Here is a 144,179-nt window from a genome sequence, read left to right as displayed (position 1 = left end):
CCACCAACGGAGACACACATAACAAGGATACCTCCCCAGCCAATAGCAGGTTTGTCTGAAATTTGCTGGGGGGGTGGACACAGGTGGCCAAATCTTTTTTCCTTCCTTCACACCTTCGAGCCAGCAAAGCAAAGAGGCTAAATAGAGGGCTTAATGAGGTGCTGGTTGTCCGTGGCTGCCACTGGACTTGTGGTGATCCCATGTACAACAGAACAAAATGCTGCCCAGTCCTGTGCCAACTGCATGATTGGTTGCAAATCAGAGCATTGTGATCCATAGTTTTCATTAGCTGATTTTCAGATGTAGGTCACCAGGTCTTTCTTCCTAGTCTGTATCTGTCTGAAAGCTCTGCTGAAACCTGTTCACGAGCCTCCAGACGGGTGGTAGATGTGTGTTAAGTGCATGGGCCAGGAATCTAACCCAGGTCTCTCCTGCGTGGAAGGTGAGAGAATTCTTCCAAAGAACCGCCAGTGCCTCACTGATGAGGTGGAAGGGTGCTGTTTATTACTACTCTTGCCAATCACTTCCGGGGGTTAGGAACTGACAGAGAGTTCTTGTCTTTCTACTGTCCAGTGCTTGAGTCTTGGTCTTAGCAGAGGCAAGGGGGCATTAATGCTGGTTGTCCAGGTCCTAGCCAGGGGAGCATAATCAGGCCATGTTGCATTCCTACTTACAAAAGACCTCCCCATTGTGGCTAAGACTTATGCCTCACATAGCCCTCATTGGCCTGAGGAAACCCAGGAGAACAAAAGCAGGTGGAGAATGTAAAAATCCAGAATGGCCAACTTCTCAGCAACTCCCTGGGGTGTTTTCTGCCTGAAATGGATCCCGTCAGCATAAAACTCTTCTTAAGAAGCCGGGTTGCTGTGGAATGGATTGAGCCCTGACCCCTTACACTCCATCTGATCACAGCTTGCTTCCACTTGGAAGGTTCCTCGCTGCAGGCTACTGCTGCCACCAGCAGGGTATTGACAAATGAAACCAGGCCCAAGGCCATTTGTTACAAATGTGAGGCTTGTGGTATTTGAAGCAGCACAATCATTTGGGACACTGAGTGTGCCACAGGGGAAAAAGTTGATAAGGGAAGACCAATCATCCCTCAGCTCTTAACCTGGACAAGGTTTGTAATTCCACCAGTGGGGATTGCAGAGATTCCTTAATTGGGCTGCCAGGTATGGCAAATAAAATTTCAGAATTCCCAGTTAAATTTGAATCTCAGATAAACAAGGAGTGCTTTTTAGTATAAGTAAGTCCCAAATATTGCATGGGACACACTTCACTAATAAATTATTTGTTCTTCATCTGAAAATCAAATTTAATGGGAAACCTGTATTTTACCTGGAAATTCTAAGGTGCAGAATGCCTCCAGCAGCTTCTACTGAAGGCAGACGTGAAAGCAAACCCTCGTGAACGCTGCCTTCTTTATTTGGTGATTAGTCTTTGAACCATTCTAGGGTTCCATTACTTGGCAGCAGTGTTTGCTTACGGAATGAACAACTAAATGCAGGAAAACTGAAGGCCAGTTGTCACCAACCCTGGCCAAAGAGACTATTCACCAAAAGGAAATGTTGTTGTCATTCTATAATAATTAAACCTTTCAGGTAGCTTTATCGCAGTGCCTGACGGATGAAGTGCCCACCCCAGCCCACGCACTTCCCACAGTGTTCACGGTTTGGAATATGTATGCCTAGTAGGCAGCACGGCTTGTTTTCTTTCTTTCGTTGCCCTCTTAGCCTCTCTATTGGAGCTGCGAGGAGGGCAGACCCCACTAGCTCCCCCACTCCTCGGATATTTCTCCATTTACAGTATTTCCCTGAACCTGTTTACTCAAGAATCCAGGCCAATATTTGGTGGGGAAAGCAACTTTCTTTCTTTTTTCCTTCCTTCCTTCCTTTCTATGAAGGTGAAATTCACACAACCTAAAATTAACAATTTTGAAGTATACAACTCAGTGACATTTGGTACATTCACAATGTCGGGCAACCATCACCTCTATCCAGTTCCAAGAACTGTTTTCATCACCCCCAAAGAAAATCCCATACCCACTAAGCAGTCAGTCCCCAGCAATTTACTTGTGGTCTCTTAAAAAATGGAGCGTTTCCCTCCTCCGAGGCCCCGTACCCGTCAAGTTGATTTCAACTCATTGTGACCCTATAGGACAGAGTACAGCTGCCCCACAGAGTTTCCAAGGGGCATGGGGTAGATTCAAACTGCTAACCTTTTGGTTAGCAGCCATATCACTTAACCACTGTACCACCAGGGCTACCCCTCTGAGGCCAGAGCAAGGGAAATGTGAGAAATGGAAGAGTAACTGTTAGGTTACACCAATGATAGGGCAGGTTTACAAGCCTAAATCCCATGCCTGTAATTGATTTGCAAAATTGAAGGTTTCACAATAAAACGGCTCCAGAAAGACAGGTGTGCAAATGAAATGAGTCCCTGGTGCACAGAAGAGGGTGTGCTCTGGGGCGGGGCTTACCAGGGAGAGTGGCAGAAGCTGTCAGGCTATGAAAATAGAGGGAAAGAGGGTCACTGGGCCATGAAAGGGTGTCTTGTGAGAGGTATAAACCTGCTCACAGATCACATTCTTGGGGAATAGCGTAAGGAAAAAGGACAGCAAAAAGGTGCACAATTGGGCTTGAGCTTCCTGGTTCAAAGGCAACAAATGAATCACATTGGGGAGTTGCTGGCTTTCTTTAAAGCTTCCTTGGGCTGAGTGCCCTGAGGTTTCCTGGTTTACACAGACCCAAGGGATCAGAAGGAGCTCCTTCTCAAAGGAGCTCTTGACTCTCTTCTCTCTTAAGGACCAGCCCTCTGTATTGTATATAAAATCTGGTACAACTGCATTTTTGGAAACAACTGCTACTTCCTGCAGTGACTTGCTTGCAGTTTTTTCTTTTTAATCCAGCTGGTTCCAGCTTTCTTTATTTTTTTTGCTGCCGACAGGGGTCCCCAGTTCACTACAAAGCCAGCAGCTGTCTAACTAAGCAGATTTGCAGTGGTTGTTTTCTTTGTTCAAGACTCAGGTTGAGCATTGAGCTAATGCCCCCTTTTGGCAAAAGATGCAAGAAAAAGAATAAATCAAAATGAAGGGTTTGGCTAAAGGTCTTCTCAAGACAGTTGAATCTGTCAGGATGGCTCAGAGTCTAACAGTGATTCATTTAACAAACATTTATGGAGACCGTGCTTGTACAAGGCACTGGGCTAGAAGGCGGCAAGTGATAAGAGCTAACCCTTACGTATTGCATTTTATGTCCCAGACACAATAGCCCTGTGAGTATGTGTGAATGTAAGACTCCATCCTATAGTCTGTATCATTTCCTATTGCTGCTATAAAAAATTACTACAAATTGAGTAGCTTAAAATAACAATATTTATTGTCTTACAGTTCTGGAGGTCAGAAGTCTTAAAATGAAGGTGTCAGAGGGCTGCATATGTTCCTTCTGGAGGCTCTTGGGGCTAATCTGTTTCCTTGTCTTTTCCAGCTTCTGTAAGCCACCTACGTTCCTTGGCCCCTTCTCTATCTCCAAAGCACATCACTCCAACTTCTGCTTCTGTCCTCACATCTCTCTCATTCTAACCCTCCTGCCTTCCTTTTATAAGGACTCTGGTGATTACCTTGAGTCTACTTGAGTAATCCAGGGTAAATTCTCCATCTCAAAAACCTTAACTTAATCTCATCTACAAAGTCTCTTTTACCCTATCAGGTAATATACTCACAGGCTCCTGGGATTAGGGTGCGGATTTATCTTTGGGCAGGGGACATTATTCTGCCTGCCATACCCTCAAAGAGCTCAATTTAAACGTCTTGATTCTTCCACCCACGACTAACATTTTTCAAACTCTTTCATACATAAAAAGTACAAGAGTGCATGATGAATACAGAATCCTGAACCCCGGATATTCAGATTCAGTAGGTCTAGGGTGAAGGCAAGGAGCCCTGGGGGCAAAGTGGTTAAGCCTTTGGCTGCGAACCAAAAGGTCTGTGATTCAAACCCACCAGCCACTCCATGGCAGAAAGATGTGGCAGTCTGCTTCCATAAGATTTACAGCCTGGGAAACCTTATGGGGCAGTTCTACTATATCCTAGCAGGTCACTATGAGTTGGAACCGACTTTATGGCAACCGGGTTAACAATAGGAGGGGGGGAGGCCAGGAACTCTGCAATTTAGACAAGCACTTCAAATAGCCAGGTGATAATATTCTGAAAATAGCTTGAGATCCCCTCAAAAGAAGGGTTATGCCAGCTGGGCCATCAGTGACCCAGTGTCCTTCAAATATTGAAGGTTCAGTGAACAGAGCTTCTGAAAACCCTAAGTACAGTTATCTTTTGAAAAAGAAAGGTGAGAAAATCGATTTGGGATAGCCAGAAGTTTGTACTTTGTGAAACTGCCAACAGTGATGAGAAACTACAAAATTCTCAAGGCAATTAAAATCTGGTCTGGGACATTTGGTTGTTAAAAAAAAAAAAAAAATCCAGAAATATTGTTGCCTTCCTGTATAGAGGTAGGTGAGGAAGTTCTTGGGATGAGCATAGACTAGGGGCAGAGTCAGGAACAGTAGGGTCTGGGGAGGTCCCTGTGCCCATGCGATCTTTAGGAACTCCAGCTGCTTGTTGATCTTGTTGAAGGTTGTTGGTTGGATTGCGTCCCCCAAAAGGACATGTTCAAGTCTTAACCCCCGGTGCCTATGAATGTGACCTTATTTCGAAATTGGGTTTTTGCAGATGTAATCAAGTTAAGAGGAGGTCATACTAGATTAAGGCGAGCCTTAACCCTATGATTAGTGTCTTTATAAGAAGAGGAGAAGAAGCAAGGGAAAGAGCCATGTGAAGATTAGAGCGATGCAGCTCCAAGCCAAGGAATCCTAAGGATTTCTGGCAATGACTAGAAGAAAAGAGAGGCAAGGAGGGATTCTTTCCTAGAGCCTTCAGAAAGAGAGCATGGTCCTGCCAACACCTTGATTTTAGGCTTCTAGCCTGCAGAACTGTGAGGGAGTAAATTTCTGTTGTTTTAAGCCACCCAACTTGGGGTCATTTATTATGCTAGCCCTAGGAAACTAAGACCCCCCTTCTTTGTTAATCACCTTTAAAATTCTCTACCACCTGCCTCAAGGTGGAGGTTGTCCAAAATGTGTTGTTTTCCCTGTGCCTAGGCCTTATCCACTACCCCATCTATCAGGAGTGACTCAAACTCTACCATTCCCCATATACAATGTAAACCAAATAACCAAACCTACTGCCATCAAGTCAGTTATGACTTATGCTGACCATAAGTGTTAGAGTAGAACTTCTCCATAGGATTTTCTTGACTGTAATCTTTATGGAAGCAGGCAGCCAGGTCTTTCTTCTGTGGCATTGCTTGGTGGGTTTGGACCTCCAACCTTTAGGTTAGTAAAACCAAAACAAATCAAACCTATTACCATTGAGTTGATTCAGACTCACAGCAACCCTATAAGACAGAGTAGAACTGCCTGTAGGGTTTCCAAGGAGCAGCTGGTGGCTTTGAACTGCCAATCTTTTGGTTAGCAGTTAAGCTCTTAACCACTGTGCCACCAGTGCTCCTTTGGTTCAGCATAAACTGTTTGTGTCACCCAGGAATTCCATATACAGTGTACAGCTCTCCTATACACAGTAATTACAGGACACAGAGAAGGGACAAAAAATACCTCTACCCTCCGTACATCTTCTCTTCATTACTCGCATGCTCTATGGAGTTGAAGCAGCTGCCCACCCTACTCAGCCTCATGGAAACTTTGCCCAGATATCAGAGAAGTACAGTATACAAGTGAATTTCCAAATATGTCTACTTTGTGCATCAAGCAGGCATATTTGAAGGTGAAAACCCCTATTACAAGTGCACAAGGCCCCCAGTTGATGTTTACATGAACCAACCTGGGAGAACCTCTTTGGCTTAGCCTGAAAGGTAACCATTCACCCTGAGTTTGAAGGATTATGGTCCTGCCAAAGCACTTATACTCTTTTCTAACAAGGATAATTTGTTAAGTGTGTAAGTTAATGCAATTTGATTTTATACTCTTGTACATCTTCTTTCGTATCAAAAAATAGATAAATTAAGAATACGTCTTTTTTGTGTCCTGCAGCAAGGATCAGAAAATACAGTTCCTGTGTTTTCCTTCCAGGCTGTGCTTAAATACAAGTGTTATATCTTTAAACAATGTTACATCTTTAAACAATGTTACATTCCATCTGAAATCATGTCTCATTTTAAAATCTGTTTTAGAATTCCACATATTCTCACACTGTATCCTTTCCTGGATCATTTTGTAGGTACCGTGTGTGTGCGTGCGTGTGTGTGTGTGTGTGTGTGTGTGTGCTCTGAACTGCCATCTTCCAAGAAAAGGTTAAAGAGTCATGTGCAAATTAGCTTCTCTCCCAGGGTGGGCACTTGGAATCATAGTTCTTAGAAGAAGTGGGATAATGAGAAGGTTGCTGGTTATGATATCGCTTCCCTGGGACGTTTCAGGAAGGGCGAGGAGACTAATTGGCTGGTCTGGCAAACAATTCTAGATGAGTCCAAAAGGAGGAGACAGCTGTTGGCAGGAAGTAAATGGAAATTACCTTAGCCCTGTCTCTTCAAGGGTGGGTACACAGATGGCGAAAAGCAGAACCCTTAGGGAGTGAGCAAAGGCCCTTCTCTAAATTTTCTGCCAACAGGGGAACAAAGCAGATTTGCTATTGCCTCTGGGGAATGTTGTTTGCTTTCATTTCAAGATCTCCTAAGGAGTTTGCCCACATCACAAACCTGTTAGTATGAGCTTATATGGCCTCGAGAAATGTCCGGGGAGTGAAAGTAGAGTGGGGCTAAGAGTAAAGTGAGGCTTTAGCATGGAAGCCATGTTGTTGTTGTTGCTAGTGGCCATCCACCCATGCACAGTGGAAAGAAACACTGCCTGGTTCTGCACCATCCCCGTGGTCAGTTCTGTATCTTAACATTGTGATCTATAGCATTTTCACTGGCTGAGTCTTGAAAGTAGATCGCCAGGCCTTTCTTCCTAGTCCATCTTAGTCCGGAAGCTCCACTGAAACCTGTTCAACATCATAGCAACATGCACACCTCCATTAACAGACAGGTAATTTCTTTGCATGAGGTGCATTGGTCTGGAACCTAACCCAGGTCTCCTGCATGGAAGTTTAGAATTCTACCACTGAACTACCACTGCCCCTATGGACGCAACATGTTGTTGTTAGGTGCCATCGAGTCGGTTCCGACTCATAGCGACCCTATGCACAACAGAATGAAACACTGCCCGGTCCTGAGCCGTGCTTACAATCATTGTTATGCTTGAGCTCATTGTTGCAGCCACTGTGTCACTCCAACTCATTGAGGGTCTTCCTCTTTTCTGCTGACCCTGTACTCTGCCAAGCATGATGTCCTTCTCTAGGGACTGATCCCTCCTGACAGCATGTCCAAAGTATGTAAGACACAGTCTCGCCATCCTTGCCTTTAAGGAGCATTCTGGCTGTACTTCTTCCAAGACAGTTCTGTTTGTCCTTTTGGCAGTCCATGGTATATTCAATATTCTTCACCAACACCACAATTCAAAGGCGTCAACTCTTCTTTGGTCTTCCTTATTCATTGTCCAGCTTTCATATGCGTATGATGTGATTGAAAATACCATGGCTTGTGTCAGGCGCACCTTAGTCTTCAAGGTGACATCTTTGCTTTTAACACTTTGAAGAGGTCCTTTGCAGCAGATCTACCCAATGCAACGTGTCTTTTGATTTCTTGACTGCTGCTTCCATGGCTGTTGATTGTGGATCCAAGTAAAATGAAATCCTTGACAACTTCAATCTTTTCTCCATTTATCATGATGTTGCTTATTGGTCCAGTTGTGAGGATTTTTGTTTTCTTTATGCTGAGGCATAATCTGTACTGAAGGTTGTGGTTTTTGATCTTCTTCAGTAAGTGCTTCAAGTCCTCTTCACTTTCAGCAAGCAAGGTTGTGTCATCTGCATAACGTAGGTTGTTAATGAGTCTTCCTCCAATCCTGAGGCCCTGTTCTTCTTCATGTAGTCCAGCTTCTCGGAGTATTCGCTCAGCATGCAGATCGAGTACGTACGGTGAAAGATACCGGAAGTGGAGGCCCTCTAATCTGGAATTATGCAGATTATGCATCACAGACTCTAGAGGGCACTATTGACATGCAAATAGAATTCCCAAGATCTCAGCTCACACAACTGTACCTGGCAGTCCTACTCTTGGCTTCTTCGAATATGAGACTCCCATTCACTTCATTCCAGCGGCTCAAGGCAGCCATTCGAGTCTCCAAGCAGGAAGCATTACAGAGGCCAGTAGTTGCTGGGTGCACCCTCATTTCCACAAAGGGTTGGTAGTGTATGTTTTCCCAAAATAGTCACCTCTGGTTCAGAAATTCCTAAACATGTCAGCAGAAATAGAGTAAAACCTCACAGATTCAGATTAATTTAGTGGGGAATAGGAAAGAGAGAGGAAAGTAATATGAATTAGTAAACCTGAGTATACATGTAAAGACATAATTTCTTTATGCTTGAGTACAAACAGTCAGTCAGGATATGACTATAAGTGGGAAAAAGCTAAATAGCTTAAATGATACAAAACATTTATCACCTTGTTTAAGAGGAAGTCCTGACTTAAGGCAGTTATAATGTTGTTTAATTTAACAGCTCAGCAATGTCAAGCAAGATTTTAGTTCTTCACAATTTATCCATGCTATTCTTACTTAGCAGATCAGCTTTGACTCTCTGCCTGGGCCCCTCATGGTCACAAGATGGGAGCTATGGTTCCAAAAACCCCACACAAACACCACAACATCTTCTGAATAAACAGTTCTTTTCTATGTATGTGTGTATAACGTGTGTTTTATTGAAGAGGAAAGCCTTTCCCATAAACACCATGTTACTCAGAGTACAAGTTAAGCTGCTATAACGAAGGTACTCAGAACTATGATAGTTCAGACAAAATAGTTTATTTTCTTCTCATACATCCGTCCCAATGTAAAAAGGTTCTTCTCTCCTGTAGCTGTGCCATTCACTAGAGTCACCTGCGTGTTTGAACCTGATTCACCTGGATCTAGTCCACAGAAAGGGGGAATGAGAGAAAGTAGAGAACGAATACTTCCTCATTAAAAAGTGATCTGGAAATAAGACGCATCACTTTCTCTCACATCTTATTGGCCTAAACTTAGTCACATGGCCACATCTAGCAGCAAGGGAAGCTGGGAAGTATAGTCCATAGTTGGGTAGTCAGGTGCCTAGCCAACACCGAAGAAGTTCTATTACTAAAAAGAAAGAAAAACAGTGTGGTGTTTCCTCAAAAGCTTAAACATACAACTACCTTATGATCCAGCAATCCACTCCTAGTTATATACTCCAAAGAAGGGACTGAAACAGATACTTGCATGCCAACACACATTACAGCGTTATTCACAAGAGCCAAAAGGTAAAAACAACACAAGTGTCCATTAACAGATGAATAGATAAACAAAATCTGGTACACGCATGCAAAGGAATATTATTCAACCATAAAGAAAAATGAAATTCTGATACATGCTACCTAGAAAACATTATGGTGAATGGATAAACCAGACACAAAAGGACATATATTGCATGATCCAATTTATATGAAATATCTAGCTTGGCAATTGCATAGAGACCAAAGTTCATTAGTGGTTACTAGGAATGAATGAGGCAGGGAAATGGGAGAAAAGGCTATTGCTCAAGGGGTACACAGTTTTTGTTAATGGCAATAAAAAAAATTGGAAACAGTGGTTATTGTTGCACAACTTGGTGAATGTAATTAATGTCACTGAATTGCACATGTACAAATGAAGAAATGTTTTATTAGATATATTTCACCACAACAAAATCTTTTTTTTTAAAAAATAGAAAGGGAAAATTATGTAGGGAGGTGATTAACATTCTTTGCTAAGCTCCCACTCGTGTCTCATTGCCAGAATAGCTTCACATGAGCAGACCTAAGCCATTCATTGCATGGGGCATGGGACCACCATGATTGCTTCAGACTGGGGTTTCTCAACCTCAGCACCACTGAAATTTTGGACAGGATAACTCTTCATTGTATGAGAGGTTGTCCCATACATTGCAGGATGTTTAGCAGCATCTCTGGCCTCTACTCACTAGATGCCAATGACACAACACTCCCCTCCAGTTCTGACAACCAAAAATGTCTTCAGACTACCAAATCTCCCTCCGTTGAGAATCACTGGCTTACATCAATCAAGATTTTTCCCTGGAACAGGGATAGGAGACCTTTCTTGAATCATATTTGGAAGAGACAGACACAAAATCAGGGCTATTCTAACAAAGGGGCAGTAGCTACTGGGCAGGCAGCCAACAGTGTCTTCTGCATACGATAATAGAGCAAATGTCAAGTAATGTATTAAATGGAGGTCCTGTGAGGTCATCGTCAATTAAATAATTTGTTTATGTATTCAGTATATTTGTTTTAAGAGCATACCAGGTATTCTAAGTTCTAGAAATATAGTACACTCTGTCCTCCCTTATAGACATGGTTAGGTTCCAAAGACCAGCTTGTTATGTGAAATCAGTGTTAGGCGAAAATGGAGGACGACTACATCATTACATAACTGCCAAATTATATCATCACATAACTGCCAAATTACATCATTACATAACTGGCAAACCACTGAGAATCATGGCCCAGCCAAGCTGACACATCACTTTAGCCATCAAAGCCAGCATTACTCTCACCTTGTACCTTGGCATTCGTTACTGCCATATGTACATCATTATATGCAAAACAGTCAGGTAGTAGGTTTTCTATGAAGGTCATAAAAGTGATAATAAGATAGTTGATAAGTGAAGAGAAGGTGTAGTAATAAAGCAAAGTAAAAAATCCCTGCCTTCATGGACCTTGCATTTTAGCACATGGCTAACTAACAGATGGAAGCCCTGGTGATGTAGTGGTTAGGAGCTATGGCTGCTAACCAAAAGGTTGGCAGTTCAAATCCACCAGGTGCTCCTTGGAAACACTATGGGACAGGTCTATTCTGTCCTATAGAGCAGCTATGAGTTAAAATCAAGTAGATGGGAATGGGTTTTTTTTTTTTTTTAACTAAGAGATGAGAGTCAGCTGTGGAGGTAGTGCAGGGTAGTGATGAAGCACAGGCATTGGAGTTAAACACTCCTGAACCCTAGTTCTCGTTCTACCACTTATTAAGTACACGACCCTGGGCGAGTTATCTTTCACTCTCTGAGTTTCATTTTATCTGTTAAGTGAAAAAAATACTACCCACCTCTTAAGAGTTATTATGAGAATTAAATGAGATAGGTTCCTTAGCCCAGTGCCTAATTCATAATTGTCTCCAAGTAAGTATTAGCTTTGTTAGAGCAGGGAAGCTTTGGTGGCACAGTGGTTAAGTGCTCAGTTGCCAACCAAAAGATAAGCAGTTCAAACCCACCAGCCACTCTGCAGGAGAAAGATATAGCAGTCTGCTTCTGTAAAGATTTACAGCCTTGGGCTCCCTGAGGGACCCTACTACTGGGCTGAGTGCTGGGGACCATGGTCTCTGGGGACATCTAGCTCAATTGCCATAACATAATCTCTAAAGAAAATGTTCTACATCTTACTTTGGTGAGTAGCATCTAGGGTCTTAAAGGCTTATGAGTGGCCACCTAGATACTCCACTGGTCCCTCCATCTACAATAAGAGAGAATGAAGAAAACCAAAGACACAAAGGAGAGATTAGTCCAAAGGACTAATGGACCACAATGACCAAAGCATCCACCATACTGCACCCAGCACAACTAGATGGTGCCCAGCTACTACCACCAACTGCTCTGACAAGGATCATAATAGAGAGTCCTGGACAGATTAAGAGAAAAATGTAGAATAAAATTCTAACTCACAAAAAAAGATCAGACTTACTAGTCTGACAGAGACTGGAGAAGCCCCAAGTGTATGGTCTCTGGACACCCTTTTAACTAAGTACTGAAGTCACTCCTGAGGTTCACCCTTCGGCCAAAGATTAGACAGCCCCATAACAAAACAACACTAAATGGGCACACCAGCCCAGAGGCAAAGATGAAAAGGCAGGAGGGGACAGGAAAGCTGATAATGAGGAACCCAAGGTCGAGAAGGGGAGAGTGTCGACACATCATGGGGTTGGCAACCAATGTCACAAAACAATATATGTATTAATTGTTTACTGAGAAACTAATTTGCTCTGTAAACCTTCATCTAAAACACATGCACATACAAACACACACACAGATTTACAGCCTTGGAAAGCCTATGGGGCAGTTCTAATCTGTCCTATAGGGTCACTATGAGTCAGAATCCATTGGATGGCAATGGGTTATGTTATAGCAAACACTACACCCATCTGTCAGTTTGTCATACTATGATGGCTTGCCTGTTGCTGTGATGTTGGAAGCTTTTCTACCAGTATTGCAAATACCAACAGTGTCACCCATAGTGGACAGGTTTCAGTGGAGCTTCAGGACTAAGACAGACTGGGACGAAAGGCCTAACGATCTACTTCTACCTACAAGCCAATGAAAACCCTATGGATCACAACAGAATATTGTCCGATATGATGGCTCAGGTCAGAACAATATTTCATTCTGTCGTACATGGATTCACCATGAATTGAAGCCAACTTGACAGCAATTAACAGCAACAACAACATATTATAGCAAAAAAGCACTAGACCTCGAGTCAGAAGTTATTTGCTCAATAAACATTTGTTGAGCATATATTATGTGCCAAGCTTGGTTCTAGATACTAGATATTTTGACAATTCAGATAACTAAGGCATATACTCTGACCTTTAGGAGCCCTCCAAGTTCACTCTCTGGTGGTATGGCACTGGGCTGGAGGTGGGAAGAGGAATACAACCTGTGTATAGATTCTGGCCTAAGTATATAGATTTGTTTTCAGCACTTGGAGCAATGTTTGGTACAAAGTAAGTGCTCAATAAAATATTTGTTGAATGAATGTGTCTATATAATGAAACACTGGTGGTGTAGTGGTTAAGTGCTACTGCTGCTAATCAAAAGGTCTGCAGTTCGAATCCACCAGGCACTCCCCGGAAACTCTATGGGGCAGTTCTACTCTGTCCTATAGGGTTGCTATGAGTCGGGATCTACTCGACGGCAACCGTTTTGTGTGTGTGTGTGTTTTAATATGGCGAGAAAAAAAATTCTGACTAGTGAAAATACCTTGTAAAGTACAAAATTCTACGTAAATATCATCAAAGTCAGGAACACTGAGAATCATCTGAGATTACCAAAATAATTGACTTACATCCAAACTGATAATATCAAAGCTGTTTAAAGTGCTTGAAAGCCATTGACTTGTTAACTAGATTAAAACCTTGTTTACGTTATTTTCCTAGTAAACTCTTTTCTTCATTGACCGTAAAAGTAAACTTTCACCAACTGATACCCAAATCATGACAAATACATGTGAGATCCAAATGAATGGGATTTGACTATATAGTTCACATTTTTTAAGTTACGTTAATTCATTTACTTTATCTATAAAAATAGATTTGAATTTTCTTAGAAACAGAGGGTAATAACAAATAACCATCTAATAAATTATAGAAACTATTAGTGGCAAAATTGACCCTATTCTTCCAGTTTGCTTTTAATTATTATAGTCTGACTTTTTCTTTTTTAAAAGAATCAAGCTATCTACATTCAAATAACCTCTAAATCTTCAAATGCAGATATATTTAATATAAATCTGGGGGCAATTGAAACGTTTGAGAGAAAACAGATTCAAATGAATGTCATGCTGAAGGAAAGGACTGCAGGGACTGTTATCACATGCTTCATTTCTCTAAAATATTTAACATAAATCTGAAAGAATAAAAGATGAAGTGTTTGTCAAATGCCCGAGGGGGAGGTGGAGAAAGCAAAGGTAAGCTTTACAGAGAACTAAAATTGACAGGAAATTACAAGATGAGATTTGGCATGACAATATACATTTATTTACCAGAAGGAAACTATGAAAAGATCCATGTACACCCATCCTCCAAACACATTCTCCCAACTGATTCTAGATATGGCTTGCAAGATTAGCGTAACCACTACTACATTAAAACTAGAGGAAGTATTTCCCCCCGCCCCTTGCTTCTTTGTATGAAATATGGGTCACTGCCCCATGGTGGGAAACCCTGGTGGTGTAGTGGTTAAATGCTACAGCTGCTAACCTAGAGGTTGGCAGTTCGAATCCGCCAGGCGCTCCTTGGAAACTCTATGGGGCAGTTCTATCCTGTCCTATAGGGTCGCTATGAGTCTGAATCAACTCGATGGCAGTGGGTGGACCCCATGGTGAACAGTGAACAGTGAAGCCTAGCTAATAGTTTTTGCCAGATAGCTAAGCTTTCAAAAGCATTGTTGTAGTTAGGTGCCATCGAGTTTATTTAAGCCAGCTTGAGTAATATGGCAGGCTGCTCTTTGTCCTCTAAATCTCCATTCTCCTCATCTTCCTGAGCACGTGGATGCCCAGCTAAAGACATTTGCCAGCCTCTCTGTGTCCTTCTGGTCTTTTCTGGCATTTCCCTCATCACTCGTGTTCTGGTCATTTTCCATCCTACCCTTCTTTCGTGCTCTACCTTCTCTGCCCTGTCTGTGCTCTAGGAGGCTGTTCTTTATGGATGACGTCACCCAGGCTTTCTCTCCTTCTGCCTTCCAGTTGGCTTCGGCCAATGTGAGTTACCAGAAGGAGACTGGAAAATTGGAAGAGAGAAAGGTCAGGGTATTTATTCTCCCTGGTCCTTCCTTGCCACTGCGGTTCTGGTGGCTGCATTCCTCTGTGGCCACAGCTTCTGTCAGGTGGCCCTCTTCCATGACTCCAACTCCCACTGGTTTCCAGTAACACCATGGCTTTCTCCTTGCCCCTTTCAGGTCTAAGGGTAGTACTAGTTTCCTGCTGTTGTTAATCCTTTGGTGCTTTCTCTTCCCTTTTTTGCTCACTTAACCCTGCCCATGTCCCTATAAAACACAGCCTTTGTATTAGCCTTTTATCAGATAAACTCTCTGTGTGTGCCGCCTGTTTTCTGCTGGGATTCTGACTACACCCTATATTAGATTCCCACTGTTGCTGTAGCAAATTACTGCAAACTTGGTGGCTGAAAACAACACAAATTTATTATCTAACAGTTATGGAGGGCAGAAGTCCAAAATGGGTCTCCCTGCGCTAACATCAAGGTGCTGGTGGGGCTGTCTCTTCTAGAGGCTCAAGTGGAGAATCTGCTTCTTCGCCTTTTTCAGCTTCTAGAGGCTGACTGCACCCCTTGGCTCATAGCCACTTCCTCTACAAATCCAATAGTGTAGGATCTTCAAATCTCTCTCTCTCACACACACACACACCCCTCTGCTTCTGTCATCACTTCCTCTCCGACTCTCATTCTCCTATCTCCCTCTTGATTACGAAATGATTATGTTGGGGCCACCTGGATAATTCCAGGTAATCTCCCTATCTCAAGATCCTAAACTTAAGCACATCTCCAAAGTCTCTTTTGCCTTGTAAGGTAAGAGATTTACAGGTTCTGGGGATTAGGATTAGACATCTTTGTGGTGTCATTATTCTACCTACCATGCCTCCCCTCAAGGCAAGGCATACTTCTGTTTTATTTCTCAATTGTCTGTTTCCGTCTACTTTATATTTTACCCATCTTCACAGCATTCCATCAAATTATATCATCTCACTCTCTCTCAACTCTAATGAGTCAGATATTCTGAGAAATAAACTACCATCAAGAGGTCCAAGGGCAATAATGACCTTTTGTTCTGTCCTCACATATTTTAACTGGATGCCTAATGTTTCGAAGAAGAAAATGATGAGACTTTCATTTATATCTTTTTTTTTTTTGTATTGCACTTTAGATGAAGGTTTACAGAGCAAATTAGTTTCTCATTAAATACTTAATATACATATTGTTTTGTGACACTGGTTGGTCAACCCCACTACATGTCAACACTCTCCCCTTCTTGACCTTGGGTTCCCCATTACCAAGTTTCCAGTCCCTTCCTGCCTTCTCGTCCTTGCCCCTGGGCTGGTGTGCCCATTTAGTCTCTCTTTTTTTTTTTTTTTTTTATGGGGCTGTCTAATTTTTGGCTGAAGGGTCAACCTCAGGAATGACTTCAGTACTGAGTTAAAAGGGAGTCTAAGGGCATACACTCAGGGTTTCTCCAGTCTCTGTCAGACTAGTAAGTCTGATCTTTTTTTGTGTGTTTGAATTTTGTTTTACATTTTTCTCCTGCTCTGTCGAGGACCCACTATTGTGAACCCTGTCAGAGCAGTTGGTGGTGGTAGCCGGGCACCATCTAGTTGTGCTGGACTCAGTCTGGTGGAGGCTGTGGTAGCTGAGGTCTGTTAGTCCAAAGGAGACTTGTATCTTTGGTTTTCTTCATTCTCCCTTGCTCAAGATAGAGAGACCAGTGGAGTATCTTAGATGGCCACTCACAAGCTTTTCAGATCCCAGATGCTACTCAACAAAGTACGATGTAGAACATTTTCTTTATAAATTGTGTTATGCCAGTTGAGCTAGATGTTGCCCAAGACCATGATCCCTAGCCCTCAGCCCAGTAATTCAGCCTCTCAGGGAGTTTGGGTGTGTATATGGAGCTTCCATGACCTTGCCTTGTACAAGTTGTGCTGACTTCCCCAGTATCGTGTACTGTCTTACCCTTCACCAAAGTTACCACTTATCTATACCCTCCCCTCCCTCATAACCATCAAAGATTGTTTTTTTCTGTGTGTAAACCTTTTCATTAGTTTTTACGATAAAAAAAAAAAAAGCCAAATCTGTTGCCATTGAGTTGATTCCAACTCATAGCGACTCCATGGTGGTCTCATAAAGTATTTGTCCTTTTGTTATTGACTTATTTCACTCAGCATAATGCCCTCCAGATTCATGTTGTGAGATGTTTTGCTAATTCATCATTGTCCTTCATAGTTGTGTAGTATTTCATTGTGTGTATGTACCAGTTTGTTTATCCATTCATCTGTTGTACTTAGGTTGTTTCCATCTGTTTGTTATCGTGAATAAAGGTGTAATGAGTATGGGTGTGCATATGTCTATTCATGTGATGGCTCTTACTTCTCTAGGATATATTCCTGAGAGTAGGATTGCTGCATCTTATGGTATTTCTATTTCTAGCTTTTTAAGGAAGTATAATATCATTTTCCAAAATGGTTATACTATTTTATATGGCCACCAGCAGTGCACAAACCCAAAAACCAAACCCACTGCTGTCAAGTTGATTCCAAGTCATAGCGAGACAGAGTAGAACTACCCCATACAGTTTCCAGGGAGCGCCTGGTGGATTCTAAGTGCTAACCTTTTGGTTAGCAGCCATAGTGCTTAACCATGACACCACTAGGGTTTCCAAGAGTGCATGCGCATAAGAGTTCCAATTTTCCTGCAGCCTTTCCAACATTTGTTATTTTCTGTTTTTTTGGGTTTTTTTTTTTTTTTGATTAGTGCCAGTAATGTCGGGGTGAGATGGTTTCTCACCGTAGTTTTGATTTGCATTTCTCTAACGGCTAGTGATCATGAGCATTTCCTCATGTGTCTGTTAGCCATCTGAATGTCTTCTTTGGTGAAATATCTGGTCATGTCCTCTGCACATTTCTTTAATTGCATTATTTGTCTGTCTGTTGTAGATGTGTTGAATTTTCCTACAGATTTTTGCCCATTTTTTAAATTGGATTATTTATCTTTTTGTTGCAAGTGGTGTTGAATTTTCCTTTAGATTTTAGAGATTAGAACTTTGTGGGATTTGTCATAGCCAATTTTTTTTTTTTTTTTTCCAGTCTGTAGGTTCTCTTTTTACTCTTTTGGTACATCTTTTGATGAGCCTAAGTGTTTTATTTTTAGAAGACCCCAGTTATCTAGTTTATCTCCTGATGTTTGTGTATTGTTAGTTATGGTTTGTATCCTATTTATGCCATGTATTAGGGCCTCTAGCATTAACCCTATTTTTCCTTCTATGATCTTCATAGTTTTTTGTTTTATATTTAGGCCTTTGGTCCATTTTGAATTAGTTCTTGTGCATGGCGTGAGGTATGGGTACTGTTTCATTTTCTTACAGATGGACATCCAGTTTTGCCAGCACCATTTGTCAAAAAGACTGTCTTTTCCCTCATTTAATGGACTTGGGCCTTTGTAGAAGATCAGGTGACTGTAGGTGGATGGACTTACATCTGCGTTCTCAATTCTGTTCTTTTGGTCAATGTGTCTGTTGTACCAGTACCAGGCTGTTTTGACTACCATAGCTGTACAGTAGGTTCTGAGATCAGGTAGTGGGAGGCCTCCTACTTTCTTCTTCTTCTTCAGTAGTGCTTTACTTATCCGGGACCTCTTTCCTTTCCGTATAAAGTTAATGATTAGTTTTTCCATCTCGTTGAAGAATGCCGTTGCTGTTTGGATTGGAATTAATGATGGGGCTTCCATCTACTCAGTGAGGAGTTTGTGAAATAGGTGTTTCAGGGCTCACTTTACTGTTCCTCAAAGCCCAGCATGCCGTGTTGTCTTGCCTGGAGATTATAAACTTATTGAGAAACAAGATAGTGTCATTGTACAGTTAGTGTTTAGGAGCTTGGGCTCTGGATTTGAATCCTGCCTGGGTTTAAATCCTTTTGCTGCCATTTATAGGCTGCATGATCTTGGGCATGTAACTTAACCTCTCCATAACAGTTAGAATACAGGCTAAGATGCTGTAACAAAGACACACCAAAACACAGTGGTTGAAGAAAGTTAGAAGTTTATTTATCTGTCACATAATAATCTAGAGACCAAATCAGAGCAGACAGGTAGTTTTGCCCAAGAAGGTCATCAGGGACCAGATTCCTCTACATTCCTGTTCTGCTCTTTCCCAGATTGTTGTCCTCATCTTCATGTCAAAGTTGACTCACTATGGCTCCATTCCCATCCCAGCCTGGGGACAAAAAACATAGAACATGGAGGGCAAGCAGCTTCCTTTTAAGGATGGAACCATTTCTACTCACATCCCATTGGCTGGAATAATTTAGTCACACAGCTACATCGAACAGCAAGGGAGCCTGGGAAATGTAGACTGCTCTTGGGCATGTGCCACTCTACAATTAATGAGCTTCTATGACTTAAAGAAGGGAGGAGAACATGGAAATTAGGGAACAGGAGTTTCTGACACATTCTCTGCTATTTGATTTTCTCACCTACAAAATGAGAAGGCAGTGTTGATGATTAAATGTAATACACGGAGAGGAATTAGAACTGTGTGCAGCACATAGTAAGTGTTCAAGAAATGTTAGGTGTATCAGGAATAAGAAAGGGCACCCTGGTAGCAAGTGTGAGAATTAAGGATGAGAAAAAGAGAAAAGGTCCATCACAATGGAGAGAGGGCAGAGACTGGAGAGAAAAGAGGGGCAGAAGAGAGAAGAGCATCTTCTCCTCTTCAGGGCTTAAATGAGCTTCAGTTCTTTTCTTCACACTTCATCCTCCTGGACTTCAAGTGGGAGTTTCTATCGAATATCTGGTAAGTACACCCTGGTGAGGTTTGGTTCAGTCCTTGTGAATGAGGCACTACTGCCACCTGGTGGCAGCACATAATCCATTCAAGTCCCTGGATGGTGCAAAGAGTTCAAGTGCTGGGATGCTGACCAAAAGGATGGAGGTTGGAGTTCACTCAGAGGCACCTTGGAAGAAAGACCTGGTGACCTACTTCTGAAAAGTCAGCCACTGAAAACCCTATGGAGCACAGTTCTACTCTAACACACACGAGGTGGCCATGAGTTGGAATTGACAGCAACTGGTTTTTCTGTGCAGGGCATTGTGATAAGCAATGGAAATAACAATAGAAAACATTGATGGAACACTTACTATGTAACAAGCTCTGCTTTAAATGTAGAAATTATTTAAGCTCACCATAACCCTATGGAGTATTATAATATCTGTTTTACAGAGGAGGAAACTGAGGTACTGATGAGACTAGTGAATCAGAATTTGAACCAAGGAGTCTGGCTCCAGACCTGCTTTTCAGACATATTATCTATCCTTGTGGATTTTATTGTCTCTTTTTAATGACAGGTAGTCAGTTTATTACCTGGAATTTGCAAAAATTGCATAATATGAAATGGCAGCATACTGTTTTATTCCCTATGTAGAAAATCTACATTCCACAAAAAAGAACAAATTAAACCCAAAATAAGCAGAAGAAAAGAAATGATAAAAATCAAAACAGAAATTAACAAAATTTTGGTTCACCATCAGGAATCTCACCTTTGAGCTAAAAGAGGCCAGAGTCGACTGACTCAGTGTGTGCCCACTAGCTTAAAGCACTGGCCTAGCCTGGGAGAGGGTTTGGGGACCATGGTTTCAGGGGACATCTAAGTCAATTGGCATAATAAAATCTATTAAGATAATATTCTGCATCCCACTTTGGAGAGTGGCATCCGGGGTCTTAAACTCTAGCAAGCGGCCATCTAAGATGCATCAATTGGTCTCAACCCACCTGGAGCAAAGCAGAATGAAGAACACCAAAGACACAAGGTAATTATAAGCCCAAGAGACAGAAAGGGCCACATAAACCAGAGATAACCGATGACTGCCCTAACAGGGAACACAACAGAGAAGCCCTGAGGGAGCAGGAGAGCAGTGGGATGCAGACCTCAGATTCTCTTAAAAAGACCAGACTTAATGGTCTGACTGAGACTATGAGGAGGACCTCGCAGGTCATGGTCCCCAGACCTTCTCTTAGCTCAAGACAAGAACCATTCCCAAAGCCAACTCTTCAGGCAGCTATTAGACCAGACTATGGGATAGAAAATGATACTAGTGAAGAGTGAGCTTCTTGGATCAAGTAGATACACGAGACTATGTTGGCATCTCCTGTCTGGAGGGAGATGAGAGGGCAGAGTGGGGCAGAAGCTGGCCGAAGGGACAAGAAAATAGAGAGCGGAGGGAAGGAGTGTGCTGTCTCATTAAGGGGAGAGCAACTAGGAGTATATAAAAACCTAACCCAGTGCCATAGCAAGGTGTATATACATTTTTGTATGATAGACTGACTTGATTTGTAAACTTTCACTTAAACACAATACAAATTAAAAAAAGAAAATCTACATTCCACAGGCACTGTTTCAGCAAGAAAGAGGGGGATAGGAGGGGGAATAAGTAGAAGGTAGTTCTGAAAGGGAAGAAAGAAAAAAGGAAGCTACAGATCTGTGCTGCTCAATATGATAGTCACTAGTCATATGTGGTTTTTTACATTTTAATGTTAACTAGTTAAAATGAAATAAAATTAAAAAGTCAGTTCTTCGATTGCACTGGCTGTGTCTCAAGTGCTCAGTAGCCATACGTGGCTACTGTTACTGCACTGGGCAGCAAAAATATAGAACATTTTCATCACCACAGAAAGTTCTATTGGACCGCACTGCTGTAGACCCCTTATCTTGGAGACTGGGGTCTTCCCCATGAGTGACTGGTCAGGCACAGGGTGCCCAGAGGCTGCCTTGTAGCTGGGTGTCTACAAGTCAGTGACAAAGTCAGAGAACAAAAGTGCAGTAACCCCAGAGCAAAACAGAGAGTGCCTCTCCTCCTTCCTTACCTGTCCCAGGGACTGGTTGAAATTGGAGGTATTCATCCTAAATAGGGCTTGGTTCCTTTGCTGTGTGAGGTGATAGGAAGCTAAGAGGGACCTTGTTCAGTCCAGCATGTTTTGGAAGAAATGATCAACTTCACTTTCCAAATTCCACCTCTCTCAGGGCCTTTGCCCAGGAATTGTCCGTCACCAAAAACTGAGTTATGTGAGCCTCTGAGCACTCAGTCCTCTCTCTCTGTAGACCTGAATGTGTTGTTTAATAAATGTTCCTTATTGTGACAATCATGCTTATTTTCTCACACAGGAGCCTCTGTTCTCCAACATTCATTTTTCCCCTTCTGATAATTTGGCAGAACTGGGTGATTTGGATAGGCAATAACCAACAAGTAAAACAAATTATAACTTAGGTTGCGTTCTAATGAGAAGCTTATTAAACGTATACAGACACAGAATGTGGTAGTACTCAAGTTTTAATCTAACCATTGGCCCACTCCATTCTGTATGATTGTCTTGTTAATTGAAATGGTAAAACAGAAGAGAAAATAGAATCATACAAAATTCCCAATTAAAACCAGAAAAGGAAAAAAAAAAAAAGAAGAAGAAGCAAAGAACAAGGGCAATTATTAGGAAACACAAATATGGTGGATATTAATTCAACTATATCCATAAAAAAACTCCATAATTCCTTTAAATGTGAATGGTCTAAATGTAGCAATTAAAAGACAAAGACTATTACAGTGGATGAAGAAAACAAGACTCAACTATATGTTGCCTAAGAGAAATCTACTTTAAATATAAAAACAAAGATTAAAAGGTAAGGGCTGGAGAAAGATATATCATGCTAACACTAATCAAAAGAAAGATGGAGTGGTTATATTAATTACAGACAAAGCAGACTTTAGAGCAAGGAAAGTTATGAGAGACTAAGAGGAGCATTACATAATTGATAAAGGGATCAATTCTCCAAGAAGATATAATCTTGAATGTGTATGCACTTAATAACAGAGCATCAAAACATTTGAGGTAAAAATTGATAGAACAGCAAGGAGAAAAAGACAAACCCACTATTACAGTTGGAGACTTCAAGATCCCACCAACAGTAACTGACAGATCCAAAAGACAAAAAATCAGTAAGGATATAGCTGAACTGAACAGCATCATCAATCAACTGGGCCTAATTGACAATTATAGAATATTTACAATCAACAACAGCAGAATAACACATTCTTCTCAAACCCACATGGAATATTTATACCCTGGGCCATAAAACACACCTTAACAAATTTAAAGGAATGGAATCATGCGAAGTATGTTCTCATACAACATGGAATTAACCTAGAAGTCAGAAATAGAAAGATGGCTAGAAAATCTGAAAATATCTGCAGATTAAGTAACACATTTCCAGATAATGTGTGGGTCAAACAAAAAGCCTCAACAGAAATTTGTAAATATGTTGAACCAAATAAAAAGGAAAATAAAACTTATCAAAAATTTTGGGATGAAGCAAACGCAATGCTTAGAAGGAAATGTGTAGCATTGAATGCATATAAAAAAGAAGAAAGATCTAAAATCAATAATTTAAGCTTCCACCTTAAGAAATTCTAAAAAAAAAAAAAAAAAAGGAACAGATTAAACCTAAAGTAAGCAGAAGAAAAGAAATAATAAAAACCAAAACAGAAATCAACAAAATTGAAAACAAGAAACTAATAAAGAAAATCAATGAACCCAAAAGCTGGTGGTGCAGTGGTTAAGCATTTGGCTACTAACCAAAAATTCAGCTGTTTGAATCTACTAGCCACTCCTTGGAAACCCTATGGGGCACTTCTACTCTATTCTACAGTGTCACTATGAGTCGGAATTGACTTAGTGGCAATGAGTTTAGTTTGAAGTCCTGGTGGCCCAGTGGTTAAGAATTACAGCTGCTAACCAAAAGGTTGGCAGTTCCAAACCACCAGCTGCTCCTTGGAAACCCTATGGGGCAGTTCTACTGTGTCCTATAGGGTCACTATGAGTCAGAATAGACTCAACAGCAAGAGGTTTAGCCAGGCTAATCAAAAAAAAAAGGGAGAAGACATAAATTACTAATATCAGAAATGAAAGCAAGGATATCACTACAGATCCCATGGACATTAAAAGGATAATAAAAGGATATTATGAACAATTTTATGGCCACAAATTTGATAACTTAGATGGAATAGACCAATTTCTTGAAAGGAAAAAATCTACCAAAACTCACATAAGTAGAAATAGATCATCTGAATAGACCTGTATCTATTAAAGAAATTGAACGAACAATTAACCTTCCAAAACAGTAAGTTTCACTACTGAATTCTACTAAACATTTAATGATGAAATGATACTAATTTTCTACAATCTCTTCTAGAAAATAGCAGAGGAAACACTTCCTACCTCATTCTATGAGGCCAGCATTACCCTAATACCAAAAGCAGACAATGATATTACTAGGAAGGAAAATTGTGGATCAACATCTCTCGTGAACATTTGTTATGGATTGAATGTCTCTCTCCAAATATATGTTGAAGTTCTAACCCCGTACCTATAAATATGACCCGATTTAGAAATAGGGGTTTTCTTTCATTATGTTAATAAGGTCATATTAGAGTGGCCCCTAAACCTCATCACTTCTGAGTGATATGAAAAGAGCAGACACATGTACACAGGGGGGAGACAGATACCATATCACAATGAAGACGTGCATCTATGAACTCAGGAATGCCAAGAGTTGCCAGCAGTTACTAGAGGTTGAAACAGACAAAGAAGGATTTTTCCCTATAGCCAACACCCTAATTTGGGCTTTTAGCCTTCTGAACTGTGAAACAATACATTTTTGTTCTGTGAAGCCACCCATTTGTGGTATTTTTGTTATGGCAATACTAGATAACTCAGAATTGACGCAAAAATCTTCAATAAAAAATTAACAAATCAAACCCAAAAATGGATAAAAAGAATTATACACCACAATCACATGGGATTTATTCCAGTTATGCAAGGCTGGTTCAACACTTAAAAATCGGTTAATGTAATTCATCACATCAACAGGCTAAAGAAGAAAAATCACATGGCCATATCAATAGATACAGAAAAAGCATTTGACAAAACCCAGCACTTGTTCATGATAAAAACTCTCACCAAACTAGGAATAGAGGGGAACTTCCTCAATTTGACAAAGAACGTTTACAAAACACCCTCTACTAACATCTGACTTAATGGTGAAGAACTAGATGCTTTCCCCTTAAGATCAGGAACATGATAAGATCATCCTCGCTCACCTTCCTGTTCAACTTTGTACTGGAAGTCCCAGGTAATGCAATAAGAAAAGAAAAGGAAATGGTTTACAGACTGGGAAGGGAAGAAAAAAAACTGTCTTTGTTCACAGATGGTAAGGTCGTCTACGTAGAAAATCCCAGATAATCAACAACAACAACAAAAAATTCCTGGAACTAATAACTGATTATAGCAAAGTTGTGGAATGCAAGGTTAACACACAAAAGTCAATTGTTTTCCATATACCAGCAATGAACAACTGGAATTTGAAATTATGAGCACAACATCATTTATATTAGCCCCCAGATTTTTGGAATGTGTAGGTATAAATCTAACAAAAATGTATAAGATCTGGATTAAGGAAACTATATGAAAGAAATCAAAGAAGATCTAAATAAATGGTGAGACATTCCATGTTCATGCATATGAAGACTTAATATTGTTAAGATGTCAACTCTTTCCAACCTGACCTATAGATTCACTGCAATATCAATAAAAATTTCAGCAAAGCATTTTGTGGATATTGACAAACTGATTCTAAAGCTTATATGGAAAAGCAAAAGACCCAGAATAGTCAACACAATACTGGAGAAGAACAAAGTTGGAACACTGATATTACTTGACTTCAAAATATAAAGTTACAGAGATCTAGACAGTGTTGTATTGGATAAAGAATACACTAATAGGTCAATGGAAAATAATACACAACCCAGAAAACAGACCCACACAAATATAATCAACAGATCTTTGACAAAGGAGCAATGGAGAAAGGATAGTCTTTTCCACAAATGGTACTGGAAAAACTGGACATTCACATGCCCCCCCTCCAAAAAAAATCTAGACAAAGAACTTATATCTTTCACAAAAAATAATGCAAAACGGATCATAAGACTAAATGTAAAATGAAAATCTATAATAATTTGGATCCACATTCAACACCCATGGAAGCAGCAGTCAAGAAATCAAAAGACGTATTACACTGGGCAAATCTGCTGCAAAATACCTCTTTAAAGTGTTGAAAAGCAAAGATGTCACCTTGAAGACTAAGGTGCACCTGACCCAAACCATGGTGTTTTCAATTGCCTCATATGCATGCAAAAGCTGGACGATAAATAAGGAAGACCAAAGAAAAATTGATGCCTTTGAATTGTGGTGTTGGCGACTAATATTGAATATACCATGGACTGCCAAAAGAACGAACAAACCTCTCTTGGAAAGAGTACAACCAGAATGCTCCTTAGAAACAAGGATGGCAAGACTATGTCTCACATACTTCGGACGTGTTATCAGGAGGGATAGTCCCTGGACGTGTTATCAGGAGGGATAGTCCCATGCTTGGTAAAGTAGAGAGTCAGCAAAAAAGAGAAAGTCCCTCAATGAGACGGATTGACACATTGGCGGCAACAATGGGTTCAAGCGTAGCAACAATTGTAAGGATGGCACAGGACCAGGCAGTGTTTCATTCTGTTGTACTTAGGGTTGCTATCAGTCAAAACTAAACTGACGGCACGTAAGAACAATGAGAACATAAAACTCCTAGAAGATAACAGGATAAAACGTAGGTGGCCTTGGGTTTGGCAATGAGTTTTTAGATGCAACACCAAAAGCATGATTAATGAAAGAAAAAATTGATGTTGGACTTTATTAAAATTTAAAACTTCTGCTCTGAGAAATATTCTTTTTTTATGTAATGACTTTTTTTTTTATTGTGCTTTAAGTAAAAGTTTACAATTCAAGACAGTCTCTGATAAAAAAATTTATACATACATTGTTATGTGACTGTAGTTGCTTTCTCTACATTGTGACAGCACACTCCTCCTCTCCACCCTGTATTTTCTGTGTCCATTCAACCAGTTCCTGTCCCCCTCTGCCTTGTCATCTCACCTCCAGACAGGAGCTGCCTGTCTCCTGTGTCTACTTGAGCTAAGAAGCACACTCCTCACCAGTATCATTTTATGTCTCAGTCCAGTTCAATCTTTATCTGAACAGTTGGTTTCAGGAATGGTTTTAGTTCTGGACTAACGGAGAGTCCAGGGGCCATGTCCTCTGGGGTCCCTCCAGTCTCAGTCAGACCATTAAGTCTGATCTTTTTACTAGAATTTGAGGTCTGCATCCCACTTTTCTCCTGCTCCATCAGGGATTCTCTGATGGAGAATGTTCCCTGTCAGGGCAGTCATTGGTGGTAGCTGGGCACCATCTAGTTCTTCCGGTCTCAGGCTGATGGAGTCTCTGGTTTATGGGGCCCTTTCTGTCTCTTGGGCTCATATTTTCCTTATGTCTTTGGTGCTCTTCATTCTCCTTTGCTCCAGGTGGGTTGAGACCAATTAATGTATCTTAGATGGCTGCTTGATAGCTTTAAGACCCCAGAGGCCACTCACCAAAGTGGTATGCAGAACTTTGAGAAAGACGTTCTTAAGAGAACGAACGAACAAGGCACGGTCTAGGAAAAACACTTGCAAACACATATCTGATAAAGAACTTGTACCTAAAATGAAGAACTCTTAAAACTCAGTAATAAAAAAGCAAACAACCTAACTACAAAATGAGCAAAAGAGCTGGACACATCCCTAAAGAAGAAATACAGATGAAAAATAAGCTTATTAAAAGATGCTTAACATCATATGTTGTTAAGAAATTGCAAATTAAAACAAGATACCACTACACAACCATTAAAAACACAACCATTAGAATGGCTAAAATCCAAAACACTGACAACACCGAACGCTAGCAAGGATGTAGAGCAACAGGAACTCTTGTTCATTGCCACATGATTCAGCAATCACGCTTCTAGGTATTTACCCAAATGAGTTGAAAACTTACGTCCATACGAAAACCTACACATGAATATTATGGCAGCCTTTTCATAATTGCCAAAACTTGGCAGCAAGCAAGATGTCCTTCGATAGGTGAATGGTAAACAAACTGTGGTACATCCATACAATGGAAAACTACTCAGGAATGAAAGGAAACGAGCTATCAAGCTATGAAAAGACATGAAGGAGCCTTAAATCCATATTGCTAAGTGAAAGGCTGGTGCCCATTGCTGTGCAGTCAATTCAGACTCATAGCGACCCTATAGGAAAGGGGAGAACCGCCCCAAGGCCATAGTCTTTAGGGAAGCAGACTGCCAAATCTTTCTCCCGCTGAGTGGCTGGTGGGTTCGAACCACCAACTTTTCGGTTAACAGCCAAGTGCTTAACTGCTGTGCCACCAGGGCTACTTAAGCGAAAGAAGCCAATTTTTAAAATTTACATATTGTATGATTCCAACTATATGACATTGTGTAAAAGGCAGAACCGTGGAGTCAGCAAGAAGATCAGCGATCACCAGGAGTTCAGGGGTATGGGGAGAGGGATGAATAGGTAAAGCACAGGGTATTTTGAGGGCAGTGAAACTATTCCAAATGACACTATAATGACGGATACACGTTAAGGACATTATACATTTGTCAAAATCCGTAGAACTATACAACACAAAGAGTGAACGCTAACATAAACCATAAAACAACAAAAAACCAAACCCATTGCCGTCAATTTGATTCCGACTCATAGATGCAAACTATGGACTTTAGTTATTAACGATGTATCAATATTTGTTCAATTGTAAAAAATATATTACACCAACGCAAGATGTTAATCATAGGAGAAACTGCATGTGCAAGGGGTGGAGGAGGTATATAAAACTCTGTATACTTTCTGTGCCATTTCTGTAAATCTAAAAATGCTCTAAAAAAATAGACTCTTTTCCAGAAATGGCCTATACTTGTTTGGTGCAATGCAGTACAAATTTGGTTTAAAAAATCAAAAGAACAACAAAACTTTACCTTTCTCCACATGGTAATTTACATAAGTTACATTATATATTATATATAACTCATTTCTTTCTCATATATAAACCACCACGCTTGGTAAAGAAGAGTGTCAGCAAAAAGAGGAAGACTCTCAAGCTGATGGATTGACACAGTGGCTGCAACAATGAGCTCAAGCAAAACAACAATCATGAGGATGGCACAGGACTGGGCAGTGTTTTGTTCTGTTGTTCATAGGGTCACTATGAGTCAGAACCGATTCGACAGCACCTAACACCACCACCCAGTCACGAGGAGCCTTGGTGGGGCAGTGGTTAAAGCACTCAGCTGCTAATTGAACAGTCAGTGGTTTGAACCCAGCAGCTGGTCCTGGGCAGAAAGATGTAGCAGTCTGCTTCCATAAAGACTTACAACCTTGAAAACCCTGTGGGGCAGTCCTATCGGGTCTCTGTGAGTCGAGATCGACTTGACTGGCCATGGGTTTTGATCCAGTAATACTGTTGTCAAACTGTTGTCCTGTGGTTCCACATTTTGTAGAAATGTAGTTTCTTTTGCTGGCTTTTGTTTCCTAAAGTCTAATCTCCTAGGCTTTCAATTTTACCAAAATGTTGTTCAATTTAATCACATAGCCCCATGAGACAACCACCTGACCATGCAGCACAAAGGAGAGGAATTTAACAGAAGGAGCACAGAGCCCACTCTGCCTTTTGTTCATTTTGTAAATGTCAGTCTCCAGAACTGAGTCAATGATCTTGTTCCTCCTAGTCAGCATGTTACATTCCTTAAATGTGTACATGTTAGGGATTGGGCCGGACGTTCTCATTATATTTCATTCTTTGGAAACCCTCCCACTTCCACTATTTAGTAGCAATGACTTTTGAAACAGTCTGAGCAAAGGAAGTATATATCATTCGCAGTGTTTCAAGTGGGGGGAAGGGGGAGAGTGGGGAAGAAAAGAAGCCAGAAAAAGCCTGCCTTGAGGGCAGGGTACAGGGAAGTGCTTGAAAAGGGTGAGTTCTGGGGTCACACTGCCTGGGTTTGTACCCCAGTTCTGCTGGTTTCTAGCTGTGTGACTCGAGCAAATTACTTATTTAGCTGAGCCTCAGTTTCCTCCTCTGTAAAATAGGAATAATAACACCTACCTTATGGTAGGATCTACCTTATGGTAGTAGCCAGCCCCTAAGAAGTCCCCCAATGGTTCCTGCCTCCTAGTATTCATGGCTTTGCGTAGTCCTCTCCCATTGACTCAGAGTTAGTCCACATGACCAACAGAACATAGCAAAAGTGATGGTGTGTAGCTTCCAAAGCTCAGTAATGTTCGCTTAATGCTGGTGGCCATTTCCTCTACTTCTAGAAAATACCCGTTGCCATTGAGCTGATTCTGACTCATGACAACCTCATGTGTGTCAGAGTAGAACTGCGCTCCACAGGGTTTTCAATGACTGATCTTTTGGAAGAAGATCACCAGGCCTTTCTTCCTAGGTACCTCTGGGTATACTCAAACCTCCAACCACTCAGTTAGCAGCTGAGCACATTAACCATTTGCAGCACCCAGGAATTCCTCTAAATCAAGAAAAAATGAACCCATTGCCCTCAAGTAGATTCCGACTCATAGCAACCCTGTAGGACAGAGTACAAATGCCCCATAGGGCATCCAAGGAGTGGCTGGTGGATTAGAATTGCCAACCTCTTGGTTAGCAGCCACAACTCTTAAGCACTGCACCACCAGGGTCATCTAAAAACCAAAAACCCTTTGCTATCGAGTCGATTCCGACCCTAAGGGAATAGGAAACCTCAATGCATCCCTGTCCTGATTACCAGGCCAGGGTGCAGTGGACAGCCTCCCGCACAAAAGGAGTGTGAAATAGGATAGAGTCATTCTTCTTTGGAAGCACGTTCAGTGATTTAAGACGTATCAGTTTTTTTTCTGAATTTGCTTTTAGTTTCTGACTTTGGTCTTAACTGTCAGCCTCACTGGAAGAACGTCCCCTTCCCATTGCCCATCCAAATTTTACACACTTTTAGGAGGGGTTTCCAAAGTGTCATGGACAAACGCACGCACCAATCATTTAGGTACAGGCAGACAATGTTCAGTGTGTAATTTTAGTTACGTAACTGGTCTGTTTCATAAGCATGACCTGTGAGATGTAATCACCACCATAGTTTGTTCTCTTACTGCCCCTTTAAGGAGGCCTGGTGGTGCCGTGGTTAAAGCACTTGGCTGCTAACCAAAACGTCAGCAGTTTGAAGCCACCAGCTGCTCTGCCAGAGAAAGATGGGGCAGTCTGCTTAGCAACCTGCTTCTATAAAGATTTACAGCCTTGGAAACCTTATGAAGCAGTTCTACTGTATCCTATAGGGTTGCTATGAGTCAGACAGAATCAGCTAGACGGCAGTGGGTTTCAAGAGTTTTATTTTGTTTGTTTACTGCCCTTTTAAATTTTCTGAGCGAGCTAGATTTTCCTCTAACCCCAAAGAAATCTTTATGCAGGCTCATGACTTTTCTGAACACTTAAGTAATTCGAAGTTCTCTGGCCACTTCCCTTTCAATCGTGGTCTAAAGCCAGGAGTTGGAATGTCCAATTTCTTAAGGTAATCAACATGTCAATCTCCCCTCAAAGGTAGGAATTCTAACTTCCTGGTAAGGAAATCTCTCCTGAAGTTTCCTTAATGTGGGTGGACAGTTCTCAATCCTTCCACAATCCCGAGGAATCGAGCAATATTCTTAGCTTCTTTCCACTGAAGGAGATCACTCCATTGAAGTGGCCCTACTGCACAGGACCGCAAATAACCCCACTCTGCCTCTCTATCATTCATGATCCACTTCTGGGCTATGGGAGACTCCCACACATCCACTTCCTGAGCAAATTCTGGAAATGCAAGTCACCCAACAAAACCAACACTCCTTTGACTCATTTACCGTCAGCCAGCTCATATTGTACCCTCAGTTCCACCATACCCTTCCCCCATCAGAGATTCATTTCAATTGTCCAAACTGACCCCTCGAAAACCAAAAGCAAACCAGTTGGCATGGAGTCGATTTCAACTCATGGCGACTCCATGTGTTTCAGATAGAACTGACCTCTGTAGGATTTTCATGGCTGTGACCTTCAGGAAGCAGATAGCCAGGCTTTTCTTCAGAGGCACCACCATGTTTTCAGTTAGCAGCCCAGCACTTAACCATTTGCACTACCCAGGGACCCCTGGTTTAACCCAATAGATATTGATTTATAGATTTTTATTTCTTACTCACATATAATCCATTTACAGATGTTTGGTAGGTGACATACATTCCAACTAATAACAACACTATAGGACAGAATAGAATTGTCTCATAGGGTTTCTTAGGCTGAAATCTTTGTGTGTGTGTGTGTGCTTTAAGTTTACAGTTCAAGTTAGTTTCTCATACAAAAATTTATACACACATTGTTATGTGACCCTAGTTGCTCTCCGTATAATGTGACAGCACACTCCTCCTTTCCACCCCAGATTTCCCGTGTCCTTTCAACCAGCTCTTGTCCTTTTTTGCCTTCTCATCTTGCCCCTGGACAGGAGTTGCCCATTTAGTCTCATGTATCTACTTGAGCTAAGAAGCACTCTCTTCACAAGTATTATTTTATGTCTTATAGTCCAGTCTAATCTTTGTCTGAAGAGTTGGCATTGGGATTGGTTTTAGTTTTGGACTAACAGAGAGTCCAGGGGCCATGATCTCTGGGGTCCCTCCAGTCTCAATCAGACTACTAAGTCTGGTCTTTTTACTAGAATTTGAGTTCTAAACCCCACTTTTCTCGTGCTCCATGAGTGACTCTCTCTCTTGTGTTCTCTGTCAGGGAAGTCGTTAGTGGTACCTGGGCACCATCTAGTTCTTCCAGTCTCAAGCCGATGGAGTCTCTGGTTTATGTGACCCTTTCTGCCTCTTGGGTTAATATTTTCCTTATGTCTTTGGTGTTCTTCACTCTCCTTTGCTCCAGGTGGGTTGGGACCAATTGACGTATCTTAGATGGCTGCTCCCTAGCTTTTAAGACCGCAGACACCACTCACCAAAATGGGATGAAGAATATTTTCTTAATACACTTTGTTATGCCAATTGACCTAGATGTCCCCTGAAATCATGGTCCCCAGACCCCTGCCCCTGATACTCTGTCCATTGAAATGTTTGGTTGTTTTTAGGAAACTTCTTAGCTTTTGGTTTAGTCCAGTTGTCCTGGCTTCCCCTGTACTGTGTGTTGTCCTTCCCTTCACCTAAAATAATCCTTATCCTCTATCTAGTTAGTGAATACTCCTCTCCCTCCCTCATAACCATCAAAGAATGTTTTCTACTGTGTTTAAACCTTTTCTTGAGTTCTTATACTAGTGGTTTCATACAATATTTGTCTTATTGCAACTGACTAATTTCATTCAATATAAAGCCTTCCAGATTCATCCATGTTATGGGATGTTTCGAAGATTCGTTGTTCTTTATTGTTGCATAGTATTCCATTTTGTGAATATGCCCTAATTTGTTTACCCATTCATCCGCTGATGGGCACCCAGGTTGCTTCCATCTTTTTGCTATTGTGAGCAGTGCTGCAAAGAATGTGGGTGTGCATATATCTATCCATGTGACAGCTCTTATTTCTCTAGGATATATTTCAAGGAGAGGGATTGCTGGATCGTATGGTACTTCTATTTCTAGCTTTTTAAGGAAACTCCAAATCAATTTCCAAAGTGGTTGAATAAGAGTGGTGATAAAGGGCATCCCTGTCTGGTTCCTGATCTCAAGGGGAATGATTTCAGACTCTCTCCATTTAGGATGATGTTGGCCGTTGGCTTTGTATAAATGCCCTTTATTATGCTGAGAAATTTCCCTTCCATTCATATTTTGCTGAGAGTTTTTATCATGAATAGGTGTTGTACTGTGTCAAATGCCTTTTCTGCAACAATCGATAAGATCATGTAGTTCTTGTCATTTGTTTTACTTATGTGATAGACTACACTGATTGTTTTTCTAACGTTGAACCATCCCTGCATACCTGGTATGAGTCTCATTTGGTCATGGTGAGTTATTTTTTTGATATGTTGCTGAATTCTATTGGCTAGAATTTTGTTGAGGATTTTTGTGTCTTTGCTCATGAAGGATCCCAAAAGAAGCCAAACCCATTGCCATTGACTCGATTCTGACTCATAGCGAACCTACTGGACAGAGAAGAGCTGCCCCATATGGTTTCCATGAAATGCCTGGTGGATTCGAACTGCCGGCCTTTTGGTTAACAGTCATAGCTCTTAACTGCTACGCCACCAGGGTTTCCTCAGGAGGGATATTGGTCTGTAATTTTCTTTCTTTTTTTTTTTTTTTTTGTGGTGTCTTTACTTGGTTTGGTATCAGGGTTATGCTGGCTTCATAAAATGAGTTTGGGAACATTCCATCTTTTTCTATGCTCTGAAATACCTTTAGTAGTAGTAGTGTTAACTCTTCTTTGAAGGTTTGGTAGAATGCTCCAGTGAAACCATTAGAGCCTGGGCTTTTCTTTGTTGGGAGTTTTTTAATTACCTTTTCAATCTCTTCTTTTGTTATAGGTATTGTTCTACCTCTGTTTGTGTTAGTTTAGGTAGGTAGTGTGTTCCTAGAAATTTGTCCATTTCCTCTAGGTTTCAAATTTGTTAGAGTACAATTTTTCATAGTATTCTCTTGTGATTCTTTTAATTTCAGTTGGGTCTGTTGCAATATCGCCCATCTCATTTCTTATTTGGGTTATTTGCTTCCTTTTCCTGTTTTTCTTTTGTCAGTTTGGCCAATGGTTTATCGATTTTGTCGATCTTTTCAAAGAACCAGCTTTTGGTCTTGTAACTCTTTTAGCTGTTTTCCTATTTTGTATTTCACTTAATTCTGCTCTAATTTTTATTATTTGCTTTCTTCTGGTGCTTGAGGGATTCTTTTGCTATTCTCTTTCTATTTATTCAAGTTGTAGGGTTAATGTTTTGATTTGGGCCCTTTCTTCTTTTTGGATGTGTGCATTTATTGGTATAAATTGACCTCTGAGCACTGCTTTTGCATGTCCCAAAGGTTCTGGTAGGATGTGTTTTCACTCTCATTTGATTCTGTGAATTTCTTTTTTCTGTCTTTAATTTCTTCTATAACCCAATAGTTCTTGAGCAAGGTGTTATTCAGTTTCCATATGTTTGTTTTGTTTTTTTTTTTTCCTTGCTTTTTCTGTTATTGATTTCTACTTTTATGGCTTTAAGGTCAGGAAAGTTGCTTTGTAATATTTGATGTTTTTCATTCTGTTAATGCTTGCTTTGTGGCCTAATATGTGGTCTATCCTGGAGAATGTTCCATGTGCATTAGAAAAGAAAGTATACTTGGCTGCTGTTGGGTGGAGTGTTCTGTATATCTCTATAATATCAAGTTGTTTGATTGCAGCATTTAGATCTTCCTTGTCTTTATTGAGCTTCTTTCTGGATGTTCTGTCCTTCACTAAAAGTGGTGTGTTGAAGCCTCTTATTATGGTGGAGCTATCTCTCTTTTCAATGCTGTTAGAGTTTGTTTTATGTATTTCGGAGTCCTGTCATTGGGTGCATAAATATTTATCACGGTTATGTCCTCCTGGTGTAAAAAAAAAAAAAAGTAGTGACCCTTTAATCATTACATAGTGTCCTTCATTATCCTTTGTGGTGGATTTTACTTTAAAGTCTATTTTGTCAGAGATTAATATTGCTGCTCCTGTTTTTTGATTGTTGTTTACTTGATTTTTTTTCCCCATCCTTTGAGTTTTTGTTTGTCCGTGTCTTTAAACCTCAGGTGTGGCTCTCGTAGGCAACATACAGAAAGATCGTGTTTTTATAATCCATTCTGCCACTCTCTATGTCTTTATTGGCACGTTTAGTCCATTTATGTTCAGCCTAGTTATGGATAGGTATGAGTTTAGTGCTGTCATTTTGAAGTCTTTTTATGTTGTTGACAGTTTTTTTGTTCCACTTCATTTTCTGTGCAGAGTTGTTTTTCTTTAGGTATTTTCTTTTCATCTTTTTCATTGTTGTTGATTTTGTATTTTCTGAATCTTTATGTTTTTCTTGTTTTTTATTTTGATGTATAGGATTGTTAGTTTTCTTTTTGGTTTCCTTAATATCTATCCCTATTTTTCTAAGTTTAAACCTTATATTTTATTTGTTTATATCGCCTTGACTTCCTCTTCATATGAAAGATCTACACTTTTTAGTCCCTTTTTTTTGTTTCAAATGTTGTCATCTTTTACATATTGACATCTTTGTTTCCTTATTTTCAGTGTTTTTTTTTTTTTTTTTGGTGATTTTCCTACCTGGGTTTATATTTGGTTACTCTGTCCTGTGTTCTAGTCTTGGGTTGTTATCTGATGTTACTGACTTTTTAACTGGAGGACTCCCTTTAGTATTTCTTGTAATTTTGGTTTGGTTTTTGCAAATTCCCTAAATTCTGTTTATCTGGAAATTCACTAATTTTGCCATCATATTTGAGAGAGAGTTTTGCTGGATACATAATTCTTGGCTGGCAATTTTTTTCCTTCAAGACTTTATATACGTCATCCCATTACCTTTTTGCCTGCATGGCTTCTGCTGAGTAGTCCAAGCTTAATCTTAGTGACTCTCCTTTGTAGAAGACTTTTCATTTATCCCTAGGTGCTCTTAAAATTCTCTCTTTATCTTTGGTTTTGGCAAGTTTAATTATAATATGTCTTGGTGACTTTCTTTTGGGATCTACCTTGTGTGGGGTTTGATGAGCATCTTGGATAGATATCTTCTCATCTTTCAGGATATCAGGGAAGTTTTCTGCCAACCAATCTTCAAAAAATCTCTCTGTATTTTCTGTATCTCCCCCCCCCCCCCATTCTGGTACTCCAATCACTCATAGGTTATTCCTCCTGATAGAAAAAAAAAAAATTTTTTTCCTATCAGGAGGAATAACCTATCCACATAATTCTTAGGGTTTCTTCATTTTTTTTAATTCTTGTATATGATTTTTCCTCAAATAAGTTTGTGTCAAGTGCTTTATGTTCAGTCTCACTAATTCTGACTTCCATTGCCTTGATTCTGTTCCTATGACTTTCTATTGAGTTATCTAATTCTGAAATTTTATTGTTAATCCTCTGGATTTCTGTTTGCTGTCTCTCTATGGATTATTGCAACCTGTTAAATTTGTCATTGTGCTCTTCTATGATCTTCTTAAGTTCCTCTGTTGCTTTGTCTGTGTGTTCCTTGGCTTGTTGTTTTGCCTGATCTCCTTCCTGATCTCTTGAAGAGTTCTGTATATTAATCTTTTGTATTCTACCTCTGGTAATTCGAAGAAGTTATCTTCCTCCAGAAGATTTCTTGATTCTTTGTTTTGGGAGCTTGCTGAAGCCATCATGCTCTGCGTCTCTATGTGAGTCGATATTGATTCTTGTCTCCGAGCCATCAATAAGTTATTATGTTTATTTATTTTATGTTTGCTAACTGTGTCTTAGCTTCTTGTTTTGTTTTGGTATGCTCAAATAGGCTGCTTGTGTGAGCTAACTTGATTATTGGCACCTTTGAAGCTCTAATGTCCTATCACCAGTGGTTAGATCTGTTACTAGGTCTGTGAGCACAGGAGTCCATTTACTTTGCTTGTGTGGATTCAGCTAAGGTGTCCAGATAGTTGGTCACCAAGTGTGTTGTACAGGCTTTTACCTTCAGCCCTAGATGGGCAGGGGTGACTGATGTAGGCACAGGTATCTGGCTGCAGTAGGGGGGAATGTGCTGAGCAAGACAGGGAGGTGATGTCTGCACCTGAGTGTCTGGGAGGAAAATGTTACCCTGTTCCCTAGAGAGCATAAATGGGTGGGATTTACAGCCAGACTAAGGACACCAAATGCTGTTGGCTGTAAAGACTGGGAGGCACCACTTATTCTTGGACCTGTGTTGCAGGTGGCTAGGTGGCATGGGTGGAGCCACCAGTGCTCAGGCCCCTGATGTGGGTACGTGCGGACCCTGCTTAATGGGCAGAGCAGTGTGAAGTGTCACAAAGCTGGCAATCCACCACAAAGCTGATACAATGAAATTAGGCTTCAGATATATACCCTGTTGTACTGTGCTAATGATGCTCTACACTGTTGAAATGGGCCCACACAGATCTACGCAGGGGTGAAAGTCATTCAAAATCTGTGGACCCCTTATGCCTGTGCCTAGGCAAAGGAGCTGTGCCTAGGCTGAAATCCTTATGGAAGCAGGTTGTCAGGTCTTTTGTCCCACGGAACAAAACAAAACGAGAAGCTATGACACAGTAAGCAAACATAAAATAAACTAAAACAATAACTTATAGATGACTTAGAGACAACAGTCAATATCAAGTCACATAAAGACACAGACCATAATCACATCAACAAGCTTTCAACACAAAGAATCAAGGGATCTTCTAGATGAAAGTACCTTCCTGGAATTACCAGAGGAAGAATACAAAAGATTAATATACAGAACCCTTCACGACATCAGGAAGGAAATCAGGCAATACACGGAAAAAGCCAAGGAGCACACAGATAAAGCAGTTGAAGAAATTGAAAAGGTTATTTAGGAGCATAATGAAAAATTTAATAAGCTGAAAAAATCCATAGAAAGACAGCAATCAGAAATTCAGAAGATTAACAATAAAATTACAAAATTAGACACCTCAATAGAAAGTCAGAGGAGCAGGTAGAAGTCAGAATTTGTGAACTTGAAGATAAAGCATTTGGCACCAATATATTCAAAGAAAAACCAGATAAAAGAATTTTAAAAAATGAAGAAACCTTAAGAATCATGTGGGACTCCATCAAGAGAAATAAACTACAAGTGATTGGAATACTAGAACAGGGAGGGATAACAGAAAATACAGAGAGAATTGTTGAAGATTTGTTGGCAGAAAACTTCCCTGATATTCTGGTAGATGAGAAGATACCTATCCAAGATGCTCATCAAACTCCACATAAGGTAGATGTTAAAAGAAAGTCACCAAGACATATTATAATCAAACTTGCCAAAATTAAAGATAAAGAGAGAATTTTAACAGCAAGGGATAAACAAAAAGTCACCTACAAAAGGGGAGGCAATAAGAATAAGCTCAGACTACTCGGCAGAAATCACACAGGCAAGGAGGCAATGGGATGACTTATGTAAAGCAATGAAGGAAAAAAGTTTCCAGCCAAGAATCATATATCCAGCAAAGCTGTCTCTCAAATATGAAGCTGGAATTAGAACATTTCCAGAAAAACACAACTATAGAGAATTCATAAAAACCAAGCCAAAACTACAAGAAATACTAAAGGGAGTTACTTGGTTAGAAAATCAATACCAGGTATCAACCCAAGACTAGAACACTGGGCAGAGCAATTAGATGTCAACCCAGACAGAGAAAATCACAAAAATAAATTAAGATTTTTTTTAAAAATGCTCAAAACGGGGAAACAGCAATGTTATTGTGTAAAAGAAGACAGCATAAAAACAATAAAGAGGGACTAAGAAATGTAGTCATAGATCTTTCAGATGGAGAGGAAGATAAGGTGATACAAAGACATAAAAGTTAGGTTTAAATTTAGAAAAATAGGGTTAAATAATGAGGTAACCACAAAGGAGACAATCTGTCCTACCCCTCGAAATAAAATACAAACAAAAAATAGAGACTCAGCAGAAACAAAATCAACAACAACAAATGTGAGGAAAAGACAATACATAAAGATAAACTACTCAGCACAAAAAGTTAAGGGGAACAAAGAAACTGTCAACAACACACACAAAAAAAGACATCAAAATGATAGCACTAAATCATACCTATCCAAAAATACACTTAATGTAAATGGACTAAATGCACCAATAAAGAGACAGAGGGGGCAGGATGGATTAGAAAACACGATCTGTTTACATGCTGCCTACAAGAGGCACACCTTAGACTTAGAGACATAAACTAAAACTCAAAGGGTGGAAAAAATATATCAAGCAAACAACAATCAAAAAAGAGCAGGAGTGGAAATATTAATTTCTTACAAAATAGACTTTAAAGTTAAATCCATCAGAAAGGATAAGGAAGGACACTATATAATGATTAAAAAGACAACATACCAGGAGGATATAACCATATTAAAGATTTATGCACCCAATGACAAGGCTGCAAGATACATAAAACAAACTCTATCAGCATTGAAAAGTGAGATAGCTCCACAGTAATAGTAGGAGACTTCAACACACCACTTTCGGTGAAGGACAGGACATCCAGAAAGAAGCTCAATAAAGACATGGAAGATCTAAGTGCCACAATCAACCAACCTGACCTCATATACATATATAGAACACTCCACCCAACAGCAGCCAAGTATACTTCCTTTTCTAGTGCACATGGAACAGTCTCTAGAATAGACCACGTATTAGGTCATAAAGCAAGGCTTAGCAGAATCGAAAACACTGAAATATTACATAGCATCTTCTTTGACCATAAAGCCATAAAAGTAGAAATCAATAGCAGAAAAAGCAGGGAAAAGAAATCAAACAAATGGAAACTGAACAATACCCTGCTCAGAAAAGACTGGACTATAGAAGACATTAAGGATGGAATAAAGAAATTCAGAGAATCCAATGAGAATGAAAACACTTCCTATCAGAACCTTTGGGACTCAGTGAAAGCAATGCTCAGAGGTCAATTTATACCAATAAATGCACGCATACAAAAAGAAGAAAGGGCCAAAATCAAAGAATTATTGCTACAACGTGAACAAATAGAGAGCAACAAAAAAACTCTCAGGCACCAGAAGAAAGCAAATAGTAAAAATAAGAGCAGAACTAAATGAAATAGAAAACAAAAACAATTGAAAGAATTAACAAGACCAAAAGCTGGTTCTTTGAAAAATTAACAAAATTGATAAACTATTGGCCAAACTGACAAATGAAAAACAGAAGAGGAAGCAAATAACCTGAATAAGAAATGAGATAGGCGATATTACAAGAGACCCAACTGAAATTAAAAGAATCATATCGGATTACTACAAAAAATTGTACTCTAATAAATGTGAAAACCTAGAAGAAATGGATGAATTCCTAGAAACACACTACCTACCTAAACTAACACAAACAGAGGTAGACCAACTAAATAGACACATAACAAAAGAAGAGATTGAAAAGATAATAAAAAAAAAAACTCCCAATAAAAAAAAGCCCTGTCCCAGATGGCTTCACTGCAGAATTCTACCAAACATTCAGAGAAGAGTTAACACCCCTACTGCTAAAGGTATTTCCGAGCATAGAAAAGGATGGAATACTCCCAAATTCATTCTATGAAGCCAGCGTATCCCTGATACCAAAAACAAGACACCACAAAAAAAGATTACAGACCTATATCCCTCATGAACACAGATGCAAAAATCCTAAACAAAATTCTAGCCAATAGAATTCAACAACATATCAAAAAAATAATTCATCATGACCAAGTGGGATTTCTACCAGGTATGCAGGGATGGTTCAACATTAGAAAAACAATTAACGTTATTCATCATATAAATAAAACAAAGGATGAGAATCACATGATTTTATCAATTGATGCAGAAAAGACATTTGATAAAGTTCAACATCCATTCATGACAAAAAACCCTCAGCAAAATAGGAATAGAAGGAAAATTTCTCAACATAATAAACGGAATTTATACAAAACCAATAGCCAACATCATCCTAAGTGGAGAGAGTCTGAAAGCATTCCCCTTGAGATCGGGAACCAGACAAGGATGTCTTTTATCTCTGCTCTTATTCAACATTGTGTTGGAGGTCCTAGCCAGAGCAATTAGGCTAGATAAAGAAATAAAGGGCATCCAGATTGGCAAGGAAGAAGTCAAAGTATCTCTATTTGCAGATGACATGATCTTATACATAGAAAACCTTAAAGAATCCTCAAGAAAACTACTGAAACTAATAGAAGAGTTCAGCAGAGTATCGGGATACAAGATAAACATAAAAAATCAGTTGGATTCCTCTACACCAGCAAAAAGAACAGCAAAAAGAGGAAATCACCAAAGCAATACCATTTACAGTAGCCCCCAAGAAGATGAAATATTTAGGAATAAATCCTACCAGAGATGTAAAAAACCTATACAAAGAAAACTACAAAACACTTCTGCAAGAAACCAAAAGAGACGTACATAAGTGGAAAAACATACTTTGCTCATGGATAGGAAGAATTAACATTATAAAAATGTCTATTCTACCAAAAGTGATCTACAGATTTAATGCAATTTCGATCCAAATTCCAATGACATTTTTTAGTGAGATGGAGAAACAAATCACCAATTTCATATGGAAGGGAAAGAGGCCCCAGATAAGTATCACTGAAAAAGAAGAACAAAGTGCGAGGCCTCACACTACCTGATTTTAGAACCTGCTATATTGCCACAGTAGTCGAAACAGCCTGGTACTGGTACAACAACAGATGTATAGACCAGTGGAACAGAATTGAGAATCCAGACATAAAGCCATCCACATATGAGCAGTTGTTATTTGACAAAGGCCCCAAAACAGTTACATGGGGAAGAGACAGTCATTTTAACAAATGGTGCTGGCATAACTGGATATCCATCTGCAAAAAAAATGAAACAAGACCCATATCTCACTCCATGTACAAAAATGAACTAAAAATGGATCAAAGACCTAAATATAAAATCTAAAACAATAAAGATCATGGAAGAAAAAATAGGGACAACATTAGGAGCCCTGATACATGGCATAAACAGTATATAAAACATTACTAACAATGCAGAAGAAAAACTAGATAACTGGGAGTTCCTAAAAATCAAACACCTATGCTCATTCAAAGAGTTCATCAAAAGAATAAAAAAATTACCTACAGACTGGGAAAAAGTTTTTAGCTATGACATTTCCGTTCAGTGCCTGATCTCTAAAATCTACATAATACTGCAAAAACTCAACTACAAAAAGACACATAACCCAATTAAAAAATGGGCCAAAGATATGAACAGGCACTTTACTAAAGAAGACATTCAGGGAGCTAACAGATACATGAGGAAATGCTCACGATCATTAGCCATTAGAGAAATGCAGATCAAAACTACAATGAGATTTCATCCCACCCCAACAACAACAACAAAAAAGGCTGGCATTAATCCAAAAAACACAAAATAATAAATGTTGGAGAGGCTGTGGAGAGATTGGAATACTTATACACTGCTGGTGGGAATGTAAAATGGTACAACCACTTTGGAAATCAATTTGGCCCTTCCTTAAAAATCTAGTAATAGAACTACTAAACGATCCAGCAATCCCACTCCTTGGAATAGATGCTATCGAAATAAGAGCCTTTACACGAACAGATATATGCACACCGATATTCAGTGCAGCACCGTTTACAATAGCAAAAAGATGGAAGGAACCAAGGTGCCCCTCAACGGATGAATGGATAAATAAATTATGGTATCTTCACACAATGGAATACTGCGCATCAATAAAGAACAGTGATGAATCTGTGAAACATTTCATAACACGGAGGAATCTGGAAGGTATTATGCTGAGTGAAATTAGTCAGTTGCAAAAGGACAATTATTGTATAAGACCACTATTATAAGAACTCAGTAAATAGTTTAAACAGAGAAGAAAATACTCTTTGATGGCTACGAGAGGGGGGAGGGAGGGAGATGGGTTTTCACTAATTAGATAGTAGATAAGAACTACTTTAGGTGAAGGGAAAGACAGCACACAACACAAGAGAGGTCTGCACAACTGGACTAAACCAAAAGGAGTTTCCAGAATAAACTGAATGCTTCAAAGGCCAATGTAGCAGGGGTGGGATTTTGGGACATCTAAGTCAATTGGCATAATAAAATCTATTAAGAAAACGTTCTGCATCCCACTGTGGAGAGTGGCATCTGGGGTCTTAAACGCTAGCAAGCGGCCATCTAAGATGCATCAACTGGTCTCAACCCACCTGGACCAAAGGAGAATGAAGAACAGCAAGGACACAAGGTAACTATGAGCCCAAGAGACAGAAAGGGCCACATAAACCAGAGACTACATCAGCCTGAGACAAGAAGAACTAGATGGTGTCTGGCTACAACCTATGACTGCCCTCACAGGGAACACAACAGAGAACCCCTGAGGGAGCAGGAGAGCAGTGGGATACAGACCCCAAATTCTCATAAAAAGACCAGATTTAATTGTCTGAGAGTAGAAGGACCCCGATGGTCATGTCCCCCAGACCTTCTGTTAGCCCAAGACAGGAACCATTCCCAAAGCCAACTCTTCAGACAGGGATTGGACGGGACAATGGGATAGAGAAAGGTGCTGGTGAAGAGTGAGCTTCTTGGACCAAGTAGATACTTGCGACTATGTTGGCATCTCCTATCTGGAGGGGAGATGAGAGGTTAGAGGGGGTCAGAAGCTGGCGGAATGGACACGAAAAGAGAGAGTGGAGGGAAGGAGTGGGGTGCCTCATTAGGGAAGAGCAATTAGGAGTATCTGGCAAGGTATATATAAATTTTTGTATGAGAGGCTGACTTTATTTCTAAACTTTCACTTAAAGCACAATAATTTTTTTTTTTTAAGTAGATAAGCAAATGGAGTAACTAGATCGGAAACATTGAGAATGTTCACGCATTATGAAGAATGTAATCAATGCCACTGAGCAATTTGTATAGAAATTGTCAAATTGGAATCTAAGCTGCTGTGTAAACCTTCACTGAAAAGAAAATATTATTAAAAAATAAAAGTAGACAAGGAGCTTGAAAAGACTCCTTCGAAGAAATCACAGGTTGAAAATAATGCTAATATAAGTTTAAGTGAGTCAGAAGAAAATGGTAACTAATAACTCTCCTACTCCAAGATGAGGTGGGCACATTGATTTAACAAATAAAACCAAACCATGATGATTAAGAAGTTAGCTCTCTCTATCTCCAGGCTAATCAAAATTATTAAGGTTACTTAAAATAAAGATTTTTATTCACTATCCATTGACAATGAACCTTGCCCTCAATGTATTTTGTACCTTGAGATATTAATTAATATTATAATATTAATGAACACATATAGAGAATTTGTGAACAGTCAAACAAACATTTATTGGGTGAGTGTCCCCAACTTTTTACTGATACTGGTGAGCAATAAAAAAAAACTCTGCTTTATGTTTCAATGCAAACCTCCCTGCTTCCAGGAAGATGCCCTTCACCTCTCCACTGAACTCCTACAGCATCTGTAGACTGGTCCATATGGTTATCCTTTAATTATTCAGTCTCCCACACTGGTCTTTAGCTGTTTAATTTTCTGGCCCTCCTTTTTCCCAGTAAATCTATGAACTTCCCAGGGACTAGCAGGCATCCATACTGCTTGATACCCACTAGAAGTGTCTAATAATTCCTCATAGGTGTGTTCATATACAGACACACTTACAGGTAAAATACTAAATGATGCAGGAAGCATCAAAAGAGGATGAGAGGAATACACAGAGGCACTGTACCAAAAAGAATTTGTTGACATTCAACCATTTCAGGGGGTAACATATGATCAAGAATTGATGGTTCTGAAGAAACAGGTCCGAGTTGCACTGAAAGCATTGGCAAAACAAAGCTCCAGGAATTGACGGAGTACCAATTGAGATGTTTCAACAAATGAATGCAGCGGTGGAAGTGCTCACTCGTCTATGTCAAGAAATTTGGAAGACAGTTACCTGGCCAACAGACTGGAAGAGAGCCGTATTTTTCCCCATTCCAAAGAAAAGTGATCCAACGGAATGCAGAAATTATAGAATAGTATCGTTAATATCACACACAACTAAAATTTTGCTGAAGATCATTCAAAAGTGGTTGTAGCAGTAAATTAACAGGGAATTACCAGAAATTCAAGCCAGATTCAGAAGAGGATATGGAACAAGGGCTATCACTGCTGATGTGAGATGGATCTTGGCTGAGAGCAGAGAATACCAGAAAGATGTTTACCTGTGTTTTATTGATTATGAAATACATTCGACTGTGTGGATCATAAGAAATAATAGATTAACATTGAGAAGAATGGGAATTACAGAACACTTAATTGTGCTCATGAGGAACCTGTACTTAGACCGAGAGGCAGTTGTTCCAACAAAGCAAGGGGATACTGTGTAGTTTAAAGTCAGAAAAGGTGTGTGTCAGGACTGTATCCTTTCACCATACTTATTCAATCTGTATGCTGAGCAAATAATCCGAGAAGCTGGACTATGTGAAGAAGAACTGGGCATCAGGATTGGAGGAAGACTCATTAATAACCTGTGATATGCAGATAACACAATCTTGCTTGGTGAAACTGAAGAGGACTTGAAGCACTTACTGATGAAGATCAAAGACTATAGCCTTCAGTATGGATTACACCTCAACAAAAAGAAAACAAAAATTCTCACAACTAGGCCAATACGCAACGTCATGATAAACAGAGAAAAGAATGAAGTTGTAAAGAATTTCATTTTTCCTGGATCTACAATCAATGCCCACGGAAGCTGGAGTCAAGAAATCAAATGACACATTGTATTCGGAAAATTTGCTGCAAAGGATCTCTTCAAAGTGTTAAAAAGTGAAGATGTCACTCTAAGGACTGAGGTGTATCTGACCCAAGCCATGGTGTTTTCGATCGCCTCATATACATGAGAAAGCTGGACATGAGTAAGGAAGACCGAAGAAGAATTGAGTCCTTCAAACTGTAGTGTTGGTGAAGAATACTGAATATACCATGGACTGCCAAAAGAAGGAACAAATCTGTCTTGGACGCAAGGATGGCGAGACTACGTCTCACACACTTTGGACATATTATCAGAAGAGATCAGTCCATGGAGAAGGACATCATACTTGGTATAGTAGAGGGCCAGTGAAAAAGAGGAAGATCCTCCACAAGATGGATTGACACAGTGGCTGCAACTATGGGCTCAAGCATAACAACAATTGTGAGGATAGCACAGGACTGGGCAGTGTTTCGTTCTGCTGTACGTGGGGTTGCTGAGTCGGAACCAACTTGACGGCATCTGACAACAACAACAAAGAAGAATCCATGCCTTTGAATTAGGTGTTGGCAAAGAATATTAAAAGTACCATGGATTACCAAAATGAACAAATCTGTCTTGGAAGAAGTACAGCTAGAATGCTCATTAGAAGCAAGGAAGGTGAGACTTCGTCTCACATGCTTTGGACGTGTTATCAGGAGGGACCAGTCCCTGGAGAAGGACATCATGCTTGGTAGCTTAGAGGGTCAGCAAAAAAGAGGCAACAATGGCCTCAAGCATAACAATGATTGTGAGGACGGCACAGGGCCAGGCCGTGTTTCATTCTGTTGTACGTAGTGTCACTATTGAGTCGGAAACTACTGGACAGCACCTAACAATACAACAACAGGTGTGTTCATGCCTGCCATGGGTACCTACTTTCCTCCTGGCCTTGTGATGATTAATTTTCGGTGTCAACTTGGCCAGTCTAGATGTTGCTGTGAAGGTATTTACATATGACGAACATTAACAATCCACTGACTTTAAGTAAAGCAGACTTCCCTCCACACTGTGGGTGGGCCTCATCCAATCAGTTAAAGGCCTTAGGAGCAAAAACTGAGGTTTCTGAAAGAAGAATTCTACCTCAAGACAGTAACATAGATATCCTGTTAAAGCTTCCAGCCTGCCGCCTGACCTACAGAATTTGGACTTGCCTGCCCCTACAATCGCATGAGCCAATTCCTTGAAATCAATCTCTCTCTCTCCCTCTCTCATACATATACATATACGAAGATCATGTTCAGAAAAGTTAAGGACTAAAAGGAGAGAAGAAATATATTGGGAAAACATTTATGGAGAAGAGGAGCAGTGAACAGATCCCGCAGAGGTCAGAGAAGTGGGTTGGGAGGACCTTCATGGACTCATTGGGGTGAGTAAAGCATGGAGTTGAACCTGGTGAAGTATGCCTGTGAGAAAGAAAGTAGAACCTGGCTAGAGAAGAGGACTGTGCTGGGGCCCTAGGGAAGTTGCTTAGCAGGAAGACCAAGGCAAGGTCAAGGAGGCATGTAGAAGTACAAGGGTCTGCTTAAGAAATATTGAGGAGTATGTGTGGGAAACAGTGAAGAGTAAGTCAACTATGTGAGTTGCTTACAAGGGTTTGTTATTGCTGTTGCTAGGTGCTGTTGAATCGCTTCCAACTCATAGCAACAGCAGAATGAAACCCTACCTGGTCCTGCCCATTTTCACAATTGTTGCTAAGTTTGAACCCCTTGTTGCAGACACTGTGTCAGTGCATCTCCTTGAGGGTCTACCTCTTTTTCACTGACCCTCTACTTTAACAAGCACAATGTCTTTCTCCAGTGACTGGGTCCCTCCTGATAATATGTCCAAAGTGAGACAAAGTCTCGCCATCCCTGCTTCTAAGGAGCATTTTGGTTGTATTTTTTTCAAGACAGATTTGTTTGTTCTTCTGGTAGTCCATGGTACACTCACTATTCTCAACACCATATTTCAAATATACCAATTCTTCTTCGGTCTTATTTGTTTATTCAGCTTTTGCACGCGTGTGAGGCAATTGAAAATATTATGGCTTGAGTCAGGCACACCTTAGTCCTCAAGGTGGCATCTTTGCATTGTAACGCTTTAAACAGATTTTCCCAATGCAATACATCATTTGATTTCTTGACTGCTACTTCCATGGGTTTTGATTGTAGATCTAAGTGAAATGAAATCCTTTACAACTTTAATATTTTCTCCTCTTATCATGATGTTGCTTATTGGGCCAGTTGTGAGGATTTTTGTTTTCTTTATGTTGAGGTATAATCCACACTAAAGGCTATAGTCTTTGATCTTCAGTAAGTACTTCAAGTCCTCTTCACTTTTAGCAAGCAAGATTGTGTCATTTGCGTATCTCAGGTTGTTAATGAGTCTTCCTTCAATTCTGATGCCTCATTCTTCTTCATATAGTCCAGCTTCTTGGATTATTTGCTTAGCATATAAATTGAATAAGTATGGCGAAAGGATACAACACTGACACACACATGTCCTGAATTTAAACCATGTAATATTTTTGGGTAATATTCCCTTGTGCTGTTCAAACAACTGCCTCTTGGTCTATGTACAAGTTCCCCAAGAGGACAACTAAGAGTTCTGGAATTCTCATTCTTCGCAATGTTATCCATAAATTGTTATGATCCACTCAGTCGAATGCCTTTGTATAGTCAATAAAACAGAGGTAAACATCTTTCTGGTATTCTCTGCTTTCAGCCAAGATCCATCTGATACCAGCAGTGATATCTCTCATTCCACATCCTCTTCTGAATCCAGCTTGAATTTCTGTTGATGTACTGCTACAACCACTTTTGAATGATTTTCAGCAAAATTTTAGTTGTGTGTGATATTAATGATACTCTTCTATAATTGCTGCATTCCATTGGATCACTTTTCTTTGGAATTGGCACAAATATGGATCTCTTCCAGTCTTTGGCCAGGTAACTGTCTTTCATATTTCTTGGCATAGAGGAGTGAGCTTTTCCAGCACTGCATCCGTTTGTTAAGACATCTTGATTGGTGTTCTGTCAATTCCTGGAGCCTTGTTTTTCACCAGTGCCTTCAGTGCAACTTGAACTTCCTCCTTCAGTACCATAGGTTCTTGGTCATATACTATCTCCTGAAATGGTTGAACATCGACCAGTTCTTTTTGTTATAGTGACTGTGTATTCCTTCTGTCTTTTTTTGATGCTTTCTGCATTGTTCAATATTTTCCCCATAGAACCTTTCAATATTGCAACTTGAGGCTTGAATTGTTTCTTCAGTTCTTTCAGTTTGAGAAATGCCAAGCATGTTCCTCCCTTTTGGTTTTCTAATTCCAGGTCTTTGCACATTTCACTGTAATACCTTATGTTGTCTTCTTGAGCCGCCCTTTGAAATCTTTGGTTCAGCTCTTTTACTTCATCACCTCTTCCATTTGCTTAACTACTCTATGTTCAAGAGCAAGTTTCAGAGTCTCTTCTGACATCATTTTGGTCATTTTTTTTTTTGTCTTTTTAATGACCTTTTGCTTTCTTCATTATGATGTTCTCGATGTCATCCCACAACTCATCTGGTCTTTGGTTATTAATGATCAATAGGTCAAATCCATTCTTGAGATGGCCTCTAAATTCAAGTGGAACATACTCAAGGTCATACTTTGACTCTCGTGTACTTGTTTTACTTTTCTTCAGCTTCAACTTGAACTTGCTTGTGAGTAACTGATGATCTGTTCTGCAGTCGGTCCATGGCCTTTTTCTGACTGGTAATATTGAGCTTCTCTATCATCTCTTTCCACAGATCTAGTCAATTTGGTTCCTGTGTATTCTCTCCAGCGAGGTCCACATGTATAGTTGCCATTTATGTTGTTGAAAAAAGGCATTTCCGATGAATAAGTCATTGGTCTTGCAAAATTCTATCACGTGGTCTCTGGCATTATTACTATCACCAAGGCCATATTTTCCAAATACTGATCATTTTTCTTTGTTTCCAACTTTCACATTCCAGTCACCAGTAATCATCAATGCATCGTGACTGCATGTTTGATCAATTTCAGACTGCAGAAGTTGGTAAAAATCTTCAGTCTCTTCATCTTTGGCCTTAGTGGTTGGTGTGTAAATTCGAATAATAGTCATATTAACTGTACTTACTTTGTAGGTATAGGGGTATTATCCTATCACTGACAGCTTTGTATTTCAGTAGAGATCTTGAAATGTTCTTTTTGAGGATGAATGCAATCCCATTCCTCTTCAATTTGTCATTCCCGGCATAATAAACCATATGATTGTCCGATTCAAAATGACCAATACCAGTCCAGTTTAGCTCACTAATGCCTAGGCTATCAATCTTAAAGCATTCCATTTCATTTTTGACAACTTCCAATTTTCCTTGATTCCTACTTCTTTCCAATTATTGATGGATGTTTGCAGCTGTTTCTTCTCATTTTGAGTTGTGCCACATCATCAAATGAAGGTCACAAAAGCTTTACTCTAACCATGTTATTAAGTTCAACTCTATTCAAGGAGGCAGCTCTTTCCCAGTCATTACTATGAGTGCCTTCCAACCTGAAGGTATCTTCAGGCACTATATCAGACAATGTTCCACTGCTACCCATAGGTTTTCACTGGCCAATTTTCCAGAAGTAGTTGCCAGATTCGTCTTCCCAGTCTGTCTTAGTCTGGAAGCTCCACTGAAACCTCTCCACCATGGGTGACCCTGCTGGTATTGAAATACCAGTGGCATAGCTTCCAGCATCACAACAACATGCAAACCACCACAATATGACAAACTGAGAGAGGAGTGGCAGTACAAGGGTTTTCTCAACCCCAGAAAACAAATAAGACAGAACTTTCATAAGAAATGGAAAAAAAGTAGTTAGTTCCTCAAACATGGGTTTGTAAATTAAAAGCACGTTTAGCGAGGTTGGTCTTTGTTCATGAAAACATAATTCATAAGCAAGTGGCAATAACCTGCTTTTAGGCAAAATGAGGGAAATTGGGTTCAGAGCCAACCTATATGAGACAGAAAGATTTCTTTTGAAAACGGAACCTTGTAGACACATGCCAAACCTCACTCATGCTTTAGACCATCAGAAAAAAAGGTACAATTATCTGCTGTGATGAAATATCAATGGATACTGACCAGGAAAAATATACATAAAGCTGGAATCTCTGAGTCAGAAAAAAAAAAAAAAAGTACATCCAAACCTTGCAATTGGGCACACCTAGAAAAGAAACAGAAGTGACTGAAAGGAGGATAAAGTATGATCTAAACTGGCAGATGTGAAGAATTTTTTTTCTTGCAACTTGAAAACATCGTCCCTCCCCACTTCGCTCACATTTTCCCAACCCAAGTAGGGGGTATAGTTGGAAATTGTGTTGATAACTACAGAGCCTGAGATGCTACAATGAATGATTTGAGCTTGGTGCAGTGGTCCCAAAGGACACTTCCAGGCATAGGCTAAACTGTCCAAACTTTGAAGCAGCACACCAAAATGTTCACCAAAGAACATATACCGGAATGTCCGTTGCAGCATAATTCATAATAGCCCAGAACTGGGAATTACCCAATGTCCATCCACAGTAGAATGAATAAATTATGATATGCCCCTGCTTGAACTACTATACCTCAGTGAGAAATAACTACCTAGAACCACACACAACAATATGGAGGGCTCTCACAAACAATGTTGAGCAAAAGAAGTCAGGCACAAGAGTACATACATACTATGTGTTTTCATTTATATAAGGGAAATATAAATAGCATAAACAGGTAAGAAAAATACTATGCTATCAGAAGTCAGGTGATGGTTACCCCTGGGTGGGAGGCGGAATTTATAGAGAAGACTGGAAGGAACATCTTGGGGGGAGATACTGGTAATGCTCTGTTTCTAAACTGGGTGCTGACTGCACTGGTCTGTTCAATTTATGAAAACTCACAAGCCACACACTTGTGATATGTGCACTTTTATGAATGCATATTATGTTTCAATAAAAATATTTTTAAAGATGTTTACAATTAGCAGACGGATGGCAGAGGTATTCTCTGTTGCAAGCAAACGGATTGCCTGGTGGCATGGGAGGACAAAGAGGGAGACAGAGGGTGGCTCTCTCTTTGCCATAGTCAACACGGAGTAAAGCACTGAATAAAAGGATGCCTAGAACCCATGTGAAATCTCATTAATTCATTCACATTCTTGTTCATTTGTCCAATAAACTTGCTTAGAGAGGAAAAACATACAGTCCAGCACTTAAGGACATTTTGTTTAGTAGAGGAGACCGACAAACTGACAATTATGCACAGTGGGTAACTGCTGGGTTGGGGATAACGTTAGGGCATTGAGAGAGTACTGATTTTGGGGTCCAATGCAGTGGGCTCTAAAAGAAAGAGTCTTGGCTTCTTTGAGTAACTCTTGAAGTGAATTTCCTTCAACCCCCAAAGTATCTTTTGAGCCTCTAAGGCAGCAGTTAATTAAATGTGCGCACAAATCACCTGGGGATCTTGTTAAAATGTGGATTTTAACCCAGTGGGTCTGGGACAGAGCCTGAGATCCCACATTTCTGGCAAAGCTTCAAGGAGATGTCTATGACATTGGTCCTCAAGCCACATTTTGTCTAAGGGATGAGAGAAGGTCATGTGACCAGCAGCAATTCTCCTGCTCCAACCTTGCTGACAGCCCATCTTGCTCAGGCCAGTCCCTCTGGAGGGCCCGAATGGAAAAACAAAAGGCAGACTTGAGTGGGAGGAGAAGTGGGTGACTGGTGAAGCTTTCCAGATCCTTCCTGCTGTCAGTCATGGAGGGTGGGGGATAGGAGTGAGGAGATGTAGGACGCTTTGCTATTTTACAAAATTGGCAGAATTGTGTCTCATGCTCCTTCCATCTCCAGCCTCCTCAGGTGCACAAATCTTTTCTTGACAGAAAGAAGAGACAGGAGATGTGAATATAAATATTAAGTTCTTCACAAGGCTGCATAAGCAAAAACAAATTTAACAGAAAAATGGAGAAACAGGTCAGGACTGCCATAACCATTTTGTAAACTAAACATAAAAAAGGTACTGAAATAATTTCTTCTATTTTCTCACACACTGGAAGGAGGAAGTGAAAGGCGTCACATATAAGTTGTTCCACTAGGGAAAGAGATTCTGTGAAACTCCTGCCCAGACTGAAGGGAGGGGAGGCAGAGTCTGAGAGGGGAGGAGGAGTAGCCCAGCCAAGGTGTGTGGGGGTGGGAGGCTGAGTGGTGGGGTGTGGTAGAGGCTTCCAGGCTTAAGGAAGAGCAGGAGAAAGCAGAGAGCTTAGACAACTTGAGTTCAGTATGGCTGAGGCATAGCATGTAGAACTACCAGAGGTGGAGGCTGAAGAGATAAGCCAGGCCTTGCTGGTTATGCTGGAGAGTTTGAATAGTCCCCCTGAAGACATGAGGAATCATTGAAAGGTATTCTTGTTTTTGTTTGTACTGTTTGGTTCTGGTGGCCTTTTTTTTTTTAGTATAAATAAATAATTTTTTTGAATAGGTAATATATTCACATACCTCAAAATTCAAAAGGTTTAAAAGGTTCTTCACTTAAAATATCTCTCACCTCTGATCCTTAGTCACCCTACTTGTTTGCCCCACAGGCAACCGATATTTTGAGCTTCTTAAGAATCCTTCCAGAAATACTTTATGCAGATAGGAGCAAATTTTATATATATATATATATATATATATATATATATATATATATATATATATATATATATATATATAATTATCCTGTCTTTTTACAAAAAATAACAAGCCATCTGTAATCTATATTTTTTTACACTCTCTGACTACACTGCCTCTCATCTTTCCAGATTATGTACTCTGATTCCAACTACCTTTTGACCCCAGAGGAACTCTAATCTGTTTGTTGACTCTACCTTTTCACCGTCTCTCACACCACTAATGACCCCTCACCCTGCTGCCACCCTTGGCCAGCTTGTATACATTCTCTCAGCTAAACCATCATCCCACTTGTGCAATTCTTGCCCCCAGGCAGCCATACCTGACTAGAGAAAAATCACACAATAATGCTGACCCTTTAAATCCATTACCAAGAACCTCCAGCAACCAAACTACATTTCCCTAGTTCATACGTTCTACCACTTTCCAGGAGGATTATGTTATACTATCTCTTTTTTCCCTTGAAACTGTAGCACCTCATTCTTCTCCATCATCAATGAATGACTTTGCTTCCTACTTTGTGGAGAAAGTTAATCAGAAGTCCACGAATTCTCCTTACCTCATCTACCCACCTACCTGCATCTGCGCCTGTATGCTCTACCTTCTCATTCGTGGTTATAGGTGAATGGTCTGTGCTCCTAGCTAAGGCAGACTTCCTCACTTGTGGCCTGGATACCATCCTCTGGTGACCAGACACGAAGAACATTGGTCCAGCAAATCTACTCTTTCTCTCCTACATCATCAGTGGCTCCATTTCTACTAGATCATTCCCAACAGCATACAAGCATGCTTTTATTTCTCCCATTTTAGCAAAAGACTCTCTCTTAATCCCACTTTTCTCTCCAAACACAACCCCATTTCTCTAATCCCCTTTACAGCAAAACTCTTCCAAACAGTAATCTCTAATTCTAATTCCTCTCTCCTCCCATTCTTTCTTGAACCTACTTTATTCAGGTTTTATGCCTTTCCCTGCTCCATCCACCAACACTGCTCTTGCTGTGGTCACCTATGACCTCCATGTTGTTAAACCCAGTGTGGTCAATTCTCAGTTCTCATCTGACCTAAGAGAAACATTTGACACAGCTCCTTCCTCTTTGACAAAGTTTCTTCACTTATCTTCTAAGACACACACTCCCTTGGTTACATCAGTGGCCATTCCTTCTCAGGGTCCATTGCTAGTTTCTCCTCTTCTCCCTGGGCACCTGGATGAGTCCTTGAACTTCTCCATCAATACTCATTCCCCTGGGTGATCTCAATTTGTTTTGTAGCTTGAAATACCATCTATATACTTAACTCCCAAATGTCTATCTCTAGCCCAGGCTTTTCCCCTGAACTCCATACTCATCATATCAATTGCTTACTCAACAGCTCCACTTGGGTAACTAATAGTCACCTCAAATTTAACAGGTGAAAGATTGAACTCCTGCAGCTACCCTCCACCACACAGTCTGCCCCTCCCACAATCTCTCCATCTCAGTTAATCAAAGTTTTTCTTCCCATTTCTTGGGCCAAAAGTCTTGGCATCATCCTTGACGCCTTTCTTTCTCTCACATTTCACATCTAATCTGCCAAGAGATCTTGGTAGCTCTATCTTCAAGAATTATGCTGAATTTCTTCACGTCTTACCAATGCTACTGCTAATTCCTTGTTCCAAAGTCATTATCATCTGTTACCTAGATTATTGCAAAAGCCCCAGGTTTGGTCTCCCAGCTTCCCGTGTTTCCCTGCAGTCAGTTTTCCTATGACAATTACCAATAAAACTCTCAAGACTGAAAAGACCTACATGTTTGTCTTCAAAAGCAACAAGTAAAGGGGCAGTCAGAGGGGTGAACTCGGGGGATGTATTTTCTTTCTCCCTCCCCAACACACACATCCCTTTACTCTATCTTTCTTGCTGCCACAGAGAGAAATCATTCCCCAAGGCAAGTCTTGATCATGCATATCCCAGCTTAAGATCCTTCAGAGATTCCTTGCAGCCTTGAAGATAAGATACAAGCTCCTTTTTATGATAGACAAGTGCTTTCAAGTTGAGCCTCTGCCTTCCTCCTCAGTTCATTCTCAGGTGTACCTTCCAAGCTCTCACCTTACTAACTACTGAGAGTGCCAGACAGGGAATGTTCCAGGTGGAATGTGAAGAGAAGAAAGAAGAGCAAAATGTTCTTAGAGAGAGAACGCATATGTGAGGAAGTAGAGTTGTGAGATAGGGTAATGTTTGAAGGAACAGGCAGAAATTTAGGTATAGTCAGAGAACAGTGTTTGGAGGAAGAATTGAGGATGAGATAGGAAAGGAAAGTGGGAATTAGATCAATGAGACAGTGATGAGGCTTTTGTGTTTCTATGTCATTCAGTGATTGTAAACATGTTGACCAATATACAGAATATGTAGAATTATGTTTGGTTTAAATCAGGGAGGTTATACTACTCTGGGGTCCCTGGGTGGTATAAATAGTTTACATGCTCAGAGGTTCAAATCCACCCAGAGGTACCTTCCAAAATTTACTTCTGAAAAATCAGCCATTGGAAACTCTACGGAGCTCAGTTTTACTCTGACGCACATGGGGTTGCCATGAGTCAGAACTGACTCAATAGCAACTAGATTATACTGCTTTGGTAATGTCTATCAGACCAAATATTAAACTGAGTGATTTAAATAACTTGTTGAAAATCGAGATACACATTTCCGCAAGGAAGAGGCAAGAGGCAGAACTTAATGAAGAGTTAGAATCAAAGGATTATCAGACCACGCAGACAGGCAGAGCCAAGATGGACAGCCATTCTGTTCAAATGGCGAGACAATCTTGAAGAGAACCCAACTTAATAGTCTGCATGCTGCTGCCAGAGTTTTCCATGTCATTTCTCAAATTAGGACATCAAATGCAAAAAAAAAAGAAAGTGAACTTGAACAAGAAATGAGACTCATCTTTCATTTTAATAAAACCTTCTGATTCAAAAAATCATGAAAATCATACAAATGTACTACCTATGATTATATATTAAAGATAATAAGTGATTTTTTTTAATTTGCCAAAGCTTGCTTTAAATAAACATATACACACAACACACACACATTCACCTTTAATTCTTTTGATTGTATGTCAAATAGCCTAGTATTTGAAAATGGGCCCCAAACCAAAAAAGGTAGAGAATATCTGCTGGAGATATTGGTGAGACCTTGTAGGATTTTAAGCAAGGTACCCAAACCAAACCCATTGCCATCAAGTTGATTCCGACTCATAGTGACCCTATAGGACAGAGTATAAGCAAGGTAGTGAGATGATTAAATTATACAGAATGCTGTAGCAGATAACACAAGACAGAGGGAAGAAAGACCTATGTGATAAATAACATTTTTCAAACTATGCAATAGTTCATAATAAAGTGGTGGCAAACTGATAGATTGGACAAGTACCTGGGTCAAAATTGACAAGCCCATCCAACCGAGACCAGGTGTTTTAATACAGACTGAGTTCCATATGGATGCCAGAAAACCCAAAATAGCACTGTCCTAAACAAAAGAGAAGGAGTCTAGGTGGCACAAGTGGTCTGCCATTGGCTGCTAAACTAAAGGTTGGCAGTTCATACCCACCTAATGGCTCCATGGAAGAAAGACTGGGGAACTGCTTCCTTAAAAATTACAACTAAGAAAGCCCTATGGAGAAGTTCTACTCTCTAACATATGGGGTCACCAAGTCAGGAGCCAATGCAATGGCAGCTAACAGCAACAACAGTGGAGAAGTTTATTTCTCTTTCAAGGAAAGAAATCCAGAGGTAGGCAGTCCACATAGGGCACCATGATCCCCTGAGACCTTGCTACTTCCAGCTCACGGCTCCTTCCAACTTGCTGCTCGGCTAACCTCAGTTCCAATCTTATGATTCAATATGGCAGCTAGAGTTCTAGCCATCATATCTGCATTCCAGATAACAGAATAGACAAAGGGTTAAAAAAAAAAAAAAAAAACTTCTTAAGGTTATTTTCCAAAAATTATAGTTGACAATTCCAATCAACATCTCATTGGCCAGGACTTAATTACATGGCAATAGCTGCAAAGAATGCTGGAATATGTAGTCATCCTCTGGGTAATCATGTACACAGTTATATACTGAGGTTTTACTACTGAGGATGAAAAGAATAGATAATGTGTTAGGGAACAACTAGCAATCTGTACCACAACAGATATATGTCATGAATCAGAAAGGCATATTATTAAGGAGTGTGTGAAGCATTGAGTAAACTTGGAGGATTTTGCACCCCCAGAATTGTTCTTTATCAAACATGCCCCTGCTTTCAGCTCCCTGTCTTGATTTCTGCTATTGTGTCTACTGGGAAAGCTGCTTATCCCTCATTCTCTGTACTCAACTCTACAGGCCCTACAATTTTGCCTGTTGAAATTCTGCTCATCCTTTAAGTCTCATCTCAAATGCTATATTAAAAAAGTGCCCATGAAGTTATTCCTGATCCTCCCTAAAGGGATAGAGCTTGTCCCTATAAAACTACATTTATAGTTCTCCTTGGGCCTTGACCTTCACCTTACACCATGCTGTCTTAGGTCATTGGTAGAGCTGTGTACCAGCATTTAAATTCCCTAACAAGTGGGATGGAGCCTTCCCCAACTCTATTCTCGATAGTACAGTGTAATAGAACACACACAATAAATACCTGCAAATTGCATTGAATATTTAAAGAAAGAAAGGATCTATGTGAAGAAGAAGAGTAAGTTTTTGTGCCCTTTTAAGGAATGTGCTAATGCACCAATTGCAATTTCCTGAATTTCCAAAACATAAACTCATTTCAAAACATTTGATCATTGCTAATATTGCAAACTGTTTTGAGAGGGCTAGTTTGGTGAAACTTGCTTTGCTGAACAAATCTTGGCTGCTTTTCATTTCTCAGGTCTTCCTAAAAGCTTTTCCTAATAAAACAAAATAAAATAATTATTAAAACAGACAAAATAAAAGCCAACAGTAATAATATCAGCTAACAAGTAACAATGCTCACTTTATGCCAAGCACAGGGTTAAGCACTTCACATAGATTATTTTATTTCATACTTTCAACAACCCCTATCAGAGAGGGCTGAGGTTAGAGGGGTTAAGTAACTTTGCCAGGTGAGCATCAGGTTAGAAGTACTTCCTGTTCTCATGACTCTGTAAATCTATGTACTAATTCTTTTTTCATAAAACCTTATGTAGATCATCTTTTTCATCTTTACTAAAGTCTGTTTTGTAGATGAACCCTGATACTATCCTCATTTTATAGAACCAGTAGAAAGCCTCATTAAAAATAAATAAATATCTTCAATTCACCATTGGAAATAAACAACACTTCTATTATTTGTGAATTGTTAATTTTGCACACTCTATATTTAGGGTCAGTGGCATCTTAGAAAACAAATCCTACTGTGTATCTTTTAAATAGGGAACCCTGGTGGTGTAGTGGTTAAGAGCTGTAGCTGCAAGCCAAAAGGTTGGCAGTTTGAATCCACCAGGCACTCCCTGGAAACCCTATGGGGCAGTTCTACTCTGTCCAATAGGGTTGCTATGAGTCAGAATTGACTGGGTGGCAATGGGTTTGGTTTTTTTTGTTTTGTTTTGTTTTTTGCTATTTTTTGATTAATCAATTTAAAGAATTCATTTGTAGTTTTCTGTGGATATTTTTTCTTGAACACAGTGGCATAAACCCTATGGGTTTCTGGTAATCATTAATGAAAGATGGTAATACTGACATTCTTTCTATTCAAAGAAATAAAAAAGCAATCCTTTTTCCATTATTAGGTAAGGAAGATAATTTGATGGTGTATTCTTTGAATAAATCAATTCTATTGTATCATATTTGCCTCCCTATATTTGGTAACACCCTGAACACTTTTAAAGCTCAAAAAATGTTTGTAAATATTAATCATGACATGGATTCTTTGGCCCTATGAAATTAGAATCTATGCCCATATAAGGTATTGAATTTCATAGTTTGGGATGTTTTGTTTTATTTCGTTTGCCTTGCAGAGGCCAACACAATACATCCAAATATATAGCAAATTTTTCTTTTGCTAGAGCCAAATTTAATTGTTAGATCACTCTCAATAAAGAACTGAGCAATGCCAGCACTCCATTAGTTATCACCCACATCTTTTACATCTGCAACTTCCTCTTCTGTAGAAACTCTTTTATGTCTATCTCTAAACATCTTAAAGTTTCTCTCGCCCTAAAAAATAAAAGTCACTTCTTCAGTGCTGCAATTCCTCTTTAGCTACAACTTTGATCTTCCCTTCTCACACTGGTCAAACCTCTTGAAACAACAGCCTATGCTCTACTTCTACCTCTTTTCTCTCGTTGCCCAACTCAATACTTCCACATTCAACCAAACCACAGAAGTCAGCAAAACTACCATCTCCCTGCCCCCACCCCACAGCCAAATCCAAAGGAAACTTTTCACTCCTTATTTTAGTGGTAGTTTTTCCAGTACCGTGGAAAAAAAGGCCAGGCAATTCCGTTAAGATTATAACCAAGAAAACCCTATGGAGCAGATCTACTCCGTAACACATGGGGTCACCGCGAGTCGGAATTAACAGCAATTTTAACAACAACAGATGCATTTGAGATTTGCCTTCTCTTTCTCTAGGCCTTTTTATTAAATTCAAGTATTTTCCCAGCCTCCAATTTGTTTCCACTGCTCTTTTTTCTACACAATCTTCTTGGGTTGAGTTTACGCACTATCATGGTTTTACCCACCGAAATATGTGATAGCTCTCATATCGGACAAGTCTCCAGAGCTATGGACTTAAATTTCCAACTGAATCACATGGACAGCTCCACTGACTCTCAGTTTCCAAACCACATGTGTCCAAAATTGAATGTTGCATCTTCTCACCTAAGTCCATCCTCTTCTTATAATTTCTCTCTCTGATTAATGATTGCCCAGCCACTGCAGCCAAAAAACCTGAGGGTCATCTTAAGCTTCTTTTCAATCACCAGCTTCTGTGAATCCCACTTAGATCCTACGTAGTACTTCCATCTATCGCTCCTACTCAACCCTTACTTCCACTGACCTATGTCAGGCCCCCAGCATTTTCTTCTCGGACTATTTTAATAGTTTAACTCTCCGGCTTTGATAGGTCATATTCATTCCCTGAATTGTGTTCCCCTTTATAACATGAATCGGACCATGTCACTCTCCTGCTTAAAATTCAGTAGGTTTCCCATTCAAGCCTTCAGGAGAAAAGGTCCAGTTGTTAAAGTTTCTTTAACGCCTGATCTCTTCCAATTTCTCCAGTTACAGCTCTGAGCCCCGCCCTAAGGGCGAGTCATCCTTAAATCCTCCCTCCTCGTCCTATAGGGTCGCTGTGAGTCGGAGTTCGACTCGACGGCGCTGGGTGCTCTTCTCTGGGAACGGTCTCAGAGTTGAGCTAGAAATCCAGGCTCAGCAGTACCCCTGCGGCCAGCGCATGCTCGTAGCATAAAATTTTCTCATTGCAGTGTATTGAAATAATCTGCCTAAATTGCTAAAATGGGAATGTTGGTCTCTTCGATTTTAGATCCCTAACGCCTGGAAATTCACGTAATAAGCACCGAATAAGTACTTGTTCAACTGGCGGAACTGTTCACTTGTGCTGAGTTGCAGACATAGCAAGCCAGTAACGAAACATTTCTGACAAATATAAATCTTACAGGTAACTGGAAAGTGACTATTTTTTCTTATGTTAGCTTTCTGAACGTTCGGATGAGCATTTTTATTTTCGCGTTTATGAAATGACAGGTGGGAAAAAGAGTTACCGGTGCCTCCCCGTCGGGGAATCGAACCCCGGTCTCCCGCGTGACAGGCGGGGATACTTACCACTATACTAACGAGGAGTTGCACAAATGACAACTTCCTGACAAGACTCTTATCTATTTCGACGCTGCCTCCTCCTCTCCGATGTTCGCATTTTTTTGTTCTTGTTACAGCTTCCACTGAAGTTGAATGGAAAAGGGAAACGTTTGGTAAAACTTCCCCGTTCCATTTATCATTTCCCTCAGCACACACACAGACACGGACACACACACACACACTCACACACTCACACTCCCTCACTCCCAGGTAGCAAAGCGCACTCCTTGTCGCGCTGCACCATGGACCTTGTAGTTCCATCCATTGTATTCCCCACTCTCCTCTGACTTTTAGAAACTTCCTTTCCCAGCGAGCACCGCGAATCCCTCCTCTTCTTTACCTCCCTCCCTCCTTTGGTCGCTCTCAATCGGGCAGTCTAGCAGCTGAGTTGGGGTGCGGATCGGTGTGCAGCAGAACTACCAGAGCCATGCCGGAGGTAGTGGATACGTGCTCATTTGCCTCTCCGGCTTCTGTCTGCCGGACCAAGCACCTGCATCTGCGCTGCAGCGTCGACTTTACTCGCCGGACGCTAACCGGGACCGTCGCGCTCACTATCGAGTCGCAGGAGGACAATCTGCGCAGCCTGGTACGGTGGGGACGCGCGCCCCGTGCCCTCTTCTCCCGGGCCTCCCGCCTCTCGTCCCTCGTCCCCGGAGGCCCGGGGACCTCTGGCTCAACCCGCTGCGGCCCGTCCTCAGCCCCACGCATCCTCCGGTGCCGCTCTGCAGCCCCCAGCCCATGTACTGCACCACTTCATCACACCCACTCTTAGTGCCCCCTTCTCCACCACTTAAGTCTTTTGCATCCCTTCCCTCAGCCCCCCACCACGTGTACTTAAACGTCCCTCCTCCCCTGTGACCCTCTTCGCAGGCCCTGAGCACGTCCTAGCGCCGCATCCAAGCCTCGCTCCTCACTCGGCCCTCAGGTTTCATTTTTGCACCAATTCCCCTTCACCCTACAATCCTAGTTCCCAGCGGTAGCCCCACTGAAGCATCCTTATTTCCTTAGGCCGCAGCCCAGAGACCCCTTCTCAGGCCCCAGACTTCTCTCAGACCCTAGTGCACCTTCCTTAGTAGACAGTCTCCTCCAAGCCTCAGATCCCGTATTTTGCACAGTCCTGACCCTCGTCCTCCCTCCCAGGCACCTTTATTTCAATCCGCAGGTGTGCAGGAAACGACGGGTTGCCCTGTTCTTTTCGCTTCTCTGCCAGTCGTTCTTCTCCCCTTAGAATTCCCAGCTCCAAACCCCTTCCCTCAACCCTGCTTCAAGACTTCCAGCCTCTGCCTTCTACCTCTGGCTGCAGCTCTTTCTCTCTAGGTCATGGTTCTTCCTACCTTTGAGTCTTATCACCCTTATCTTCTATGATTTAAGGGCGGGTGGGGCACTCAAGAGGAGCTAGTGGCTCCGTGGGTAAGCACTCGGCTTCCAACCTAAAGGTGGGCAGTCGGAACCCGCAAGCTGCTATGCGGGAGAAAGATGTGGCAGTCTGCTTGCGTAAAGATTAAAAAAAAAAAAAAAAAAAAGATTACAGCCTTGGAAACCCTGTGGGACAGCCCTGCTCTGTCCTATAGGGTCGCAATGAGTTGGAATCTAGTCAACGGCAACGGACTTTTGGTTTTGAGGCACTCAAGCTTTCTAAGAATGACTCAGTACGGTTTATTCGTACCTGGTGCCAAGAAGCAAGTAGTTAATGTGCTTCTTAGATAGTACTTAGTCCTACAAGCTCTCCAGCCATTCGAATAAATAAAAATTTGTTTAGATTCATGACTGTTATTCAACTATATTATCTGTACAACATAACCTGTTTTCAGTGTTCTTATTCAAATTGGCAGTATTCGGATTGTACCTTTCGCTTGAAGAGTTGAATGAGGGCCATGAAAAGGATGGAGTTATTTTACACAGGGTAGCATGTGGTATCTACTAAACCACAGCAGGAAACAATGGGAAGGTCAGGTATGTTGTAGGCTTGATGGAACCAAAACCAAACCAAACCCAGTGCCATGCAGTTGATTCCAACTCATAGTGACCCTATAGGACAGAGTAGAACTGCCCCATAGAGCTTCCAAGGAGCGCCTGGATTTGAACTGCCAACCCTTTGGTTAGCAGCTATAGCACTTAACCACTATGCCACCAGGGTTTGACAGAGAGAAATAAAAAACCCATTGCCCTCAAGTCGAATGGGACTCTTAGCGATCCTGTAGGACAAAATAGAACTGCCCCATAGGGTTTCTAAGGAGCAACTGGTGGATACGAACTGCCCACCTTTTGGTTAGTAACCTAACCCTTAACCACTGTGCCACCAGGGATCCAGACAAGTTTCTGGGAGGTAATACTAGACTCTCAAACTGGTAACGTCAATAAATTACCTTTCCAAAAAGGAAGGGACAAAGGAAATTAGTGGGGTCAAATAATTGGGAAAATAACAAGTATAGATAAGACTTGGTGGTTTTCATACCTCCTTTTCTTACTTGTGCAAAAGGTCTGCACTTTGAGTTCATCAATATGAACTAATATAGCATATAACTTTCTTACTCTTTGTCCTTTAACATTTTATTAGATTAATTCTGATTTGGAAAATAGGTTGACCCCTCTAGTAGTCAACAAAAATACTACGTGAAAGAAATGAAAGTATTATAAGCAAGAAAATAAATGTTTCCCCGTAGGTTGTACTTTGATCTGCCTGAAGTACCATGGTCTCTTTTATTGCAGTGTCAGCTTTGCATGGACGGGGCTGAAGTGAAGTCTTGTACTGTAATCTTTCCTTTTATTAAAAGAAATTCAATTTTGATAGCTTTACACTGTTTAATATGGCCTTGTACTCTCATCTGTTTTGTAAAAATAAAAGCTTTACGTCTGTTCTATGAATAAGCAGCAGTCAGAATTCTTAGTTTTTTAAAGGAATGTCCTTTGAGTGTCCCCTTGACTCTAAAAACCTGGGTATTGTTTTTATATTCTGCAAATCTAGAGAAAAATAAGATTTTTAGAATTATTATTTCTAGTTAGCATGTCTGTTTAGGAAATTAGAGTTCGGAATTATAATAATATTAAATTCTATACAAGAAAGGTTATTTTTAGTACAAAGCAGTATTTGTTTATAATTGCTTGCTTATTTTATGACAATAACCCAAGCCCAGGAACTTGGATTTATTTATTATTTATTTGGAGTGAGCTTGTTTCTTTCCTCCACTAGATTATGGACTCTTGAAGGTAGGGACTGTTTGTATCTCCAGTTCTTAGTACTGAACCTGGCACATAGAGGACACTCAAAAGTTTGATGAACTGATTAATGGATGAATGCAATTAGAAAACAGTGCGTAAGGTTAATGCCATCTACACTGATAACAGTTCTAGGTTTATCTTGGAGGTAAGATAGCAACTTACTAATGATAAGACCCAGGTTAGTGCTGGGTGAGGAGACATCCTGTGTTCCTTTTCCTCTCAATTCTTGGAGTTCATGACGCTGGGGAATGCCAGAGGAGCTCTAATAGGACCAATTCTCAGATTTTTGAAAACTTCTTTTTACATGTTGATTCATTTACACTGAGGTTCGGTACTCAAATTTGTGATAACTTTCAAGCATATATTTCCTGTATTGAAATTTTCAATTTTTTTTTTTTTTTAAGTTGTTGGCTCAAAGAGGTTTTAGTGACTTGCTCAGGATCACAGAACTAGTAAGTGGCAGAAGCGAGGAATTGAACACAGAACTTTCTGACTACAAACCAACCCTTCAGTCTTCACTAAGCTGGGAATCAAATCAAGGTGTTTTTGTTTTTAACGCATAAGCCCACAGTTCTTTTGCATTACAGCACCCTGCAAATAATAAGCAGAAAATGCAAGTAAGGATATGATAATGAGACATAAGGCCTTTTTTTTTTTTTTTACCCTGCTTTGTTCCAGAAAGTATTTGAAATTGGTGAAAACAATATACATAATATAACAAGATTAAAAATAAGTAAAGATTTTGAATGAAGAGAGAATAAGGATAGGAGAAACAAAACACATGATATAAAGTCCTATGTATATACATAAAAAGAAGTAGGCCAGCAGGCTGATGTGGAATTTCCCAGAAGGCTGGACAAAAAGGGAATCAGTTACATATTCCATAGCAGCATTCCAGCTGCTTAGAATTACAACCCATTTTGGGGGTGTTATTCAAAAAAAAAAAAAAAAAAAAATTTTTTTTTTTTTTTATTCAAAAAGGATACTGTGAGATGCAGTAAGTTATATATTCTCAGTAACTTTTTACCATCAGTAAGGCTGTTTTTTATTTTAACTGTGTATGCATATTTTGAGCTTACATATAGTTGATGCTCAATAAATGTTTGTTAAGAAGTACTAACTTTAGACTATCCAGGTTCCTTCATTTTTTTTTTTTTCTGATTACTGTGTTTGAGCAGCTATCTGATAACATTAATCAGTGAAATTTGAAGGGAAATTTTGCAAATAATTTGAAAATCATAACTGAGGCTTAGGACTTGAGATATATAGCTTCAACATTGCATTTTAAAATTTTCTCTTGGTTCAGGACTTGCTTCATGCATTAATTGACACACTATTTTTCAGATATTGTGCTAAGCCCTATGAATGCAAATCTGAGTAACATCTATCTTTTTAAGAGCCCTCAGTCTAGTGGAGAAAACAAATCCTTATAAATACCATAAGTGCTATAGGAGACGGTTGGGCCAACTGCTATAACATATACTAGACCCCAAAACCCATTGCCATGGAGTCGATTCCAACTATAGTGACCCTATAGAACAGAGTAGAACTGCCCCATAGGGTTTCCAAGGAGTGGCTGGTAGATTGGAACTGCCAACCTTTTGATTAGGAGCTAAGCTCTTAACCACTGTACCCCCAGGGCTCCATAACATATACAGGGGTTGTGAAAAAAGGTTTCACAAAAATAGTCATAACAATAACTTGACTCCCACTCTGAACAGATTCGAAAAGTTTAGGCAATACAGAAACAGAGGGTGTCCCACTAGGAAATGACCCAATTAATTTATCTTTATAGCTATAAAATCAGTATAAACATGAATAGTAATCAACATGGATATTCAAATCAAATTCTTAAAACAAATCAGATATTCAGAAATAAGTACTAGAATATGAAAGAACAAAGGAGTAATTATTACATTATCCTTAATAAAATACAAACCTAATAAAACTATATATTCTAAATATATTTAAGTGCAGAAAGATAAACCAGTTCTACTAGTTTAGAGCAAGGGCAACAATTGAGGTACTCCAAAAGAAAGTAAACAGAAAACAACTGTCCATTAGGAAGGAAACAGATGGCACCCATGACAAATTTGACTCCTCTTTTAAAAAAAGAGAAAGAAAAGAAAATTAAACCAGGATGGAAGTTTCTTCCCAACCAAAACTTATTGGCTCCAGAGAGGTTGAGAACAGTGAGAATCAAATTAGTGATTGCCTTTGTGACATTTTCTGAGCTTATCACCTAAACTTAAGTAATATAAAAGAGAGGTGATTGGAAAACAGTGCTTCGAACCAGTTATTCCCAGTTCAATCATGGCCAAGGAAACAACACTGGAGCAGACCCGAATTTTTAAAATTTGGATGAACTGGAACCATTACCAAAATGGGAAAAATTATGAGTCAAAGCCCTGATAGAAACTTAATCTCCCTCTTACAAAACAAGAGCAGGATACACCTTGCATAGCAACCAAATCTCTTGCCCATTGGATTTTGCAAAGCCCGAAACAGTGGTACCCCACTCAAAGATGGGGGCTGACCACACCACTCTGAATGTGTGTCACTCTCCTCAGTCCTGGCAATAATCCACTCTCACACATCAGGCTCCTCAAAGGGCTCACTATGCCTCTTTCAAGTCTCCCATTCCATGGCTTTGGCCTGTGATTTTTCCTGTTCCAGACATGGTTCTGGATCACCCAAATTTAAAATTTCATGTCTCTTCTGGTTTCGCTTTGTCGGCCATGACTGAACTGGTTTGAACCGTTTCAAAGCCTTGAAAATGTCTGTTTGCTGGCCTTCTAGCTCCTTCTGCCATCCAGGCCAGAGGTAAGGAGAACAGATAGTAGGCCCTTATAGCAGTGGTCCTGATCTAGAGTGGTAGCAGATGGAAAAAACCAAAGCATGAAGATAGTGTAAAAGAACAATTTGCTAACTGGCTTGGTAGGATAGGAAGTGGGGACCAACTGTGGATTACTTGAATGTTTCAGAACTGAGGTACCTGGAGGATGGTAGCACCATTAGCAGAATAGAGAAATCAAGGGCATAATGGTGGATTTCTTTTTAGAAATTTAGAAGCCTATTGAATAGGTGATATTTCCCATGGAAATGTCTAGCAGGCAATTAGGGATGCTAGGCTTGTCATAGGGGAAAGACCCCAGACTCAAGTTTAGTTAAAAGAGATTTTTATTAAGCCAAGACAAAGACGGTCTTTGCAGTGGCAGCTCTCCTAGTGTGCACCAGGCACAAGAAACTAGCAGAGTCCGTTGAGCCACAAGCAGGGTGTCTTTAATATACTGTTACAGAAGGAAGTAAAGATGTATCATTGTCAAAGGTAGGATAACAAAATGAGATCTAACAATGATTGGTTTACAGAGCTTTGTTGACTAGTCACCTACTTAATGACATTACTTTGATTGGTGGCTTACAAGTTTTGTTTTAAGACTCACTGGGAACAAACCATAGGGACAAGCTGTTTGGGTTAAGGTTCCTTTGGAAACAAGCTAACAAAATTCTTGTTGGTGCTTGGTGAGGTAACATAGCTACTACTTGGTGATATGGGTACTTTTTTGGTTAGTTACCACTGAACAGCCACAGGGTTTCACAGAGCAGTCACAGGACATTCTTCTCTGGAACTGTTGTTGTTTTAAGGTGCTTTCAAGTCAGTTCCAGCCCATAATGACCATACATACAACAGACGGAACACTGCCTCGTCCTGTGCCATCCTTACAATCATTGCTATGTTTGAGCCCATTGTTGCGGCCGCTGTGTCAGTCCATCTTGTCAGGGCTCTTCTTTTTTGCTGACTGTCTATGTTACCAAGCACAATGTCCTTCTCCCCACTGATAACATGTCCAAAGTACATGAGACGAAGCCTCACCATCCTTGCTTCCAAGGAGCACTCTGGCTGTACTTCTTCCAAGACAGATTTGTTCCTTCTTCTGGCTGTCCATGGTAAATTCAATATTCTTTGCCAACACCTTAATTCAAAGGTATTAGTTCTTCTTTGGTCTTCCTTATTCATTGTCCAGCTTTCGCATGCATATGAAGCAGTTGGAAAGAAATATCATGGCTTGGGTCAGGCACAACTTAGTCCTCAAAGTGACATCGTTGCTTTTTAACACTTTATAGAGATCTTTTACAGCAGATTCGTCCAATGCAATCCATTGTTTGATTTCTTGACTGCTGTTTTTATGGGCATTGATTGTGGATCCAAGTAAATTGAAATCCTTGACAACTTCAATATTTTCTCTGTTTATCATAATGTTGTTGCTTACTGGTCCAGTTGTGAGGATTTTTGTTTTCTTTAGGTTGAGGTGTAATCCATGTTGAAGACTGTGGTCTTTGATCTTTGTCAGTAAATGCTTCAAGTCCTCTTCACTTTCAGCAAGCAAAGTTGTGTCATCTGTATAACGCAGGTTGTTAATGAGTCTTCCTCCAATCCTGTTCTTCATATAGTCCAGCTTCTTGTTTTGCTCAGCATACAGATTAAATAAGTATGGTGAAAGGATATAACCCTGATACACACCTTTGCTGATTTTCAACCACGCAGTGTCCCCTTGTTCTATTTGAATGACTGCCTCCCAGTTAATGTACATGTTCCACATGAGCACAATTAAGTGCTTGGAAATTCTTGTTCTTCACAATGTTGTCCATAATTTGTTATGATCCATACAGTCAAATGCCTTTGCATAGTCAATAAAACACAAGTAAACATCTTTCTGGTACTCTCTGCTTTCAGCCAAGATCCATCTGACATCAACAGTGATTTCTCTTGTTCTACATTCTCTTCTGAATCTGGCTTGAATTTCTGGCAGTTCCCTGCTGTTGTGCTGCTGCAGCTGTTTTTGAATCATCTTCAGCAACATTTTACGTGTGTTAAATGATACTGTTTGATAATTTCTGCATACTGTTGGATCACCTTTCTTTGGAATGGGCACAAATATGGATCTCTTCCAGTCTGTTAGCTAGGTAGCTGTCTTCCAGGTGTCTTGGCATAAATGAGTGAGCACCTCCAGTGCTGAAATATAGAGGTTTTATAAAAGCTTCTTGGGTTTGTTACAAGGAATAGCCACATTCTCTTAGCTATCAGATAACAGACAAAAATACCCTGACCAGTTTAGCTTTCTGGTTCTACAGGCTTTCTACACAGAGTGAATTCCACAACTGGACCCTACTTTAGCTTTTCTTATGCAGAATGGATTTGAAACCTGAACCTTATTTTAGCTTCATTGACTCTGGTCAGATACTTCTTTATAGTTTTTAGGGTCTCTGTAGCATTCCTTCCCTTAGAACAAGATTTTAATGGAACACTTTTTGGTCACACTTATGGTCATGCTTTCTTCTGCATGGGTTGTTGATATGCTGCCTCCAGGTGGTGACTCCATCTTTATATTTGGTGTTAAACCTTTTTCTCCACAGTCGGGGACAGCCAGTTCCCTTGGTTGCCGGGCAGCCCTGGGAAATTCACCATTCTATGTTTGAGCAGCTGTCTTCAGTGATCTTATTATGATATGTCCTTAGCATGGTCTTCATATCATAAATGGCTGCTCATCCTGCTTCAGGCCTTTAAATTCACAACTTAGTTACTTTGTCAAGTACCATCTGATTCTCTGCCATATGTGTTGTCTAGATGTTGTTATCTGGGAGAGTAATGACTCGGAGACCTAGACCAAATTGGAAGAATATCTGACCTTTTCACTGAGGCTAATCTAGCGTGCAGGATTCATCCACTGTGTTAAAAAAGTGAATGGAATCATTGTACAGAAGTTGTTTTGGTGGTGTTGAACTTCCTAATTTAGATATGCAATTGAAAACATATTTTATAATTCCAGTAACAGTCATAATCAGTGCTAAGATAATTGATCTAGTTCGTAAAAATGTTCTCAGCCATAACTCTATTCGTTGTGGTAACTAATTGAATACAAATGTCTACTTCAGTTTCCCCAATGGTGTTAATTCAAGAGCAACAGAAGGTGTTTGCTATTGATTAAGCCAATCTGACAAAAGCATTATCTTTTCAGGCCTCAGTGATTATTAGAAGGTCTAGCTCCTTGGAAACTCTATAGGGCAGTTCTACTCTGTCCTATAGGGTTGCTATGAGTCGGAATCCACTTGATGGCACTGGGTTTGCTTTTTTTGTTTGTTTATTTGTAGTAACAAAGAGCTTACGTAAGGCTTTATTATGGAGGAAAATTGCCCAGAAGAAACAAACGAGAGCAATTAGCATGCAAATGACCAAGAGAAAAATATAAAGAGATGTTTTTAGGTTAAAACACACGGAAAGGTTTACCTGTACAAATCTGTCTTAACAATTAATAAATAGAACAAAGCTACTCTAAAACAGTGAGGGTTAGGCACAAAGTAATAATTTCAATAACATTCATTCACCAAGAAAAAGTTACTAGTCTACAGACTTTAAAGGTATATAAGGCAAAAGGATAGCAAATATTAGAAAAAGAAATATGCAAAATCCAAGAATTGTGTTTATGTGTTCCAGTTGAATAAAGGTTTTACAGGCCTGGTCTTGGATCTTGGGATGAGTTGTCCATGCCAAATTTTGTGTTGTTTTTTATTTTGGTGATTTTTGAATTTTAGTTTGAATCATTTAGTTGGTTGAACTATTCAAGTAGAAGTAGCAGCTTTGTTTAATTGGGAGAGGTGTTTCCAGGTTTTAACTCCCTGTAATTTAGCAGCACAAGGATTAGCAAGGAGAACTACATAGTGTCCTTTTTAACGAGGCTCCAGGGAATCTTTTAACTGATGTCTTTTCCTATATATAGTCCTCTGGAAAAATATTAGGCAGATTTTGAGATTTTGGTTATCAAAAGTTCCTTTAACCTGTGAAAACATTTTTTAGAATATTGCATTAAAACTTGACAATATTTAACAACATTGAAGAATTACTTTTCTCATTATAGTCATTTCAGCGTTCATTTCTTAGAGTCCATGGGTGGAAGCCTAAGATATTCTTAATGTACTTAGAACTTTGATATGAACCATAACATCTCTTAATTCATAGGATATTCTATAATTAGCATAGTGTTATTAGTTCTTAAAATAGCTGATTCTTATATTAAAAGAGAGAAAGGAAAAATAAAATGGTTTCCTGTATTTAGAGCATTGAACATCAATAATATTTTCATAAAAACCTATAGTAATTCTTCTAGTTTACTTAGTCCCATGTAGCCAGTTTTGATTGCATTCTGGATCAGCAGCAACTTGAAAAACTCTGTCAATTTCTACATAAGAATTTTAAAATCTTGATTTAGTCCAGTGGCATTTATGTTCAGAATATTATAGTCCTCTTTATGAATCTGATGCAGTCCATTTTGTTGCATTTTCAGTGAACTGGCAAGGTAAAACTTATATGTGAGTGATAAACTTAAAAATGGCTATGGTTAATTTATAATAATCTTAAAAGTGAAAAGATTTGATGAGCATTAATTATGAAAGTAATGTAAAGCTGAATATAGATAAAGCCAATAAAAAGTGTAGATGAAAATATCTTTAAACATAATAATTATTATCAGTTCCAAAGAGCTTTGGATATAACACATAATAATTTTGAGACATAGTGCCATATAGTCAGGATATAGCACGAATATATTAAGTTAAACATTTGAATGCTAATAAAAACTTTGTATTTAAACAGTGTGAATCCTTTAGTTGAAGCCATTGGCTTTGATGATGCTGGATTTAAAGGAAACAAAGTTGTGACCAAGTTAGCAACTGAAATAATAAACTTGTAACATAATATTATGTGCTTGGAAACCCTGGTGACATAGTGGTTAAGTGCTACAGCTGCTAACCACAAGGTCAGCAGTTCAAATCCACCAGGCACTCCTTGGAAATTCTATGGGGCAGTTCTACTCTGTCTTGTAGGGTCGCTATGGGTCAGAATCGACTCAATGGCAACGGGGTTGTTTTTTTTTTTTATATTAATGCTTGTTGTCCACCATTAGATAAACATTGACATATACAATTTTTTTAATTTAAAGAAAATTTGGTACTATTCTTGATTTTGACAATACATTTTGTGTAATTTATAACATATTAAATCCTATTTTTACAAAACAAACAAATTGTGGCTTTCTATGGGGTTTCAAAGTGATCAGGAGCTTATGAGAAACAATACTTAAGTTATTTAAAGTAAAAGTTTTAAAGGTAAAAACCATATTTTTTCATGCAGCTTTGTTTTTGATTCATTAGTTTATTTTGTTGAACCTTTTTTTTGAGGTAGATTGCACAAAAGATAAAATTAACCTTTCAACCTAGTAATTAAGAAAAATTGTTATTTAAACAATGAGAAACCTATCTCTTTATGTTATTTGATTAAGCCTTTTAACATTCTTATGAATTAACCCATTAAACTTTTAGTTGCAATAATCCAGAACCTTGATTATATTAAACAAAAACCCTTAATAAACTTTTTAAATTTCTTGTCTTTGTTACATATTTCTTATAGTATAACCCTTTAAGTAACATAAAATGAACATATTTATTATCAGCTCTAAAATATGTATGTATATATCCTCTTTCTGTGATATACAAGTAAGAGTCTATAAACTTAAATGAATGAATATCTGTTAACTTAGTTTAATATTAGTTAATTTAAGTTTATATATATTACTAATGGAAACCCTGGTGGCATAGTGGTTAAGTGCTACAGCTGCTAACCAAAGGGTTGGCAGTTTGAATCCACCAGGCACTCCTTGGAAACTCTATGGGGCAGTTCTACTCTGTCCTATAGGGTTGCTATGAGTCAGAATCGACGGCACTGGGTTTGGGATATTACTAATACATGATGGGCTCAAGCATAATGATTGTAAGGATGGCACAGGACTGGGCAGTGTTTAATTCTGTTGTACATGGGGTTGCTATGAGTTGGAACTGACTCGCCTGCACCTAACAACAACAACAAAACTATATATAATATTATATATTACATATTAGTAATTTAAGTTTGTGTATTACAAAATATAATTACCATAAGCAGTTTAACCTTCTTGTTTCTTATTCTGGAATTAATACAACCATTCCTTACTTTAAATAAAACATGTACTCAGCTTAAGTTCTTTAGAAAGCTTTAGTTTTTAAGATCGTGTTTTTAAAGTTGGCATAAAAATATGTGTTAGAACAAAATTATTTTTTATTAATTCTTGGGAATATTAGGACTAGTTAATTTATATAAGCACTTGTTTATCATTAAACCAGTTAGAATAAGTTCTTAAAGGAATATTATAATACCCGTTGCTGTCAAATCGATTCCAACTCATAGCGACCCTATAGGACAGAAGTAGAACTGCCTCAAAGAGTTTCCAGGGAGCACCTGGTGGATTCGAACTGCCGACCTTTTGGTTAGCAGCCATAGCTCTTAACCACTATGACACCAGAGTTTCCTAATAATGTCAGTCGGAGGTAAGAATTATAATATTTTCATAATTAATTCTTTTTGCATGTTACATAGGATTCTTTAGAGAAAGAAATTTAGAATAATTTGTTTCTTTTTAAGGCCTTGTTATATCAATCAAAATAAACAATTTATATTTTTTTCAGGGTACCTTTTTTAAATAGAGTAATTATGTTAAAGTTTTTTAGAGTAGCTAGTGAAAACCTAATTCATAAGACAAACACAAGAAGTAGTTTTATTTGGAGCTGAGGCTTAGAGTGACCTCACGGTAGCACACAAAGGGAAAAAGATTGAGTGCTCTCTCTGGATTAAGACTGAAGTCCACAAAACAGAATCTTATTCACTTTTCTAGGTGAATTACTGCAGGTTTTGTCCAAGTGGACACCATCTTGGGTGAGAATCACACGGTCATGGGGTCTGTGGAGCCAGTTCAAATAACATTATTATAAGGCCTCCACCAGTGTTCTTCCTTATGATTTTCCATTTTATGATAATCAGCAACAGCATAACATTCTTAAAACAGCACAACATAAAACAAGGCAACACATACATACACACAAGTAGCTATGCAATTCAAGCTGTTTCAGCCAGGATGACCTATTTGAAAATTACTGGAGCTCTCCCTTGAATCTAGTCCAAGAACCCTTGCCCAAAACTTGGACAAGTAACCTTTGCCCCAAACCTGGGATAAATAACTCTGGGACCAAAACATCTGCAAGAGAGCAGATAGAAAAGGAAGCCAAACACGTTTGCTAGAAGGGCAAACAAACAAAATCCTCCTTAAGCTTTACTTGCCTCTTGGCAGTCAGAACAATGAGAAATTACATTGTGGGTGAGTTTGAAGAATTCCTTACTTTACTAGTATTTTTCTAAGGAGAGAATTTTTTTTATCTCTTCTTAAATGGAAGGGTAAATGTAAATTCTGAATTACGGGGCAATGTAAATAATTTGGTAAACAATTTTGCTGTTAGGTCTTCACTAAAGTTTAGTTGTTGGGTGCTGGTAGTATCCAACTTCCTTTTAATTTACAAGTTCTTTAGGGACTGCTTGTTGATAATTAAAAGCATCCAGTGTATAAAAGCCAAATTAGTTAACTTAGTAATTGGAACTGTTTCTTATTCTCCTCTGCAACGCTTGAATTAAACTGGAGTGATCAATAAGCAATTTGGCTAAACGATAGACAGTTTTCCCTTTTTTCTCTTGTTTGCAGCTCTGAACTTTTCCCCAATTAACTTTTCTTGGGGGAGGGGGGGAGACCTTAGGGGTGGCATTTTAAAAACTGCTTCTGTTTGATCTATCAATTCAATGCCTAGAGCGTTGGGTTGAATCATAACTGACTTTTGAAAGTTTTTTCTTTTCAGTGTGTTTCTTCAGATTATTATTGGGCTTTTCTAGGTTGGGTTTTTTTTTTTTTACTAACATATTAATTAAAACGAGTCTTGACTGTTTGAGGTTTATCTTTTTTCCCCAGGATATTTAATTTTAAAAGGTATTTCAAAATGAGGTTTTCTCCTTTTCTTAACGCAGTCGTCAGGTTTAGAGTCTTAAATAGAACTCATTTCTATTTCTAGAGCTTCTTTAAGTATTTCTTCAGCCATCTTGTTGTAAAGCGAGAGTAGCTTGGGCATCTTTCCAGCCAATGTGTATGTAGTTTCTCGCTTGGCTGAATTTGTGGTTGCGCAGCTATAAGCCATCAATTTACTTGTCAAGGAATTTCTTTGGTTGGAGCTAGTTTATAAGTCAAACCTGTTAGTCTTAGCAGGAGGAGTGATTTTCAGTAGACAGGTAGAGGGTTGGGGGGAGAAAGAGAAAGGTCCGCAAAGAAGCAAAAGGGAACTTTCACTAGGCGCCTTCAAACTTAACTTTGCTTATTATTTTAGAGCCTCATTTTTTTTTTCCAGCCCACGGTGCAGAAAAGTTAATTTTTACTTAGCTCAAAATTTTCCCAGACTTGACACTTGGTCTCAAAATTTTCCCAGACTTCCCAACACTATCTCTGGCAAGTGTTTGTCATTTTAATGTGTCCCAGAAGCAGCATTTCCCCACGTTACCAGAGCTTCAGCATTCGCAACTCAAAATTCAGAAATCTGCAGATACAACCACGTGTCAGTAGATGGCGTGCACACTTCAGCCTTCAGCATTCCCAGAAACAAACCATTTGTACAGATAATTGCTTTCAGCTTCTTTGTCACAAACCACAAATAAATATTCTTTGAAAGTAGATGTACCTCTTTATCCACTGGGATGATCAGATTTAGACAACACAAACAAGTGAAAGCTTACCAAACATCTGAGAGAATCTGAATAGAAAAACAAGTGAAAGCTTACGAATGCCTGAGAAAATCCGGACAGAAAAACAAGTGAAAGCTTGCTGAAACATCTGAGAAAAGCCAGACAGAAAAACACAACAAAAGGCTTAATAAAAAAATCTTGGCGAACTACTCCATAAATCACGGGGCTCAAGTCCAAGAACACTTACCTCCCTCTGGTGTCCGTGGAAATGATAGGGCGCTGTCGCTGGCCCGCTCCAATTCTTGACCCCTCGAGGATACCTCTGAAGGAAGATGGCTTTGAGTCCCTTCCTCATAACCAAAATGTAGTAGGAAAAAAGACTCCAGACTCAAATTTACTTAAAAGAGATTTTCATTAAGCCAAGATAAAGACAATCATTGCTTTGAGGACTCTGCTAGTGTCTTGTACCTGGTACACATTAGCAGAATCCTCATTGCTATGATTGTCTTTGTCTTGGCTTAATAAAAAATCTCTTTTAATTAAATTTGACCAGGACCTTTTTCTTTATGACAGGCTGAAGTCCTGGGGAGGAGATACAGCTGTAGAAATATACTGGTGGTCATCTGCACTGAGACATTAGTTGAAAATGCGGGAGGGAGGGAGAACTAACAGTGAGGAGTACTGTAAGAAAATCAGAGAAGCGAGGCAAGAACATTAGAGCTTATTCGTATTTAGGAGTTAAAATGAAGGGAAAGGAAAAAGCATTAGATGAGTAGGAAAACCATTTTGGTGTAAAGTCAAAGAAGCTGCCTTAGTTACCTAGTGCCACTGTAGCACAAATACCACAGGTGGGTGACTAAAGATCAGGAATTTATTTTCTCACAGTTTTGTAGGCTAATCAGTGCAAATCAGGGTCTCAGCTATGTTGATTTCTTCTGTGACCCTCACTCCTAGTTTCTGGTGTCTGCCAGTGATCCTGGGTATTCCTTTGCTTGTGAACGATCCTCACATGTCGTTTGTCTTCCCTTGTGCGTGCATCTCTGTCCGTTCTGGTCTTTTTATAACTCAGGAGTGATTAGGTGTAGGACCCGTCCTACACTGGTATGATTGCTGGATTACATCACATTGGATTGCAGCATGGAAGGTGGTTATATTACATTATATTATAGAGGGTGATTACATGACATTAGATGTAAGGTAATTATATCACATTATATTATAGAAAGTAATCTGCTCTACCCAAGGCCAACTGATTTAACCACATATAACTTCTCCATGATAGCAACTACTCTAGTGTTTGGAACAAACATCTCGGAACCATAGCCTAGCCAAGTTGACGCATAAAAACGATCATCACAGAAGCCAAGAAAAGGATTTCAAACAGATGGTGTGGGCCATCTTTGTGAGTCAACAGAGATCAAGATGATTGGACAGAAAAGACCTTGTCAATTAAGAGAACTGCCCTTTCAGTAGCAGAGGAGTGCAAAGCCAGATCAAAGAGGGTAAAGGGAGGAGCAAGTGATGAGGAAGTGAAAGCAGCAGCCATAGATTGCCCTTGGAATTTAAGAAAGGAAGGAGAAAAATAGAATAATTGTTGGAATGGGCAGGAGGATCAAGTGCAGTTTTAAAAAATAATGTGCCAGTCTTGTTGAGCTTTGTATGGAAACAGCCTTGTAGCACAGGAAGGTTGGAGATTCTAGAACAAGAGATTAGTCGAGAGATAATAGAAGGGGTATGGGTTTTAGGGTTTAGGCAGGGGATTATAGGGATGGAGAATGCTCAGACACTGTCACTCACTTACTGTACAAAACAATTGTCCTTGATCGGCTATGGTAAGTAGATATGATCTTCCAATCTTCCATAAGGTCATTTGGTCAGAGTTGCCATACTAGGTTGGGCTTTTTCTAGATACACAACAGCAAAGTATAGTATGCTTTTTTGTCTAAAAATGCCAAGTTTTGTTTTAACTTTTGGCTGTATGGCAGGATGTTGCAGTTGGACAATACGAATTCTAGGAAGAAAGTAAGATATATTGAAGAATCAGGGTGAAAGAAACTTAAGTTATAGGTGAGGTTTTTAAAAGCAGGGAAGTTAAGTTTTAGGAGACAGAAGTAAAGGCATTTTAATTTGACTTTTACTTAAAGCCCAAAATTTGTGTGGCTACGTGGCACCTCGGAAGACAGGCCTGGTGATCTGCTTCTGAAAGATCACACCCTTGGAAGCCCTATGGAGCAGTTCTACTCTGCACACATAGGGCTGCCATGAGTTGGAATCAACTCAACAGCAGCTAACAACAACAACAATCTTAGAATTATGTAACAACATATATGTAAATCTTACCCTATATAACAGAGTAGAACTGCCCTATAGGCTTTCCAAGGAGTAGCTGGTAGATTTGAACTGCTGACCTTTTGGTTAGCAGTCAGGCTCTTAATCATTGTGCCACCATGGCTCCATGCAAATCTTAGGACTCAATGATTTTCAGGAAGCTCAGAGTCCTGAGAGATGGACCTACACCAACTTTTGACTCCTTTAATCCCTATAACTTCACTCTGTATTTTGCTTTCCATGAGCAACTGGTTGTACTCTATAGTCATAGTTAACTGATGTGTTATACGCTATTTTCTCATCATTTAAAAAAGTTAATTTAATTGTAGGTTTTGGATACGAAGGACCTTACAATAGAAAAAGTGGTGATCAACGGACAAGAAGTCAAATATGCTCTTGGAGAAAGACAAAGTTACAAAGGATCACCAATGGAAATCTTTCTGCCCATTCCTCTGAGCAAGTATGAATCTTATCTTTCTCTTTTATAGTTAAATAATGGGGACAATGTATTTTTAATTATTTTAGAAGTTTTTCTTTCCCTTTTTTAAGTTTGAGTTTATATGTAGTAATGGAGCCCTTGTGGCGCTGTGGTTAAGTGTTTGCCTGCTAACCAAAAGGTGGGCAGTTTGAATCTACCAGTTGCTCTTGGAAACTCTGTGGGGCAGTTCCACTCTGTCCTGTAGTGTTGCTATAAGTCAGAATCAACTCACCAGCAATGGGTTTGGTTTGGTTTTGGTTTATATGTAGTAATTGGTACACTGCTCCTACTGAACTTTGTTTAGATTGAAGCTTATAATGAATATTATATGTTCTAAAAGGTTCCCTGGTGGCTCAGTGATTAAGCACTCTGCTGCTAACCAAAAGATTGGCAATTCCAACCCACCAGCCAAGAGAAAGATGTGATAGTCTGCTTCTGTAAAGATTACAGCCTTGGAAACCCTATGGGGCAGTTCTACTCTGTCCTGTAGGGTCACTGTGAGTCAGAATCGACTCGACAGCAATGGGTTTTTTTTTTTTTTTTTTGGTGAGGGGGTAAATATCTAGAAGTGAAATTGCATGGTCATAGAGTTGGTGTATAATTTTATTGTTTTAAATTATTGTTATCAAGGTTAATTTAAATACAAAAAAATGCAGAAATCTAAAGTGTGTATATAGTTTGATTAATTTTGACAAATGTCTGTACCCATGTTTCCTTATATATTTCCCTGGTGACGCTGACCTGATTTCTCTCAGCATAGCCTAGTTTTGCCTGGAATCAGACATTAGATGCACTTGTGTCTTGTTGATTTCATGCAACATGTTTTGGAGACTCATCCATGCTGCTTATGTATCAACAGTTAATTCTTTTTTATGAGTAGTATTCTATTGTAGGGTTATATTTATGTATATTTATGGACATTTGAACCATTTCTAGCTTTTGACTATTACATATAAGCAAATATGATCATTTTTGGGCAAGTCTTTTGTGGACATTTGTTTTTATTTTTCTTGAGTAAGTGCTTAGAAGTGGAATCATCAGACCATAGTGTAGGTGTGTATTTATAATAAACTGCCAAACCGCTTTCCAAAGTAGTTTGTACAATTTCACACTCCCAGCAGCAATGTATGAGATTTCTAGCACTCTACATCCCCTGCCAACATGTGGCATTCCTCACAGTAGCTCATAGTGATTTTAATTTGCATGTGTCTTTCTCATGCTTATTGTCCATTTGTATATCTTCTTTTTTAAATAATACTTTATTTATTTTTTGGTGACAATATACACAACTCTATACTTTCTTTTTGAAGTGTCTTTTCAAACCTGTACCTCAATTAAATTTTGGTTCTCTGTCTTTTTCTTATTGAATTGTTGTTCTTTATATATTCTGAATACAAGCCCTTTGTCAGATACATGTATTGTGAATAATTTCTCCCAGCCTATGGCTTGCTTTTCATTTTCTTAATGTACTTGTTAATAATAGTGAATAATTCTTTGAGTAAAAGGACCCCTACATGTTTAACCATGGGAGAAAGATGTGGTAGTCTGCTTCCGTAAAGATTTACAGCCTTGGAAAGCCTGTGGGACAGTCCTACTCTGCCCTACAGGGTTCCTATGTGTTGGAATTAACTCGATAGCAGTGGGTTTGGTTTGGTGAGAAATGTCTAACAGCGTTGTGCAGGACGTGGGAAAATGCTTATGACATATTATGGGATTAAAAAAGGACACAAGACTGTATTTGCAGTCTTAACTATTTAAAAATATTCATTAAAAAACTGGAGGGAAATAAATGAAATATTGCTGTGGTTGACTTTGAGGAGTGAGGTTATGCTCTCCTGCCTTTTTGGATTTTTTTTTAAGATACTAAAGAAATTTGTTGCGTAAAATACTCAAGGATAGAACTTTAGGTAGCTGTTACTTCTTTAATTATTCATCATTTTATTAATATCTAGAGTGGGGATGGGGGCATGCCATTTAAGGAGGCTTTTCAGGATCACCTGGGGAACTTATACAAGCTGCATACCTTCCCGCCTTGCCCCAGAGTCCCGCCACTTTTATTAATGGAATAATAATAATAACAAACATAGAATAGTTACTGTGTACCAATCTTAGGATAAGTGCTTTAGATGTGTTCTTCTATCTGACCCCTACAGCAACCCTATGTGGTGTGACCTGCATTTTACAGATGAGGAAAGGGAACCTCAAAGAAATAAAGTAACTTACTTAAGAAACTGGTAGCCAGAATTTTCATGACCCATTGCAGTCGAGTCGATTCCAACTCATAGTGACCTTATAGGACAGAATGGAACTGCCCCATAGGGTTTGCAAGGAGTGGCTGGTGAATTCGAACTGCCGACCCTTGGATTAGCAGCCATAGCTCTTAACCACTGTGCCACCAGGGCTCCAGAATTGTTGTACGGGGAGTATATCACACACCTTGTGTTTATGGGAATGTGGTGTTCCTGGAGCTCACTCCTAGTCAGTAGCGAGTGTCCCCCAGCCTTGAGACCTCCCACAGTGTTGTTTATATTATTTAGCATATGTATTATGAATGCAAATCTTAGCTGTCTTCTAATTGTCCCCAGAGATGGAATTATATTCTACTAATACATTTATTTGTTTCACACAGAAATCAAGAAGTCATTATAGAAATTTCTTTTGAGACGTCTCCAAAATCTACTGCTCTTCAGTGGCTCACTCCTGAGCAGACTTCGGGGAAGGAATACCCGTATCTCTTTAGTCAGTGCCAGGTAAAAAGGACTCTGGAATGATTTGTTCTACAGAAAGGTCCCAGGACGTGCAGCTGAATGAAGCAAAATGAGCAGTGGTCTTACGGATACGTGGGTCTGACCCAAGGGAGTGTTTTAAATTATATTATAAAAACAATATACGTATGTATTCTGTATCTGTATATCTCAATATTAACACAGTCATATGTTGCATTAAAAAATAAGCTTCGTTTACTCTGAGAGCATGTTCACCTAGGACATGGTGTATATCTTAATCATGTTTATATCCCCAGCACCTGGCACAGAACCTGGTACAAAGTGGACACTCAAAAAAATGGTGATAGAATGAAAGGAAAAAACAAAAGTAATATGTAATTGTTATAAAAAACGCTAGCAGTAAAGAAGTGGGAAGTGAAAGATCATATTCCCCACGCCCCTCCAGACACCGTTGCCCAGAGGTCATCACCGTTGAGTTTGGTATATAGCCTTTCCAGGTTTTTCCTTACACATTTACAGATGTATATATTATGTAAGTGTATTCAGTGTACCTTTAAAATGATATAATTTAAACTATTTTTGTTTTCTGTTTAAAAGCTAAAGATAAAAAGTCATATAATTAAAGGCAATCTATTACAAGGGTAATAAGTATCAAACTATCTTCTGAGGAAAAAAAAAAAAAGACTAATTTCTGTTAAACCAAACCAAACCCACTGCTGTTGAGTTGATTCCAACTCGTAGTGACCCTGTAGGACAGAGTAGAACAGTCGACAGGGTTTCCAAGGCTGTAAATCATTATGGAAGCAGACTGCCACATCTTTCTTCCATGGAGCGGCTGGTGCGTTCAAACTGTTGAACTTTCATTAGCAGCCGAGCACTTTTAACCATGGTGCCACCAGGGCTCCTTAATTCTGTTAATAATCAAATAATTTACAATTGAAGAAACTCCCTTCATTAAACATTCACTGTATTTCCAAATATTATGGTAGGTATTTTGCATTTATAACCTGTTGCCATCAAGTCGATTCTGACTCATAGTGACCCTATAGGTCAGAGTAGAACTGCCCCATAAAGTTTCCAATGAGCGCCTGGTGGATTTGAACTGCCAACCTTTTGGATAGCATCCGTAGCACTTAACCACTATGCCACCAGGATTTCCTTTGCATTTATAATCCTCCCCATATTCATATGATAGATATTATGGTAGGCTCAAAGTTAAATGTATCTATTAAAAAGAAAACAATATTAGCACATTAATTAGTCATGTTTACATTCTATTGTCAATTAAAATATCCCCTTAATTTAAGAAACCCTTAGTTCATTAATCTGGAAGAGGTGTGATGCTCTTGGCAAGAATGTACAAATTGTGCACACTCTATTTTTTTTGTAAAATCTGATTTTCAGGCAGTATTTCTCATAGAACACCCACAAGCTAAAGTTGGCAAGAAATGCAAGATATATGAATCACAATATGAGTTCTGAATATATTATTCTATTTCATATTGGCAGCAGTGAAATATGGGAAAGAGAGTTAATGAATTATTACAGTTGATAGTAAACATGTAGATGTGATTTTGTTTGATGACTTTTCTTATAGTTGTTCTGTATGTTTACCTGTTCTTATACAATTAAATACATGCAATGCCAAACCTGACTAGGGCCCATTAAAGAATTCTAGAGGCATGGTCCTGGAATTCTATTTTGGGAAAGAGAACCAGGTGGTCCTTCTAGTCCTCCTTAATCTACGAAGAGGTTCTTCAGGAGCCCATACTCATGGGGAGTCTTCTACATCTGAAATGAAAAGGGCTAGAGTGTGGGGGTTTTAAGGAAGTTTGTAGTGGAACAAATTATGCCTAGAATTTCTAACAACTGCAGAGAGGGGTGTTATAATCAGTATTCCTTTAAACTCGGTAGAGCCTGTTTTAATGATACTGGGGTTCCTTAGCTCGTCAGCAATCAACACAGACATATTTGTAGACTGGCCAGGGCATAAAATCCTGGGTGCTCTGGCCATTCTTCTTGATTGAACCAGTGTTTTTGACAGATTGATGTGGAAGCAGAGAAACACTTTGTATATTATATGATCATGTCTAGATTGTATTGAGGAAGACTGTTCTTTCTCCTTTTCTTCCTTGTTTTTACTTTCAAAACTTGCTGCAAGATTGAAAATGTCAAGACAACAACATTTCTCAGGTTGTGTTCCTCAGAACACTGGAGTCCTATTAAATGTTAATAACTAACCAGGGAAACAGGAGTTTAATGTTAAAATGAGTGTGAGAAATCCAAAAGATTACTGTAGTCTTTTCAGAACCTCCAGCAGGCTAATGTGCCTAGTTACTCTCCAAGTCAGGGAGGTAGTATGCCAGGGCTCTCAAATTTATTTGACTAAAGAACCCTGTTTTTTCAGGGTTGTTAGGAGCTCCTTGCGGAACACTGCTCTTACTCAGAGCATAAAGTAGGGAACACTGCTTAACAGTTTGCTTCATCCTTCAACTGAAAGGTGAGGGCTGAACCACACATTAAAATGGAAAATCAGATCTTATCCACAAATCAACTTTTGCTCCTTTAAAAGATCTCGGGAAATGTGAGACATTATTTTTAAAAAGAACATACCTAAGAATTATGCTGCAATTCTAATGATTTCTTAATGACTTGATTTATAAGAATGGAGAATGACCGTTTCTATTTTCTTCCCCTCACAGGCCATCCACTGCAGGGCAGTTCTTCCTTGCCAAGATACTCCTTCTGTGAAATTAACCTACAGTGCAGAGGTAAACATCACAAATTATTAACTGAATTAAAGGATCCACACAAGTAAATGTGACATAATTGATAAGCAGAGATAGTGATTGGAATTTTTACAGCTAGAAGTATTTTACTGAAATTCTACCTGAAATATGTACAAAAGAGGCTATGGGCCTCATTTTGAATTTCTATGAAATGCAGTTTTGAACACTGTAAGTAAGAAAAGGAAGTGGATACCATTCTGATTTTAAAAGAAATTCAGAATTCAGGACCTAAAAGCAAGAATTTTGGAAGAACATTTTTAACTTTTAAAAATTGACGTATTTGCTGGATTAAAGTTTCCATAAATCCACTATGTTGTTGTGGTGGCGGTGAGCCATTGAGTTGATTCCGACTCACAGCGATCCTGTAGGACAGAGTAAAACTTCCCCACAGGGCTTTGAGGCTGTGATCTTTATAGGAACAGATCAGCTGGTGGGTTCGAGCCTTTTGGTTAGCAGCCGAGGGCTTAATGTTAGGCCACCAGGGCCAACTAGGTACACTAATGTACATACGTTGCAGACTTCTCAGTGTATATTTCCAGCTTATTCCTGAGCTAACTTCTTGATGGTCCTTGCACAGTGGTTAAGAGCTTAGCTGCTAACCAAAAGGTTGGCAGTTCGAATCCACCAGCTGCTCCTTGGAAACCCTATGGGGCAGTTCTGGTCTGTCTCATAGGGTCGCTGTCAGTTGGAACTGACTCAACAGCAACTGGTTTTGTTTGGTTTTATTTTTATTGTTTGTTTTGTATCCCAGAGGCTAGACCTAGGTACTTAGTCCAAGGAAATAGAACTGAGGACCAACCTGTATTTGGGGGGCCTTCTTGATTTGATTTCCAGACCATCCCACAACCAAAGAACACCTGGTAAAGTGCTATAGAATGCTAAACTTGGAGGCAGAGAATCCCAGGGTTCTGGGCTCTTCTCTATGACTTAATAACTGTGTGACCTTGGTCAGGCCATTTAACCTCACAACCACAGTTGTCTCATCTATAAAACATTTCACTACCAAATAAAGAGAGGAGGCTAAACCAAATTAGTTCCTGAGTGTTTTTTGTTTTTAGATCTGTGGTGGTTGTAGCACTAGAACTTAACCTTCAAATTTTGTACCTGCCTCAGCATTACCTCTGAGTCCTGGGCCATGCAAGAAAAACCTGAAAGTCTGGCACTTACTGAATGTGTCCTTGTTAGCACTTCATTCTGGCATTTATTAGAAATTAAACTACTAGAATCATGGTGCTAGAATTAGAATGCACACTTAAGTCACCATGTGGTTTGCTCCGTAAGGAGCTTGCCGTATAAATTTCCAGAGAAAATTATTTCACGGTTTTTGGCAATAAGTTTTAGTTTTCATAGTCATCACCCTTAAAGGATTCTTCTCCTTGTAGCTCCAAGGATTTATCTAAAATATAAAATTGTCCAAAACTGTATTCTCTGTCCTAAAATGAATACAGCATACTTCTGAATCTTTGATGGGGCGGGGGGGGGGGGGCGTGTAGGAGAATGGGAGATGTCACTACCATTACCAGGCACAGTGTTAGGCTCTTCATTTATAGTTTTTATTCCTTGCAACAAACCTATGAACCCTTCGTTTGATGGTGAATCTGAGGCTCAGGGACATCATTAGCCCATGGCCATGTAGTTGGTAAGTGGCAGAGCAGGGCTTTTAATCCAGTTTCTTCCAAAACTCTGCTCTTAATATGGGTAGATAGGAATTTCAAATTTATTTTTAAAGCTAGTTTTACATATTGCTAATTCTATTTATAAAACCGATGTATACTTACCCATTGAGTTCATTAAAAAAAAAACAAAAACCCAAACCCATTGCTGTTGAGTTGATTCCAACTCAGCGACCCCATAGGACAGAGTAGAATTGTTCCATAGGGTTTCTAAGGCTATAATCTTTAAGGAAGCAGACTGCCACATCTTTCTCCCAGGGAGTAGCTGGTGGGTTCAAATCATTAGCCTTTTGGTTAGCAACTAAGCCCTTAACCACTGTACCACCAGGGTTCCTTTTTGAGTTCATAGTTTGTGTATTACATACATAGTCAAGAAGGAAAAAAAAAGTTAGATGTGTATTTTAAGATACATATAACCTATTTATAACTGGAAATTACTTTTCTTCTCAATTAGGTGTCTGTCCCTAAAGAACTGGTGGCACTTATGAGTGCTATTCGTGATGGAGAAGCACCTGATCCAAAAGATTCAAGCAGGAAAATCTATAGATTCAACCAGAAAGTAAGATAACAGGGTCTTGATTTTTGTGTTAGTTGGTGGTAAACTACAGGTAGCTTGTACCCATCCAAAGAGCAAGATTGCTTTAAAAAAAAAAAAAAACAGCTTTTGTTTTTTGGTTTTCTTTATTCCTTTTTCTTGTGTACTTTTAAAAGATTGTTTTTACTAAATAGGCAGTAGATAAGTGGTAACTTTGGTGAAGGGATAAGTCAGTGTACAGCACTGGGGAAGCCAGCACAGCTTGCACAAGGCAGTCATGGAAGCTCCATAGATACATTAGATTCCCTGAGGGACTGAATTACTGGGCCGAGGGCTGTGGAGACCATGGTCTTGGGGAACATCTAGATCAGTTGACATAACATAGTTTATAAAGAAAATGTTCTACATGCTACTTTGGTGAGCACGGGGTCTTAAAAGCTTGTGAGCAGCCATCTAAAATACTCCACTGGTCTCACTGTATCTGGAGCGAGGGAGAATGAAGAAAACCAAAGACAGAAGGGAAAGATTAGTCCAAATGAGTAACGGACTACAAGTACTACAGCCTTTACCAGACTGAGTCCAGCACAACTAGTTGGAGCCCGGCTCCCCCTACTGACTGCTCTGACAGAGATCACAATACAGGGTTCTGGACAAAGCTGGAGAAAAATGTAGAACAGAATTCTAACTCACAGAGAAAAAAAAAAAAAGCCCAGACTTAATGGTCTGACAGACACCGGAAAAACCCCAAGAGTATGGCTCTCTGACACCCTTTTAGCTCAGCAATGAAGTCACTCCTGAGGTTCACCCTTCAGCCAAAGATTAGACAGGCCCATAAAACAAAACAAGACTAAAGGGGGCACACCAGTCCAGGGGCAAAGACGAGAAGGCAGGAGGAGACAGGAAAGCTGGTGATTGGGAACCCAAGGTCAAGAAAGGAGAGTGTTGGCACATTGTGGGATTGGCAACCAATGTCACAAAACAATATGTATACTCATTGTTTAATGAGAAACTAGTTTGGTCTGTAAAACGTCATCTAAAGCACAATTTAAAAAAAAAAAAAGATTGTTTTCTACTTACAGAGAATGTTGCGTTGGAGAAAGAAGTTGCTGGATAATCGTGGTAGGGAATGAGTGCAGATTCCACTTTCTCCCACTCCTGTCTGTAGCAAGCTTCCTATTTCTTCAAGTCACCATTTCACCCGCATAGGCTTGCAGGAATGTGATTGTGTAGAGTTTACAAACGGCAGAGCTGTCTTATAGCAAAAAAGCACTACAGTCCTTTAAATTCAAAGTTCCCATGTAGCTGGTAATTTGACTTGTATCTTTGACCTTGCATGAGTGTGTGTGCGTGTGTGTGTATGAATGTTTTTTTAATCCATCTTAATAGAACACAGAAATGAACTACAATGGGCAGTTTTGCTCCCGCCTCAGCTTCTTAAAACCCAGGAAAATTAGTTCCAGGCTCCCATAACCTAGGCATCCATTTATTGCTGAACTATTTTTTGTGTCTGTAGAATATACCAGTAGTGTTTTCAAACCTAAGAAAAAAACACGGTTGCCTTCGTACAGGTTAATTTTTGAGACATGCTTAAAACGTATCTTGTAATACTACTGCAGGCATATTTTTTACATGTTGGGAGTGTTCCCTCCTGGTAGAATAAAAAAGAAATAGATATTTTGAAATGTTTTACAGTTTGAATTATTTGAGCTCTTACAAATGAGAACTATTTGAGAAGAACAAAAGGAAAGTCATCCATACCAACATTTGGAGATTTGAAGGGGAATTTGTGTAATTTTAAATATGAATCGTCTTACTCTGTAAACTTTTTAAACACTAATGCAAGCGTGGGCGTGTGTTTGCTTGCCCCCTCTAGGTTCCGATACCCTGCTACTTGATTGCTTTAGTTGTCGGAGCTTTAGAAAGCAGGTGAGCTTTCAAGCATCTCATTTGGGTATTCCTCCAGATTTCTAATAACAGCTCCAGAAAAATTCTAATTTAATTATAAAATCTAAGCAAATTTTAAATTAGAAAGTCTTTACCAATTACACCTTAGATTTTCCAAGTATTGTAAAATGAGCATGCTTTTACCTTTGGTTAAAGATCTGGGTTCTAGTCTAAGCTTAAGCAACTCACTTCTTGGAAACTCCATTTCCTCATCCTCAAAGTTGCATTTGTTTCTGCCTTTACTCACTGGGTGGTTGTGTGCGACAAATGATATAAAACATATTGAAGCATTTTGAAGCCTGTAAATATTATAGAAATGTAAGATATCTTATTTAACTTTTACCATATCTAGAGTTCCCTTCCTTTTTAATTTTCTGTTTCTTATTTCTAAACGACTGAGAATTAAGAATGTATGTAGTGACCACAGGAAACCCTGGTGGCATAGTGGCTAAGTGCTATGGCTGTTAACCAAAAGGACAGCAGTTCAAATCCACCAGGCACCACTTGGAAGCCCTCTGGGGCAGTTTTACTCTCTCCTATAGGGTCGCTTTGAGTTGGAACCAACTGGAGGGCAACGGGTTTGGTTTTTTTTTTTTTTTTGATAGTGATCACATTCTTTAAATTGCCAGAAATGTAGAGAGGGTGGAGAAGTCAGGCAAACACAGATTCAGATTCCAGCCTCAGCAGTTACTACCTACATCCTTGGGCAACTCAGCAACCTCTTTGAGTTTTATTTTTCTTCACCTGAAAAACGGAAATAATAATATGTTCTTCAAAGGATTTTTGTGAGGATTAACAGACCTATTATATATAAAGCACCTAGTTTAGTTTCTGGTCTGTAAGACATACTCAATAAATGATATTTATAATAATTATCAATAGCAGCTGATGATACTGAGCTCTTATTATGTAACAAGTCCAGTGCATTATCTCACTAAACCTTCACAACAACCCTGCAGAGTAGATACTATTATTTTTCCCTATTTTACCAATGAAGAAACTGATACTCAGTGATTTTACTAATTTACCCAGAGTCACACAGCTAGGAAGTGGCAGAGCCAGGACCCAAACCTAGGCCGTCTGACTTCAGAACCATGCAGTGTAGACTTGCGCTGTCCAATATGGCAGCCACCAATTACATGAGGCTTTATTGAGCACAAGAACCAAGTGAGTACTAATTGCTCTTGAATTTCTTTTTTACTAAGCTTTTTAATTTTGCAGGCAAATTGGCCCAAGAACATTGGTATGGTCTGAGAAGGAACAGGTCGAAAAGTCTGCTTATGAATTTTCTGAGGTTGGTCACGCAGTTACCCTTTTTATCCATTGTGGTAGACAATAGGTTTAAGATTTTGACCATGAAATGGAATCGTTTTAAGTGATGTAGCAAAAGAATGAAACATATTTTATGTGAATTTCTAGTTGCTAGATTCCTTCTATCATTTTCATTTAAAATAAGCATCATTAATTCATAAACTTCATAGAAAGCAATATACACTTCTAAGAAATTTATTATGGTAAATAATGAAGACATACATATATACACATTAATTTTTCAGACTGAATCGATGCTTCAAATTGCAGAAGATCTGGGAGGACCATATGTATGGGGACAGTATGACCTGTTGGTCCTTCCACCCTCCTTCCCTTTTGGCGGTATGGAGAATCCTTGCCTTACTTTTGTAACTCCTACTCTACTGGTAAGTGTAAATGTTTCTTCATTTGAAATTAGGCTTCTCAAAAATAAACCTAGGCCTGAAGAACCTTAGATTCCTAATACTATAAAACAAACCATTTCTCTTGTTCATGTAACAATTCTGTCTTAGTCATCTAGTGCTGCTATAACAGAAATAGCACAAGTGGCTGGCTTGAACAAAGAGAAACTTATTTCTTCAGAGTAAAGTAGGCTAAAAGTCCAACATCAGGGCATCAGCTCCAGGGGAAGCCTTTCTCTCCCTGTCAGCCTTCTCGTCAGTCTTCCCCCAGACTAGGAGCTTCTCCACACAGGGACTCTGGGTCCAAAGGATACGCTCTGCTCCCAGCACTGCTTTCTTCGTGGTATGAAGTCCCGCTGTCTTTCTGCTCACTTTTCTCTTTTATATCTCAAGAGAGTGCCTCAAGACACAGTCCAATCTTGTAGACTGAGTCCAGCCTCACCAACACAATTGCCGCCCATCCTCCCTCATTATCATAGAGGCAGGATTTACAACATATAGGAAAATCGCACAATACCAGTTATCAAGCCCAGCCAAATTGATACACACATTTTCGGGGGACATAATTCAATCCATGACACCTCGTTTCAATTTTATTCCTTATTGTGGTTATCCTCATCATCTCATCTTTCAAAAGAAAATAAATTGGCCATTTGAGGGGGGAGAATATTATGTTCAAGGTGTTTTGGATTTGGGCGTTTGGAGAGGGAGGAGGCTATGTAACCACCACCGATTGGTGAATTATGTTTCTAGACAAACAAACCATACCATTTTCACTTGCTATATTTTTTTTTATACACCAGTTACCAGCTGTTGCGGAGTGGATTCCCACTCATGGCAACCCCTTCTGTGTCAGAGTAAAACTGCGCTCCATAGGGTTTTCGGTGGCTGATTTTTTGGAAGTAGATCTCCAGATCTTTCTTCTAAGGCACCTCTGGGTAGACTCAGACCTCCAACTCTCTGGTTAGCAGCCAAGCATGTTAACCATTTCCACCACGCAGGGACTTCACATTTGCCAAATAACCAAACCCGTAGCTGTTGAGTCAATTCCAACTCATAGTGACCCTATAGGACAGAGTAGAACTGCCTCATAGAGTTCCCAAGGAGCACCTGATAGATTTGAACTGCCAGCCTTTTGGTTAGCAGCCATAGCTCTTAACCACTATGCCACCAGGCTTTCCTTTACCATGTAGGTACTGGTGAAAAAAAACTCAGTGTGCCACATACAGGAAAAGATTAGGCCGCAAAGGAGCCCTGGTGGCACAGTGGTTAAGCGCTGGGCTGCTAACCCAAAGGTCAGTTGTTTGAACCCACTAGCCACTCCAAGGGAGAAAGATGTGGTAGTCTGCTTACATAAAGATTACAGCCTTGGAAACCATATGGGGCAGTTCTACTCTGTCTGATAGGGTCACTGTGAGTCTGAATCAACTTTTGGCACTGGGTTTTTTTGTTTGTTTAGGCTTTCGCAAACTACTTTAAATAATTCCTAGAATCAGGAGAGCAATGAATTAGCAGCTAAATAAATAAAATAAAGCACAGGAAACTGTAAACTTTTCTTAAGTATATTGCAGATAAAAGGACAGAAAGAAATGATAGGAGGAGAAATGTTTCCCAGAAGTTAATTAGAGACAAGTGTACTGGCCCTCCTGGTATTGGAAAAAATTCCCTAGCCTTAATGAGAGAAAGAATTATGTTGTTTTTTGTCCTGTATTTTTTGTTTGTTTTCTGAATGCATGTCTCTTTTGAATTTTTTAGAGTGCCAGAGTAGAAACACCAAAACCAAACTCACTGCTGCCGATCATTTCCAACTCATAGCAACCCTATAGGACAGAGTAGAAGTGTCCCATAGGGTTTCCAAGGAGCAGTTTGGTGGATTCGAACTGCCAACCATTTGATTAGCAGCCAAGCTATTAACCACTGTGCCACCAGGGCTCCAGTAGAAACACAGTGGGTCATTAATGCTAGATTACTAGGCATTGAAGCAGGTGGTCTTTTAGATAAAGTCTGTAATTTGATTACTGAAATACTAAAGTAATTTCCTTTTTTTGTTTTAGGCAGGTGACAAGTCACTCTCCAATGTAAGTTAAAGTTTCTTGTTATGGTCTTATCCTCAAGAAGTATTAAATCAACTGATTTTAAAATTAAACAATTAGTTAACAGATTTAAGAAAATTTTATGGTTCAGTCTTTTCATATTTTTATGAAATATTTACTAATGGAGTTACGTATCCATTTAATTTAGTATTTTCTAAATAACCTTTGTTTCTAATTATTTTAACTAAGCCATATGTTCTTCGACACAATTATATATATGTATATATTTTTTCTTTTGCTAAACTGAGAAACTCCTGAATATCTTAACTAATGATTAAAAAAATGGCGTTAACAATGTTGTTGAAAGGACTAGAGTGCCTAAAGAGTGGATTATTTTAAGTTAAGGTAATAAATTTTTCCACTAACCACTTTCACTTTTTTCTGTAGGTTATTGCACATGAAATATCTCATAGTTGGACAGGAAATCTAGTGACCAACAAAACTTGGGATCACTTTTGGTAAGTTTTTTTTTTTTTTTTTTTTCAATTTCCTTATTGGTTCTTGTTATTGATTGATTGATTCCATGTCTCCGAGTACTCCTAATTACATATGATGTTATTATCAAGGTAGAAAAAATTTTTTAATTCTGTAAGACTTATCCCAGCATTAGGTACATTGTAGGTATTCAGTTTATTTTATTAGTCTCTGATGCAGACACATTTTACTACATGGACACATAAAACCAGAACTATGGCGTAATTTTCCCTGTTGCCATCTGCTGGGCTTCCCATTGCTCTGAACTAGCTGCAGGGGAACCACATAGGCCATTTGCTCAGACAATTGCGTTAATCTGTAGGAAAGCCCAAAAGAAATACCTTGGAAAACCAAAGATACAAGGGAAAGATTAGTCCAAATGACTCGTGGACCACAAGTACGACAATCTCTACCAGACTGAGTCCTGTACAACTAGATGGTACCAGGCTACCACCAATGACTGCTCTGACAGGAAACACAATAGAGGGTCCTGGACAGAGCTGGAGAAAAATGTAGAACAAAATTCTAACTCACAAAAAAAAAGACCAGACTTACTGGCCTGACAGAGACTGGAGAAACCCTGAGAGTATGGCCTCCTGACACCCCTTTATCTCAATACTGAAGTCACTCCTGAGGTTTACCCTTCAGCCAAAGATTAGACAGACCCATAAAACAAAACAAGGCTCAGTGGGCACACGAGCCCCGGGGCAAGGATGAGAAGGCAGGAGGGGGTAGAAAAGCTGGTAATGGGGAACCCAAGGTCGCGAAGGGGAGAGTATTGACATGTCGTGGGGTTGGCCAACCAGTGTCACAAAACAGTATGTGTCTTAATTGTTTAATAAGAAACTAATTTGCTCTGTAAACCTTCATCTAAAGTACAATAATTTTTTTTTTTTAATAAAAAAAAGAAAATACCTTGTTGATTAAAATGCTACTTCCCCTCAGCTGTATCAGTGTTTCTTTTTTTTTTTTTTTTTTTTAGGTTAAATGAAGGACATACTGTGTACTTGGAACGCCACATTTGTGGACGATTGTTTGGTGAAAAGTTCAGACATTTTCATGCTCTGGGAGGATGGGGAGAACTACAGAATACAGTAAATGAGTCACATTTTTAAAAGCATTCACCCAGAACTCATAGATGTCAAAAAACTTAGTTTGTAAAGCATCTTTACCAAGTAGCAACAAAGTCATTTTTATAGGCGTGGAGACAGAAGCAGATGCTGGTATAAGTATACTACTGCATCGGTAAATGTCCTTCATTATACCTGTGTAAGATAGTGATCATTGTCCGAACTGGGAGCTGCAGGGTTTCTTTGGGTCTTTTGCTGGTTACTATGTTTGAATTTCATTTGAGACATATATATATATATATATATATATATATATATATATATATATATATATATTTGCTGACCAGGCATTGTAGACCTTTTCCTAGTCTTTTATAAGAATAAAGCCTCTTATTGGGCAAGAAATATCAGGAACAAGTAGCCATTCCATGAATAGACTTCCAGAAATTTATGCCAACATATCCTGCTATTTCCAGCCTCATAATTTTTCAAGTTCTAGACTCCCCAAAAAGTTATGCCACTGAGTGAAGTAATGCTTGCGTATTAGCGTGTTTGTGCGGTGATACCAGTCTTCATATGTGAACATTCATCCACGTCTCTGTCTTGCAGGTAAAGACTTTTGGGGATACAGGACCTTTCACCAAACTCGTGGTTGATCTGAAGGATGTTGACCCTGACGTAGCATATTCTTTGGTTCCCTATGAGAAGGGCTTTGCTTTACTCTTTTACCTCGAACAGCTTCTCGGAGGACCAGGTGAGTAGTAGGCATTTTCAGATGTTTTTTTTTCTTTTTGAAAGTAATGTAAAAAAATGAGGAAGGATTTTAAACTCTGTTTTTTATTTCCAGTTTATTCTGTATCTGGCTGCCAAAGAAATTTTTGTTTTCTAATGTCACCTCTCTATTTAAAACCTTGAATAGAACCTGGGTTCTAAGTTGTGCTTCTTGACTTTTTAAAAACCTTATCCATATTTTAAAAATTAAAAAAGTAGCATGTGCTTACTGAAAAAATTTATGCGCTATCAAAGTTTATGAGTAACAAGTGAGGGTCCCTCAGCCCCAGGGGTAACCAGTTTCAGCAGTTTGGTGTGTGTGGCTCCAGATATTTACTAAGTATAAATAAAAAAAAATAGCGCCGTAAGTATAAATAGCTATACGTATTTATTTGTTTAACTATAAATAGACAAATAAATATGTATAGTTATTTCAATTACAGAAGAAGTCATACTGTATATGTTCTGCATTGTTTTTTTTTTCACAACAGTATTTCACATATATCCTTCCATGTTAGTACATGAGCTCTATCTCATGCTTTTAAATGCCATCGTAGTATTTCATTATATAAAAAAAAAACCCAGTGCTGTCGAGTTGATAGATATGCTGAATTTGTGTAATCTGCCCCTACTGATGGGCCTTTAGGTGTTCTCCTTTGCTGTTTGACTTTGAAGGCCCTCCATGAGTTGGAGCGGGGCGGGAGGAGGGCATTCACGGACATTCCTCCCATCTGATCTTATTCGACTCGACGGCAATGGGTTTGGGTTTTTTAGTCATGCTAGGGTCACTGCTTTTAGAACTTGTGTTGTTCATCCCTTTTCTGTGTGTTCATTTGTGTCATCCCCCTAAACTGGGTTAATTAGGATTTCTCTTCTCCTTTCTACCCAATTATATTTATTCTTTAAGGCCCAGCTTAAGTCCTACCTCCTTTTTTGAGCAGTCTTTACTCTTAAAGCCCTTGCCTGTTTTCCTATTCTTTAAATGTTCTCTGTGGTTACTAGCACAATGCCCAAGCACAAAAAAGCTAAATAGTTACCTTTACCTTTCTATTAATTGATTTTTTTTTTTTTTTTTAACACTTTTAGAGATATTCCTAGGATTCTTAAAGGCTTATGTTAAGAAATTTTCTTACAAGAGCATAACCACTGATGACTGGAAGGATTTCCTTTATTCCCACTTTAAAGATAAGGTTGGATTTAAAAAACTTTCTTATATTTTATGCCCATACCTCTTTATTTATTAGCAATTTGTTAGCCTGATTTGAATTGCTTAATAGCAATATTGGTATAAAATTTGTTTTAAGACTCAATCTTGTATTTTATCCTGTTTAATAAGTGATGTCAACAACATGAACTAATGTGTAGAATTTTCCTATTTTTTATAAAATCAGGTATATACAGTATAGTATGCTTCAGAATTTCATTTTATGGTATGCCTAATTTTCCTATTTTAATTATTTAACAGAACACTACTGATTAATACATATTTATTTTAGAAAGCAACTTGGGAATTATCTTGACATGCCAATGTAGACAGAATTATAGATCTGAGGACCTAAAAGTTTGCTTTAGATTTTTTTTTTCCAAACAGAAGGATTTGTTTGGTGGCTAACTGGGTATTTTTCTTACTGTTCTCAGGCTGATATCCTGAATCAAGTTGATTGGAATGCCTGGCTGTACTCTCCTGGACTGCCTCCTGTAAAACCCAAGCAAGTGCTTTCTCGTTAATACTTTCCTTCTCATTCTCTTAAATCCTGTTGTTGTCCGTTGCTATCAAGTTGATTTGGATTCTTGGCAACCCCACGTGTGCAGAGTAGAGCTGTACTCCATAGGATTTTCAAGGCTGTGACCTTTTAGAAGCCGATCACCAGACCTTTTTTCTATAGTGCTTCTGGGTAGATTTGAGCTGCCAACCTTTGGGTAGTAGCTGAGCCCTTAAAGCTCCTCAAAATACCTAAAAGAATTTTATGCCTTGCTTAATCTGTTACTAGTTAGTGATTAGAGTAGAGTTCTTAGGTGTTTGGACCTTAACCCTGAGGCCAAAAGAATAATTTCCATGATAAATAGAAGCTAGTTCAACGTATTGCAAATAATTAAGTCATAAAAGATTTTCTATTTCCATTGCTTGGAATTCTTTACTTTGAAACTGAAGTACATTCTGTAACTTTAAAATTGCATTTATGTGAAAGCATGTGCATTTTTATAAAATTTAATCTTTAATATTTTTTCCTCTTTGCAGTTATGATATGACTCTGACAAATGCTTGTATTGCTTTAAGTCAAAGATGGATTACTGTGAGTAGTAATGTGTGGATTTTTACTCCTTTATGGATAGTACAAATATGTCTCCACTCCTGAAGATAGGAAGGGGGTGTATTTTACTTATGAACAGTTGTATTTGCAAGGCTGTTTCTGTCATGTTTTTAATATTTCCAAGGTGATACTCTACAAGTTCCCAATGTATAAAGTTTTGTGGGGAAAAAAAAAATTAACATTGACAGCAGCAGCTCTGATTTTCCTTGCCTCTTTTCAGTCTTCAAAAATATTGCAAATGTGTGTGCATTTTACCTTTCTTATTTTCTTCATAAATCATTTATAAGATATTACTTCAAACATGGCAGTTAGAAATACCAGAGAAACACAAACCCATCTTGGGTGACCTCTATGCCAACTGTTAGTGTGGGAAGAATTGAGGCAGCTTTCTTCTGACATGTAGCTTTGTTCACTTTTATGAACCTTCCAAAATAGATACTGAAGCATAACCCTTTAGGGAAATTAGAGTGAGTATGTGTCTCGGATAATTCTTTAGTGGAAAATAACAAAAGATTTAGGAATAATCCTATTATCTATGGTGAATTTAGGTGTTACCTTTTAAAACTAAAGTTTATCCAACCATATTTCTTAGCATCCTCTCCATATCAGGGTGGCTGGGTTCTGATAATAAGGGGAGGGAGATGCAAAATAGCATGTATCATTTAAAGTAAGTTTTCTGTAAGGTTATTGTTATTGTTGTTAGGTGCTGTCGAGTCAATTTCAACTTCTAGCAACCCTCTTGTGACAGAGTAGAACTGCCGGATGGAGCTTTCTAGGTTAAAGTCTTTGCAGAAACAGATCGAAAGGTCTTTTTCCCGCAGAGCCACTAGGTGAATTGAACTACCAACCTTTTCGTTAGCAGCCAAGCACTTAATCATTGTACCACCAGGGCTCTTTTGTAAGGATATGCAAGGAATTATTAATATTGGTTGCTGAGGAACAGGACTTGGAGGTAGAACAAAAACAAAGGAGCTTTTCATTCTATCCTATTTAATTTTTTAACATTCGCGTATATTTCTTTTAAATTAAAAAAAAAAATTTTTTTAAGAAACTCAACTAAAAAGATTTTTAAATACTCATTTAATATTCCTTAATCACATCCTTAAATATTTGTGGCTGTGAATCCTGATTTTGAAAAGCACAGAGCCACTTTTCTTTTTCTTAGATGATTTCCAAGACTAAGTAGGGAAAATAGAATGTGTGGGGTTGAAAGGAAGCATCAATTTATAACCTTATCAATTTATTTGTGAGATATTACAAAGAATATGCAATTTGATCCTTTATCCAAACTTATTAATTGACCTATAAATTAGCTGTCATGCTTTTTATAATATTTTCTTTACTTTGGAAATCTTTGAATGGTACAAAGGATGTCAAAAGTTTCCCCTAGCCTTACAATTAATAGTCTGATTTTTCTTAAGTAGTATAGCTTTTAGGAGTCATATCCAGTTTTCTAAAGGACAGTAATTCAGTCTCAGGATCATAATTTAAGTAGCTAAGGATTAAATTTATCTATTTTTTTTACAACCTTATACAACCATGTCTTTTTGTATTTTTCCTAATTTTTATCAGATAAACCAATAAGTATAATCAAATTGTACAAGAATAGAAATAACCAGGTAACATTTATTTTAGGCCAAAGAAGATGATTTTAATTCATTCAGCGCAGCAGACCTGAAAGATCTCTCTTCTCATCAGTTGAATGAGTTTCTGGCACAGCTGATCCAGAAAGTAAGTACTAGCTCAAAACATTAGAAATCTAAATGGGCAAAAAAGCACAGCATTTATGTTCAAACCGACTTGAACAAAACTAATGGAGAAAAATAATTTATAAAATTCAGTTATTTATTTTAAAAAAATTTGTTGAATTCCTACTATGTTTACTATTTTTTTGAATACAAAAATATATAAGAAAAATAGACATTGTCCTCAAGAAGCTTATGATCTATTAGGAAAGGTAAGACATGCAAAATTTAGTAATAAAAGGAGCTAGGTTTTAGGTGCAGTGCCGTGGTGGCACGGTGGTTAAGCACTTAGCTGCTAACTGAAAGGTCTGTGGTTCGAACCCACCATCTAATTCTCAGGAGAAAGATGTGGGTGGCAGGCAGTCTGCTTTTATAAAATAAGATTTACAGCCTTGGAAACTCTATGGGGCAGTTTTATTCTGTCCTATAGGGTCACTCTGAGTCAGAATCGACACAACAGCAACAAGTTCGGTTTTTTTTTGGTTTTTTTTAATCTTTTTTTGGTATATTTTAGGTATCACTTGAGAAAAACAGTTAATTAGTGAAGAAAGAATTCCTTCTAACTGTAGTAATCAAGAAATTGATTAGTAGTTTTTGAAGGAACGGGACTTGATTTGAGCAGAGCAGTGTTAGCTGGGACGTAGAAATTCAGATTGCAAGGAGCAGCAAGTGAAGGCATGTGCCCAGCGTTGCGGGAGTAAATATTAAAGAAAGGTAAAGAAGTTAGTGGAAAATAGCACTGGAAAGGCAGGTGGGGATCAGCTGCGATGAGCCTTGAATGCTAAGCTAAGAATTTTAGATTTTATTCCAGTCAGTGGGAAAGGATTTAAGATTTTTGACAGGAGAGTCATTTGATGAAACGGTGGGTTGTTTAAACTACTGGTGACATGAAGGCTGGATTGACGTGAGGAATACTAATGGTGAAGCTAGTAGTTTGAAGACTTGCAGGAGTGCAGGAGATGAGGTAGTGAGCTGGTGGGAGTGGAAAGAACCAGATAGATGAGGGATTGCACAAGATGAAAGCTTAGCATTTTGTAACTAACTAACTGGATTTGGGAGTTAAGGAGGAAGAATCCAAGTAGATTTTAAGATTTCAAACCCAGGTAATTGGAAGCATATGTGAAGCTGGAAGGACATGCTGCATTTTGAGGGGGAGACAATGACTGAGTCTTTAAGTATTACGTTACTTAAAGGGTACCAAAACCTTGAGAGAGATGGAGAAGATTTAGAACAGAATTTCCTATAGAACTGATGTAAAATGAGGAATAGGGTTTTAAAGCAACAGGGTCCCAATCAAAGTAAGAGAGAGTAAACGTTAGTGAATCGGGCCATCACAGTTTAATTTCTTTAGCACTGCTGTGTGGCCTGGGAGCAGGAGGAGAGAAAGCATGATGAGGATGACTTGGGAATAACCATGGCAAAAACTGGGGAAAGTAGCGAAGCCTAGGATGTGGCCTTAACTGGCTGCCCTACCATGGTGAACTTGGAGTTGAGTGTGCCCATGAGGGGGCTTATAGACTAAATAATTTGGGAAGCAGTTAATGACAGCAGAGATGGTTAAGTTAGTGTGGACTGAGTGTGTTGAACAGTAAGGAGGTCGTGGCTGGAGGGGAGAGTTAACATCTCCTTAGTAGCACCTCTGCCTGCACTCCGTGGGCACCTCAGACTCTCCACTTGGTCCAAACTGAACTTATCTTCTTTCTTTCCTTCATCCAAACTTGTTCTCCTGTTTAGCATGGGTTAGGGTGAGCATAAGACATTCATGAACCCCCTGAGTTGTATATAAAGGTTTGTGTTTATGTGGTAAATGATGTATTTTTTCTAAGGAAAGGGTCCATATTATTCATCAGATTCTGAAACCGTGATGACCTGATTCACTAACCATTGATTCTCTCTTACTTCGACTGGGCCCCAGTTGTGTTAAAATCCTACTCCTCATTTTGCATTGATTCTCAGAGTAAACGCAGAGTATAAACTGGTGTGCAGTATAATTATTACAGGATTATTCATCATTACAGAAGTCCTTTTCAAACATACCTGTCATATCCCCCCTTTCTATAATACAAAAGTTTAAGAATTGCTATTTTATAGGGATGTAGATAATATAAAAGGGATTTCAGCGGAAATATGCAAAGATAAAGGTGAGGAGGATCAATGAGGAAAGATTAAGGAACTGTGATTTAATCTGGAGAATGGAAATAAATTTAAGCTACGTAAAGTATAAGAGAGAATTTGAAAGACTCTGGAAAGTGCTTAAAAGTTAATACTTATCTGTACCAAAGTCTGGAGGAGAGTAATAAGCACAGTATTCTTATTTAATTCTCTAACTACCTCACGAATTAAATTATCCCTTTGCTATTAGTAGAACATCCTTATCCAGAATAAGTTTGCACGGAATTTCCTTTAGTGTGCATTTATTTCTTTTATTTTTATCTAACTTATTTCCACATTATAAAATATTTAGGATTTTAATCTGGCTAAGAATTTTTCTCCAGCTCCTTTCTTCCCAGGAATCCTGTTGAAATGATACGTTATGCTTCTTTATTTTGCTCTTAGGCACCTCTTCCATTGGGGCACGTAAAGCGAATGCAAGAGGTGTACAACTTCAATGCCATTAACAATTCTGAAATACGATTCAGGTACATCATTTTAACTTGTCTCTGTGGAAGAAAGCAGAAAGCTAGCTTAAAAGGTGGAGACAGGGAAAGCAGAGTGTAAGACATATCTGAGTCCTGAAAAATCCTTGTCAAATCATTTTTTGCATCTATGTAAGTAATTCTAGTGGTACTTAGGGAATAGTCGGAATGTCTGTAAGATGATAGTATTCATCTTTTTGTTAGAGTTTGTTCTGAACTTCTCTTGCCTTAAAAATTAGAATTAGGCAGTCAGTGGTAAATAAACATTCTTCCACAACTAACTGAAGGGACTCTTCAGTAGAAATCATGAGAAATCTTTGGTTCTCCTGTATGTTCATCGTTACAGTCTGGGGCTTAAACCAAAGTTTAATTCATTCAGAAATCACATTTACAAGGTACATAAGCACTTATAGAATCCAAACCTTTTAAAACTTATGGTCTTTTTCAAGAACAAACTCCTCTTCCTTCTATTCTCCAATTGTAAAATTGTGTACATAAGGATTTGAGATTCTGAGTAAAAATATCAACTGGTATGCAATATAATTATTATGGGATTATTCATCATTACAGAAGTCCTTTTCAAATGTACCTGTCATATCCTGCCCCTTCCTCCTCACTTCCTATCCCAACCCCCTGAAAAACCCGCCTTTCAGATGGTTACGGCTCTGCATTCAATCCAAGTGGGAGGACGCAATTCCTTTGGCTCTGAAAATGGCAACTGAACAAGGAAGAATGAAGTTTACACGACCCTTATTCAAGTAAGAACCGAATCAAACTCTGTGCTTTGAATTTATATAAGGAATGGGGAAGAAAAGTATTAAATGAGCTGTGTTGTTGTTGTTGTTAAGTTTTTTATAAAATGTAATCTATGTGATAAATATTTTTAAACTTGTTAAAGCTTATAGATATAATTGTGGAATAGGAATTAATGCTTCTAAATATTTAAAATTTGGCATGGTTTTATTAGTTCTTTTAGAAGCATTATATAAAAAGTTAATAAAGCATGAATGATATCAGGGAGCCAGTCTTCCAGAATTCCCAAGCAAATTCCAACGATTATTTAGGAAAAAGACCAGTCTGCCTAATGGGTCTGAGTCTGTCTCTGAAATAGCACTATCCAACAGAACTTTCTGTGATGACAAAAATGTTCTATATTTACGCTGCCCCATGGGGTAGCCACTAGCCACTTGGGGCTATTGAGCACTTGAAATGCAGCTAGAATGACTAAGGAAATTAGTTTTTTTTATTTTATTTAATTTTACATAATTGGAAATTAAATAGCCATGTATGGCTAGTGGCTATTGCACTAGACAGGCCAGGTCTAAAGGCACTTTAGTTTTAATCTCACACTGTGGATTTGTGGCTTTATTTTCTTGACTTTAGTCGCCCCCAAATATAGATGAAGGTTGCTACTACTGTGGACAATGCCCCTCTGAATGAACCGTCCGTCCCTCTAGTTAAGGCCACCCTTCTTCACTACCGAAGTACAATGCTGCAGCAAGTCCCTCCTCGTCTCTCATACCTGAAGCAGTACTTTTGTTAAATATGTGGCTACCACCTGTGCTCTCATTTAACCTGAGATGTTGACTGTTCTTTCTTTCAAAGGGATCTTGCTGCCTTTGACAAATCCCACAATCTAGCCATCTGTGCCTACCAGCAGCACAAAGCCAGTATGCATCCTGTGACGGCCATGCTGGTGGGGAAAGACTTAAAAGTGGATTAAGACGTGCCCATGGCTGACTTCAGAAAGGTTTCTTTCTTAAATTGAATTCATAAAGAAATATGACGCTTCAGCTCACATCATGATTGCAAATGTCTTTTTGGTTTTGGCATTTTATTGTTTTGTCAGTGATTTTGCTAAAATAAAGCTGAGCTACATTTTTTTTCAGTGGGATGTTCTTTGTAAAATAAATTTTAGCAACATTTAATCTTTTGATTTATAAATCGTGTCTTCCAAATGGTCTTCATATTAGTTTTCTCCCAGTTTAATCACAAAATACGTCAACATATTATTGCCTGGACGTTTTAAGTTCTTTCATTTGAATCTGCTGCAAACCAAAAAATTTAGCATGAGTAGGTTTTTGCTTTTTAAATAACCTTGAACACGTCAACATATTATTGCCTGGACGTTTTAAGTTCTTTCATTTGAATCTGCTGCAAACCAAAAAATTCAGCATGAGTAGGTTTTTGCTTTTTAAATAACCTTGAACATGAACTCTCAGTTATATTTGCTGACCATTGGCCTGATGGACAGGATGAACTCCTTCACCAAAATGTATGCACTGTAACGGAAACACTCTGCTCCCTGCACCTGGATCCCCCATTGACCCCCTGGACTCATCTGGTCTGACCATCAAGGGTCAGATGGCCACCCTGAACTTAAGTACTTCTCATCAGTCCCTCAGGTATTCTCTTAAGAGCCTCTTCAGTCCGCCGAGTCTCCTCCTTCTCAGTGGCCAGCAAACAGTCTTCACCTACATAGAGCATACAGCATGCAGAAAGAAACATACTGAAAGCATAACAGCAACTTGACCAGATGAAAGAAGAGAGTAACTAGAAATAGGTAGGATCTAGTATTTCTAACTAGAGTAACTAGAAATACTCAATGATAGTATTACAGAGGTTCCCAGATTTTCTTAGTTCCCAGCACCTACTTAGTGTCTTGATATTTTTTTTCACAGCACCTTTTGTTCAAAAGAAATACCTAACTATTTCATTTATTAAGTAGTTAGGCTCAAACTTAATAATAATCATGTGGTGTCAAAAAAAAAAGGCACTGGTTTTCCTCAACAATTTAAAATACCCCAAAGCACTCATGAGCGCCCCCTGGCATGTCAGCACACAGTTTGGGAGCCACAACTGTATTATCTAGGATTCTTTTTTTTGCAAGTAACAATAACCCAAATGACTGGAAGTCAGAAATGGAAGTGGAGGGTTATTTTAAAGACATGAGGGCAGGGAGGGGGGCATCAGATTCCAAGGGCAGAGAGAACGGGACTGACACCTGGAATCTTAGAGTCATCAGTACTCTTGTGTCTCCTCTCTGCTTCTCTAGTCCAAAATGTACAGTCTGCCTACCCTCCAGCTTTACTGGTGCAAATAGTTCTCACCACATGGAGAGACTCTGGCCTAGCTTTGGGCCACCACTGGCCAATAAACTCCAGCTAACAGGAATAGTGTCTTATGAAGGTGGGTGAGGGTATGTCATCCTCAGTGCTAATACAATGCCTAAAATCCTAGACTAGATAGGAACAAACACCCAAAAGGTAGGTATCAAAGGGACACATTCCTGTTCATGCCTGGAATCCTGACACTTCTCTCTTGCTCACTCTCCCAAGCTGTTATCTCCTTTTGGACACTTACCTCCACTGCAGTGTTACTCTGTTTCGCAAGCCTCTCATCCCACTCGTCTTTCCTGTGAAGAATACCAGAGTTCAGCTCAAATTCCTGGTATCTGATCACTTAAAAACAAAACAAAAAAAAAACACATTGCCATCAAGTGGATTCCGACTCATAGCGACCCTATAGGACAGAGTAAAACTGCCCCATAGAGCTTCCAAGGAACACCCGATGGATTTGAACTGCCGACCTTTTGGTTAGCAGCCATAGCACTTAACCACTGTGCCCCCAGGGTTTCCATCTAATCAATTAGGAAGTGATTAAAACCTGAAAACCAAACCTGTTGCTGCCAATGCACAGTGGACCCTACAGGACAAAGTAGAACAGCCCCACAGAGTTTCCAAGGAGCGGCTGGTAGATTCGAACTGCCGATCTTTTGGTTAGCAGCCATTGCTGTTAACCACTATGCCACCAGGATTTCCAGGAAGTGATTTGCTAAAGCCCAATCACTTCCTGAGTCTAATCACTGAGGAAGTGATTAGACTTTAGCAAATCCATGCCCCCAAATAATGCTTTTAAGTCTTCTCCTGCTCCGTAAGCACACCCAGCGTACACTAAGCTAGTGTCGTTTTTCAGTTACCACTGACTGGGAATACTGAAAGTGAATTCAGACAAGGAATGCTTGAAGCGTGGTGTGGAAGAAGGCAGGGGTCGCTAAAGACAAATTTATTCTACTTTCAGATTGACCTAGGGCTGGCTCAAAGGACTTTGCATTTATCCAGTTTAGCTAATGAGCAAATGTTGAGTGTCTTTATGCCAGGCTATATGTACTCATAACTACTGGATGAACAAAGATAAGTTATTTCTATATAGTACTATAAAAGAGATGTGCTAAAGCAGCCAGAAAATGGCCACTTAACCCAAGGATTTAGGGAAGTCTCTGGATGGTGCAATTGGTTAACATGCTCAGCTGCTAACCAGAAGGTTGAAAGTTCAAGTTCACCCAGAGGTGCCTCAGAAGAAAGTCCTGATGATCTAATTCCAAAAAACCAGCCATTAAAAACTCTGTGAAGCACAGTTCTACCCTGACCACCTGGGGTCACCATGAGTGGGACTCAGCCAGGTGCACAGGTAGGCTATATCTTTTTCACCGTCTCCGTGGCTGCTAATGGACACAATAGCTGCAAGTGGACCTAAAGTAAAGTACATGCTTTGGGGGAGATGACTGCCCACTAACAAGTCTTATCTTAGTGTGGGGTAAAGGAGGAGGGCTGTTCTCTGGCAACAGTACATCTAGCCCACTCTGAACGGGGCAATAAATGATGTCCATCGCTTACAGGGGAACTTTCCCTTTATTACCCCCTTTTACCTTTTGTTGCCCCTTCTACCTGCTCTCTGTACATGCTATCTGTCCCGTTAGTATTTAAACCCAGGAAAGAGGCACTTAGGTGTTTTCCTCCCAAGACCTGAACTGGGGCATGCTTGGATGTGATCTAACCCTGTGGACAGGAGCCTAAAACTTCAGAGAACTTAGTCTGATGGTGATGCGTCCTGTTCTACTCATCCGTATCCTGTTTATTCTGTAATCACTCCATTAGAAGTGTCTGGTCTGTACTCTGCTCCAAACACTCCTTCACTAAGAACTTGTGAATATAGTGACATTGCAAGGGTTTAGGGAATGCTTCCTTGAGAAGGTCTAAACTGAGTCTTTAGAAACACCTAGCCAAGCAAAGAAAGTTGGGAAGTGTGTTCCAGGCAGAAAAAGAATAACATCAAAGGTATAGACCTGTGGATTGTTTAGGTCATGAATTTGGACAGAGCCAGTGGAGACAGCTTGTCTCTGTTCCACAGCGTCTAAGGCCTGAGTTTGGAATCCTCAAATGGCTGGGAGTGACCGAAGTCAATGGGAGCTGGAATCAGCTGGAGTCTTCTTCACTCACATGTCTGGTATCTGGACTAGGGTGATTCAAAACTTGGGCTCGGCTGGGACTATTAACTAGAGTGCCCAGCATGGGGGTAGCTGGAAGTATGTGTCCAATACCAGAGAGTAAAGCCAATGAAGGAAGAGAATGTGTCTTATTTATTTCACACCCAGTACCTAGCATAGTGCATAGCATGTGACAGGTGTTCAAGAAAACGTGTCGAATGAGTGAATGAATGGAAAAGGGTAAAAAGGTGGTTCATGTCTAAGGACTTCAGTTTTCTCAGGGATGAAGGAGGTCAAATCTTCCTCTAAGAGGAGGTGGTTATTAAGAAGAGCCTTGAGGAGGTCCATGTTTGGGAAACTCACTGAGAGAGATGGATGAGTAAAAGGGCAGTACGAAAACCTACACGAGCACAGGACTTTCTGGAGCAGAGCCTTCCCCTTGGGGGAACAGAGATGGCAGAGTTGTGATAACCCAGGACCAGGTTTTACTCAGAATGTAGGCATAGGTTTAGGGTCATAAAGGAATTTCAAGCACAGAAAAAAGAGTGGCTCAAGTGAACAACTACAGGGACCAGCTTGCTAGGGAAGTAAATGAGGAAGCTGTTGGGAAATGGGGGGAAACAGGGACTGCTGAAGGTCAGGTCCAAAGGTGGAGATGACTGAAGTGGGTGGAGAGCTGGAAGACTAGAAGGTTGTGGTCAGAAGGTGTGGTATTGGAATTTAAGATGCCTCATGTCTATAAATTTCAGGTGATAACAAATTCCAGGGTGAAGCCAGGATGTGGGTGGCTGAAGTGCAAGTTCTAATAAGGCTCAACTAGGTGTAGTTCTTTTTTTTGTAGTTCTTTGTACACTTCTCCTGAAGTTGTCAGAAACTCTGGACATGAGTATGGGTGTGGGTGTTTTCTGTGAGCAACTGTGTCTTTATTCCTGACAGGGATTTTTCTATTGCAATAAATATCTAGACACTGGCTTACTAGCCAAGTGCTGCCTCATTAAAATAGTGCCCACATTTCTTTGTGATTCCTTTTGCTTGCTACTCAGAGTTCCTTAATACTGGTGGTAATGAATTGGCTGCAGGGAACCATTTCCTGTGTTGAAGAAGCTTAATTACATTAGGGATATCCATGTGCCAAGATGAAAGAACATTTTTAAAGCAGAATATGCGTATTAAAGTCCAAATCATAGTAACTACAAACACTTCTATTGCATTTCCAATGTGCCAGGTGTTGTTCTAGGGCTTTATATATATGAACTCAGTTAATTCTCCCAACCCAAACCAAAACCAAACCCACTGCCATCAAGTCAATTCGATTCTGACTCATAGTGACCCTGTGGGATAGAGTAGAACTGCCCCCATAGGGTTTCCAAAGGCATAAATCTTTATGGAAGCAGACCGTCACATCTTTCTCCCAAGAAGTGGTTGGTGGGTTCAGACTGCTGACCTTTTGGCCAGCAACTGAGCACTTAACCACTACACCACCAAATCCAAAAAACCCCTGCCATAGAGTCGATTCCTAGTCATAGTGACCCCACGGGTTTTCCAAGGCTGTAAATCTCTATGAAAGCAGACTGCCACGTCTTTCTCCTGTGGAGCTACTGGTGGTTTCCAACTACCAACCTTTCAGTTAGCAGTCAATCACTTTAACCACTGTGCCACCAGGGCTCCTTCAATATACCACCAAAAACCAAACCAAACCAAACCCAGTGCCGTCCAGTCGATTCCGACTCATAGAGACCCTATAGGGCAGAGTAGAACTGCCTCATAGAGTTTCCAAGGAGCACCTGGTGGATTCGAACTGCCGACCCTTTGGTTAGCAGCTGTAGCACTTAACCACTATGCCACCAGGGTTTCCCACTATACCACCAGGGCTCCCTAATTCTCCCAACAGCCCCTTGAAATAGGTACAGGCAGTCCCGGATTACAAACAAGTTCCATTCCTAAATCTGTCTTAAGTCGAATTTGTATGTAATTCTGGAACAGTTAGGTATGGTTTGTGTCCAACTTCAGTTAGTCAAATGCTTGTCTTAGTATATAGTATATAGTGTACTTTTCTAGGAAACCCTAGTGATGTAGTGATTAAGTGCTACAGCTGCTAACTAAAAGGTCGGCAGTTGAAATCCACCAGGCACTCCTTGGAAACTCTATAGGGCAGTTCTACTCTGTCCTGTAGGGTTGCTATGAGTCTGAATCAACTCAACAGCAACAGGTTTTCTCTTTTTTTGGTTTGGGTACCTTTCTATACATAAAAAACATCCAAGAAACACTTCCAGATACACTAAAACACCTTTAAGAGGATAATATGATAATAATAATGTTTTGGCATGTGTCACAAAGTAGCACCTATTTATTATGAGTCATTGTAGGTACCTCGAATTTTTAATATAATAGGCTTTACAGTGGATGGTTCATAACTATACGGGTTGTATGCCAGTCAGACATTCAAAACCTGGGGACTGCCTGTACAATTAGTAACTTCATTTTACAGATGAAGAAACTGAGGCCCAGAGAAGTTAAATAACTTTCCTAGAGGTCACATAGCTAGCAAATGGCAGAACCAGGATTCGACCCCAGATAGATACTGAAAATACTACAGTGAAGCAGTTAGCTCCTTTCCCTTTTGAAGAGGAAAGGGAGGCTAATAAGTAACTTGCCCAAGGCAGGGGGCCAATAGTGGAGCTGGGTGTCCCACCCATGTCTATCTGAGCTTTAACCTTCAAGCCATGGAGTTCATTTGTCCAGATGATGACCTTTAGTTGTGAAAATGATCTCTGGCCTCTGTAGTCTTCCGTTGTAGAAGAACCTTACCAGTGACAGGGAGTAGTTGCCCAACACATGTTTGTGGAATAAACAAATGAATGAAGATTGCTACACTCCCTGGTGTCACAGTTGGCCAGGAGGGTGCATTTTACCCTTGAGTAACTCCAGATAAAAGACAGGAACATGGTGTTTACATCAGCTGCCCGTAATGGAGAACACAGGCAGAAACCTGGGGAGAGGAAGAAGTCTGGGACCCTGATGACAGCGGTCCAGTAGAGCTGCAACTCCTAGCAAGTCAGAGACCCCAGCCCTTTCTGCCTGCCCTTTCTGGATCGCAGGTGGACAGGCCGCTCATCTGCTTGCATCCCCCTCTCCTGCGCCTAGGTAGGCTGCAAAAAAACCCCAAAGGGACCCTCAAAAAATATTTGTCCAACACATGAATGAGTGAATGCGAGGGAGGGGGCGTGTTTTGAAAGTCCAGGTTTTCCATCCCCGCCTGACCACACCCCTGCAGCCACTCCTGGATAAAACTCTCCCTTCCCATCGACTGTCACCCACCGAAGGGCAGGCACAGAGCAGCCTGGTTAAGGACGCCTAATTGGGCTGCTTGGGCCGCCGTGGCCGCGGCGAAAGGACCATGCCCAGATACACGGTACATGTGCGTGGGGAATGGCTGGCCGTGCCCTGCCAGGATGCTCAGCTCACCGTGGGCTGGCTGGGCCGGGAGGCCGTGCGGCGCTATGTCAGGAACAAGCCTGACAACGGCGGCTTCACCTCAGTGGACGCAGTTAGCTTCCTTGTGCGCCGGTGCAAGGGCCTGGGCCTGCTAGACAACGAGGACACGCTGGAGGTGGCCCTGGAGGACAATGAGTTCGTGGAAGTGGGTAAGTGGCCAGATGAATGCCTCCTGGTCTTACTTTGCCCTCAGGTCCCTAGGAGGGAGGTTCTATTCTCCCCTTCTGACTCTTCTAAGAACCTCACCAGACTAGAGGGCAGGAGCCAGAGGCATGAGATGTTCAGATTTAAAACAAAGTGAAGTTGGGGGAGGGGGCGTATATCTTCAACTTCACTGTGTCTCCACCCTGACACATGTCTGCCTGTTGCTCTCTTCCTGTGTAAAGATGTTAAGACCACTTTCAAGCACCTAATTTCGGTTTTCAAGCAGCCATAAAGCTGGTGCAATTGAATAGCCCCTTCTCGGTTTAACAAAACCACAACACACAATCCATTGACATCGAGTTGATTCCAACTCATAGCAACTCCGTAGGCCAGAGTAGAACTGCCCCATAGGGTTTCCAAGGGGGGGGCTGGTAAATTCCAGCTGCTGACTTTTTGGTTAGCAGCCAAGCTGTAAACCATTGCACCGCCAGGGCTCCTTTCTTGGTTTACAGTGACACCAGATGTGGCCCCATGTTGTCAGCTGTAACAGAGTCTCTCTTGCATTGTTTCAGTGATAGAAGGGGACGCAATGTCTCCAGACTTTATTCCATCTCAGCCAGAGGGAGTTTACCTGTATCCTTTCCCATGGGCTTTTTGGTCTGCTCTGTGGGTCACCCCTGTCAGATGATGGGGCCGGGGCTTTTCCATATTATTTTCCTTTACCTGGGCTTCAGATACAGCAAATACCGGGAACCTGAAACGGTAAGCTTCAAACCACTTTTTTTTTTGTTAAGAAAACTAAGTCAGATCTTTGCAGCCCTCACTTAAGGAGAGAGAGGGCCAGCAAGATAGATGAGTAAAGACCATGAATTGGGATAGGGTTTGATCCAGCTTCAATTTGGAGAGAAAGAGAGCTTGCAAAGGCGTTGTACTTTTGAGTTCCCGACTTTTCTTACCCAGCCTCCTCTTAAGCAAGCTGCCTTTTTAATGAGCACACTAAAGTTTCACCAACTGAAAAAAAAAGCCCAAACGCATTGCCATCCAGTTGATTCCAACTTTTGGCAACCTCCGTGATGAAATCTCTGAAGTGTCAAAATTTGGTTGTTTGGGGCTTCCCTATGCTTGTTCTAGAGTAACTAAGCTGTTCACTCATGGACATTCCCTTCTTTTGTTCAGTACATTGCCTTAGATGGGGACAGTCTGACCACAGAGGATCTGGTCAACTTGGGAAAGGGCCGCTACAAAATAAAGGTATAGGGGAAGAGGGGGAAGGGTGTCCCCTCTGGCCATTTTTGCCACACTAGAGCAGTGTAACATGCTCAGTTCTGAACATTTTCCTAGCTCACCCCAACTGCTGAAAAGAAGGTGCAGAAATCCAGAGAAGTCATAGATAGCATCGTCAAAGAAAACACTGGTATCTTTTTCTCTTTGTGTAATAAAATTCTCCTTATAGACTTAAAAAAAAAAATTGCTTCCATCTAATTTTCTAATGTCTGCTTTTTGTTCTAGTTGTTTACGGCATTACTACAGGTTTCGGAAAGTTTGCCAGAACAGTAATTCCTGTCAATAAGCTAGAGTAAGTTTGAGTTCACGCCTTTCCACCCTATCTTTGTGGGTTTTATCAACTAGGGAAATGATTAACATTTGAATTTCGGTTAAGGTATTTCTCAATCAATCTTCATAGCTCTGAAATTAGGATCACCCCAATTCACAGATGAGGAGGATGAGGCTTGGGTTAACTTGCACATAAGTTGGTATTGAAAACACAGACTTGATAGTTTCTTCCACTTCATCACACTGCCTGTTTCCATCCTTCTGAACTATTCTTTCCTCACTGCCCCAGCTGAGTGAACATTTTCACTGCAGGATAACTAAGAGGATTTTTTCCTTTCCCTTCCAGGGAGCTCCAGGTCAACTTAGTACGTTCACATTCTTCAGGTAATCCGTTCAAATTGTTGGGGTGCCTTCTGGCGCCAGAAGCTAACCAAGATCTTGTTTGATTAGATGAATAAACTGCAGTGCAGTGTGATTCATCCTATAAAAGCCCCAAGGAAGGTCTAGTGCATTTCAAGGACTCGCTGCCAAATTCTGGTGCAAGGGTGGAAGGGAAGCAGAAAGCATCACACAAGACCACCTTTCAGCTGATTCTCAGAAGAAGGAATGAAGGGGGGTGGGTGGGCCAGGAGTACATGTAACATCATGCTGAGAGAATGATGCATTTAGGGAACCAAATTCATGGCTGGAACATAGGGAATGAGCTGGGAGGGGCAAGATGAGATAAGAAAGCCTGTCAAAAATCAGTTCCCATCAAATTGTGAAGGAGCTTGTGCTGAGGAATTTGGACATTTGGGATGGTGGGGCCCCACTGAAGTGTTCCAAAAAGGGAATTGAGAAGGTGAAACCGGGGTTTTACAACTGACTGGAAGATGGAGCCTTAAGAAGTGAGACAGGCAGGAGGGAGAACTACCTGGGTGAAGAGGAGAAAGGTGGTAAGAATATGGACTGAAGTGGAGAATGATTTGAGAGATCAAGGTAGCCTTCAGGCATAAAGGGATTTGGTTTTCTTTGAGAAAACATCAATTCTGTTTTTATAGGTGTTGGGAAACCCCTAAGTCCTGAGAGATGTCGGATGCTCCTGGCTTTAAGGATAAATGTCTTAGCCAAAGGATATAGTGGCATTTCCTTGGAGACCCTCAAGCAAGTTACTGAAGTATTTAATGGTAATGCAGTGGATCCCTGGGTGGGCCCTTCACTGAGGCTGGGCAGGTACCATAGGGTAGAATCTATTGATGGGATGGTGAGGAATTGGCTGGGAAAAAAGAAAATAATTGAGATGAATGGAAAATGATCTTGGCAAGAATAGTTAGAGATGGGGGGGTGGATAAATGGGACAGGGATGCTTACTCCCACGTACATTCTACATCACCCTTCACTTAGCATTTGTCATCTTTAAGACCAGAGCAAGCTCCTTAGTCTGGCCTTAAGTTCAGGCTGAACAGATCCTTTGATCCAGTGGTACCTGAGTGTGGTTAGTGAAGCATCAAATCAGCTGGGGAGCATAATGATTTCTGGATGTCCATCCCAAAGATTGACTCAGTAGCTCTGGTTGGTGCCTGGGAACCTGAAATCTTAATTTTCCCCAAACTTGAAAAATTGAAATCCAACTTCTTGCAAAGGTATAACGGAAATGCGAAGAGGTTAATGACTTGTTTGTGGTCACAAAGCCAGATAGCGGAAGATAGGCAGCTCAACTCTTTAGAGCTTACTTCTTGAGAGAGGGCAATTCCAAGAGGCCATTGTCTCTTCTCACCAACCAATATAAATTTTCTAGGTCAGCAAAGGCTCCAATGCTCTTTGTGAGAAGGGAGTGGAAGGAGAAGGGTCCGTGTAGTCACATAGAGCAGAACACCCCATGCTATAGATACACGTGGCCCATAAATATGCTATGCCAGTTGGGGAATATCAGTTTGAATGAATAGTCTATAGCATATAAGGCCATGATGAACAGACTTGTAGTGATTCTAACACCCATTTTTACTCCCACCCTAGTCTACCTTACTTAAAAACCTAAAATCTCAGATAATACAGATTTGGCCTTGAACCATCTGTGCTTTATGGGTGAGTCTAAGGCACCTAGGCATCCTAGGGCTCTGAGAATTCCCCAAGGTGAGTTATGATCTGGAAATTGGCCTGTGGATGGCACTGATTTATCCTACAGACGTTATTTAGCAGTTGTAAGAAATACTGGTATCAGGAGTCTGATTAGACTTTAGAAAAATGAAGCCTCTTTTTGGTAACTTATTGGAGCTTTATTATGAAATGGTACATGCTCATTTACAAGTGGTAGATGGCGGACTAGGTGACCTGGAAACTGGCAAAAAAGAAGAGACTAAGTTACCTATGACCTTACGTCCCCAGAGAACCTCTGTTAACACTTTCGTGTGCATATCCTTCTAGAACAGTGTATATTATTTTCCTAAAATATTACCTTTTGCTTTGTCGTGCAAACATGTCTCCAAACATTCTTCAACAGCTTTTAATGAGTTTGTACTGTTTGGTCACATGAATATACTTTGATTTCATATTTAGATAATTTCAAACTTTTTGTTCTTATAAACAAACAACAGGTAGTTCCTGATCAAGCCTTTAAGGTACATCGCTAAAATTTCTAGAAATTGAAGTATTAGGTCAAATTAGAGCATGTACATTTTGAAAACTTCCCTACTGGGAGGGTTTGCCTTTCCTCCCTCTCTGCTCCCTCCCTTCCTTCCTTCTTTCCTTCCTTCCTTCCTTCCTTTCTTACTTCCTCCCTTCCTTTCTCTCTCTTCCTTTCTTCCTTTCTTTCTACAGCAACTCAGCCAGGTCCCTTAAGCATTACTGTGCTTGAGGAATTCTCTCTCCCCAGGCCCTTATGCCATAAAGTGATACTAGATAGAGTTTTGGGTGGGGGGTTGCTGGCAAAACAAGAATAGCCAGAATGAAGTACTCGCGAAGTAACTGGTGCCTCCTTCTCTCCTAGCCTCCTGCCTGCCCTATGTTCCAGAGAAAGGAACAGTTGGCGCCAGTGGAGACCTTGCCCCACTCTCTCACCTTGCTCTCGGGCTAATTGGAGAAGGGAAGATGTGGTCTCCAAAGAGTGGCTGGGCTGATGCTAAATATGTAAGTTTTTAGAAACAGCTGCTATCTATTATTGAAGTAATTTACTAGATTAATTTCCCTAGGCTGGTCCGTGGGTGTACTTAATCACTTAATCCTTATTAAACAAACAAACAAAAAACCCTAAACCCATTGCCATTGATTTGACTGATAGCAACCCTACAGGAGAGAGTAGAACTTCCCCCATAGGGTTCTCAAGGCTGTAAATCTTTATGGAAGCAGACTGCCACGTCTTTTTCCCAAGGAGTGGCTGGGGGTTCAAACTGCCGACCTTCCGGTTAGCACCTGAGTGCTTAACCACTGCACCACCAGGGCTCCTTTAGTCCTTATTACTTATCACTTCACCCTTACAGCACCCCAGTGAAGGAGGCACTGTTATTGTGTGCCATCAACTCAATTCTGATTCATAGCAGCCCTGTGAGGAAGGCACTACTATCCCTATTTTACAGCTGAGACAACTGAAGCTTAGAAGTCAGATTAGGCAAGAATACGAACTTCTATACCAGACTGTCTGCTTTCTGTGCTTGGTGGTGACCTTGGTAAAGAGGTGCAGCTGCTAGTGTTAAATGAGGTATTGACGGCTCACTGGTAGAATTCTCACCCTCCATGCAGGAGACCCAGATTCAATTCCTGGCCAATATCCCTCATGCGCACCACTACCCACCTGTCAGTGGGGCCTTGTGTGGTGCTGTGGTTCTGTTCAGGTTTCAGAGGAGCTTCCAGACTAAGATGGACTAGGAAGAAAGGCTTGGTGATCTACTTCCGAAGATCAGCCAATGAAAACCCTATGGATTACAATGGTCAGATCCACAAGTGATCATGAGAAAGGCACAGGACCAGGCAGCATTTCGTTCCATTGTGTATGGGGGGGTCACTGTGAGTCAGGGGCCAACTTAACAGGAGCTAACAACAACAGCTAGAGTTAATCCCAGGGATTTACTTCTGTATCTAAAATACACCCAGTGCCTCTCAGTGGGGTCACATACCCACCGCAAGTTTATTTAGTAGCTGGTCTCACAGGGGCAGAACAGTGGATCATAGCACTTCTGTATAGCCTCTGAAAAGCATGTCCCATTTTCCCCAAGCTCCTGCCCTGGTGGTTGATCAGAAAGGCTTGTTTTGATAAAGCTTTAATGTTTTCTTCATCCATCCCTGACTTCCATGAGAATGACCCAAAGTATTTAAAGTGTCATCTCTGCTCAGTTGCTAGGAGAGTCCCTAACAGTAAGGGAAGTGGCAGGGGGGCAGGGAGGAGGAGGAAAACGTTAAGGGAATAGATAATCCTGTGGTGTTAGAGGTTCCAGACCATCTTTCTCCCATTCAACCACACCTGATTATTCCCTATGCACAGCGTGCCCCCAGCCATCAGCCATCAGCCTGATCGTCCTGAACAGTAAATGCAAGCGTGTCCTTGTTTAAACCTGTAAGGCTTCCCATTGTCCTTCGGGTAAAGTCTAAACTAAAGTGATTACAAGAGTCTTGTTTGTCACGTTATCCACCGTAATCCCTCCCCTCCCCTCAAGGTCCTATTTTACAGAAAGTGGAGATTTCTTGTAGCTGGAATGTGCTATGCTAGGCACCTAGATCACTCCTGTTCTTCTTTCTGATAAATCCTCTGGGAAGCTTCCTTCTTTGCTTATCTGGTTCTTTTCCCAGCCCCTAAGTTCTTTTTGGAAACCCTGGTGGCGTAGAGGTTAAGAGCTACGGCTGCTAACCAAAGGGTCAGCAGTTCGAATCTGCCAGGCACTCCTTGGAAACTCTATGGGGCAGTTCTACTCTGTCCTATAGGGTCGCTATGAGTTGGAATCAACTCGACACTCCTGGGTTTGGTTTTGGTTAAGTTCTTTTTGCCCTGCAAAGGTTGAGAGCTACGGCTGTTAACCAAAAGGTCAGCAGTTCAAATCCACGAGCCTCTCCTTGGAAACTGTACAGGGCAGTTCTATTCTGTCCTTTAGGGTCGCTATGAGTCAGAATGGATTCGACAGTGAGTTTGTGAGGGTTTTTTTTTTTCCTATCCTCTTGAGGGTGCTGAGCTCTGGTGGCACAGTGGTTAAAGCAATCAACTGCTAACCGAAAGGTCAGCAGTTCAATACCACCAGCCTCTCCACGGGAGAAAGATATGGCAGTCTGCTTCTGTAGAGATTTACAGCCTTGGAAACCCTATGGGGTCTCTATGAATCAGAATCCACTTGACTCTTATATCATCTTATCTTTTTCCACCTCACCCTATCCACTCTGTACTTCTTGGAGCACTTAACATGCTATTACTGCAATTGCCCCTTGGCTTGTCTGTCTCCATTTTTCTTAACCCCAGTCCCAGCCCCAAGTTAGGAGCCAGAGACTGCTCCTCTCTTTGCTCTAACACCCAGAACAGAATCTGCTATGTATAGGTATTCAGACACACCTGTCAATGGACATAATAAATGGTTCTGACACTTTTTCTTTAACTCCCCCTTCCTTTTTCCATATCGTTGTTGTTATTAGTCACTGTCAAGTAGACTTCGACTCATAGTGACCCCCTGTGTTAACAGAGTAGAACTGCTCTGTAAGGTCTTCTTGGCAGTAATCTTTATGAACTCAGATCAACAGGGCTTTCTTCCACATCACCACTGCGTGGCTTCAAACCACCAGTCTTTAGGTTAGCAGTCAAGCTCAAACTGTGTGTGCCACCCAGGGACTTTTCCTTCCTCCATAGCTCCCCCCCAAAAATACCAAACCCATTGCCATCAAGTCGATTCCAACTCATAGCGACCCTATAGTACAGAGTAGAACTGCCCCTAGAGTTTCCAAGGAGAGCCTGCTAGCTTCAAACTGCCGACCTTTTGGTTAGCAGCTGTAGCACTTAACCACTACACCACCAGGGTTTCCTCTTCCTCCATAAAAGAAGACCTTAATTTAGTGACTGTTTTTACTTTCAGAGGAAAGTTAGTCTGCCCATTTCTGCTCAGGAATCTGTTTCTATTAGGCCCATAAAGTGCTCTTCATACGTCCTCACACATTTGCTACGTAAGCGAGGTGCTGTGCTCTGAGGGTTGCCAGTGTTTGTTGTTGTTAGTTGCTGTCAAGTCAGCTCTAACTCATGGCAACCCCATGTATAATAGACAAAACATTGTCCAGTCCTGCACCATCATAATAATTGTGGGCAAGTTTGAGTCTATTGCTGTAGCTACTGTGTATTTTGAGTGCCTTCCAACCTAGAGGGTGCTTCTTCTATATTGGACTGTATTGGGCAATATTCTGTTGTGATCCATAGGGTTTTCACTGGCTAATTTTTGGAAGTAAATTGCCAGGCCTTTCTTCCTAGTCTGTCTTAGTCTGGAAGTTCCATTGAAACCTGTCTACCATGGGTAACCCTGCTGGTATTTGACCTTCAACATCATAGCAACACGCAAGCCATCACAGTGTGACAAACTGACAGACAGATGGTGGTGCCAGTGTTTAGATAATTAGAAATGAGGGTGGAGGGCATTTTGGGTCAAGCTCTGGAGGCAGGAGAGTGTGCAGGCACGAGGAGCCCAGTCTTTCCTAAGGAAAGAGTGTGTATCTGTCAGTTTCCATCGTCTAAGGTAGAAACTGAATACAAAGGGCCTGTTGTTGCAGCCCATCAAGTCAATTCCAACCCATAGCAACTCTATAGGGTAAAGTAGAACTGCCCCATAGGCTTTCCTGTGGGTGTTATCTTTATGGGAGCAGATCACCAGGTCTTTTCTCCCACAGAGCGGCAGGTGGGTTTGAACCTCTGACCTTTTGGTTTGCAGCTGAGCATGTAACTGTTGCACCACTGGAGCTCCTACAAAGGAAACCAAAATTTAGGATTGTTCTGTAGGCAATAGAGCCCCTGATTTTTTTAAGCCCAAAACTTATTTGAAAGATAAGTCTGCTTTCAGACTAAAAACAGAATTAGGGAATAGACCAGAGGCCATGAAGAGAGCCAATTCGTGTGCATCTAATCTTTTATAAGACAGACCTTTGGGCTTAAATGTTTTATTGGGTTCCGTATGAAATCAGAACCAGGCTGGTATTTCATTTGATAAACATTTTTATCTTTTTAATCCCCCTCTACAGGTACTGAAAGCCCATGGATTGAAACCAATTGTTTTGAAACCAAAAGAAGTAAGGAAACTAAAGGACAATTTATTCCTATTACCCATTGCCGCCTAGCCAATTCCGACTCATAGCGACTCTATAGGACACGGTAGAACTGCCCCATATGGTTTCCAAGGAGCGCCTGGTAGATTCGAACCGCTGACCTTTTGGTTAGCACCCGTAGCTCTTAACCGCTACACCACCAAGGTTTCCTTGTTCCTATTAGCAGGTCTTTATCTTTACACTATTTTCATTCTTAATAACAGTATTAATGATTCCCTAAAAAAAAAAATGTGGCTTAATGCTTGTTGAAAGTTGGTCATTGAAGAGAGAGCTCCTCAATAAGCATTTAAAAAACTCTTCATGCCACAAATGCTTAGGAGATTCTTTTACAACTTAAACTTCAGATCAGGATCCAGGATGCTCTAGCTAACAGTGTTGGACCAGAATTGTCTCAGTGTGTCTTGCCTACAATGATGACAAGTTAAAGAGGAAATGTAGTAAGATTAAGAATTGGAGATTTTATGTGTAGTCTACACTCTGAAGCTACCATTCCTGCCTTGAGGATGGGGATAAAAACCAGTTGCTGTTGAGTTGACTCCAACTCATGGCAACCTCATGTGTGTCAGAATAAAACCGTGCTCCCTAGGGTTTTCAAAGCTGAATTTTCAGAAGTAGATTACCAGGCCTTTCTTCTGAGGCACCTTTAGGTGGACTCAAACTGCCAACTTTGTGGTGAGCAGCTGAGCGCCACCCAGGGATCCCTAAGAATGGGGATATGTAACAGGTAATCCATTTGTCAGATTTGCTAAACTTTCACATAGGATAGCACTTAATCCTCAAGCGTTTAAATAAGCATTACTGTCCTGCACTTTGGAAAACAGGAACAAACATAGTTCAGCTGACTGGCTGATTTTTCTCTTATGAAAGCAAATGACATGAAATCAACTTGTATGTAGGTTAGTTACAATAAACACAGTAGGAAACACTGCTCTCCCTCCCAATAGGGTCTGGCACTCATCAACGGGACTCAGATGATCACCTCCCTGGGCTGTGAAGCTGTGGAGAGAGCTAGTGCTGTCGCGAGGCAGGCTGACATTGTGGCGGCCCTGACTCTGGAAGTGCTCAAGGGCACCACCAAAGCCTTCGATACTGGTCAGCATGGTTCTTCCCTTTGGTTGCTACTCATTCAGTCAGAAGGTGGTGGGGTGCGATGACCAAGGTCTTTCAATACGGGAGTTGTAGGATGAGTGGTAGGGAAGAAGAGTGGAAAACCCAAGTCCTGGCGGCATGTGTAATATAACTACAACTTTGTCTAAGTTATGCCACACTTGATCCTTGAAACGACCGTGTTTTACAGACAGCAGCTGACCCTGAGAGTTAAATGACCTGCCCCAGATCATCCAAGCCCAATGCCCATCAAACTATGTGTTGTCTTAGGAATCTGTTCATGGAATTTTAAAACTAGAGTAGGATTAAGGTTGGTCCCCATTAGAAAATTGGGAGAGATGAACTATAGAAATGGTACCTTATCTAGAGTGTGGTGAATTTGAAAGATTCCCTACTATGATAAGAAGTAGGACAGAAAAATTACTCAGTTAAATTAGTCACCGTAGAGCTTTCTCCCATTCTCAGCCTAAATCTCATAAGGGTAGGCACATTGTCTTGAGTTGAATTCCCAGTGAACTCAACACACAGTTTGCACTCATATAAGTAAAGGAGAAAGAATAAAATCAGTAAGGAGAAGCTGCTTTTGGAGCTAAGTTTCTAAATTTGAGTGGTAGTTAAGGACGCCTGGGCCTTTTGAGGGTCATGTCAGCACCTGGGATAGTCCTGAATTATCACTGGTAATTTATTCCAAATATAAGAAATACTTTTCCTCCATCATTAATTCTAGACATTCATGCTGTTCGCCCTCATCGTGGGCAAATTGAAGTTGCTTTCCGATTTCGGTCCCTCTTGGACTCCGATCATCACCCATCAGAAATAGCAGGTCTGGACATGTTTATGTGAGTGAGCACATTTGGTTCATGTTTAGTGAAAGAATTAGTAACATGTCCCTGTCTTATCTCTTCTACCTCTTCCACAGAGAGTCACAGGTTTTGTGATCGTGTTCAGGATGCATACACCTTGCGCTGCTGTCCACAGGTAAAAACAAAACCCAACAAACTGTCTTTTTTCCCCCAAATTCAGGAGGGGTGGGTGGGGAGGAATAGAGAAGGAGGAAGGTGTTAGAGAATCTAACGAAAAGAAATCCAAATTTCTTTACTGCTTCCATTAAAAATTATGTATAACATACCTCCATTTGCAGTTCTATGAAGTTTCTATTCTTTGATTTTCTCTGGAATTCTTTGCCCAACATCCTCATCAGAAGAATCCACTAGCAAACTTCCTGTGTTGGTTTAATGCCCTAATTGTTTTAAACTCTTAGTAATAGCACCATTTTAGCTAGTTAATGGAGTGTTACTGGTACTCCCTGTTAGAGCTTGAACCAGCCAGTCAGTTGTGTTTACAGGAGAGTCTAATTGTATCATTTCCAAATTCAGGTGCACATCCCAGGGTGTACCTTATTTGCATTTGACAAATCAGACGTAAATCGTTATAAATGAATATGTAAGGATTAACTTTAAAAAGAAATGCAGATGACCTGGGGTGACATTAGTCATCCAGTATTGGCAGATGGCACAGTTTATTACCATACAGCCATGTCATGCGACACGGCACAGTGCCATCAGTAGGGTGGTATGGGGGTGTGAACCACACCACGTGACACCGGGTCAGAGGAGGTGACACCAAAATGACTGGCTATAAAATTTTTGTGCAGTGTTTTGGTAGAAATTTATCATTTTTTGCAAGAATATCCCTATAGTTAAACAACGAAAACATTTTTGGTAAGCCCAGCTTACATGTATTGGTATAGCTACAAGGCTAAAACTCTAGTCGGGGTCCACTGATGGCAACAGAAATGGGAGTTTGCTTTCTGAAACTTTGCATGTGCTCCAGGCAGTGCTGTCGTTATTACCCAATTACAGTGATGCTTCAAATCACTTGGTTTCGCCTGCAAGCGAGCTCGTGCTGTTGTTTTCGTTGCTGCCAGTGTTTTTATAATGGCCGAGTTTGTCAAATCTTCTGGTGCTTTAACTACAGTATTGTGGTAATTAGTGTTTGTGAACCAATATCAATAATATTTTTGATAATGAAGTAATTAGAGGAAAAGGAGAAAAAAAAGGCTTCTGCTCGGTTACTAATAATGTAACTAATAATGTTATAAGTCAATGTAGAGACTTTACAACACAGTTTTGTTAGTATTCATATAACTTGAGAAATATTACATTTAAGCAATTTACAGCTGTAATGATCACGTAGTTCTATGATTAAAATTGATAATAAACACTATTAAGGATTCTGTATGGTCTGGTACAGGAGGAGGTCCTGGGGGGGGTGACACCATGAGTTATTTCACTGGGTGACACCAACCCTAGTGACACCACTGTACTGGCAATTGGTTGAATGAGAAATTAATAAGATTCTTAAAAACGAAACAATACTTGGGTTTGTGCCCAGTCCTAGTCTATAGAGCAATAGTGAGACTTCCCTAGCATCGAAGACCTCATCTCCTTTTACTCAGCAAGTTCTATTCTAGCTAGCTTATTAAAAAATAGATGAAAAACCTCTATGTGGGAGAATTGCCAAATTAGCTCTACCAAAACCAAACCAAACCCATTGCTGTTGAGTAGATTCCGACTCATAGCGACCCTATAGGTCAGTGTAGAACTGCCCCATAGAGTTTCCAAGGAACACTTCGTGGACTTGAACTGCTGACCTTTTAGCTAGCAGCAGTAGCACTTAACCACTGTGCTATCAGGGTTTCCAATTAGCTCTACAGTAAGAATAAATCCTAGTTTTAAACCTCCCTGCTGTTCTATGAAGGAGCCCTGGTGGCATGGTGGTTAAACACTCAACTGCCGAAAGGTTAGCAGTTCAAATCTACCAGCCTCCCTCAGAGAGATGTGGCAGTGTGCTTCCATGAAGATTTACAGCCTTAGAAACACTATCGGCGGTTCTACTCTGTCCTACAAGGTCACTACGTGTTGGAATCAACTCCACAGCATGGGTTTGATTTTTCTGAATATTCTATGTGACAGGCACCATTTTAAGTATCTTCCTGCATTAACTCTTTTAATCTTCCCATCTGTGAGATGTTGTTCTTATTAGCTGCTGTCAGGTTAGCCTCAACTCATGGCAACCCAATGCACAATGGAATGAAACACTGCCCAGTCATCTCCATGATTGGTTGGGGAAAAAATGTTCCAGTGTGATCAATAGGATTTTCACTGGCAGATTTTTGGAAATAGATTACCAGGCTTTTCTTTCTAGCCTGTCTTAGTCTGGAAGCATCCTAGCAACATGCAAGCCTCCACTGCTAGACAGGTGGTGGCTGCATATGAGGTGGACTGGTCTCCAGCATGGGAGGTGAGAGTCCTACCACTGAACCACCAATGCTTCAACTATGAGATAGGTACTCTGATTCCCATTTTGCAACTGGGGAACTAAGGCACAGAAGTTAAGTACTTCCCCCAAGGTCACACAGCCAGACCTTTACTTCTGGGAGAATCTAGAAGTCAGGCACTGCTTTAGGGCATGTGACTGTCTTGGGGACTGGTGCAGAGTAGCTGCCATATTCGTGAGTACGTTCCAACACAGTACCTTCAATATTCACGAACTGGATGATAGTTTCCATCTAAATGATTTCTCTGTATCATGTGTAAGAGTTCATTTGGATTATCTTATTCACTTGTCACAAGCCTTAGGGTAAGCACTGTTGTCTAAGTCCGTTTCTGTTCCAACTACAAATGTCAGTAACTTATCCAAAACCCGTTGCCATTGAGTTGATTCTGATTCATAGTGACCCTCCTACTAAAAACCAGAAATTGAACCTGCTTGTATCTAAAGTTGGCATTCTTTCTCCTACATCATGCTGTATTGTATGTGGACTCATTTTATAATGAATTTATTCTAATTTATTTCAGTGAGCATCCTGAAGATCTAAAATAAAAATATCTTCAAATACCAAATAAACAGACCATGATTTTCATGGTTATAACTACAAAATGCTTTCTGGGGAAAGATTGAAGATGTTACCTTTTAAGAGTATTAGTACCTGAGAATACACTTAAAGGATTCAATTGATCATGTATCTTATTTTGGTTGCATTTTAGGTCCATGGTGTGGTGAATGACACAATAGCATTTGTGAAGAACATCATCACCACAGAACTTAACAGTGCAACAGATAATCCCGTATCCTTTGATTGTTTACTAAATTATAATTACAGGTAGTCCCTGACTTAAGATGTGGTCTGTTCCGATGACTTCATCGTAAGTCAATTCTGACGTAAGTTGAATATTTTCAATATCTTCATAAATCTGATCTTTACTCATTTTGGGGGTTAGCATGAGAATGATGACATCAGCAAAAGATGCACTGCAATGTTGTACGTAGTACATAGTACTAATGATAAGATGTAGGAAGAAAAGAAAAGGCCAGTCATATGTGAGGTTTGTCATAACCCAAATACGTTGTAAGTTGGGGCAACCTGTGTAGAATTCCAGGGGGTAATTTTAATACCAGCTGGAGAGATCATTTTGTGTAACATCTCAGTTCAGTTGCTCCATTCCATAGAGCAAGTATCCGAGGCACAGAGGTTAAGTGACTTTCTCAAGTTCAGAGCTGGTAAGTAACAGAAGCAGGCCTGTGAACCTAATCTTGGGTTCTGATTCTAACATGCTGTGTTATCAAAATTGATGCATTAAAGATTAATGGAGGTATTCCGAGCATTGGCTGAGATGTTTCATGAAGACAGTTGCCTTAAAACCTCTGCCAAAGTTGTTAGTAGACGGATGAGGGCCTTCCAACATGAGTGTGATTGAGTAGGTTGACATTTATCCAAGCTTCCTGGTTCTAGTGATGCCATGATTCAGTAAACAAAAGGCAACCTTTTAACACTTACCAAAGCATTGATCAAATAGTTATGGTCTTCCCCATCCCAAGTCTTTATTTCTGATATTGACTTTACTCAATTCCACGCTTACATACTTGTAATATAAGAGAATAGTAAGTGCACTCCCATTTCTCAAAGGTGGAACTCTGCTTTTCTTAATGGTGTGGCTTGTCTCAGGACCATCTTGTTTTTGCTTGTGGAATGCTCTGTGAGGGCTTAGTCCCCCAGAGGTTGACATGATTGGGCAGGAGTCACACTGGCAAAGTCTTCACAGAGACAAGACTCCCTTTGAAGACCATCAGACCCCCTAGGAATCTATTTATCATATTTTATGTCTCTACCTTCACTCTCAGAGCCCTGGAGGTGCAGTGGTTAAGCATTTGACTGCTAATCAAAAGGTCGGCAGCTCAAATCCACCAGCCACTCCTTGGAAGCCCTATGATACTGTTCTTCTCTGTCCTATAGAGTCAGCTCGAAGGCAACGGGTTTGTTTTTTGTTTTAGTTTACCTTCAACACTGGAGAAAGAGTTGAATTGGAAGCCCTGGAAGCTGGAGTTAGCAGATGGATTCATGGCAGCTGTGTAACCTCACAAGATGTTTTAGGATGTGTGTTTTATGTTCTCTCAGATTGTTTTACAGCTAAGCCAACTCCATACTAAGTAACTTTAGGATTGTGTTTCTTTCAACTCACTAACCCAAAAATAGAGTAGTTTCCATGAACTCCATGTAGTCTTATCTCATGTATAAGAGCACTATAGGGGTGAGGTATCCATTCTACACTTACATAATGTAGACTTGAAAGGGTATCTTACACAGTAAAAGTAAAATTACTGTTAAATCGCTGGATATAGGGGAAGAGATAGTTCACTACTAAAACCTTTGCCTTCACCAGCAGATATTTCAGCAAAAAGTTCTTTATTTTCTTAATTAAAGATTCTTTATTATTGAATGAGCTTTCAGTGGTCTAATATTTGAGGACTCATCTGTCAGTTTGTGGTACTGTGGTGGCTTGTATGTTGCTGTGCTGCTGGAAGCTATGCCACTGGAATTTCAAATGCCAGAAGGTCATCCATGGTGGACGGGTTTCAGTGGAGCTTCCAGACTGAGACAGACTAGGAAGAAGGACCTGGCAGTCTACTCCTGAAAAAAAATGGCCAATGAAAACCTTATGGATAGCAGCAGAACATTGTCTGATATAGTCCTGGAAGATGAGCCCCTCAAGTTAGAAGACACTCAAAAGATGATTGGGAAAGAGCTTCCTCCTCAAAGTAGAGTCGACCTTAATGACATGGAGTCAAGCTTTCGGGACCTTCATTTGCTGATGTAGCACACAACTCAAAATGAGATGAAACAGCTGCAAACATCCATTAATAATTGGAATATGGAATGTACTAAGTTTGAATCTAGGAAAATTGGAAGTCATCAAAAATGAAATGAAACTCATAAAGATCTATATCTTGGGATTCGTGAGTTGAAATAGACTGGCACTGGCCATTTTGAATTGGACAATCATATGGTCTACTCTGGTGGGAATGACAAATAGAAGAGGAATGGCATTGCATTCATCAATGACAACAAAAAAAATTCAAGATCTATCCTGAAGTAGAACACTGTCAGTGATACAATAATATCCAGACATCTACCAGGAGACCAATCAGTAAGACTATTCAAATTTACCCACCAATGCCAAAGATGAAGAAGTTGAATATTTTTATGAACTTCTGCAGTCTGAAAATGATCAAACATGCAATCAAGATGCATGGATAATTACTGGTGATTGGGATGTGAAAGTTGGAAACAAAGAACTGGAAGGATCAGTACTTGGCAAATATGGCCTTGGTGATAAAAATGATGTTGGAGATCGTATGATAGAATTTTGCAAGACCAACGACTTTTTCATTGCAAATACCTTTTTTCAACAACGTAAATAGTGACTATACACATGGATCTGCCAGATGGAATACACAGGAATCAAATCCACTACATCTGTGGAAACAGATGATGGAGAAACTCACTATCAACAGTCAGAACAAGGCTGGGGGCTGACTGCAGAACAGGCCATCAATTGTTCATATCCAAGTTGAAGCTGAAGAAAATTAGAGTAAGTCACAAGAGCCAAAATAGAACTTTGAGTATATCCTACCTGACTATCTCAAGAATAGATTTGATGCATTGAACATTAGCGACAGAAGACCAAATGGGTTGTGGGATGACTTCATGATACATGAAGAAAGCAAAGGTAATTAAAAAGACAGAAAAGAAAAAACAAAAAGACAAGAATGGATGTCAGAAGAGAATCAAACTTGCTCTCGAACACAGGGCACTTAAAGTGAATGGAAGAAATGATGAAATAAAAGAGCTGAACAGAAGATTTCAAAATGTGGCTTCAGAAGACAAAGTAAAGTATTATAATAAAATGTACAAAGACCTCGAGTTGAAAAGCCAAAAGGAAAGAACACACTTGGCATTTCTCAAGTTGAAAGAACTGAAGAAAAAATTTCAAACCTTGAGTTGCAATATTGAAGGATTCTATGAGCAAACTATTGAATGATGTAGGAAGCATCAGAAGAAGATGGAAGGAATACATAGAGTTACTGTACCAAAAAGAACTGGTCGATATTCAGCCATTTCAGGAGGTAGCATATGATCAAGAACTGATGGTACTGAAGAAAGAAGTCCAAGATGCAGTGAAGACATTAGTGAAAAATGAGGCTCCAGGAATTGGGAGAATACCAATTCAGATATTTCAACAAACAGATGCAGCACTAGAGGTGCTCACTAGTCTATGCCAAGACATTTATAAGAGATCCATATTTGTGCCCATTCCAATAAAGTTAATCCAACAGAATATGGAAATTATCAAACAATATCGTTAATATCACATGCAAGTAAAATTTTGCTGAAGATAATTCAAAATTGCTTGCAGCAGTACATTGACAGGGAACTGCCAGAAATTCAAGCTGGAATCAGAAGGGGCCATGGAACAAGGGATATCACTGCTGATGTCAGATGGATCTTGACTGAAAGCAGAGAATACCAGAAAGATGTTTACCTGTGTTTTATTGACTATACAAAGGCATTTGACCATGTGAATTGTAACAAATTATGGATAACATTGCAAAGAATGGGAATTCCAGAACACTTAATTGTGCACATGAGAAGCCTGTACATGGATCAAGAGGCAGTTGTTCAGACAGAACAAGGGGATACTGAGTGGTTTAAAGTCAGGAAAGGTGTGCGTCAGGGTTGTATCCTTTCACAGTACCTATTCAATCTGCATGCTGAGCAAATAATCCAAGAAGTTGGACTATATGAAGAAGACAGCATCAGGATTGGAGGAAGACTCATTAACAACCTGTGATATGCAGATGACACATCCTTGCTTGGTGAAAGTGAAGAGGACTTGAAGCACTTATCGATGAAGATCAAAGACCACAGCCTTCAGTATGGATTACACCTCAACATAAAGAAAACAAAAATCCTCATGACTGGACCAATAAGCAAAATGATAAATGGAGAAAAGATTGAAGTTTTCAAGGATTTCATATTACTTGGATCCATAATCAATATCCATGAAAGCAGCAGTCAAAAAATTAAATGATGCAATGCCTTTGGGCAAATCTCCTGCAAAAAAAAAAAAAAAAAAAAAACCTCTTTAAAGTGTTACAAAGCAAAGATGTCACTTTGAGGACTAAGGTGTGCCTGAGCCAAGCCATGGTGTTTTCAATCACTTCATAGGCATGTTAAAGTTGAACAGTGAATAAGGAAGACCAAAAAAGAATTGATGCCTTTGAATTGTGGTGTTGGCGAAGAATATTGAATATACCATGGACTGCTTGAAGAACAAACAAATCTGTCTTCGAAGCAGTACAGCCAGAATGCTCCTTAGAAGCGAGGATGGTGACTTTATCTCAAGTACTTCAGACATGTTATCAGGAAGGATCAACCCCTGTAGAAGGACATCATGCTTGGTAAAGTAGAAGATCAGCAAAAGAGGAAGACCCTCAACGAGGTGGACTGACACAGTGGCTGCAATGATGGGCTCAAGCATAGCAACAATTGTGATGATGGCACAGGACTTGGCAGTGTTTTGTTCTGTTGTACATAGGGTTGCTATGAGTTAGAACCGACCTGAGGCACCTGACAATAATCTAGTTTGAGAAACCAGCAAACACATTTGGAACAACTAGAGAAGAATGTTATTGTCAGCTGCTGTTGAGTCAGGCCTGACTCATGGGTTCCCATGCACAATGGAACGAAACACTGCCTGTTTTTGCACCATACCTATGACTGATAGGGAATCAGACCATAGTGATCCACAGAGTTTTCATGGGTTGATTTTTGGAAGTAGATATCCAGGACTTTCTTCCTAGTCTGTCTTAGGAAGTTTTGCTGAAACTCATTCAGCATCATAGCAGCACACAAGCCTCCACTGATAGACAAGTGGTAGCTGTACTCAAGTGTCTGGCGTGGAAGGCAAGAATTCTACCATTGAACCACCATTGCCCCCATAGAGAACAATAGAACATGTTTAAGTTCTAAACTGGTGCAGAGATCATTTGGTACAGGAATTCAGGTTGGGAGACAGCCAAGCCCCATGTTGGGGGCAGGTTCATGGGAAAGAGCAGGAGCTAGACCTAATAAAATCGCCATTATATGTATTAAAAAAAAAAAAAAAAAAACAAGCCCATTGCTGTCGAGTCAATTCTGACTCCTAGCAACCCTATAGGACAGAGTAGAAATGTCCCATAGATTTTCCAAGGAGCACCTGGTAGATTCGAACTGCTGACCTTTTGGTTAGCAGCCGTAGTAGCTCTTAACCACTACACCCCCAGGGTTAATATTAACTCCAAAATTGACTAGGTCAGTGTACCACGTGAATATCCAGATCTTTGAAAGTCTAAGCCTTTCCCACACACCATGAGTTCCTAGTTAATGAAGAAAGAAGTTAATAGGCAATGAATATTCTTTAGCCCGGGGGGTGAAAATTAGCTCTTTGGAATCACGGATGAGAACCTGTCACTGCCTTTGGTTGAGTGTCTGCTGGTTTAAGTAAAATGCTGATAGAATGGAATTATAACTGAGGATAGTAATAGTGTCTAAAGCTTCCTCCTACTCAAATGGGGTTGCGAGGACCTATAAGCCGTCATCTGCTGTGAACGCTGGCGTAGGGTTACTGAGTTTGAACACTTTCCCAGAATTGATTGTTCCAGACAGGTTGGCGGTTCCTCATGAGTAGAGTCTTCCATTCAGTAAATTCTTTTAAGGAACACAAGCTTACAATGCCCATTGAAAAAACAGAATTCACTTTTAAACTGGTGTCCTGGTCTCTGTACTTAGGTTCAGATCATAAACTTTTAGAGAGCAAGTACTAACCAGCACATTAGTACACTAATGGAGCTTGAAAATCTAATCTCAAGAGGAAACATCATCTCATGCTCCATGTTTCTTTGGCCCCCAATCTTTAAGGTTTTTATGCTTTTGTGTCCCTTTTATGTCAACACGTTTGTGGGAACACTCCTCTCTTCCCCTCCACCCCACATTTGTACAAAGGCTGCCACCCCAATTCTAAAAATAAGTAGCTTGGGAAAGGAGTTATACTTGAAGTGATCCACAAATGTTATGTTCAAGCCTTAACCTACTTTGAAAGATGGTCTTTGCTAGCAGAGGAGAGACCATTTCTGGAGGAAACTTCCATGGTGAATACCCAGCCAAAGTAAGCTTTTTAGAATTGCCTCTGACCCTGGAAGTGTTATCTCAAGATAGGCTGACTGAATTGAGACTCTTTCAGGCCCTGGACTATTTGGCCATTGGTGTCCATGAACTTGCCGCCATTAGCGAAAGAAGAATTGAAAGGCTCTGTAACCCGTCCCTCAGTGAGCTGCCTCCCTTCCTGGTGGCTGAAGGTGGCCTGAACTCTGGGTTCATGATAGCGCACTGCACAGCTGCAGCCCTAGGTAAGGACACTGCCCTTTTCCCAGAACACAGCCTCCCTGCCTACAGGCTTTTCCATTTTACTTACAGGCACATTTTTGTCTCTGAACAGGATCTAATTTCAAGAAATTTTTGACCACTGCCACTTTCATCCTAGCTTTCTCCATACAAATGCAGCAGAGCTTTTCTTAAATATTTTTTAGAAGAAAAAAGTAAAAACCTGGCAATGCTATAGTGAAACATAAAAAAACAAAAAACAAACCATTTGCCTAGACTCAGACTCATGGAAACCCCACACGTGTCAGAGTAGAACTGTGCTCCACAGGGTTTTCAATGGCTGATTTTTCAGTAGATTGCCAGACCTTTCTTCTGAGGCACCCCTGGATGGACTCAAACATCCCACCTTTCAGTTACAGCTGAGCACGTTAACTGTTTGCACCACTCAGGCACTCCTATAGTGAAACATAATGATACAATAATGAGGTTGTAAATTGACCATTTCTTTACGGAAAGCAATTTGACATTACATATAAACTTTGTAGTTTTTTCCCTAACCTCAACATGAAGACAATTGGAAGAGACAAAAAATTTTATAGTTAATGCTGACTCTTGAGCCAACCTGAATGATTAAACTTTGGATATATTCCTTTACATATGCTAAATAAATGAATGATTTGTTTTATAAGGATCAGCACAAAGCTGGTTCCTATGAGGTGGAAGTTAAAGATACCCCAAATAACCAAATTTTTCAAACTGCTGTACCACTCCATTATCTCTAACATCAGCTATTCCTCTTCCCCTCAGTACTCTCTCTCCTGTCCTTGGGTTCTGTAATGCTCTGCAACTTCTCACAGAACTCACCAACCGTACTTACAGTTAAGTGGCTTATTAGGGAAGTAACAGGGTACAAGTCAGGATCAGGGAATGACTCAGGATACAGTTCTTGATCAGGACAGCTTCTTCTTGCCCTCTGTTGCTGGGCCCTGCTTTGGGCCTTCTTGGGTAAGTGTTAAAACTCTTAGTTCTGTGGTTGGCAAGCCCAGCTGCAACCATCTTGCTCCAGTCGCCTAGTTCGTGCCATCTCGCACCACTATCACTCTTGCTACTGCTGGGCTGCTATCTCTTGCTGTCTTTTGTGTTATAGCACCTCCCTCTCTCTCTCTGTGTCTCCCTTTAAGCCTAACAGGATGGCAAAACTGACCAAACCCTTGTTAGGGTTCCATACATATTATTTCCATGGTCCCACCCCCACAAGCTTCCATGCACCTTATTTGCATTAGCAGCAAGCTGTCCAGCCCCTCTTAGTGGGCCACAAACACCTTATTTGCATAGTCCCACCCAATCATTGTATAAGAGTCACAAAGACTGGCTAGAAGGACCATATTAAGTAATTCACTGTACTGCATATGCCAACCACTAAAAAACATAAAGGATCCCTGGTGGTGCAATGGTTAAGTGCTCTGCTGCTAACTGAGAGGTTGATGGTTCAAACCTACCAGCTGCTCCACAGGAGAAAGATGTGACAGTCTGCTTCTGTAAAGATTTACAGCCTTGGAAATCCTATGGGGCAGTTCTACTCTGTCCTGTAGGATTGCTATGAGTTGGAATCAACTTGATGGCAGTGGGTTTGAATCCCAAAATAGGGGTGCCAGATTTGACACATAAGAATACAGTTAAATTCGAAGTAATTAAATTTAAATTTAATTAAATTTGAATTAAAATGTGAGTTATTTGGGACATATACTAAAAAATTATTTGTTGTTTATCTGAAATACAAATTTAACTGGGTGTCCTGGATTTTATTTGGTAACTCTTCCTACCAGGATAACATGGTGGTTAAACATGGATTCTGAATCTGAATCCCGAGCAAGTGTCTTAATCTTGCCAATCCTCAGTTTATTCCTCTGTAAAATGTGGACCATAAACTTACCTAATGGGGCTGCTATGAGAATTAAATGAGTTAATATACGTGAAGACCTGGAATTGTGCCTGGCACATGGTAAGCACTAAATAAACATAATATTACTCATAACACCCTCCTCACCACAGACTCTCACTAAAAAACTCAGCACGGATAACCAAGGGAAAAAAAAAAGAAAAATTTTTTGGAAGAGCCCCTGAATTCATCTCTTCCTCTGACCCAATACAGTGAAAGCTGTAAGAGCAGGAACTCAACAGGACTGTCTTGTTTTTGCAAGTCTTGAATGTTTTCCACCTTTCACAGAGTGGTCACCACCTTTCTCTCTCTCCTTTCACAGAGTGGTCACCACCTTTCACAGAGTGGTCACCACCTTTTTCTCTCTCCTTTTAGTGGAAAATATTTGAGTTTTCTTGCTGACGGGACACCACCTTACACAGGTTCTGGCTTTCACAGACCTTACTGTATCTTCTATTTGCTCACTTACCTGCTTGTTAAAATATTCCTTTAAAGGGTAGAAACTTCTCACCTTAACATGGTGGTAGAGGAAAAGGTCATTGGTTTCTAGAGAACATTGTGGGCCTTGGGAAGCCTCGTTTGAATGTGTTTAGCTTCCCAAGTTGCCTATTGAGGTTGTTCAGCTTGCTTTCATTGTAATGAAATTATAGTTTTCTTTCTCTCTCTTTTTTTTTTTTTGGTCATTTGTCTTTGTCTTTCTGAACTTGCCTCACCACACCCTGCTTACCATAGATCCCTCAGTTTAGGGTCCCAGAAAGTGGAACTTTCGGTTGCTAAAACCCAGAAAATCCTGGGCAAACCAGGACTAGTTGATCATCTTAGATCATCTCAGGACACAAACTCTAGTAGCATAGAAACCAATTGAAACTTCACCAGAGCCACTCCTGAAGTTAAGGAAAGAGGAAAAAAGACTCTTGGGGTTTGCCCTTCCCTGGCTTCTGAAGCTAAGAGAAGGAACTCTGTAGTCTAGGTGCTTGTCACTTAAAGTGCGGTCCTTGGACCAACAATATGAGCATCACCCAAGAGTTGAAACTGAGTCTCAGACACCACCTGAAAATCATTATCTGCATTTTAACAAGATCCTCCAAGCAACTCCTTCATGCGACAGTAAAGTTTGGGAGGCACCAATCCAGGCTGTGCCAAGAATTGCCCCCTCCCTGAGGTATCTCTGGCAGCCATCAAGCCCTTGCTTAAGCACAGAGCGTAGCCTTATGTCATCATTGCATGCCCTGAACTGTTAAATCCTCTTGCCCAAGATCCAGCCTCAATAGTTAAATGCCATGCCCAAATCCTAATTCCACCTCCTTTGGTGAAGCAACCAGTCCAGTTGTTCCCAAATACTTGGAAATGGTTGTCATGTCTCTTTTTTTTCCCCCTAGTCTCCCTGACATGCTAAATACTTCCAATGTTTTCAACTTGACCTTGAAATATTAGGGTTTCCAGCTTCCCATCCTGATGTTATCTCGGAACTCACGATAGCTTTAAAATCTTTGTTACTTTAGGAAAAAAATCCACGAACTTCCTTTTCCCAAAGTAGCTTTGTATTCCCTGGTGCTTGGATAATGACCAAGAGCCACCGGAGAGGGTATTCCATGCTGTGGGGCACTTTGGGGAAGCCCATGTGTAATTTTGGCTGTCCATCCCATTACAAGCAGACTGCAACCTATACTGGTTTCTTGCAGTTTCTGAAAACAAGGCGCTGTGCCACCCCTCGTCTGTGGACTCCCTGTCTACCAGCGCTGCCACCGAGGACCATGTCTCCATGGGAGGATGGGCAGCAAGGAAGGCCCTCAGGGTCATCGAGCACGTGGAGCAAGGTAATGCCAGCCAGCCCAGGTGGCAGGCCTCACTTATAAACTACTAAGCCAGTGATTCTCAAAGTGGGATTCCCCACCCGCAGCATCAGCATCACCTGGAGACTTGTTAGAAATGCAGATTCTCAGGTCCCATCCCAGACCTCCTGAATCAGAAACCTAGAGGGGAGAGGGGAGCAACCTGGGTTTTTAACAAGCCTACCAGGTGATTCTGAAGCTCGGTGAAAGTTAAGAACCACTGAGTTACACAGAGTTAAGCCAGTTTATCGGACTGGCCACCACTGCTTCTTCTTTTATTTAGTGAAAAGTTTAAAACATATTTAAAAGTGAAGATAAAATGTTTTTATTTATCTTTAATTATCTTTATTAAGATATAGTTCACTTAACATAGAATTCACCCGTTTAAACTGTATTAACCAAAAAAACCAAACCTGTTGCCATCAAGTTGATTCCAACTCTTAGTGACCCTACAGGATAGAGTAGAACTGCCCCATAGGGTTTCCAAGGAGCACCTAGTGGATTCAAGCTTCCAGTGCTCTTGGTTAGCAACCATAGCTCCTAACCACTGCGCCACCAGGGTTTCCTTTAAACTGTATAGTTTGTTTTAAACTGTATAGTTTGGCAATTTTTAGTATAGTCACAGAATTGTGCGACCATCACCACAATCAATCTTACCCTTTAGCTATCACCTCCTCCTGACCTCCCCCCCGCTGCCTCCCAGCCCTGGGCAGCCACTAATCTGCTTTCTGTCTCTATAGATTTGCCTGTTGTGGATATTTCATATAAATGGGATCATAATATGTGGTCTTTTGTGATGGGTTTCTTTCACTTGGCATAATGTTTTCAAGGTTCATCCATGTCATAGCATGTATCAGGACTTCATTTCTTTTATGGTTGAATAATATTCGACTGTATGGATATACTACATTTTTGTTTATCCATTCATCAGTTTGATGGACATTTGCATTGTTTCCACTTTTTGGCTATCATGAGTAATGATGCTATGACCCATCCATGTACAAATTTTTGTGTGGATGTGCGTTTTCATTTCTCTTGCAAGTGGAATTGCTAAGCCAAATGATAATTCTATATTTAACTTTTTAAGGACCTGCCTGATTGTTTTCCACAGTGGCTGTGCCATTTTACATTCCTACCAGCAGTGTGTGAAGGTTCTGAGTTCTCCCCATCCTCACCAACACTTGTTATTATCTACCACAGTGTATTATTAATTTTCACTCTTAAAATGGTTTCCCCACTGAAAACCGTGCTCTGGTCAAACACTTAAGGAAGCACCCTTATCTGGCCTCATATCTTATATCCAGTCCATCAGCAAGTCAGCTCTACCTTCAAAAGACACAGAATCGAACTTCCATCATCTCCTTCTGATTGGTCTCCTTGTTTTCACTACCGTTCCTCTGCAACCACCACACACAATAGCTAAGACTAGCTTTTTAACACAGAATTTAGACCATACCGTGCCTCTGCTGAAGCTATTTCCTATCACTTGAAACAAAATCCAACACCCTTACTGTAATCTACAAAGTCCTACATGATCTAGCTTCTGCTTCTGCTGCTACCTCTCCCCATCCCATTCTCTGCCCTGGAGCCACCACTGGGTAATTGCTGATCCCCGCGCCTGCAAGGGGAAGAAAATAGTCATATAAACTAGAAGGTGTTCTCAGGATTAAGATTCTTAGGATAGTTTCTTTCTTTTCTTTCTTTCTTTCTTTTTTTTTTTTTTTTTTTTTTTTGAGGTGAAATATTGTTGTTAGGATACCGTATATCAGCTTATCTAAAAAAAAAAAAAGCATATAGAAAAAAAGCCCAGCTAAATCAAGAGGCATTGAACTACTTGAATTTGTAATGACCAAGTGCATAGTTTTTTAAATCCCAGAACTGCTGGTTGTGGATAGCAACAAAGAACATTTAAAACAAGGTTGCAGAGATGGCAGCTTAAGGTTTTCCTCATGAGTTTCATGTTTGACCTTGCAAATATTTACATCCCAGTGTTTTCTGTCTTTGACATATTTGAGGTAACATCATATCACCAACACTTGCTGAACATTTACAATGTGTATTCAACTCTTTAACTCATTTAATCTGCACGATAACTCTAGTAGAGATGTACTATCAGGAAACCAAGGCAGAGGTTAAATAATGTGCCCAAGTCATACAGCTTGAAAATGGCAGAGCGAGGAGTCAGTCCCAGGCTGTTGGTTCAGTTCACTGCCTTAACTACTCCTCTCTACTGCTATATTGTTTACAAAGAATGATCCAGATCCTATGCATTCTCAGAACTCCATTTGCAGGATTGTTCTATAATGTATTCTTGCAGAACTGATCCCAAACTGAAATCTCTGTGAGTTGAGAGTATGCTATTTTAGTCAGATCTTTGTAATACCCATGAAGGGGTTATGTAATAAGGTGGTTAATTTTTATAAGCCAGGGTTTATTCTACTCATTTTGGTAGCTTTAGACCAAAAATATCTCTTCTCCTCACCATCTCCCCTCCCAACTTCCTTGATCAAGATGGATGACAACTGTTTCCTATTCCCTTCTTTGCCTAAATTTCAGTTTGTTTTTAGCCTTGATGTTTCCCTCAGCCTGAATACCTGGCACATGGACCTTCATCAAAGGTTTGAAGGAGGCAATGAGTGAGCCATGAATCTTTAGTTACCTTGGGATGAATTCTGCAATGTTCAGTTCAAGCCTTCAGACTCAAGGCCTCCCAAGCCCACTAAAGCAAAAATTCTAGAAATTAGTATCTTGCCAACTCTAAGTTTCTTAGTATAACAATTTTTGTACAGTCTTTCTTAGCTAAGGACTCATTAAATGTACCATACTTTGAGATAAACTTGGAACACTGAGAAATCTAAATTCTCTAAATTGGATATAGTCAGATTTCAAAGAATTTTTTTATAGAAATACACTTTAAAATTAAACCACTTTGAATCCCATTACTTGCTAAGAAAATAATTTAGAAGCTTAAAGTTGACCAGACCATTTAACTGGTTAATGGGAATATGTATTAAAAATATTTGACTTCTTCAAATTTATGAAGCACATTACACACTCTGGTGAGTACAAACAAGTCAACAGGGAAACAATGAAGTTACAGAATCCATTTCAAACCTGGAAGGAACTTCACATCTTCTGGTCTAGCCCCTTACTTCCCAGATAGGGAAATGGAAACTTCAAGAAGTAAAGGATCTTGACTGAAAGGCACACGTTACTTAATAGAGTTGGGGTCTAGCCTCAAGATTAGGTAGTCTTTCCATTTTTTTCTCCCCTAACTTTTTTAACAACGTGAAACAAATCTGGCCTCTTGGTTTCAGGAAGTGAATGGGGGAAAGTGGCAGATTTTGATAGTGTAGACTAATGGACAGCTTCTTGGGTGGTGTTGAGGTTCTGGTAATCTATTCAGGTAAATGTCTCATTTCTTTTCACCATTTTTGTTAGTTTCCTAGGGCTGCTGTAATAAATTACCACAAAGTAGATGGTTCAAAACAATAGGAATTTATTCTCTTACAGCCCTGGAGACTAGAAGTCATGCTGCCTCTGAAGGCTCTATTGGAGAATCCTTTGTTACCACTTCCTAGCTTCTGGTGTCTCCCAGCAATCCTTGGCATTCTATGGCTTGTAGCTTCCTTATTCCAATCTATGCCTTTGCCTTCACATGGCCTTCTTCTCTGTGTGTCTCTCGGTGTCCCTTCCTCTTCTATAAGGACAGCAGTCATTGGATTTAGGATCCATCCTAAATTCAGGATGGTTTAATCTCGAGATCTTTAATTACCTCTACACAGACCGTATTTCCAAATAAGGTCATGTGACATTCTTAGATTCTGGGTAGGCTTGAATTTTGGGGGGACACTCTTCAACCCATCACATCTTTAAAGATGCATCGGAGAGATTGCAAAAGCCATTTTAACAAGGCAAAAAAATACCAAGGCAGCTTCGTTCTACCAATTGAGTCCCAACCACCTGTTAGTTGACTGGCAATGGCCATTAACTTCAGTGTCATTTATTTTCCTCAAGCATGTGGTCAGCCTTTAATCAACCATCTCCTCTGCACTTGCTGTTTTAGTACTGGCCATCGAGCTTCTTGCAGCCTGTCAGGGTATCGAGTTTCTACGCCCCCTGAGAACAACCACTCCACTGGAGAAGGTCTATGACCTGGTACGCTCTGTTGTAAGGTAAAGTCAAACACATTACTGGAACTACACAATTTCAGAACTGTGAACCTGGCAGTGGTTAATGTTTGGCTGGTGTGCTTCCTCTCCAGGCCCTGGATAAAAGACCGCTTCATAGCCCCGGACATCGAGGCAGCACACCGGCTGCTGGTAGACCAGAAGGCAAGCTGACTATTTGGCTGATTTCATTGTTTTTGGTTGTGATAGGAAAGTAAAGTGAGAGGGAAAGGTGGAGAACCATTATCTTATTCTTTTTTTCTTGCTATCCCTTGTAAATGAACAAAAAGGTACTTATGCAACTTGCAAGGCCACTAAGAAGCCATTTGGTAAACTTTCAAGTGCCCCAGGTTGCACCCAAACATTAATATCCAAGAATTAGAAGTGGAAATGGATTTTTAATGGAGTTTGGGGACAAGCATTCATGGGGAGAAAATGAATGAAAGGTTTGTCAATCCCCCTCTCCAAGAATGTCCTCTTTCATTCAAAAGTACTTTCTAGTGCTGCTAACCTAACTACCACCACCAGGTGTAATAGGAGCATATGCCTGGAGGGACAACACACTTCCAGGTTTTTACTTTAAAGGGTTATGAGTCTGTCTCGTGGCCTGGTGTGTCCCTGCCTCTGTCACACTGAGTGAGACACAGGTTCTCTTAACTGCTCATTTCTTCATTGACCGTAGACTTGGCTGATAAGATACAGATGCTTAGCAGTCTGCTTCATTGCTGGGTGGTGCAAATGGTTAAGCGCTGCGCTACAGAACTGACAGGTGGGCAGCTCGAATCCACCCAGAGGTACTTGGGAAGAAAGGCTTGGTGATCTACTCCTAAAAAATCAGCTATTAAAACCTCTATGGAGTGCAATTTTACTCTAAAATACGTGGTGTCACTGTGAGTTAGAGCCCACTTGATGGCAATTAACAACAACATATATACACATACCAAAAAAAAAAAAAAAATATATATATATATAGGAGCCCTGGAGGTGCAGTGGTAAGAGCTACAACTGCTAACCAAGGGGTTAGCAGTTCAAATCCATATGTTTTTGTATATATATAAAACAACAACAACAAAAAATCTGTTGCTGTTGAGTTGAGTCTGACTCATAGCGACCCTATAGGACAGAGTAGAACTGCCCCGGGTTTCCTCTGTGTGTGTGTGTGTATATATACACGCACACACATATATATATCAGTATATATATATATATAGGTATAGATATATATGTGTGTGTGTATATACAATATACTATATATATTTTTTTTATATATATATGATTTGATATATATATATATGTTTTGGTATATATGTCTATAGATACAGATATATAGTCTATAGATATATACTATATATATCTTGACTGTTACAATCAATGTGATTCTGACTCATCAAACCAACGACCCATATATACTTTTGTTGTTGCTGTTTGTTGAAGTTCTCTAAGCCTTTTATTGTAATCTGTGGGTATCACTGTTCCCTAGGATCATTTGAATTCCCCTGGAATAGTTGCCCTGCTCTTGGGGAATGATTTTCCCTTTGATCTTCACAGTTGTCATTTCTAAGCCTGCCCTGCACACTTTGAGGGGAAGCTGCTTGCCCGCTGCCAGCTTTGGTGCTAGGAGAGAGCTGTTGAGAGGCTGGCTTTTGAAAGAACACACTTTTCTGAGGTAATACAAAGGAGTAGGAAGGCTCCTTAGCTGTCAGCAGGCATCAGAGAAAAAAGCATCTGTAAGCCAGAACCAGGGCCTTAATTTGAGAGGATTTTGTGCTTAAAAGAGAATAGGTTGGTGGATAGAGGTAAAAACTAAACAAGGTTCTAAGGCAGTACATCTCAAACTGTCATGTGTATATGACTCTCTGGGGAATCGGGTAATATGCAGACCCAGATTCAGTAGGTCTCAGTTGTTCTTAGGAGCCATCAAGTCGATTCCAACTCATAGCAATCCCATGTGTGGGGAGTAGGATTGTGCTCCACAGGGTTTTCAAGGCTGTGACCTTTCAGAAGCAGATCTCCAGGCCTGTCTTCTGAGGCCCCTCTGGGTGGGTCCAAACCACCAAACTTTTGGCTGATTATTGAGTGCTTAATCTTTTGCAACACCCGGGGATTCCAGGTCAGGGCTGGAGACTGAGATCCTGACTTGTCTGAGGTGATCCTGATGCTGCTAGTCCACCGGCCATACATTGATAGTGGAGGTCTAAGTACAGAAAATACAGGGCATTTCCACGCAATGGGGGAAACTCAGTAAACTGCCTTTTATCATTCAAGAGTTAGCATCTGGAAACACAAAGTCCTACCCTTGAACAATTTTCCTTAACTCTGCTTACCCAAGTCTTCTAGGTTTGTTTCTTGGTTTTATTCTTTGCTTGCTTGTTTTTGGTGCTTTGGAAAAGCAAGCAGCTGAAAACTATCAAAGTAACTGTAGAAAAATTTTGGACTTTGTATTTTAAAAGCTAGTAAGGCAACTAAAGACTCACTGGCACAGATCATGTGTCAAATGACTTAAAAGCAAGCAAAGAGCTTCTATGTGTCTAGTCAGGTAGAGGCAACATTTTGACTTCAGGTGAAATTGATGTTCAATGCCATGTGAAAACAGTGTTGCCAACATTTCAACTTTGTTCTCCCCTTGCTTCTCAGATTTGGGAAGTAGCTGTACCGTACATTGAAAAATACAGAATGGAGCATATTCCAGAATCAAGACCTGTTTCTCCTACCGCCTTTAAACTAGAATTTCTACAGAAGAATTATACCAAGCTTCCAGAGTCTGATGACCTTTAATGAGCCTTGTCGTGGACGAGCGGATCAGATGGCACCTATGGCAGCATTATTCTAGGGGAGAGACCTTTCCTAAGTAGATCAGTCTATTATATATGTAATTCAGTTCTTTTAAAACCTTCTTTGGTAACACTGACACAGTTGCTAAATCCAGCACTGTGCTCTTGTTGGCATGGTTCAAGACTCACTGGGTATTTTCAGATTATAGGAGTTTCTTTCTTTCTTAACAGTATCAACAGGTCAGTCACTCTTAAAGGTGAGAAGAGTAACCACAGGTTACCTGGGTCTCTTTTCTACTCTTAGCATCAGATGAATTTAAATCTGGAAACCAATGGACAGCATTCTTTTCCAAAAACACCAGATTTTTGTGAACTATATTTTTATTTTTCTTTATTTTGACAAGTTCTCCACTAGTTAACTTTCTTTCACTGATTGTTATAGGTCATCATATGACAAATGCCCCTTCATATGCTTTCACAAATAGCCATTTTAAGCTGTTCTTTCTTTTATTCATTAAATTATAGTACAGAATAGTCAAGAGGTCTTAAGCAATTGCTCCACAGGGTAGTCAAAACCAGCAAGAGGGTTTATATGGAAAGGATTTAGGAATGAATATAAAGATTGTTATCTGAGTGACCCTGGAACTGTGTACCTCGTATTTTTCAATTATCACTGCACATATCAGAAAAAGGACTAACATGCTTAAATTGGAGTTTGAAGTTTTTATCATCACTTTCTTACCATGTGTTAGTACTGTATTCTCATTCTTATAGTAACCCTGTGCAAGAAGCCTCTCATTTTACAGATAAGAAATCTGATGCTCGGAAGTTAACCCACCTTCTACCTGTATTGGTAATCATTAAAACGAAGCACTATTGACAGAGGTCAGGTGGGATGCTAGGATCTGTTACCCAATTTGTTTTCTTTTTCCCCAAGAAGAAGATAAGGACCTTGGGAAGGCTTAAGTGTAACTCTCTGGGTGAAGGATGGGTCAGATGACCTCCTGGCTTCTTAAGGCTAAGATCACACAACACTGTACAAGGCACTCCATCCCAGGAGGTTGAACTTAGAGCTCTGCAAGCTGCAGCCAATCAAAGAAAGGACAGACACACTTGCCAACTTGCATACCTGATTACAACCTAAACAGGTCCAAAAATATACTTCACAATAGAGTTTTCGTTCATTAGACTACAATGCGTCAACAGGAAAGGTGGGGACAGGAGTGAAAACTGCTGATTCCAGCAATTCAGTCAACAAAAAACGTGCTGAGCACAAAAACAATCTTTGATGGTTATGAGGGAGGGGAGAGATGGGGATGGAAAAACACTAAATAGACAATAGATAAGTGGTAACTTCGGTGAAGGGTAAGCTAGTACACGATACTGGGGAAGCAAGCACAACTTGTACAAGGCAAGGTCATGGAAGCTCCACAGATACATCCAAACTCCCTGAGGGACCGAATTGCTGGAGTGAGGCTGTGGGGACCATGGTCTCAGGGAACATCTAGCTCAATTTGTATAACATAGGTCATAAAGAAAATGTTCTACATTCTACTGTGGTGAGTAGCATCTGGGGTCTTAAAAGCCAGTGAGCAGCCATCTAGTATACTCCGCTAGTCTCACCCCTTCAGGAGCAAGGATGAATGAAGAAAACTAAAGATACAAGGGAAAGATTAGTCCAAAGGACTAATGGGCCACAGCTACCACGGCCTCCACCAGACTGAGTCCAGTACAACTAGATGGTGCCTGGCTACCACCACTGACTGCTCTGACAGGAATCATAACAGAGGGTCCTGGTCAGAGCTGGAGAAAAGTGTAGAACAAAATTCTAACTCAAAAAGAAAGACCACACTTGCTGGCCTGACAGAGACTGGAGAAACCCTGAGAGCATGGGCCCTGGATACCCTATCAACTGAGTAATGAAGTCACTCCTGAGGTTCACCCTTCAGCCAAAGACTGGACAGGCCCATAATACAAAACGAAACTAAAGTGGCACATCAGCCCAGTGGCAAGGACTAGAAGGCAGGAGGGGACAGGAAAGCTGGTAATAGGGAA

At 40.0% G+C, this 144,179-nt stretch overlaps 2 protein-coding genes, 1 long non-coding RNA gene and 1 other non-coding gene across 4 annotated transcripts; 2 read left to right on the top strand and 2 right to left on the bottom strand.

The window, feature by feature from the left end:
* Positions 1–56,824: 56,824 nt before the first annotated feature.
* On the bottom strand, positions 56,825–62,908 carry LOC126075902 (uncharacterized). The gene is made up of 4 exons (XR_007517325.1): positions 62,836–62,908; positions 61,659–61,774; positions 60,557–60,749; positions 56,825–58,741 (listed from the first exon to the last, which is right to left on the bottom strand). It is a non-coding gene; the product is annotated as an uncharacterized LOC126075902 (long non-coding RNA).
* On the bottom strand, positions 61,604–61,675 carry TRNAD-GUC (transfer RNA aspartic acid (anticodon GUC)). The gene has a single exon. It is a non-coding gene; the product is annotated as a tRNA-Asp (tRNA).
* On the top strand, positions 62,040–103,722 carry LTA4H (leukotriene A4 hydrolase). The gene is made up of 19 exons (XM_049884117.1): positions 62,040–62,277; positions 79,206–79,336; positions 81,984–82,104; positions 84,783–84,851; positions 86,997–87,101; positions 88,951–89,003; positions 90,243–90,315; positions 90,578–90,718; positions 92,788–92,811; positions 93,214–93,284; positions 94,283–94,394; positions 94,980–95,124; positions 96,228–96,331; positions 96,780–96,850; positions 97,381–97,435; positions 99,089–99,184; positions 101,755–101,837; positions 102,488–102,592; positions 103,440–103,722. The coding sequence occupies exons 1-19, from the start codon at positions 62,119–62,121 to the stop codon at positions 103,555–103,557; spliced, it is 1,836 nt and encodes a 611-aa protein (XP_049740074.1). The 5' UTR covers positions 62,040–62,118; the 3' UTR covers positions 103,558–103,722.
* A 6,775-nt stretch (positions 103,723–110,497) lies between these two features.
* On the top strand, positions 110,498–142,166 carry HAL (histidine ammonia-lyase). The gene is made up of 20 exons (XM_049881590.1): positions 110,498–110,744; positions 111,312–111,372; positions 111,474–111,501; positions 111,916–111,990; positions 112,081–112,153; positions 112,249–112,315; positions 112,640–112,677; positions 113,334–113,459; positions 115,259–115,398; positions 119,461–119,508; positions 120,489–120,636; positions 121,379–121,474; positions 121,571–121,629; positions 124,701–124,781; positions 131,133–131,198; positions 131,274–131,439; positions 135,035–135,169; positions 139,251–139,359; positions 139,449–139,518; positions 141,988–142,166. Exons 1-20 carry the CDS (start codon positions 110,498–110,500, stop codon positions 142,126–142,128), a joined length of 1,974 nt encoding a protein of 657 aa, XP_049737547.1. The 3' UTR covers positions 142,129–142,166.
* The last annotated feature ends 2,013 nt before the right edge of the window (positions 142,167–144,179 follow it).

Source organism: Elephas maximus, chromosome 4 (assembly GCF_024166365.1).
Source record: "Elephas maximus indicus isolate mEleMax1 chromosome 4, mEleMax1 primary haplotype, whole genome shotgun sequence".
Taxonomy (NCBI): Eukaryota; Metazoa; Chordata; class Mammalia; order Proboscidea; family Elephantidae; genus Elephas; species Elephas maximus.
Note: the sequence above shows the minus strand (reverse complement) of the source record. Positions and strands in the feature narration are given on the sequence as shown.

What these genes read in the sequence shown, in the direction of transcription:
- LTA4H (XM_049884117.1), top strand. Translation starts at nt 62,119, where the DNA reads ATGCCGGAGGTAGTGGATACGTGCTCATTTGCCTCTCCGGCTTCTGTC. An exon ending in GTCGGAGCTTTAGAAAGCAG is followed by an intron (nt 89,004 to 90,242) that starts GTGAGCTTTCAA and finishes TTAATTTTGCAG; the next exon opens with GCAAATTGGCCCAAGAACAT. An exon ending in TGGCACAGCTGATCCAGAAA is followed by an intron (nt 99,185 to 101,754) that starts GTAAGTACTAGC and finishes TTTTGCTCTTAG; the next exon opens with GCACCTCTTCCATTGGGGCA.
- HAL (XM_049881590.1), top strand. Translation starts at nt 110,498, where the DNA reads ATGCCCAGATACACGGTACATGTGCGTGGGGAATGGCTGGCCGTGCCC. An exon ending in AGTTACTGAAGTATTTAATG is followed by an intron (nt 113,460 to 115,258) that starts GTAATGCAGTGG and finishes CTTCTCTCCTAG; the next exon opens with CCTCCTGCCTGCCCTATGTT. An exon ending in TTGTTTTGAAACCAAAAGAA is followed by an intron (nt 119,509 to 120,488) that starts GTAAGGAAACTA and finishes CCCTCCCAATAG; the next exon opens with GGTCTGGCACTCATCAACGG.